This window comes from Silurus aristotelis (assembly GCF_946808225.1).
Source record: "Silurus aristotelis genome assembly, chromosome: 3".
Lineage (NCBI taxonomy): Eukaryota > Metazoa > Chordata > Actinopteri > Siluriformes > Siluridae > Silurus > Silurus aristotelis.
In genome coordinates this window covers 34122800-34263368 of record NC_139576.1, presented here as the reverse complement: position 1 = coordinate 34263368, position 140569 = coordinate 34122800, and the positions used below count along the sequence as shown (strand labels likewise).

At 37.8% G+C, this 140569-nt stretch overlaps 3 protein-coding genes and 1 pseudogene across 5 annotated transcripts; 2 read left to right on the top strand and 2 right to left on the bottom strand.

Annotated features, from left to right (window-relative positions):
- The first annotated feature begins 19335 nt into the window (after window positions 1-19335).
- On the top strand, window positions 19336-89471 carry pth2ra (parathyroid hormone 2 receptor a). Its single transcript, XM_083537770.1, has 13 exons — window positions 19336-19833; window positions 23253-23352; window positions 33488-33598; window positions 35144-35259; window positions 35356-35453; window positions 41061-41247; window positions 59625-59778; window positions 66817-66877; window positions 72497-72563; window positions 80945-81039; window positions 82542-82680; window positions 88545-88586; window positions 88749-89471. The coding sequence occupies exons 1-13, from the start codon at window positions 19768-19770 to the stop codon at window positions 89139-89141; spliced, it is 1629 nt and encodes a 542-aa protein (XP_083393896.1). The 5' UTR covers window positions 19336-19767; the 3' UTR covers window positions 89142-89471.
- A 3018-nt stretch (window positions 89472-92489) lies between these two features.
- On the bottom strand, window positions 92490-93383 carry LOC310724164 (kalirin-like). Its single transcript, XM_083537900.1, has 3 exons — window positions 93344-93383; window positions 93163-93241; window positions 92490-93086 (listed from the first exon to the last, which is right to left on the bottom strand). Exons 1-3 carry the CDS (start codon window positions 93363-93365, stop codon window positions 92876-92878), a joined length of 312 nt encoding a protein of 103 aa, XP_083394026.1. The 5' UTR covers window positions 93366-93383; the 3' UTR covers window positions 92490-92875.
- A 20784-nt stretch (window positions 93384-114167) lies between these two features.
- On the top strand, window positions 114168-119441 carry LOC310724082 (zinc-binding protein A33-like; annotated as a pseudogene). The gene is made up of 6 exons (XR_014538229.1): window positions 114168-114765; window positions 116105-116200; window positions 116292-116522; window positions 116648-116670; window positions 116737-116854; window positions 118734-119441. The product of XR_014538229.1 is annotated as a zinc-binding protein A33-like (transcript).
- A 3236-nt stretch (window positions 119442-122677) lies between these two features.
- mrasa (muscle RAS oncogene homolog a) lies at window positions 122678-137435 on the bottom strand. 2 transcript variants are annotated; one of them, XM_083537834.1, is made up of 6 exons: window positions 136938-137435; window positions 131975-132181; window positions 130642-130795; window positions 130407-130506; window positions 127754-127833; window positions 122678-125401 (listed from the first exon to the last, which is right to left on the bottom strand). In XM_083537834.1, the coding sequence occupies exons 2-6, from the start codon at window positions 132165-132167 to the stop codon at window positions 125302-125304; spliced, it is 627 nt and encodes a 208-aa protein (XP_083393960.1). In that variant the 5' UTR covers window positions 132168-132181; window positions 136938-137435; the 3' UTR covers window positions 122678-125301. The 2 variants fall into 2 exon arrangements, with proteins under 2 accessions (XP_083393960.1, XP_083393961.1); XM_083537835.1 differs by lacking the exon at window positions 136938-137435 and adding an exon at window positions 132277-132400.
- Window positions 137436-140569: the final 3134 nt, after the last annotated feature.

Genomic DNA, 140569 nt, shown 5'->3' with positions numbered 1-140569 from the left:
CACTCACTCACTCACTCACTCACTTACTCATTTATCCACTCACTCACTCATTTACTCTCACACTCACTCACTCACTCTCACACTCACTCACTCACTCACTCACTCACTCACTCACTCACTCACTCACTCACTCTCTTTCACACTCACTCACTCACTCACTCACTCACTCTCTTTCACACTCACTCACGCACTCATTCACTCACTCTCTTTCACACTCACTCACTATTTTACTCACTGTTTCATTCATACATTTATTCATTTATTTGCCCACTTTATTCGTGAATTCCATCAATCATTCTTCCACTTACTAACGTATTCATTCATTCATTCATTAACTCACTCACTCACTCACTCACTCACTCACTCACTGCAGGGTTTTTTTTCGGTAGTGTGTGGCTTTTTAAAGTTAAAATAGCAGTTGATGTTTTAGCGGCATATGTCCAGCTCTCTGCTGTCCTCTAGTGGATGAAAAAAGCATCAGCCCTTTTGGCACCTGGTTTCCCCTGCACCTAGGTGAGCTTTAAATGCTCAGCATGTCTATGGCTTTTCACTTGTAACATAGAACTTTGAACCTCACCTATTGACCCAAGAAAAGTATGCATATCCAAGCCAATGATTGATGCTAATATCCTTATGAGGTAAAATCTTTGGCCTATAGAGGCATGCTAGTTTTTGAAACGATGCTCTGCTCACTAACCTCTATAATGAAAATTACACACACACACACACACACACACACACACACACACACACACACACACACACACACACACACACACACACAGGTGTCCACATATGTCCGGCCATACAACCTATATTTGTGATTTGCTTTGTTGCTCAGCTCCAACACATTATACACCATCTAGTATACAGTACGTCACGCATGTGCATCACAAGTTGATAATTAAACTATTTAAAATATACTATTTATAATTATATAATGTATTGCAGCACGCAAAGTTAAGGTTAAAGTTAGGATCTCATGGCCTCATGTAATGTGTCACATCTTCATTGTCTGGTCAGTGTCTAGCCTGGCCACCAGATGGCAGAAACGGACCATTTTTCATCTCAATCAATCTTATCTTTAATTCTGCTGTGTACATAAGTGTATATAAGATTCACATCAGACTCACATCAAGTGGAATCTGTTCTTTACTTATTAAACTACACCTGGCATATTCTCAAGTCATTTTGTGACGAAGTTAGAATGCAATGAAGCAAAGATTGGCCACTTCATTAGGGAATTTAATATTTCAGTGTGGTACAATTTAACTCACCTCTCATGTACACTACTCAAAAAAAAAATCTTTAAACCATCACTGATTAGATATTATTTAAATAAAAATATTTTACCTCATGACATTTAAAAAAATATATAATTCAGAGATTTTCTATAACAATCATTTCAATATCTCATTCTTTGTACGCTTGTTGGCGTATTTTACTCATATTGTATAAGCCATTTCTTGTTCGAACTTCTTTTCCTTTAACTCGCACTAGACTCCTGAACACAACAATTAGTGCTGTGTAAGCCTGTGCAGCCTTTTCTGCCGATACTCTATTGATCTGAGGGACGTGGGAGGCGATGATGCCAGGAAATGCACATCACAAGATTTGCCTGCTGCGCCGCTCTCGGCCCTCGTGTTGCAGTGGGTTTGTAGATTATTTGAAAATATTGTTCTAATGTAAACCTATGGGACTTTTTAGAGATGTATGAGATGTGCTGAATCACCTCTTGAAGCAGACACGGCTCGTACCTGCTTAGTTGAGAGGATGAGATGACTAAGCTAAAGCGGTAAACACAAGGGCTCTTGTCGTTATTAGCAATTTGAATGTGTTACTTGCTTTGAGTGGTCTTATAGGTATTCTTTACTGGTTTATATACATATATAGATATATGGAATCATAGACATGGTGACATGGTACTGGAACAACTAATATTTGTTCAAGCTACAGTATTTAAAAAAAATCGCTTCTGTCAGCAAAACGCTGTAAGCGCAAACATACTTCGTTTCTTTTGATTCTGATATCAGGTCAACTCAGCACTTTCTGAGGAGAAATTTAGCTGAAGCAGGGAGATTTAAACAAGGCACCACGTTTCAACCAATTGATGAGGGCAAGATAGATGTAGGAACAACATAGCATACTTAACAACATAGACACACACACACACACACACAAGTTATTGCTACTCAGGACAACACTAATAATTACTGTCATTGTGACACTGATTCACGTTCAAAGCTCTGACTGTTTCAATGACATCATTTCCTGCTGGGATTAATGCAACCTGGCAAGACAAGACTCTCCATTAGCAACTGAAGGAACTGATTAGCGGGTAATTATGAAACTTGACATACTTCAAAGATGACGAGCGTGATGAGAAATCCTTCGATTGCAAATATAGACGCTAACTTTTTTCGCGCACGGATAACGTCGACGCTGCGATTTTATCCGACGTGTGAATCTTCCCGAGCATTTCTAAGCATGGGTATTAGACCTTTACTCTGCTAATTGCTGGTGCACAGTGCAAAGTCTTCCAGCATCTCACACTTTCTGATTAATGGCATGTTGCTACAGCAACAGGAACGAATCCAGTGTTGCAATTATTGCGCAGACCAAAAAGACACATCGGCAATTAAAGCAAGTCAAAGGAAACGAACGAACTTTGCTTGAGTAAGACTTTTTTGGGGGTTGGGGGGGTTGGGGGGTGTTAGAGTTTTGATTTTATCTTCAATATGATTTCAATTCGTGTCGTCGTATATGTACATCTCCGTGGTGCAATGTTTTCCTTTTTTCAATGGAATATCCACTTGTTAGTTTACAGGTTATTTAGTAAATCATCTCCGGGAAAATTCGGTTCGATTACTTTCCCGGGGCCACTTGTTTATCATCTTCTCCTGTTTTTTTCTCAGCAGCGAACCAGCAAAGACCGAACATTGAAATGACTCACCCAGCGTAATGACTGGAGAACAGTCAGTCACCCCCCGTGCACGTTTCTTCGGTGTGAATGACATGAAAGTACAGTGTTTCAATAACAATAATTAACGGACAAATGAGCATGAAATGGGTAAATGGAGCACAGCTCGGCATGAGTCCCGCGTACGTAGGCTGCGGCCTGTTCGTCGTGGCAAATGGATCTTTTTAATGACGAAGAAGTGCACCGAGTGTGATGGCGGTGGTGTGACTGCTTTGTGACACGGAATATTAAGGATGTGCTCGAGCACTGTAGTAAACAGCTCGGTTGCCATTTATGATTTCGGTTTCTGCCTGTGTGTGTGTATAATCCCATAAAAATACATCTAATAGGAGCTCTGGGTGTCAGGTTGTGAAAACGATGTATGTCGGTTTAAGTATTGTTTATCATATAATAAAAGGGATGTGTTTTTTTTTTATAAAGAATATGACAAGTTTAGGTGGTTATTTCAATAATACCTGTTGTACCACAAAAGAACAGGTGATCTATTATTTCTAAGATTCGTGTTGGAAAATGAAGTCACTACAGGGGGGAAGAAAAAGGATGGAACACCTGATTTTTCCAGATATACAGTAAATGGTTCTTTCCCAAACTTTTACCACAGAATCAGAGGCACTGAATTGTGAATGTTTTTGGATACGATTGCATTAATATTTTCTCTTTTTCTTTAAGATACTACAGCTTTATAAAAATATGGTTTACATACTGTAGGTTGAAGTGAAAGATCTTGAGTGGCCTGCTATAGAGCTTGGAAATCAATCCAATTGAATACCATTGGGAGGAACTGGAATGCTGATTGCATCCCAGGCCTCCTCACCCAACTTCACCACCTGACTTTACTAACACCCTTGTGACTGAATGAGCACGAATCTCTTCAACCACACACCATATGTTCCTCTGAACATCTTGCCAGATGAGCGGACTTAATTAGAACAGCAAATCTTGTAGCTGAGTGTAGATAACATTTAATCTTCTTCGTCATCTACATCTGCCTCATTCAAACCAACTACCTACACCACATCCATAAACCTCCTCCTTGGTCTTCCTCTTTTCCTCCCTCCTGGTGTCTCCATCCTCAGCATTCTCCTACCAATATGTCCCTCCTCTGCAATCTCGCTTTCCTCACCTTGTCTCCAGAACGTCCTACATGCGCTGTACCTCTGATTAACTCATTTCTAATCCCGTCCATCGTCGTCACTCCCAACGAAAACCTTAACATCTTCAGCTCTGCTACCTCCAGCTCCACCTCCTGTCTTTTACTCAATGCCACTTTCACTCTTGCAGATACCCTTCTATCACAAATCACTCCTGCCACTCTTGTCCATCTACTCCACCCTCCCTCTGGTTTTTGGTTTGTGTTTTTGCTCTCAGTTTGCAGGCTCTTGGATTTTTGGAATGTTTTTTGGATTTAGTTGTTGCTCTACCCCTCATTGCTCAGTTTGTCGTGCCTAATATTGGGACTGTTTTGGGATTTTCGATTTTGGTTCATCCTTTATTGCTCTGTCTGGTTTGGGACTGTTTTTCGGTCTATGCTTTTCCCTTCTTTTTACTTTCATCAAAGATGGTAATTCTTAAACTCTTTTACTCTCATAAAGTATAATCTGGCCCTGTCCCTGCCTGCATTTCAGACAATGGAGTCCTTGATGTCATTTGGCAAATGTCCACTAATCCAAGTTAATTACAATGATCACATTTACACCTGAGAAGTTGAGGGTTAAGGGGCTTGCTCAAGGGCCCAGCAGTGGCAGCTTGGCAGGTCTGAGATTTGAACTCACGACTCAAGTCAAGAATCTTCCATCGATATCTTAACCTTTACCACCTTCCAGTTCCAGCTCCTCAATCAAGTTTGGAATGAAGGATTACTGAGCTGAACCTCTGTGAGTCATTCTGAGGTCTGAATAACAATATGTAAAATTTCAGTATTAACACCTCGCATGAGCTTGACTCGACTGTGAATAGGGAACTGTGATTATATGAGTCACTAGCAGCAGAGCAGTCTTAATTGCCAACAAAACACGACTGTCTCTTCTAAGATAACTTAGAATCAGGGCCAAAGGAAAGGAAAAGGGAAACATAACCAGGCAGGTAGCACCAAAGAAACAGCTCCCCAAAAATTTTATTATTGACAAATAATACGCATACATTTAGACTTTATCCAAAAGGTGACTTCTACAAATGACAGGAAGAAAAACGATCATTTTGAGAACTACAGTAGTTATCGTGGCTTTTATAATTTTTTCCCAATCTGAAACGAGATCAAATGCTATGAATATCTGATTAATTGTACAACAGTGTGGGTCTGACAGTATACAATTACAACTGAAAACGGCAACATCAACATCAAATTGTCGATGGTAAATTATTTGAATGCGATTTAGACCCACATCACGAAGCATTCCCAATTTGCAAAAACAAATGGCTTGCTTTTCTTTCTGCAAATACTGAAGTTTCACTCTTTCTGACTTCTTACAAACACACACACACACACACACACACACACACACACACACACAAATGTACACCTTTGTATTAACAATATGTTTGCACCAACATGCTTCAAAGGCGTTGTAGATAAAGTTGTAGAAAGGCATATGGAAAGGAAAGGAAAGGAAAGGAAAGGAAAGGAAAGGAAAGGAAAGGAAAGATTTTGAAGGCTTTAGTAAGTCCTCTTCAGAGCAACAGGTTTGGAGCTTCAGGTTAAGAAGTGGACCATACATGGTAACACCAACACATCAGATTAGCACATCTATCCAAACTGTATAACTAAGCTAAGAGGACATTGATCAGGCTACCAGTAGGCTAAAAGTAACCCTGAAAGTCCCACAAGGCTTTGTGACTGGGACATATTGGTCTGAGCAAGCTTTAGCTGGCCTGTATAGCAGGATGGCAAAAACCTGGAAGAAAGGCAAAAGTTGCTAGGGTCGGATAAAACCAAAAAGAACCTATTTTTTGGACTGAACTCCAAGCGTTTTGATTGGGAAATTGCAAACACACCACCCAAAACTCACCAGACCTAACGTGTAGCATTTCTCTTTAGCGGGGACTGAGCGATTGGTCAGGATTGAAGAGAATATGGATGTTGCCCAGTACATCCAAATTCTTGAGGAAAACCTGCATCTCTTTAATAGACAGCTGAAGATGGTCAGGTCATTCCCCTTCCTACTGTACATGACAACCGAAAGAACAATGCAGTGGCTTAAGGATAAGAACGTGAATGGCCAAGTCAGAACCCTAACATAAATCTGATAGAAAGATCTGTGGATGCACTTGAAGATATCAGTCCATTGCTGTTTACCACAGAATCTGACTGAACTTGAGCAATTCTACATAGAAATCTAGTTGTGCAAAGTAAACTATTTCAAAGGGGTATGCTGATTGGCTCAATAGCTTGTGCACATGTTTACGACTCATAGCCTATTTATTTACATATTTAACCGCATTTCGTTAATTTGCCCAGTGCATTTCTGGTAGATGCTAAAGGCTACATCATTTGGTGTGTATGCAATGACAATACAATTGTAGTTCTTTACCTGTTTATTTGGACCTTGGTATCTTATTTATACAACTGAGCAGTTGAGGGTAACACGGCATGCTCATGGGTCCAGGACAACCTTTCATTCGGAAGCCCAAATCCTTGACCATTAAGTAACCTACCACTTCCTTTTTTCGTTTCCCCACGTTTTGTTCTGCAAGATACAAATAGTTTAGGGTCTCTAGTTGAAAATTGTCTCGATAGCATAACATAAAATGATGTTCTTCTGAATAACGGTAACACTATATAATAAGAATTGGAGCATCAATTGTAAGAGAATCACATTGGTTTGTACTGGTCTGAACTGGAATCAATTCATTTATTTTATCATATTTTTTCATTTATTCTTTCTCAGAAAGTACAAACATGGCAGTCACGATTCACTTTTCCTTTCACTGACTTCCACTTGCAAAAAAAGGGAGACCCCCCAAAAAAAAGGTCAGTGAAGTTCAAGTTTGGTGAACTCTGACCTACGAATTTGAACTGGAAAAAAATCGACATGTCTTACCATGACTGCTTCAGAAACCACAAAACAGGGTTAGTAAAAAAAATCCAATGGCAAATAAATATTGTATGTTGAGCCCAATTACATTATTACCATGTTTCAAAAAAATTATATATATATATATATATATATATATATATATATATATATATATATATATATATATATATATATATATATATATATATTTTATTTTTTATTTTTTTTGCAAAAATTACATACCACCAAATGCACATACAAATTCTTTCTTCATTTCTGCCTTATATCGACCTCCTCCTCTCAAAAATTACTGCTATGCTCAGTGAAACTGAGGACCCTTTGAAAGATCACTCCGATTTTTCTTTCTTTCAAGTAAAATTCCTTTCATGTCTTGATCACCTTTGATTTGCTCACCTTTGATTTGCTTCTGATCATCATCACTGCACCCCGCAACATCTTATATCTGTAATAAATGGACATTCGGTGTAACCCAGATGAGGATGAGTTCCCTCTTGAGTCTGGTTCCTCTCAAGGTTTCTTCCTTATACCATCTCGGGGAGTTTTTCCTTCCCACAGTCGCCACCGGCTCGCTCATCAGGGACAAACTTACACTTATAAAGAACATATTAATTTTTGATCACCACATTATCTGTGTAAAGCTGCTTTGAGACAATGTTCATTGTTAAAAGTCCCAAGTCTGTCCATATCGAACATGATTAAGTTGATACTTGATGAACCCTATGCTCAAAAATAAGAATGATTACTAAGAAACTGCAATCATTGTGCAATCCTCCAGCTGGAATACATAAGATTTGGATTAAACGTGTTAATAATGAGCTGAGAAGGTGATTACAGCGATTTTGGATACTGCAGATAGTAAGTGGGCAGAAAAGATCAGAACAGAGGAACTGCAATTTTTAAACAGTGTGTTTGTGGATAAAAGTGTTACCATGGTGTCACCTACAGTACTAACTTGACAGTTTGTGTATGTGTGTATGTGTTTGTGTGTGTGTTTAGGGTCACAATGAGGTCCACACAGACAGCCTTGGAGAAGACAATGGGCATTAAAAGTGCACTGAAGAGAAAAATGCATGCGGTTACTTTAATGAGTTTTCTCCTTGTTGCACTCATGGGATCATGTGCTGGTTTTATCACAGTTCTGCTTGGTGAAGTGGTGAAGATACAGTGGGTGTTTTGTTTCCTCGTGCATAATGTGGTTTTGGTATCTTGTTGTATGTGGTGATTTGTGAAGGATATTGTTTAGAATGAAAAAAGGATTAGATCTTATCCACCGAATGACCATTAAAGGTTCTCTCAAGTCAAGGTTTAGCACAATGCCAGCATCTGTATCTAATGGAAAAAACTCAGCTCCTTAAGCTCTCTGAGGAGGAAGATGTAGAAATGACAGCCGTGGTGTATGAACACTTGTGCTGTTCGTACCAGATCTTCACTTAAGATGCGAACAGGACCGTCTTTGTCATTTTGCCCACCCTGTTTTGATTTATATTCCTACCTGCCTGTGATATTTTCCTGCTAATTTAGCTAGTTATGCTTCTCAAAATATAAACAATCCATTAACCATTAATGTAAACCCCCATGACCCAACCCAGGCAGTTTCTACAGTTGGATAAATAAATGCTTTAAAGGTATTGCATGTTAATGAGCATGATCTTTGGTGGTCTGCTTCACATGAAGTAAAAACCTCTTAGCACCTCTAATTTCAACCAGATGCTCTTTCGACCTTTTGAGCTAACTGTCTAAAACAAACCAAAAGTAAACACACCTACCTTAGTCTTACACAAGTTTCTTAATCACACTTTTTTAAAAAAATCTAAACGTTAAAATACGTATTGTAATGTCGGAAAAGTGTGTGATCGATTAGAAAAGGCCGATTTTGCTCACACAGCATATTATATAAAGGTTTTTGGACAATTGAACATAAGATTTGTATGTGTTTTCAATCTACAGTCTTCTGTTATAATAGACTCCATTCTTCTGGGAAGATGTTCCACTAGATTTTTGAGCGTGCTCATGAAGATCTGTGCTCAAGGACATTAGCTTCATAAGCATTAGTAAGGTTAGGTACTGATGTAGGGTGAGGAGTAGCACCTTGGTCCAGGATGAACCTTATTTCATTTCATTGTATACTGTATCTTATAGAGATATTTATCTTATAGCTATAACCATGTGTTCAAAATATTTTTTACATCTGCGTTAAGGATTTATGGTAAGAAATTTAATTGCACACTAAGCGATGAGGAATAAATATGAATCGCTTCATGCTGTGATGAAGATATAAAGTATTAAACAATAAGAGTTAGTATTAATAGTTAGTAAAATGATTTTTCTCTTCGTTCTATTTACGGTAAGTTTATTGTTGGGTGCTGATTCTGGGGCACATGCGATTAGAAAAATAGGTTTGAAATTATAATTTAAAACTATTTTCCCAGCGTGGTAAAAAAAATTCACATGTTTAATTGAATACACGGCTAACGTTATACACTTGTGATTTAAAGTTTGTGTAGACACTTACAGTTTTTAATAATGCTTGTTTAAATATTCATGCAATATATTTTGCATTTAGTTGGTAAACACTGTTTAGTATGCGTTTGTAACACAGAGACTGTTCTAGAAACATGTGATAATGCTTGATGCATATACCGTAATTTCCGGACTATTAAACGCACCCAAATATAAGCCGCACCCACTGAATTTGACAAAGATTTTTATTTTGAACATAAATACGCCGCACCTGTCTATAAGCCGCACCTGTGTATAAACCGCAGGTGTCTACACTGAAACTAATGAAATTTACACAGGCTTTAACGAAAGACAGTGTCTGTTACACGGCTTGTATCTAAACAGTAGCCTACCAAGAAAGTCATTGTTCACCGTCTTCCTCCTTCCTTCTTTCGAGATTTTTTCTTTCGGCATCGTCGTTGCGTTTAAAAATCACCATCGGTGTAGCTTTTCTCCCGATGCCGTGCAGCTCAGAACACAGGTGAAGTGTGTTTTCATGCCCGGTTGTTTTCAGCGTGACGAATGATTCGCATTTCCTGTAGACGGTCCGAGTGAGCGGCAGGTCAAACGTCAGAGAAACATCATCCATATTTATGATGTGGTGCGGCCCGATTCAGTGGGAGCGCATCTGATTTAATATAAAGAGTTTCATTGGTTCACCTGAACCCGTTCTGCAATTTCATTGGTCTAATTTTATGGGCCTCAGTTTTTTTGGCTTGAATCTTGTGAAACCGGGAAAAACCCAGGAAAAATCCATAAATTAGCCGCTTCATTGTTTAAGCTGTGGGGTTCAAAGCGTGGGAAAAAAGTATCGTCTTATAGTCCGGAAAATACGGTATGTAATTTTTACAATAATTTTTGATATTAGCATTATAGGGATTATCATATTTTGATTTATAAGCATATAATTGAATTCTTACTATCTAAAGCTTATGTTTGTAGAAATGTATTTGGTGATGTAAACAATACTGGATAGTATTTGTGAATTGTTTTGTTTTTACAGTTTGACCACACACCTATACACATAAATGTGCCAAAAATACTCAACTAAAATTAAACTACAACAACAACAACTAGCAATTGTGTACATTGTCAGGAATAAAAGACAAGATCTAAATTAATGTTATCATTTCATGCGTAACATTTACAGACATTGAACTTATTTCAATTGATGGCACTAATACATTATTCTTAATTTAATCCACAAGTCACAGTAAATTTGTAAACCGCACACTAGAGTGTTACAGTGGATTGATTTATGAACAGTCCAAAACCTTTTTATAGGAGCTAGAAACCTGCAGTTTTCTTCTACACGCATGTGTAAATGTAGATTATTAATACATTTTACCAGCAGTAACTCCAAAAAAGTTCCCAGGTGGAAATTAACGTGTGTTAAGAAACAACTGGCACAAAAGAACGCACAAAACCATTTCGAGGACTTGAAGCAGTGGTGACATTTGACTGGTGTGTCGAACTTCAATACCGCATTTGCGCTTAATTAATTGGTGCTCCGTGAAAAGCCTGCCAAAGAACACTTCAATCCAGCACTTAGAGAACATGCACACAAAAGATGCTAAACACCAAACACAGGAAATTACATTAGGAGGTCCAAAACTAAACCAAACCAACAAAAAATGTCAGAATATTAAAGATATTTTGTTAGATATTATTTTTGGTGGTCATTCCAAGTGTGAAAGATAATTAGTATAATTTGAGTTATATAATCGAATCCAATCTCATATATTCATTCATTCATTCATTTTCTCCCGCTTATTCGTAATTCGGGTCGTGGGGGCAGCAGTCTAAGCAGGCCCCCGCCTTCGACTGCTGCCCAATCCTCACAGCACCGTCCCTTACGGTCCCTCCTGCAGGTGGTGAGCCCACGGGAAGGCGGCCCCACGTCACGGACCTTGATATTTCCCTCGTAAGGGACCCAATCTCATGCTTCTAGATTAGACTACTGTAACGCTTTACTGTCTGGGTGTGCGAGTAGGTGCATAAATAAGCTTCAGTTAGTTCAGAATGCAGCAGCAAGAGTCCTCACTAGATCTAGGAAATATGACCACATCACCCCTGTATTAATCAGTCTACACTGGCTCCCAATCAAATCTCGCATTGATTATAAAATTCTACTACTGACATATAAAGCACTTAATGGTCTCGCACCACCGTATCTGAGTGAACTTCTGTACCAGTATGATCCTCCACGCCTACTTAGATCAAAAGGTGCAGGCTATCTGTTGGTTCCTCCAATAATGAAGATTACAGCAGGGGGCAGATCTTTCTCTTATAAAGCCCCGCAGTTATGGAACAGCCTTCCAACCAGTGTTCGGGACTCAGACACAGTCTCTGTGTTCAAGTCGAGGTTGAACACATATTTATTCAGTCAAGCCTTTAATCAGTAGATTTTTTCTCAGGTAAAGGCTCAGATCTGGAGGGAACATTGATATAGAGTGTTTGGTGAACTGGGATATTTGTACGCTGTCGTCCCCTCACATTCACGTGTTCACTCAGGTTTGTTGATGGTGGTGTGGTGGGCCGTCTCTTATCCCAGAGATCCCTCATGTCTGTGTTGCCTTCTGGTTCTCCCTTTTAGTTATGCTGCTATAGCGAGTCTTGCCGGAGTCCAAACTGCACAGTGACTTTAACTCTCATGCAACAATAGGTACACTTAATAATCCATATCCTTCTCTTCCTGTCACCCTCTTCTCTCTCTCTCTCTCTCTCTCTCTCTCTCTCTCTCTCTCTCTCTCTCTCTCTCTCTCTCTCTCTCTCTCTCGGTCGAGTTAAACATGCTCCTGAGGCTCCAGTGACCACTGTTCCTGCCTCTCTCCCCCCCCGTGGATCTTCCCACTTCATCCAGGCCTGCCTGGATTGGACTGTAGTTGATGTCAACAGTCTCCTACACTGACTCAGAAATACACTTCGCTTTTGATCATCATCACTGCACCCCGCAACATTGTATACCCGCCACAAATGGACATTCGGTGTAACCCAGATGAGGATGGGTTCCCGCTTGAGTCTGGTTCCTCTCAAGGTTTCTTCCTTATGCCATCTCGGGGAGTTTTTCCTTGCCACAGTCGCCAGTCGCCACCGGCTCGCTCATCAGGGACAAACTTACTCATAAAGAACATATTCATTTTTAATCACCGCATTATCTGTGTAAAGCTGCTTTGAGACAATGTTCATTGTTAAAAGCGCCATACAAATAAAAATGAATTGAATTGAATTGAATAATATAATTTAAATAATAGAGAAATTTTCTAATCATTCTATTGGGCTGCAAATAGAAATTTAAATAGTGCAAATAGTGAATTTTTTTCACTTGTACATTACAGCACAGTGAAATTCTTTCTTCACATATAGCAGCAATGTTAGAAAGCTGGGGATCAGAGTGCAGAGTCAGGCTTAATACAGGAGCACAGAGGGTTAAGGGCCTTGTTAAATAGCCCAAGATTGGCAGCTTGGTGATAATGAGGCTCCTCCTGACCTTCCATCAGTAAATGGTGCCTTAACCACTGAACCCCCACCTCCCTCACATGCTGTAAAGTGTCTGACTGAAGTTGCAAAAACAAAAGTAGGGATTTATAAGAACATTATTTGAATCATTTATGCATGTTCTATTCTCCTACTCACCAGACCTTTTTGTTGCATACACACAGTGAGACCCTTCCTCCACACACACTCATGGCAGATCTGTATTGTGGTCTCCTGAGAGATTCTCCTCAAGCGCAATTTATGCATGTTTGCTTTTCCGTTGTCGAGGAATGACGTTTTTCTGAAACGCAGCCGAGTAAAAAGTAAGATATTCGTGAACGTTAAAAAAACAACAACTCTGATTATAGTAGATATTTGAAGAATGTGCTGAAGTTCAGTAAGAAAGTAAAACTAGTTGTTACTGTCTTCCACTGCTCACAATACAAATGATCCAATGTAAATATATCGGTTACATTGCGAAGTGCTTACACAGTGGGAAAGCATTCACAAGGCCTCATTGATCGTTAGTGGAATAAAAAAAAAAAAAAAAGAAGTCTGTCCTCTCGACTTACTTTCCAAGGTTTAATGTGTTAAATGCTTTAATTCATGGCACTTTTTGTTGTTCAATGTAGCCTACGCTCCAGCCCACGGTTTCAGTGTCATCCTGCCACATCACCAGGTTGAAAGACTTGAAAAAGGTAATTCTGGCTGAAACAACAGCGTTTCTGCCCACTTGATATTTTCATGCAGGGCGGATTAGCTATGGTTTTTTAAATCCAGCATTTTAGCACCCAACTATCCATTAAAGTACCATTAACTGTGCATTATTTTCTCTCACACGCTTTTATCGTTCTGTGCACTCAGCAAGTTGAAGAATCCATCATGAACGCACTGGGAGCCTGCAAACGCTAGCATCCGTATGAAGACCAGGAAAACAGGAAAACAACAGGAAAAGAAATCAAAGCCAAGAACTCCTTCATTCAAGGATTAGAATTAGAATAGACCTGGGTTTGCAGTTCAAACTATTGCAGCACAGATTTACAGCAAGACCAATTATTAATCAAGTTAGAAGAAATTTTTTTTTTTTAAATGTATTTCTGATGCCAGGGTTGATTTGTAAATGACATGCCTGATAGGAACGCCTGATGAAATACATTTACTGCAGCACAGCTAATGGTAAATAAATAATTCATATATTTTCAATGTAACCTACAGAAAAGAATCAATGAACATCAAAGGCTGTTGTTATATAGGTAAGTAGAATTTCCCAAAATAGGAAGTAAATTACTTTTAAATTAACTGCTCGATACATTACGTATAATTTTGGAAGGTGTTGAGATTTTTTTCCGCTGTAAAAAATTAAATTAAAATTATACATCATGGCCTTCAATCACTACCCAGTAATCAATATACTAAACACCTAGAAGGGATTAAAGGACATGTACTATATTCTATATTGTTGCTGTTACATCACTGGACAATACCATCTTGATGAAAACATTGATCAATCACGCAGAAAATATTTATTCATTATTAATTATTAAAGTTCAAATTTAACATAGCATTGGGATATATTTCCTAAAAAATTCTGGTCATTGAGAGAATAAAATATCGCCACATTTTTGCGATCCTCAGAATATTAAGATTAGCAATGTCAAGAAATTATATTTATTTATTTATTTATTTATTTCTAAAGGAGCATGACAATTCTTGTAAACCTTTTGTCTCAAACTCTTTGGTTATTGTGGGAAAAACATAGCACTGATTTAAAATGTTATTCATTTGAAGCAAACTTGTTACATTATTAAACCAAAAGGACACAAACCAGATTTAAAATGAAATTTTAGAAATATGGCATTTACAGTACATATTCTAGGATCGCGTAAACACATTTTGGAAATGACGGCTTATTATATACATATTCTAAAATCCAATGAACAGACATTTCTTAAAATACCAATAAAAAATGAGCCATAAAAAATAAAAATAAAAAAATCAATATTATTCTAAGAATTACAAAAAAAATTAAAAATAAAAAATCCCCTGGTTTACAGCGCCTCCCCTGGTTTATCGCGGAATTGCAATTTCCACAAAACTAATTAGCTTGTCTGATTTTCCAGGTCTCTCATGGATAGCACGATAGACCAAAAAACATATATTGAATTGTATTTATGTTAAATGAATAAAAATATAATTATTATTTATAAAATGGTGCAAAATGTTAATACAGTACAGTACTGTATTTTTAAAATAGCATTCGTTGGGGTGGCGTCTGTTTATCGCGGTTTTACGTTTATATTGCGGCGGTTTTGGGGCGTAACCACAGCAATAAACGGGGGATTACTGTATCTATACAGTGCATGTCAAAAGTTTGGAAACACCAATTTTCTGAGAGATGCAATGGTTCATTTTTTCAACCATTCAGCTGAAATACTTTACCATGCCTCTTTTAAAAAACTTGCCAAAGGTGCTTTTCACTCGTTGGAGATTTCCAAGATCTTGTGATTTAGATCCCAGAGCAGTTCGAGAGGATTTAGGTGCTCTAATGTAGCTCTAATGTAGGCTTCTGGTCGTTGTCTTGTTGTATGGTGAAGTTGGGTCTAAATCCCCGCAGTCCAAATTCGAATTGCATGGTGTTGAATATGGAATGGAAACAACCCCAAACCATTAAGCTTTCACCTCCATGTTTGACTGGGGATGTGAGACAGTCTGCTAACATCTTCTCTCCTGTTCTACATCTTACATAAGTTTTTCTGTTAGAGCCAAAAATGTCTACCCATCTGTCCTCAGAACTTTCCTTCAGTCAATCACTGTCCCATTCTTGTGTGATTTTTGTCTTTAACCTTGTTTGTTGCATATAAAAGAAAGGCACATGCATGGTGTTTCCAAACTTTTGACAGGTTCTGTACTGTAGCTACAGAAGAAAGCAATGTGCCTTGTTAAGAATTTCTTCTATGTGTGTTTGAAATGAACGGTTCTGCAGAGAAGATCAATCAGCATTAGGAGACACAAATCAAACAGATCGCATTCTGTCATTTATTCACAGAAATACAAAAGAATGTTGGCAGCTTCTGATTGATACCAGCATCTATTAGTCTTCACTACATGGGCTAATGCTAACATTATAGAAAGTTTATGTGTCAGCAAAACTGTGCAGATTGGAGAACTTCAAGTACTGTAAAATGGTGCAAAAGTGCTTTGAGTCTCTAGCAATGAATACATCTACACTGGTACACAAGATTACAAACTTAATATAAATATAACTCGAATTCAACAAACTTGGTAAGTGCTAATTTAAGTAATTCAGGAAGGGGAAGGTCTTCAGTCGTCGCTTGAAGATACCCAGGGACATCTAGGGGAAGTTTGTTCCACCACCTCGGTGCCAGAACAGAGAAGAACCTTGATGTATACTTACCTCTCATTCTGAGAGAAGGTGGTACCAGTCGAGCAGGGCTGGAGGATCTCAGACAGCTTGGTGCAGTGCGAGATGTGATGAGGTCACTGAGGTAAGATGGCGCTGGTCCATTTTTTGCCTTGTAGGCAAGCATCAGTGTTTTGAATCTCAGACGTGCAGCTACTGGAAGCCAGTGAAGGGAGCGCAGCAGTGGGGTGGTGTGGGAGAACTTGGGCTGATTGAACACTGCGTTCTGGATCATTTCCTTCATCCTTTTAATAATGATTTATCCCCCCTTCATTTTTCTTCTCTCTACTTTTTGGTTTAAGACTGTATGAACTGAGCTAAACCTTTATATATATATATACAGTGAGGAAAATAAGTATTTGAACACCCTGCTATTTTGCAAGTTCTCCCACTTAGAAATCATGGAGGGGTCTGAAATTGTCATCGTAGGTGCAGCTGTATCTGTGAGAGACATAATCTAAAAAAAAAAATTCAGAAATCACAATATATGATTTTGTAACTATTTATTTGTATGATACAGCTGCAAATAAGTATTTGAACACCTGAGAAAGTCAATGTTAATATTTGGTACAGTAGCCTTTGTTTGCAATTACAGAGGTCAAACGTTTCCTGTAGTTTTTCACCAGGTTTGCACACACTGCAGGAGGGATTTTGGCCCACTCCTCCACACAGATCTTCTCTAGATCAGTCAGGTTTCTGGCCTGTCGCTGAGAAACACGGAGTTTGAGCTCCCTCCAAAGATTCTCTACTGGGTTTAGGTCTGGAGACTGGCTAGGCCACGCCTGAACCTTGATATGCTTCTTACAGAGCCACTCCTTGGTTATCCTGGCTGTGTGCTTCGAGTCATTGTCATGTTGAAAGACCCAGCCTCGACCCATCTTCAATGCTCTAACTGAGGGAAGGAGGTTGTTCCCCAAAATCTCACAATACATGGCCCCGGTCATCCTCTCCTTAATACAGTGCAGTCGCCCTGTCCCATGTGCAGAAAAACACCCCCAAAGCATGATGCTACCACCCCCATGCTTCACAGTAGGGATGGTGTTCTTGGGATGGTACTCATCATTCTTCTTCCTCCAAACACATTTAGTGGAACTATGACCCAAAAGTTATATTTTGGTCTCAACTGACCACATGACTTTCTCCCATGACTCCTCTGGATCATCCAAATGGTCATTGGCAAACTTAAGACGAGCCTGGACATGTGCTGGTTTAAGCAGGGGAACCTTCCGTGCCATGCATGATTTCAAACCATGACGTCTTAGTGTATTACCAACAGTAACCTTGGAAACGGTGGTCCCAGCTCTTTTCAGGTCATTGACCAGCTCCTCCCGTGTAGTTCTGGGCTGATTTTTCACCTTCCTTAGGATCATTGAGACCCCACGAGGTGAGATCTTGCATGGAGCCCCAGTCCGAGGGAGATTGACAGTCATGTTTAGCTTCTTCCATTTTCTAATGATTGCTCCAACAGTGGACCTTTTTTCACCAAGCTGCTTGGCAATTTCCCCGTAGCCCTTTCCAGCCTTGTGGAGGTGTACAATTTTGTCTCTAGTGTCTTTGGACAGCTCTTTGGTCTTGGCCATGTTAGTAGTTGGATTCTTACTGATTGTATGGGGTGGACAGGTGTCTTTATGCAGCTAACAACCTCAAACAGGTGCATCTAATTTAGGATAATAAATGTAGTGGAGGTGGACATTTTAAAGACAGACTAACAGGTCTTTGAGGGTCAGAATTCTAGCTGATAGACAGGTGTTCAAATACTTATTTGCAGCTGTATCATACAAATAAATAGTTTTAAAATCATACATTGTGATTTCTGTATTTTTTTTTTTAGATTATGTCTCTCACAGTGGACATGCACCTACAATGACAATTTCAGACCCCTCCATGATTTCTAAGTGGGAGAACTTGCAAAATAGCAGGGTGTTCAAATACTTATTTTCCTCACTGTATATATATATATATATATATATATATGCTTAAATTGTAAACATCTGGGCATCAACATCTAAACCATCTGCTTGTACATAACGAATAACTTGCTGTAATCATTATGTCTATTAAATAACCCTGTGGAAAAAAAAACCCAAGGTCATTTATTTATGCCTCAAGATTTTTGTCTCTTTCTCTGGATGATGAAATGAATTTTGCCTAGTTATCTCCGCAGATATTGTATGATAACATTTCTTTTCATTAAAATGCCCCGGCACCCAAATTCGAGCTTCACAATAACATGGCTTTTCAAGGTTGAAGTAGAAGAATGTCCTACACAGATCTATGACCTTTATCTGACTGCACATCTAGATAGTTGACTGTGCACCACACCTCCTCACACAACATCAGTACCTAATCTCATTAATGCTCTTTTAACTAAAATGAACACAAATCCCCAAAGTCACGACCCAAAAATCTACTGGAAAGCTTTGACAGAAAAGTCACGCATTAAAAATGAAGAAAAAAATTACAAATTTTAAAAAGTAAAAAAAACAAATTCCCCAGCATGTATGGTTCTACCCCCTTTATGTGGTAGAAACAAACCAGGGTTTGAGTATAGTGGTCAAAAAATGAATGCATGAATGCATGTCCACGTTACCAGCTTTTTTTTTCTCTCCCCTAAGTACAAAAAAAAAAGTCTCAGCAGTGCATTGGTTTAATTTGTGCTAATTTTCTAAACAATTATTTTTATTTAAGTGGGTTATAGTTTGCTATTTTGGGCTTGGCACATTTTTTATGCATGATATCTGATGTTTTTGTGACACATCTGATTTTTTTTATATATTTTATTAAATAAACCAGTATTTGATTCATGCTGAGTGATGGCCGGATTGCCAGATGCTTGGAGTAAATAAGCTCGAGCTCATTACAAAGCAGCACGTGTCCTAAATGCGCGTGTCAAGCATATCCACATGGGTTTAGATCCAAACCCTGGTGGACATTCGGTCCCCCGCGTGGGCACGCATCTCTCCTCCCCTTCATTTACGCTCTACTTCGCGCGCACACACACACGCGCTTGCGCGCACGGGCGCTGGAGCAAGTCGCGTAACGGAGCTCCTCCAGACTTCCAGGAGATCTACGTTGGAGGTTATGACACGCGACGAGCCGACACAAGTTTCAAACCCTTCCACCCTCCACGACCCCACTCAGGCCGCGTGTCTCCCACGTGAATCGCCCGGGGGAGATTGCAGAAAGTGAGCGCGTGCGCGCCACTTCAGGGTTGCTGGTGCACGAGTGATGGAGAGAAGGAGGGATGCGTGTACTTGCGTGTGTTAGTAGTACATGTGTGGGACGTGGGCTTTGGGAAATAGGGATGTACTCCTAACATCACAGCGAGATAGGGGATTTTGGATATTTCTGGCGACATGGCACACTTACTTTGGTGGAACTTGGCGAGATTGGTCGCTTTCTGGAGGCTGGTGCATGCACAAGTAAGTCAGCATCCATTAAATCACCCCTATGATGTTTTATTGTTTCCATAATTTGCTGCCAAGACTTTGTTAAAAAAGAATTCTGCACGACTATGCCTATTTGTGTGTGCGCGCGTGCGTGCGTGTGGATGTGCATCAGACATAAAAATCCACTTATAAATAATATTAAAAAATCTAAAATAATTCATGGTTCCAATGATGAATGGAGGTGAAAAATATTTATTTGTTTTGTTATTTTTTTCTATTTTTATATTAAAGTTTTAACACATTGAAGGAAAAAAAAAAGGAAAAAAAATATAAATGATATATTTTTACTTTATGTAAAAAAAATATTTATTTGACAGAGAAACAACATACTGATATGCAATTAGAGCATAGTTTTAAAGTAAATTACCAGGAAACAAAATGCATAGTGGGATATGGATTGTTTTTGTTTTAGGGGTGAAAATTTGAAAAAAAAAAAAAGTTTATGATTTTTATGTACATTTCTATATCGTAACTATGTAAGGCATGTACTAATTCTGAAATAAAAAACTTTCCCTGCTATTGTATATACTTTACTGTAACTTTGTGCCTGTAAGTTGCCAGTTAAGTACAATTAATACATATTTTGTTATAAAACCTCATGAATCTCATTAACAAATTCTATGACATTAACTTATGGCAAAAACCAGATAGAACCACATAAATGCCACCATTCACATAGAGTAGATTAGGGCTTTTTTTTTGGGGGGGGGGGGGGTTGTTTAACAAGATAATGGCTGAATTATAATGACATATATTGTTATTATTATATTATTAAAACAATTTATGCTTTATTATTTACACCTCAGTTTAAATGCACAAGCCTATGTATATACTGTGGATGGTACCAAAGAAGCTTCACCAAACCCACTGTGCAGTTCCACCATCCAGAGTGTATTATTGCCTCATGTACAGTGACTGGAACAATGAAATTGGCAATACTTATGAATAAAAAAATTCATTCTTAATTATTCAAGAAAAGAGTCTTTTTTCCTGTATAATGCTCATTGCTTTATTGATGTTTTTCTGTATATAGTCTAATTTTTTTTTTATTATTCTGTCTATGGCACATAGAATAGGACTGTACCTTGTTGATGTGATATTGCACATTGCTTTATGAACAATTTCTTTTCCCAACAGCATTACTGGCATACACTGCACTTTTCCTGGTTTCTCTCATCCCCCCAATTACTGATTCTTCTCATTCTTTTTTTTTTTTGCACATTACTGCATGAGCTGATCTTTAGGGTTTAGCAGTGGCGGAGGTAAGAGAGAAATAAAACAACAAATACTCCAGCTTTGAATTAACACCTACTCAGTGTATTCAAGTCCATCTATAAAGGTGAAATAAATACAATCATTTCAGGTGACGTGACCTACGGTGTTGAAAATGGTTTAATCCACCTACGCGTGTGTATGTTTTATTCTTTTTTTGTGAATTTGACGCATATAGTGGAACAAACAGAAACTTGCTTTTTTGTGCTCTTTCAGCAGGCCTGCAGTTTTTTTTTTACAGAGACAGACTAAATGAATTGCACCACGAATTGGGCTGAAATCGACACTACATCCTGCTCATCGGTCATCATATGTCCATACATTTTTTTGCTTTCTCCAGTGAGTTCAATTGACTTATCTGGAAGAGCTAATTATGGATTTAAAGAGCCTCACCAACATCATCTTAGTCCCCTTTTATCCTTACAAATTGCTGGACCTAAAAGTCCATGAGTGCTACAATCTAGTGCAAAGCCTTCCAAAGCATGGAGGTTTTTACAATAGTTGATTGAGAATATTTGATTGAGGTTATGATGTGCCCATAGACTTCTTTTCTTCATAATAATGCACATCCTGTTTACTTCCAGTTCTCCAGTTTTTATTACCCATGCTCTACCAATGGCATAGAGCTGCCCGATGAAGTCAAGTGCCTTCTCCTCCTCCTAAAGTGAACTACCAAACATCACTTGAAACTATGACTCAATGTTCAGTACTAAGAACTTATTTTTCCACAAACACATCACTAAATCTCTATCAGACTCTACTATGACTGACCATAAGTATAAATTCATAACTATTCTTTAAAGTCAATACTATCCAAAGAGAGAGACTAGTAAACAAAACTAATGATGAGACTACCGTTGTGGTTTGTCACTTCATTCAGAATGGCAGATCTGCTCCGAGAGGTTTGTGTGTACATGTTGGAACCGCAAATAAAACTCTGTGGCCTAATTGCTGAATTCTGAACAACATGGGATTAATTACTGGTAGAAACTGAATGTGTATGGAAGATAGAAGGGGTCAGTGGTGTCATGGTAATGGCATCCTGTTCCAGAGGGCTGTGCTCGGATTCCACTAGCTTGACCTACAGATGGCAATAAGTGGATCTTGCATTGGTAAAAAAAAGGGCCTTGGTTTGCTTTGACTTGGGTCACACCAGCTGACTGGCTGTCTGACCTCATGCCATCTTGATAATGGTGTCAGACTTTAAAGGTTTGAGCAGGCTAACATGGGGCAATGTGGTAAAAATGCTAGGCCATTAGCGCCAATTTCAATTAGAGTTGATTCATATATATATATATATATATATATATATATATATATATATATATATATATATATATATATATATATATATATATACACTGATCTCTGTGCCACAGTGGCATTATGCTGCCCCTAAGCAACTGAGGCATGAACATTACTCTTCCACACATCTATCACAATTTTGTGTCACCTGCAAGATCTTACACACCTATTCTCAGATGAGGTTGTGGCTCTGTTGGTTTTATTTAGGTCTATCCATAGGCTGACTACCCACTTCTAGGTTTAAGTTCCAGGAAATGCCAATTAACCTCCATTACAGCTGCTGTCAGCATTCTCAGCAGAAGACATGACATAATAGACTGCTGAATGTAAGTGAGTAATGTCAATAATTGATCGAATAATGCCCCGGCTTGATTAATCACAAGGTAAACTAAGAGAATCACGTCGTGCTGTGGGAAAAAAGATTGAAACACACTAGCAATATGCTGCCATATGAACATTGAGAGGAAAAAAAAATGTAAAGGAAGAAACTGACTGGTGGGGGAATGAGGAGGTAATGGAGGAAGTGAAGGAAGACTGACCTCCTCATCGCTTGTTTTTGTGCCAGCAATTTACCTCAGTAGAGAATACCAGGCTGTAAGAGCAGCAACTCAACCATGCTAGGTGTGATTAGCCACAGGGCAGCAAGGTAATAGACAGCAGGAAAAATAGAGAAAGTAGGGAGGACCAAGTGATGAAAGACTTGGAAAGAAAAAATATATCTTTGTACAGTTTATGTCTTATGGATCAACCCATTACGTTTTTTATTGTGAAAATATATTTTGAGGTTGTCTCAGTGTGTTGGTGTGTTTACACAGGCTGGTCCAGATGGGGAGATCACAGCAGAAGAGCAAGTGCAGATGCTTCTTGATGCCAAACTCCAGTGCCTCCACTCCGTCTCAACTCACGATCTGGCAGGTAAGGAGAATCACCACGATGGTTTTCTGAGATAGATTAAATCTGGAATTGCTGCTTTTGTACACAAAAGTTGTAGCTAGTCTAAAATTGAGCACAAACATGCACATTTTTCTTTTGTCTTTTTTGGCAAACCCACTTGCTTCTTTGGCAGAAAGATGGATGTACAGTCATGGGGAAAAGGAAATTACACCCTTCTCCAGTTCTATCTTTTCACACAATCGAACATTACTCTCAGTAGAGTGCAAATGCCTATAAGCAACAAGTCGAGGCAGAATTCTGTGATTTACATAAAATACTTTCAAATACAGTTGCATGAAAAACACCACATCCCCCATCGATCTTGTGTTATTTCCTGAACATAGATATAACTTTCAAAAACATTCCCATATGAAACCTGTTATTATGTTGTGTTGTTAATCATATATTATTATTTGAAACTTTGAAATTGCTTAGTGTTTTCTTCTCATGTCGAACATAGCTGGAGGCCTCCTCTTTCTCAGAATAAGGGTTACATTGTTTGTATGGATACAATTGTAAAAAAAAGAATGTAAAAAATAGGGAAATCCGAAAATAGCACATTAAAGCATGATACAGTATGACTCACATTTTGATTGCACAATTGAGCATTTTGTGGCTATAATAAATTGTGCCTATAATTAACTCATTAGACAACAAAGCTAAAAGCTAAAATCCTTCTACCTGATTTTTTTTTCTCCCTCTTTTTTAATCCAGGCGTTAAATACTTGAGTTTAAAAACAGTAGATAAGACACTGCTGGAAAACGTCTGGCAGCTCTACTTCCGCTAAAGGATTTCAGCAAGAAAGACTAACAGACTTCAGTTTTTCATATTGTATTATATTCAACTCTCTCAATGTCCGGACTGTTTCCCAGACTGGACTTTTTCAGTAATGATCTCATCATTTCAACATTTTAGATTTCGGAGTTTGTAGGTTCCCTGGTGGTCTAGGGGTTAGGATGCGGCGCTCTCCCCGCTGGGGGCCATAATTGATTCCTGGTCAGGGAACCAACCCCAGCCATTAGGGTTGCACAAGCCGGTGCACTCTTAGTAATTCCCTGGTGGTCTAGTGGTTAGGATGCGGCGCTTTCACCACTGCGGCCCGGGTTCGATCCTCGGTCAAGGATCCGACCCTAGCCGTTAGGGTTGCACAAGCCAGTGCACTCTTAGTGCCGGTCCCAAGCCCGGATAAATGGGGAGGGTTGCGTTAGGAAGGTCATCCAGCGTAAAAACGTGCTAAATCGAACATGCGGATCATGAATACTGATTATCTGATGTGGCGACCCCTAGTGGGAGAAGCTGAAAGAAAGATTTCAGAAAGGACAGTCATTGTAAGTATTTTGATAAATTTCTCATTATTTATGTATGTAAAGTAATAATAGAAGCAGTCTAATCTAAATTAATATCAATGAACTTTTTATATGTATGGAAAACTGCTTCAGAGATTTGTGCTCAAACATTTATCACATTACAAACATGGGAAACGCTGTTCATATGAACACTTGTAGCTATGAGAGAGACAGCTTTATTTTCACTGTGGCCTTTACAGATAATTAAAATTGCACCTGTGCACTTCACACCTACTGTATAAGGTTGCCAGGTTTTTCTTAAGTAGTGATCTTGAAGGAGGACTTTTTTTCCAATTACATTTAATACACCTCTTTTAAAACAGCTATGTCAGCACTATTTTCCCAACTACTCATTTGTCTGCTCATGCCAAATGTTATTCTGTATTTTACTGCATTCTGTTATATGCAGTAACATCTGTCCCAGATGTCTGAAAAGAAATCTGAAGCTCAAGAGATAATTCTGTGGTCTGAATAATGAAGTGTGCAAACATTTAGCTGAAATACCATGCCTCTTGTAAAATGTCTTGACTTGTTGGATGTCTCTTTCAGACCTTGCGATCCAGTTCCTCCCAGAGCAGTTAAATAGGATTTAATTGCAGTGATCAGGCATGACAGATATCCAGCTGATTGTTAGAGCTTGGACTTATGCTTCAGTTCAAAGTCTTGTGGAATGGAAGCATTGGTGTTTCAGTAATTATTTCATCCAGAAAAAGTCTCCAACCATCCCTGCTCCACAACAAACCCAAACCATTAAGCTTCCACCTTTATGTTTGTCTGTGGGTGGGGACCAGTCTGCTAACATTTTCTCTCCTGTCCTTTCATTCGCTGTCCAATGACAGTGTGCGTTGTGTCTTCATCGTTGTTGCCTATAATCGAAAGGAACATACATGCATCTCAGAAACAGCATACAAGCAATAAAATGATAAAAAATGATCCAAAACTTGTAAATGATAAATACGTTGCAGTCAAACAGAGGTACATTGAAGGGCAAATGCAAATTTGATAAACAGAGTCAGAAGATAGAGAGGTAGAGAGACAGCATATCTCATTGACACAGTATACACCTAGCTGAAAATGTTAGGTGTCCCAATACTTTTGCCAAAATAATCTATCTATCTATCTATCTATCTATCTATCTATCTATCTATCTATCTATCTATCTATCTATCTATCTATCTATCTATCTATCTATCTATGAAGTGTTTTCCATTTATATATGATTATTCAACATGAACAACAATATGCAAAACGATGATGCGCATATTAAATGAATACAGCATTATCAATTAAATCATTTATAAATAGACTTTAACATCATCCACCTTTTCTGAAGATTCACTCGGTCGCACCTTACTTAAATCGTACAATATATCATGGTGTAACATAAAGAATGTTGGCATTTTATCACTTTTATTTTGAATTTAATTTCATATCGGTACAACACCAGCAGCGGTGAAACAGTCGTCGACTTAAATTTCAAGTTATTCAATGAACTCTAGTTTATTGCTTTATCAAAAGACCTCATCCTTTAGCTAGGTTGCAGGACTGTATATTTATATTACCCACATGTGTAGCATACATACAAGAGAAGCTAACGCCTTAGCGTGAAGCTAATACATGTAGTGTTTTTGTAGCATATCACGTGAAAATCTCCACTTACATTTTGTTTTTTTACAAAGAGGAACGTACAATATGTGTGACAAGGTCAAGGTCTGTTTTTATAATGATATATTGAAACCTTTCTTCCTGGGTGACATTCTATGAATATACTTAGTAAAAAAGTGAAAGAAAACATGTACGAACTTGAATGGGTATGAAAAAACGGTTGCACATTTCTTGCTCTTTATTTTTCAATTTTCTAAGGAATTTTAGGAAAGGACTCAATGTTGTGTTGTAGGTAGTACAGTTATAAATGCATGGGAATATTTGTGACAAATGGTTTTTATTAGGAAATGTAATTTCTTAGTCATTTAATTTCATTTTTTACCAAGAGTGCTAATAATAGAGCCATCTGTAGCTCTTTTAGGTTATTTAGATTGTTTTTCCTTATTTCTTTTTAAAACCATTATTAAAGTAAACGGCCCTAAATTTTATTAACGCGCTATCAATTCAGCGCGCATTTCTGTTTCACCATTTTTATAAAAAATGTAAATACAGCAATTAAAAGGCGCAATTAAAACCTTCGGCAAAAAATACGTTTATCCACGACGTCCTTTCTTAGATATAAAATAAATACATAAACTCCAGATAAAAATATTTTTAATCAGTAAACTTTTGTTTTATTTCTGCGCCAAGTCTCAAATCAAACACCAAATCCGCCATGTTTTACACAATTAACCCTCTAGATGGCGTTTTGTGGGTTTTTCCCTCATAATGTCGACACAAACTTAAATTACTGTCTTTATTGATCGTACAGATAAAAACAATACATCATTCAAATCTGTAAAATGTCTATAATTTTCTATATATAAGCTTCCTGACTTGACTTGAAGAGGTGCGGTTTCTCCGGTATCACCTCATTAACTGTCCGTGTGGAAACATAGCAAAGGCTCTTAATGATGTCCACACGTCTCTGCACTGATATAGCCTTTATATTTAATCACTGTACATATGCTTACATACATATCACATGCTGTAAATATGATACATGTTTAACACCTCCAAGCTGCCAGTTTTGGGCACCTGAGCAAGCACTTAACTCTCTACTGCTCATTTAGTAAATGAGATCATTAAGAGTCGCTCGGGATAAACACTTCCAACAGGAAGTGGCTATATCTCGCTATCTTTGTCTCTCTATTTTCTCTATCTAATTGTCTCTGTGTCTCTTTTAGTAAATGTCTCTGTCTCACTGTATATGTCTCTCTCTTGTTGTCTCTCTATTTGTTTCTCACTGTTTCTAAAGCTGTGTCTGTGTCTCGTTGTCTTTGTCTCTGTCTTTCCTGCTTATTTACATGTCTAACAAAGTTTTGAGTTTTGAAGTAATGCCATTAGTAATCTATGATGAAAGACTTTCCTGGTTCGATTCTTACCTCTAGTTCCATATTGAACATTATAAGAAGTTATTAAAAACAGAACAATAAAAGGTCATTAAAATTGGTTGCTGGTAAATCATGGTATATCAGTGGTGCAGGTGTTGGAGATGTGGTTCTTGTACCTGAGTCACTTCTCATAGACTTCGAGTAGCTGAGAGAATGAACAGGAAGGAGAAGTTTTGACCCTCAACCATCATGATCTAAGAGAAAACAGTGGTCTCCTAACTATAGAAAAGCCAAGAGTCCAATAAGCAAAGGCTTGTTTGCCTCTCCTGTGTTGGTGTAATGGTCAGTGAAGTGGTGGCTGCTATCTGACTCACCTGGTTCGATTCCTACCGCTTAGCTTTCCTTTAAATTGTTTAAAAAGTTTTAAAAAAGAACCAAAAAAGGTCCTAAAAATCAGGTTCTTGCAAGAGATCCTGTGGCTCAATTGGAAGAGCTTTGCCTCTGGGTTGAGAGGTTGCCGGTTCAAACCCCGGCCAGGGCTCAAAGTTAAGAGTGTGGAAGGTTCCGGTGACTGTAGTGAGGAAGGTGTCAGGAATGGCTGCGTGGAAGGTTGGATGTGGACGGTTTCGGAGGGTGTATCCTGAAGCAGGGGGGCAATATCCGGGCATCTGCCCCCCCAGTGTCTGAGAAGCTGAAAACAGGGGGTTATGAAGCAAAAACGTCCAAAAAAGTATCGACTTAGTTTTGCATATATAGGGAAAAAATTCTGCCAAAAACCTATCACCCTCACTTTCTCTGAGGCTGTGAAGCAGCAGGTCTTCACAGCCTTTGTTTACAGTCACCCACTCCATTGCTCACCACACACTACTTTCCACACAGCTTACCCAGTGTGGGGACTAGCCAGATTTGAACCAGCAACCTCTGAGCTCAGAGGCAAGGCTTTTACCACAAAGCCATCAAGTCCCACAACTCACCTTCTTTTTTTGGGGGGTTTATCCTTCGTTTCATGCTTCAAAGCAAGAAATTCAGACCAGAAAGAAACACAGAAAGCAGGATTCGAACCCTGAACCCCACCAACAGCAAATTGCCAGTCTTAACCCACTGAACCATCTGGAAGGACAGGCTGTAGCAATTGTTAGAGCAGGTCTATCTTTTTTTTTCAAACCATCAACACAAGAATATAATGCTAAAGACAGACTTGGGAAGCAAACCCACATCGTGACTAGCAGGATTTGAACCCTGATTCACGCCATTAGCGGGGCACCAGCACTAACCCACTGAACTATCAGGAAGGACAAGCTGGGAAGCTTGTTTAGAGCAGGTCTATCTTTCTTTTTAACCCATCAAAACAAGACTATGAATCAAGAATTTAACCTACCTCATGACTAGCAGACAGAAAGCCAGGTTTGAACCCTGACCGCCAACATTAGCAAAGTACCAACCTTAACCCACTAAGCCATCAGGATGGGAAGCTTGATTAGAGCAGGTCTATCTTTCTTTTTAAACCATCAACACAAGATTTTAACGCTAAAGAAAGATGTAGAAAGCAAATACAGATGTAAGTAGCACAAGTTGAACCCACATTGTAAATACCAAGATCGCCACCACCAGCGAGACACCAACGTTAACCCATTGAACCATCGGTGAGGACAGGCGGGGAAGCTTGTTTAGAGCAGGTCTATCTTTCTTTTTAACCCATTAAAAACAAAAATATATCACTAAAGAAAAATGCAGGAAGTGAATCCTGATAGTGACTGGCAGGCAGAAAGCAGGATTCGAACCCTGAACCCCACCAAAGGCACGACACCTGATTTAACCCACTGAACCATCAGGAAAGACAGGCCAGGAAATTTGTTTAGAGCAGGTCTATCTACCTTTAAACCATCAACACAAGAATATAAAGCTAAAGAAAGATTTAGGAAGCAGGGACATAACTGACATCGCAACTAGCAGGATTCAAACCCTGATCCTTACCATCAGCGAGGCACCAGCCTTAATCCGATGAACCATGGAAGAGCTCAGACTGGGAGACATGTTTAGATGAGGCACAAGCCTTAAACCACTGAGCGACCACTGCTGAAAAGCATGTGTGCTTTTTGGAGGGTTCATACTTTGTTTCATGCCAGCGCAGTAAGAAAGAAGGCATGTAGGACTGGCTTTGAAACCTTATCACCAGCGTGGAATATATTAAGGACCATGTTCAGGCACAAGCCTTAACCCACCTTAACTGAGCTACCACTGAAGTGCTTTTTTCTTTTTTTTTTTTTCTTTTTTTTTTTTTTTGGTGGGGTTATCTTTTATTAAAGACCAGGAAATCAAGAAATTAATCCAACACAGAATTGAAATGTTTTCAGAGTGGACAAGGTCCAGAAGTTTTATTTACCAACACAGCAACCAGCTCAACCAGGAATCAAACTCTCAAACTCATCCTCGTGGGGACTCTGACGTTAACCCACTAGGCTATCACATCCATCCATCCATCCATCCACCCATCCATCTACCTACCTACCTACCTACCTACCTACCTATCTATCTATCTATCTATCTATCTATCTATCTATCTATCTATCTATCTATCTATCTATCTATCTATCTATCTATCTATCTATCTATCTATCTATCTATCTATCTATCTATCTATCTATCTATCTATCTATCTATCTAAATATGATGTGAGGTTCAGTTAACAGCTAAAACAGGTAATAACTACTTTTTACTTAAGTACATGTCTAAACCAAAACTTCTTTACTTTCACTTGAGTAAAAAAGTATAATCAGTACTTTAACTTTTACCCGAGTATTTTAAAACATGAGGATCTGTACTTCTACTTAAGTAAAGGATGTGTATACTTTTGCCACCTCTGGTCAGACATCAGACACTTAACATTGCATACAAGCCATCAGTAAAAGAAATTTAGGTAAGCATGCTTACAAAAGAAACAATACCAATATTATATTATATAGACCATACAGCAAAGATAGTCAACAATAGAAGTGCAAGATGTACTGCTCTGCAAGCATGATCAAAACACCTGCAGATTTTAAAATGACATTTTCTGGTCAAACAAGATGAAAAGCCCGCCGATACCAGTGGGACAGGAAGACAAACTCGACCGTGACAGCATGCCAAACAAGAGCGTTTAGAAGTATAATGCAACAGCACAGTGAAATGTGTAGAACTTGATGGGCCATATTATAGCTTCCTTGTGTGTAGAGACAGAAGTGTTTTTGCAGTGGGTCCATCTCATTCTATAAAGTTGTGGCCCACCCAAGAGGGGCATTCTGATAGATCATCAAGGAAAGCTTCTATATCGACCTACCTAAAGTGTAACTCCAGAAGATAATGGGCTACAAGCCAGTATGATGAACAACTAAGCAATACTAGAGCTCGATGCTAGTGCCATGAACACTATCCTATTGCACAGTCTACCAGTTTTAAAGAAGAGCTTGTAATTTGCTTGAGAGTGTCAGAAATCCGTGACCTGGTAAAAGAGAACACATGATGACTGTGGAAATAGCAGGCTGCAAATGAGAGAACAGTGACCTAAATATTTCGAACGTAATAACGAGCCGACACACTGGTTTGCAATATGTGTGACGTGCACACCGGGTTGCTAACACCTTTGCTCTTGCCCCTCAGTGAGATGAAGCCCCTAATGTGGGATGTAGCAACCACAGAAAAATTACAGCCAGCATTTCAAACTAAGGGAGCTATAGCAACAGGCCTATGGTAAATAATAATATATATTCTGTTATATATATATACCACTAAAGAGACTGGTAAAACACTTTTTGCTATCGGGCCACTAGTGCCTCAGCTTGGTCTTTGGCACGGTTTCAGAAGGCACTGCTTTCTTGGTTTGAAATATGAACTAAGCATATGTGACTAAGTCAGACTGAGAGGCACAAGTTATTATTTAAACAAAGATGGCATGTGGTTCTAAAATCAGCATATCAACATACTCAAAAACCTGTGTCGCACATACTAGCGCAGACAGACAATACTATGTTGTTGTTTTATATTTGCGAGAGTTGCCTACTCATTGGGCTATTGGTAGTGCAATTAGACAGAGGATTTATGGTCGAGAAGCATGCCCGTGTTAAGCCCCGGTATCGCCAAGCTGCCACTCTTGGGCCCTTGAGCAAGGCCCTTAACCCTCTATGCTCCGGGGGTCCCTTACGAGGGAAATATCAAGGTCCGTGACGTCGGAGTGACGTGGGGCCGCCTTCCCGTGGGCTCACCACCTGCAGGAGGGACCGTAAGGGACGGTGCTGTGATGATTGGGCAGCAGTCGAAGGCGGGGGCCTGCTTAGACTGCTGCCCCCGCGACCCGAATTACGGATAAGCGGGAGAAAATGAATGAATGAATGAATGAATGAAGCATGCCCGTGTTTAGAGATTGGACAAAAAGTGGCTCACCTAAAACGCCTATGAAAAGGCAGATGTTGATGGGCAGATGTTAATGGATTTGTGTTTTGAAACCACATGCTTTTCTCCAGGCTACACATTATGTATAAAATCCATGCTGACATTCAGGCCGTACAGATCTTTTATCTCTCCGCTGTCAGACCTATTGATAGCCCCTTCTTGCTCTTTACCCATCAGACTGGACTGCTATACCAGAGATAAGGGTCTTAGTGGCACAGATAGATCTGGCACCTGTTGGTGATCCCAGCACACTGGCATGTGTGGAGTTTGGACCTCTTCGAGTGTTTAAAGGCTCTGGCATGGAGAAGCTGGTGTTGGATCTATAATAATCGCAAATGTTGAGCTATTTTATGAGTTGCTCAGTAGCTCCTGGTTTCACAACCTCAAATGACTGTATAAGACTGTAGAAAGGACATTACTTATATTTGTACACTCCAGTGCTCGTGTTAGTTCTCACTCTCCAGTGTTTTGTATTGTAAAGATTATAAACACACTCTTGATGTCACCCAAATGAGGATGGGTTCCCATTTTGAGTTTGGTTCCTCTCAAGGTTTCTTCCTCATAACATCTAAGGGAGTTTTTCCTCGCCACAGTCGCCATGGCTGCTCATCAGGGATAAATACACATCGTTCATCTTAACCGTTAAATTCTGTAATGTTACTTTGAGACAATGTCTGTTGTGAAAAGCGCCATAGAAATAAATTTGACTTGACTGTGGAAACCTAATACTCTTCCTAATATATTTCACTATGAACAGTATTTTAGACTTGGTATCTTTTTTTGACTGTATATTGCATTAATTAGTATAAGGTGTGAAGAAGTTGTAGAATGTGTCCACCCCCACTCTAAGTAGCGTTCATACACTTGGATATGGATTTGCTGCGGATTTACTAAGATGATATGAGTATAAAGTCAACGAAAAGTACTACTTTTAGTTAATGCCATTTGACACATGCTTCTGGGCAGTGCTAAAAAACCTACATAATCAGGAATCATATTTGAACCTGATCTGAACAACATTAGAACTTGGAGTCTTTATCATTTTATATAAAGTACAGTAATGAGACTGGAAGTAAATCTCTAAATAGGTCAGACTTATGGATATAATCCAAAAATTGAAATGTGATAATAAAAAAAATTGGACAATCTGCCACTTAGACATAGAACATACAATACTTAAGAATTTTTAATATGGTAGTGTTGGCACAAAACACAAAGAAGTTTGCCAAAGCCAGAAAAATTTATCTCACAAAGCAAGTTTTCTACACTGAGATGAAAATTCTTTCATGAGGATTATATATCTAGAGGGTTTTTGGCTATGAATCACCCTTTTTCTGTTTCCTTTTTTTTTCATGGTAAAAAAGTGGATGTGTGCCCTCCAGAATGGGACGGTTTGATTTGTTGGCCACAAGGTTCCCCTGGATTTCTAACCAAAGTGCCCTGTCCTAGATACATCTACGATTTCAACCATGCAGGTATGTTATTGAAATTTACAGCATTTTTGTAATGATCTACAGTGACTTGATTTGTTGTCAAAGAATTTTCCTCAGACTAGAATAAACAGGTCAAGGTGTACGAATGATATCAAAAGGGAACCGTCCTAGTTGTTCTAAACGTCTTCCATTTTAAGATGTATGGAGGCCGTTTGTACTCTTGGGATCCTTTAATAAGGCAGGATTTTTGCAACGTTCCAGGGTTCAAAACAGTCCTGTATCTCAGCTTTGACCTATGTTTTTTGCTCTGATACACTTTTTCAGCTTAAAGACCTTATATCGACAGATGTTTCCAAACTATGCCCATTCAAAGAAATATGCCAAAGGTGGACTGTAATTATAGTAAACAAATCAGTAACATCTCAATGATGATCCAGAGAAGCGTGCTGCTTCATAGCAAAGTGTCTGAATAAAATATATATATATATATATATATATATATATATATATATATATATATATATATATATATATATATATATATATATACCGCATTTTTCGGACTATAAGCCGCTACTTTTTTCCCACGAACAACGAAGCGGCTTATTTATGAATTTTTCCTGGGTTTTTCCCGGTTTCACAAAAATCAAGCCAAAAAACCGAACCCCATAACATTAGACCAATGAAATTTCCGAACGGAAACGAAAAAACGCACCTCACCTGTGTTCTGAGCTGCACGGCTTCGGGAGAAAAAACTTTTTTTTTTAAACGCATGACGATGCCAAAAGAAAAACTCTCAAGAGAAATAGTTGTGAAAGGAAGGAGGAAGACAGTGAACAATGACTTACTGGCTCAGCTACTGTTTAGATACAAGCCGTTGTAGCGCGTTGAGTCTGGGTGAAGGGAGAGCTCGCTAACTCCAGTTGCAACAGAAATCATATAAGCACAGACAGGATTGCAAAACTCGTGCTTTTTTATTTTTCTTGGCAACAGCGTTATGGGTTAGTCAAAGAAACTTAGAAATGAGCATCAGAAAATAATAAGGACATATTCCTCGGCCTTGCACACATGCAGTAATACCGGAAAAAATGCGGTGGCAGGCTATTCCCGAAATGCCGCTCTGCTCTTAAATGAGCCACAACATATTTCACCCGTACATTGTGTAACAGACACTGTCTTTCGTTAAAGCCTGTGTAAAGTTAATTAGTTTCAGTGTGGCTTATAGACAGGTGCGGCTTATTTATGTTCAAAATAAAAATATTTGTCAAATTCAGTGGGTGCGGCTTATATATGGGTGCGCTTTATAGTCCGGAAATTACAGTATATATATATATATATATATATATATATATATATATATATATATATATATATATATATATATATATATATATATATATATTTTTTTTTTTTTTTTTTTTTTTTTTCTTTAAGAAATTTGCTTGGGGTATGGAATGTATATTGATTTTGAAAAATATAATAAGATTGAATGAAGATTGAATGAAGGTTGGAATACTTGAATACTGTGAATGCACTCAACAGATACGTTAATACATACTGTATGCTAACATATTTTCACCATTACAGGTTATGCCTATAGAAGGTGTGAATCCAATAGTTCCTGGGTGCTTGGAGAAGGCTTGAATAAGACATGGGCTAATTACACAGAGTGTATAAAATCTCCTGGGCCCAACAGAGAGAGAGTAAGCTATTGCCCAATAATGTTCTGCTTTTATTTACCTGTTATGGAGATATTCCCAGTGTGCATAAACCACTTATTTGTACCTTTACACTTGCAGGAAGAATTTTTTGAAAGGCTTTATATCATGTACACTGTGGGGTATGCAGTGTCCTTTGGGTCTCTTCTGGTGGCCATCCTCATCATTGGATATTTTAGGTAAGGTTGTACAGTATGTGTGTATTTTTTTATTGACAAAGTTGCTTACTGAATTATTAATACATATTGACACAAAAATGCCGCCAAACATCAAATATAAGATTTTTTAAACCTATTTAAAAAAATATTTAACTCATTTAAAGCTTGAAAGTATACAGTATATATTATTGTAAATATGAATATTTTTCATTATTATAAAATAAATTAATGGAAGCTTTTATGTCACTAGAATGCAAATCTAAATTATTTGCCTATAGAATAAAACAAACTATATATATATATATATATATATTTTTTTTTTTTTTCTAATTTAGAAATTGACTTATGTTTATATTTGCTATATAATAATTCTATTATTCTATATTATTTATTTTCCTTTGTCAAGATTCGCAGAGAATTACATGTTCTCCGTTTCACAATTTAACAATCCCACAGGATTTTGAATATTAGCCTTACTAATGTGCTGTTTCATTAACACTATATGGACAAAAGTTTGTGGACACCTGACCAGTAGATTCGTATGTGCTTTTTTTGAACATCCCAATCCGCATTTAGTTCCCATATGCTGTTACTGTATAATAACCTCCACTTTTTTGAGAGAAGGTTCCACTAGATTTTGAAGATTTTGTGCTCATTTAAAGGTGAGAAGGTCTTGGGTACAATCAGTAAAGCATCCATCCATCCATCCATCCATCCATCCACCCATCCATCCATCCATCCATCCATCCATCCATCCATCCATCCATCTATCTACACTTCCATCCATCCATCCATCCATCCATCCATCCATCCATCCATCCATCCACCCACCCATTCATCCACCCATCCATCCATCCATCCATCCATCCATCCATCCATCCATCCACCCATCCATCCATCCATCCATCCATCCACTTTGTTCTCAACTTGTATGTTGCAAATACCATGCTCAATGCCAATATGCAAATAAGCTAAAATTGAGATTGAAAGCCAAACAGCTGCAGAAACAGTGGTGTACAAAAGCAGAGAGCGAGAGAGAGACAGAGAGAGAGAGAGAGAGAGAGAGAGAGAGAGAGAGAGAGAGAGAGAGAGAGAGAGAGAGAGAGAGAATAGCGATTATAGCTAAGCTGATCACAACACAGTGACAAAAGCTGATAATATAAAGGTTTAGAAGATTATGTTGTCAACTCAACCTCACGTTGTACATTTGGTTCTTAATGTTCTGGAGTATAATACTATGGACAGAACAAAAAAAATTGAAAATAATACAAAAGACAAACCATAATTGTAGATTCAGGAACAGGTTGTGCATGAATTATGCTAATGAGCTTTAATGCATCCAAATTGTCCATGCACGTGTCTTCAAAGCAAATCGAGAGAACACATTAAACACCATTAAAACTATAGGCTAAAAGCATTAGTTACACTGAGTACAAGATGAGCTCAAGTGGTTATTCACTTCAATGCTATATTTGATGTAACATGAAAATATTCAGTAATCAGCAGATGAAAAGTTTTAAACAGATTTTAGGCGCAAAGGTATCTGAACACTTGACGAACGAGGCTCAAAGCGTTTCAAAGCCAAGCCGAAAAGGCGCAGCACTGAAAGTACAGTAACTGAAGTGTGAAATGAGTCATAGAACAATCCTTTAGGGTACATCACACTCAGAAGATCTTTTGCCGTCATATCTTTCTGAACATAGTTATTCCAAGCCCTTTTAGGATGGAGGAATGGCGATGTGGAGAATGAGGCCCGGTTTGGTTTTGAACTTGCCCACTCTTGCAGCAGGCTCTGTAGTAGAAAGTTCTGCAGAATATCTCGATGAACAATCTTTAACATTTTTGGGCAGTTAAAAGTTAACCAGGAGTGTTGAAAAACGAAAAAAAGCATTGGACAGGAATACATGATTCCATGATTAAATCAAATTATTGGATATATAAATTCTGGCCATGAATGTACATGTAGATTACCCACAAATACACTATATCAGCAAAAATACTGCGCCTTTTCCAGCCATATTTGGTTCTTTTGACCAAACCGTTATCACAAAATCGAAGGTTCACAATTGTTTGGGATGTCTTCAAATGTGATACCATTACCACTTGAACTATTAGACCCAAACCTGTTCCAGTATAAAAACCAGCTCAATGAGAATCTTCTTTACATTGGTTGTATTGGAAGCTCTTGTGTTGCGTAAAGGAGCACAAATCTCTACAACCACACTCCAAAATCTAGGGAAATGTCTTCCCAGAAGAATGGAGATAGTTATAACAGCAAATGGGGTGGAAACGTGCAATGGGATGTTCCTTTTGTGTATATAGTGTACAGCAGCTTTAACATTAGAATCACGTGAGAAGTGGCATCAATAACAGCAAATTCTCAAAATGGGCAATGCTGTTAAGTACACCATCTTATGGCAATGTTGATTTAACAGATTGGTGTATGTGAACGTATCTCAGCATTGAAAAAATTGATTCACCATATTTATTGTGCAGGTAGCCAGACTGCTATTTGCTAATGAAGTCATTTTAGACATGATCGATTACTAGATAATGTGCTCCAGAGCATAGACAATAAGTGTTTTCTTGGTGACTAGCATACTTTAATGGAAATAATAGATTTCTTTATTTGGCATGAGACATGTCTGCATGTTATACACAATTATCTGCAATTTAAAGGTTAAACCAAATTCATAAAAAAGATTGTTTTGTCCATTAGTATCCCATCTGGCTCCAAGAATAAACAACGAGTAATTACCAACTAAGTCATTGTAGGAAAATGGAGAACGAATGAAACACTATCAGAAACATTCAATTGTTGACTACTATTTAATGAGACCACAACATTTGTCCCGATATTTGTATGAAGACAAAATGAAAGCCAGGATTATATTAATAGAACATTTACATTCAGCTAAAATCTGCTGTTCTCATCGTTGTTAAACATTGAATATTTCCAAACTGCACAAGATGAATAGATGTTTCATTAATTGTCTTACACAGTTTTAAACACACATTTTAAACAATGATCAAGATTCACTCAAAAGCTGAAAGGTATTAAAATAAAAAAAAAAGGATATTTATAAAGATGTATCAGATACGGTTGTAGTGTTTTTTGAAAAAGGAAGTAAAAGGTATTTTAATTCCGGTAGCACATTTGATTAAAATCGATGAGCACTAGTCCATTTGCAATTACACTCAGGATTACTGAAACCCTAGGCTAATTAAAGTTTACAAAGAAAAAAAAGTATTAATCCTGTAGTAGGTTAATGTTATACTGAAGATATAAGAAGAGAAATCGAACCGGTAATTGAAGTAAGTCTATTTTCAGTAAATTATATATATATATATATATATATATACATCATCTGGAGCAGTTTAGAATCAAAATTTGTCTAATAACATGACAAAAACATAAAAATGTAAATAAAATACAACCTTTTTACCAGAGATGCAGACTCATAATGTGCACCGCTCCTCAGAGGCTGTAATCCAGTGGTCCCGCTCGTATTCACTGGTCTGGAAGTGGTGAACAAACCCTTTACTTGGCTGAGACAAGCTAGCTAGCTTCAAGGTCGGTCTAGCTTTTATGGGAAATGCGTTTTAAAATATGTCCGAAAAGTCTGATGTATTCATGTGTGCAGAGTTACACACGTGTTTTACCAGTCGAACTGGCTGTAACAGTTTCCCTCTGACCGACCAATCAGAGCACGAAAAATGCTGACGCTACTCTGGCCCAGCTAGCTGCCCTGTGAGGCGAACATGAAATCTGATCGGTTAAAGTAAGAGCTATTTCTTAAGGAGACTAAGGTAAAAATGCCAGCAGTACTGATTTTAGAGGCCCTGGGCAGATTAGATTGACATGGCAGCACATAGAGGCTGAAATCTAATCTAAAATGTACGTCCACATACACATTCTGGAAGCAGTGCAGCCAAGAGAAACGCTACGAAAGAGAATAAACTGTTGGGAATAAATTAATAATATCAATCAGCTTGATATATATAATGATATATATACATTTACAACCTAAATTCTCTCTCTCTCTCACTATATCACTATATATACTGTATATCTACAGTACAGACCAAAAGTTTGGACACACCTTCTCATTCAAAGAGTTTTCTTTATTTTCATGACTATGAAAATTGTAGATTCACACTGAAGGCATCAAAACTATGAATTAACACATGTGGAATTATATATGGAATTATATACATAACAAAAAAGTGTGAAACAACTGAAAAATGTCATATTCTAGGTTCTTCAAAGTTGCCACCTTTTGCTCTGATTACTGCTTTGCACACTCTTGGCATTCTCTTGATGAGCTTCAAGAGGTAGTCACCTGAAATGGTCTTCCAACAGTCTTGAAGGAGTTCCCCGAGAGATGCTTGGCACTTGTTGGCCCTTTTGCCTTCACTCTGCGGTCCAGCTCACCCCTAAACCATCTCGATTGGGTTCAGGTCCGGTGACTGTGGAGGCCAGGTCATCTGGCGCAGCACCCCATCACTCTCCTTCTTGGTCAAATAGCCCTTGATGCCTTCAGTGTGACTCTACAATTTTCATGAAAATAAAGAAAACTCTTTGAATCAGAAGGTGTGTCCATACTTTTGGTCTGTACTGTATATATATATATAAAACACAACACACTTTTATTCCTGATGTCCATTCTTTACTCAGATATAAAAAAAAAATAATAATAAACTTCACTAACACTTTTTTTAAAATTACTAAACATTTGTTTTACTGATGTGCCAAGTCTCAAATCAGGGCTTTTAATCGACTAAATTACATTTATTGAGATTAATCACAAGATTGTCATGAGCTTAAATGAATACTTTTCAAGTTTAATACTCGAATCAACATTGGCATTGGACAAAAATGGCTGCTTTATGCAAATATATGTTTATTATTATTATTATTACTAGCACTGCCTTGATTCTCCTGGGCATTCACCAGAGCTCCATCACCTTCACCTTCAGCTTACTCTTGTTCTGAGTAGAATCCGTCATGGAAAACCTCTGTATGACCCTGGGCTGAACTGAACTCAGTTCCAAGGTGCTACCGATTTTCTTGTAGCCAAGGCCATTTTTGTGGAGAGCAACAATTTTAAGTCTTTTCCACGAGTTGCCATGTTGAACATCCAGTGGTCAGTATGAGAGAATTGTAATCAAAGCACCAAATTTGAACTTCTCTAACACAAGAAACACAAATTTGTCTGGTTCTGTCAAGCAGACAAAAACATGAACATTAGGAATAGTATTAACTACTTTGACAGCAGTAGCTGTATGTTGTTTTCAGAGGACAGCAAATCTGTACTACACAAGCTGCACATTGACTACTCTAAAATATATCCACATTTCCATAGTGTTGTCCCACTACAATATGTACTAAAAATGGTTGCTGAAATTTGAGTGGTGTACTCACTTGCACACAGTAAGATACTGGATTATATGTGCGTATACACCTACATAAACACACACAGAAAGTTGGGGGTAGAATTAAATTTTTCCTTCGTTTGAACTAGGAGACCCAAACCTGTTCCAGCATGAAAATATTCAAATATATTATTTTTTATTATAAGAAACACGACTGTTTCACTGTACAAACTTACCTCTGCACATCTATAGGCGGCTGCATTGCACAAGGAACTACATCCACATGCATCTGTTTGTGTCCTTCATACTGCGAGCTATAAGCATCTTTGTGAAAGACCGGGTGGTGCACACCAGCTCTGGGCTCCAGGAGTTTGATGCTGTGCTAATGAACAACCTCACGAACACAGTGGACGTGGCACCGGTGAACACCTCTCAGTATGTGAGTAATTTTAAATCGTGTGGAAATGCTAACTTCTTCGATCCATCACTTCATAATGCATCAGGTTTCATCGCAACTATTGCACTTCATGATCTTGTACTTTCGCTGCCCCATGATTGGTTTGACAGAGTCTAGAGCCTCAGGTTCCAGTACAGGCAGAGTGATGTGATGTAGTGCTGGTGACTTTCAGTTAGCTTCTGTAGAACATAAGCAGCACGTCTTTCTTTTCCAGATCTCAGGCTCGGGTTTGTTTTACTAATATCTCTAGTATTTACCTGACTTTTCTAGCTATATGTGGCTCTTTCCCAAGCTGCTCCACAAATTTGGCTGGCACCCAAATAAATAGGATGTCTTTATCACCATCGTGTTACATTTTCACTTCACTTAAACAAGGAGACCCGTTCAAACAGCCTACTGCAATGCCCCTGTGCACAAAGCCAGCGCAATGAAGATGCGGTCTACACGGGTTTGAGTGGAAAATAACAAATGGCCATAGAGCTATAGAGCTCTCAACCCTCTTAAACACCATTGGGATCATTTGGAACACTGATTGCACCCAAGGCCTTCTTACCCTACATCAGTTCTTGACTTTACCAACACCCATGTTGCTGAATCAGCATAAATCTCCACACTCGCTCTGGTACATTCTTGTGAAAGATCTTCTCAGGAGAGCGGTGGTTAACAGCAAACGGGGACTAAATGTGGAATGTATGTTTAGTTGTAGAGAAAATGTTGTTTATTTAATGTCATTTATGGTGGTGTACATTCAGTGAATATTTTGTATACAAGGACAACGTCAAAAAAGCTGAACCACCTATTAGAATGAGTTAAAAAAAGTTCTGGAAAATTCCCTTTTTATGTATGTAGGTCTTGTCAATGGATTTTAGCTGCTGACCTTTACCATATATGCAGAACAAGGCTAAAAGCCCAATTGGCAAATTAACAGGAAAATGGTTTTAGTGACAATCCAGAAGTGTCAGAACTAGAAACATGCGGTTAAAAAAATGGTAAGACTTTGGTAATGAACAAAGAGATATAAACAGCAGGCAAACGAGAAATGAATGGGTATCAGGTATGCATATGCATACATATTAATCTCGTTTAAGTTCCCTGTTAAAGAACACACCACACTATTTCAATTGATACACTGACTAGAATAGACATAATACAAAATTGAATTTCAGACCTAATACCTAAAACATTGAAAAAAAAAGTTTATTAATTAAAAACAATTATAATAATAAAAAATGTATATATATATATATTAAAACAATTTAAAATAAAATTTAAATATAAATTTAACTAATTAAAATAATAATGATTAATTATAATTAAAATTTTACAGAATAGTGTGCAAAATAATACACTTTCGAGTCAAATGACACTATATACAAAATAAAGTCAGCTAAAATACATTCATATATATTTATATATCTCAGATTATTACTTACAGTATGAATCATATGGTCAGGCATTTCCAAACTTTAATTGTGTGTTTACTTATTATGTAGTATAAAGTGTTTGAATGCACTTAAGTATCGAAAGTAAACGCACTGATCTATATGTCTCTAGCCACGCCGAATTGAGGCAGTAATTAAAGCAAAATGAGCCCCTACCAAGTATTGAGTACATATACAGTAAATAAACATACTTTCCACAAAGCCAACAATTCACTTAATTCTTTTTTTATTGGTCTTTAGCAGTGTTAAATGGAAGCCAAAATAATCAAAACTAAAAAAAATGAAATATCAGTCTGTGTGTGATGAATTTATATAATAGACGGTTTCACTTTTTGTTTGAATCACTAAAATAAATCAACTTTTGAATGAGTTAGAATTTATTAATATGCACCTTTATGTTAGCACAATGTTCTGTACTAAGAAAAGCTTTTTTATTGTTTCAGGTGCACCCCTACTTTTGGTAACGTTTCTTATTTATCAATATTTGTGTTCACTTCCAAGTTACGAACATTGGCAGGTTTACTGAAATGCAATGGATTGAAAAAGCAAGAATTAAAATGTAGTGAATAAACGTATATAGTAGGTAATAAAGTCCAGATCATTTTTTAGATACAACTACAACTTTGGGCTTAGGATGGTATGCATGACATCTATATCTGATTCCCAAGTTATCATGTAGGATGAATGAAGCAATAAATAAGTGTTGTCTTAGTGTGATAAAGGTCTCTGTGTTGGCATTGATTGTGGATGAATAAATGAAATATTTCTCCACAAAATACTCCACAAGGCTGAAAGTCAGCACATTTAATGACAGCGAGCTGTAAATATGTACGATATGCCACAGTGTATTATTTCAGAGTGATTCCCTCCATACAAAGTCTTTACTGGCATTGTGATGATTTAAAAAAAAAAGAATTTTGGTAGGATTTAATTATATATTGTAACCCACATATGCTGAGACTTTCACCCTGTCTACAACAGCCAGCATGAGAACTGTGAGAAACCCACAGCTTTTTATTTTTTCGCCCATATAGGAATGAAGCCAGTCTCTGAGGGTGGATGGTCTTCGGAGATCAGTTGTTTTGTTGTGTTGCAGGGGCTTAATCTTGGCACATAGTCATGCACATACTTATGCAGTTCAGAGACACTGCTGCAAACCTGAATTAGAAACGTTTTTGTATGCCTGGAGTCATAGCGTCAATTTCGACTTCATATCTTTGACACGCCGTTTGCACTGTATTTTCAACTCTATTAGTGCAAGAGCTGGAGTAATTGAAAGCTGTGTTTCATTTGAAATCTATTATAATGCATTACAGTGGATAGGCTGTTAATTGAACAGATGTGGAATTCCTTTGCCGGTTTTTAATTTGCAGCCTTACATACAGCCATGAGAAAAAGAAAGTACACCCCTTTTTGACTTAAATGGTTTTACGCATCAGGACATAATCAAAATCATCTGGTCCTTATAAAGTCTTCGTAGGTTGATACAACAGATGACGTTATATTATTTATTTTTACAAAAATATGGAGAAATCATGTGTAAAAAAAAAAACTAAGTACACCTTTACTGTGTCCAAAGTCATTAGCTAAGTAGCAGCAGTATTTAATTAACTGCCTTTGATTAACTGATCATCAGTGTGATCACCTCTATAAAAGCCCAAGTTTTGCTCGGATTGCCGGTACGGAGCATTGAGGTGTGCGTTAACACAATGCCAAGGAAGAAAGACATCACCAGTGATTCAGAAAAGAAATTGCTGCTGCACATCCACCTGGGAACAGCTATAAGGCCATTAGCAAACAATGGTAAGCTCATTATTCTACAGTAAGAAAGATTAGGACAAAATTGGGTCATGCAACAGGACAATGATCCCAAGCACACTGGCAAGTCTTTATTAGAAAGGCTGAAAAATACTGTGTCAGGACCTTTTAAGGTTATAAGTGCCTGCCAGCCTTAAAGAACTGAATCAGCATTGTCAAGAGGAGTGGGCCAAAGTTTCTTCACAGCGATGTGAGAGAATATTTAAGTCATACAGAACATGAACATTTCTAGTTACTGTTTTCCTGATGCTGGAGGTGGCTCTACAAGCTATTGAATCAGAAGGTGTACTAAAATTTTCACACATGGCTTATCCTTGTCGGCCTAAATAAATAATGACTGTGCAATATGTCATGTGTTGTTCATCTGCTTTTGTATTTACCTAATTAACCTAACTGCTTGAATGTCTGGGGTTCTACTAAGAGCGATGGGCCACAAAGAGTTGCCAAAGAAACTGTGAGACTTTTTGAAAGGTACCAAACAGCAGAGGGATATGCAAGAATATTGAAGGCACTGAATGTACAATGGAGAACTGTCAAAACCATTATCAATAGGTAAAGAAAATGTGGCACCACAGAGACATTGCAAAAATTAGGATGACCTACCAAAGTTGATGAGAAGACAAAGAGAAAACTAAATAAGGAGGTTACCAAGAGGCCAACAGCAACACTGCATGAAGTATAGCCGCATCCTAACCACTGGACCACCAGGGAACTTTCTATATCTATCTATAGAAATTTCTGGCAGGTTCTGGCCACACCTTTTGTGTGACTACTATCTCCTCTATTCTGCACAAGTCTGGGCTGTGGGAAATTTCTTACAATATATGCAAGCTTGTCTGAATTATGCCAAAAGATGCTCTTAGTCACCCTAAATCATGTGGAAAAAATGGTACAAAATGTGTTATGGCACAAAGCTAATACCAAGGAACACTATATTAACAGTTTAGCTTGTGATTTGGGGGCTGCTTCTCTTCAACTGGGCCAGGAGCACTTGTCAAGATCGATAGAATGAATAGCTCCAAATTCATCCTATCGATCTTGGATCGTATTTGGAGCTATTCATTCTATCGATCTTCACAAGTGCTCCTGGCCCAGTTGAAGAGAAGCAGCCCTAAATCCTAATACTACCTCCACCAAGCTTCACTGTTGATATAGTGTTCCTTAATATTGGCTTTGTGCCATAACACATTTTGTACCAATTTTTTCCCCACATGATTTGGGGGGACTGACAGAATATTTTGGCATAATTCAGACGAGCTTGTGTATATTGTAAGAATTTCCCACAGCCCAGACTTGTGCAGAATAGTGTAGATAGTTCCCTGGTGGTCCAGTGGTTAGGATGCGGCTATACTTCATGCAGTGTTGCTGTTGGCCTTTTGGTAACCTCCCTATTTAGTTTTCTCCTTATATCAACAGTTATATCCACTCTTTATATCAACTCCTTAGTTGATATAACATAACATTAGTTGAAAGTGGTGTGCAGACTTCTACAATCAAGCTGTTGTAGTTTTTTATTAAAAATGATTTAATATTTCTTTTTTGTTTCCTCTGGATTTTTGTTTGTTGGAAGATCACATTGAAAATGGAACAAGTCTGACATTTATGCTGTTGTTATTGTCTTTATATATAAAAAAAAAACCCTGCATTTTTACCATTACTGCACCCCACAACATTGTTTATCTGTAATTAATGGACATTCGGTGCAACCCAGATGAAAATGGGTTTCCTCTTGAGTCTGGTTTCTCTCAAGGTTTCTTCCTTATGACATCTCAGGGAGTTTTTCCTTGCCACATTCGCCACCGGCTCGCTCATCAGGGACAAACTTACACTTATAAAGAACATATTCATTTTGATTACCACATTATCAGTGTAAAGCTGCTTTGAGACAATGTTCATTGGTTACTCTGAAGCTATGTGCAGACTATGTTTGCTTGAGAGGTAAAGGAAAGATGAATGGTATACGCTGCTCTGATTGAGGAGTTGTGACAGTATGAAATTGGCTGCTTTTCAGGAACGGAAGGTTATGAGGTCCTTGTTCACATACAAAGCCCTGGCTGTGCTCGTAAATGAGCTTATTAACCCCCGAGCTGGTCCTGGAGTGCTGTGATAAGGGAAAGATGCAAACCTCTGTCGGCATCCCTTTTTCCAGAGTGACCATTGGTTTTACTTGAACGTATCATAATCAGAAAATATACATTTAATCCAAAAACATTTATATACTGTACACTGTGATCAGATATTTCTTTTTTTTTTTTTCACTTCTCCACATATTTCATAAGAGTTTTTTCTTTCCAGAAGTTCATTTTAGGGTATGTGCTTTGTTCTGAATTATTTCACTATAAAACAATTCTAGTGAGCTACACATTTTAATTTTACAATTTAATTGTATTTGGGAAAGAGTAGTGGAAGCCAGGCTGAGAGAAGAGGTGACCATCTGTGTGCAACAGTATGGTTTCATGCCGAGGAAGAGCACTACAGATGCCTTATTTGCTTTAAGAATGTTGATGGAGAAGTATAGAGAAGGACAGAAGGAATTGCATTGTGGATTTGTGGATTTAGAGAGGGCGTACGACAGGGTGCCAAGAGAGGAGTTGTGGTATTGTATGAGGAAGTCAGGTGTGTCAGAGAAGTATGTGAAGGTGGTGCATGACATGTATGAGGACAGTGTGACGGCAGTGAAGTGTGCAGTAGGAACGACAGACTGGTTCAGTGTGAAGGTTGGACTGCATAAAGGATCGGCCCTGAGCCCTTTCCTGTTTGCAGTGGTGATGGACAGGTTGACGGACGAGGTCAGACAGGAGTCTCCCTGGACTATGATGTTTGCGGATGATATTGTGATTTGTGGTGAGAGTAGGGAGCAGGTTGAGAAGAGCCTGGAGAGGTGGAGATATGCGCTGGAGAGAAGGGGAATAAAACTCAGTAGGAGTAAGACAGAATACATGTGTGTGAATGAGAGGGAGGGCAGTGGAGTTGTGCGGTTGCAGGGAGAAGAGCTGGAGAAGGTGGAGGAGTTCAGGTACCTGGGGTCAACAGTGCAAAGTAATGGTGAGTGTGTTAGAGAAGTGAAGAAAAGAGTGCAGGCAGGGTGGAGCGGGTGGAGAAGAGTGATAGCAGGAGTGATTTGTGATAGTAGGGTATCTGCAAAAATGAAAGGGAAAGTTTATAGGACTGTGGTGAGACCTGCGATGTTGTATGGATTAGAGACAGTGGCATTGAGTAAAAGACAGGAGGTGGAGCTGGAGGTAGCAGAGCTGAAGATGTTGAGGTTTTCGTTGGGAGTGACGAGGATGGACAGGATTAGAAATGAGTTTATTAGAGGGACAGCGCATGTAGGATGTTTTGGTGACAAGGTGAGGGAGGCGAGATTGAGATGGTTTGGACATGTGCAGAGGAGGGACATGAATTATATTGGTAGAAGAATGCTGAGGATGGAGCCACCAGGTAGGAGGAAAAGAGGAAGGCCAAGGAGGAGGTTTATGGATGTGGTGAGGGAAGACATGCAGGTAGTGGGTGTAAAAGAGGCAGATGTAGAGGACAGGGTGTATTGGAGACAGATGAGCCGCTGTGGCGACCCCTAATGGGAGCAGCCAAAAGAAGAAGAAGAAGAAGAATTGTATTTGTAAAGTGCTTGTATAATAGACATTGCATTGTCCCAGAGCAGCTTTACAGCATTAAATAGATTATAAATATAAATATATGAATTAATCCTTATAATTTTAACTCTAATGAGCAAGCCAGTGGTGACAGTGGCAAGAAAAGAAGTGGCCCTAAAATGGTATAAAGAAGACACATTTAAAGAAACCAGACTCAGAAAGCAAGTTCATGGATCTTTAAAATGTTAATGTGGGACCACAAGTGGATTTACAATTGAAGAGAACTTCATCTAAAAGTATGGCATCACTTAGGCTGATCTGTAAAAAAAAGTGAAGGACTGTTTTAAAGTTCCTCATTATCCAGATGTCACAATCAGGAGTTAATTGTGGAAGTAACTTGACCCTATGGATAAACTTATCCAAGTGTCTGGTTGCTTAAAGAAAGAGTGTATTAAACTTTGAAGGGTACCATGAGCATCGGTACAACCAAAAATTATAATTTTTTTTATCCAAACAGACACTGCAACATTCAAGAAAGAGAAACAAATTAACCCCCAAGGTCAAACAACTTTTGGACAGGCATTAAAAGGCATACTGAAATTTGCAGGTTACCAAGTCGAGAATTTCAATAGAAATGCAGTGTGTTATCAGTTTAAGCTACAGTAGCTCGTATGTTGGATCGGACCAGCCTTCGCTCCCTACGTGCATCAATGAACCCTATCCGCCCATAACCCTGTCGCCGGTTCACCACTGTTTCTTCCTTGGACCACTTTAGATAGATACTGACCACTGCAGAGCTCAAGAGCTGCAGTTTTGGACATGCTCTGACCAAGTCTTCTAGCAATCACAATTTGCCCCTTACTCAAATCCTTACACTTACCGTATTTTCCGGACTATAAGCCGCTACTTTTTTCCCACGTTTTGTACCCTGCGAAGCGGCTTATTTATGAATTTTGGGAATTTTTTAAATTTTTTAAATTTATGAATTTTTCCTGGGTTTTTCCCGGTTTTACAAACTTCAAGCCAAAAAACGAAACCCCATAACATTAGACCAATGAAATTTCCGAACGGAAACGAAAAAAACGCACCTCACCGGTGTTCTGAGCTGCACGGCATCGGGAGAAATACGTTTTTTTTTCAAACGCATGACGATGCCAAAAGATAAACTCCCGAGAGATATAGTTGTGAAAGGAAGGAGGAAGACAGTGAACAATGACTTTCTTGGTCGGCTACTGTTTAGATACAAGTCGTTGTAGCGCGTTGAGTCTGGGTGAAGGGAGAGCTCGCTAACTCCAGTTGCAACAGAAATCATATAAGCACAGACAGGTTTCCAAAACCCGTGCTTTTTTATTTTTCTTGGCAAAAGCGTTACGGGTTAGTCAAAGAAACTTAGAAATAAGCATCAGAAAATAATAAGGACATATTCCTCGGTCTTGCACACATGAAGTAATAGCGGAAAAATGCGGCGGCAGCCTATTCCCAAAATACCGCTATGCTCCAAAAGGAACACCGTTACACCGTGTAACAGTCACTGTCTTTCGTTAAAGCCTGTGTAAAGTTCATTAGTTTCAATGTAGACAAATCTTTGTCAAATTCAGTGGGTGCGGCTTATATATGCGCTTTATAGTCCGGAAATTACGGTACCCATTTTTCCTCCATAATATATCACACTCACTAACAGCTGCCATGATAAAGAGATAATTAGTGTTATTCACTTCACTGGTCATAATTTTATGTCATAATGTTACGCCTGATTGGTGTATATGTGTGGACATACATCAGGGGTGCCCAATGTTTTCCACAAAGGGCCGATGTTGGTGCGTTAATACATTAAGAACGTTTAATAGTTTGGGGTTGATTAGGAGCAGGGAAGGTTGGAAACTGGTCGAAAGAAAAACTAGACCACTATGTCAAACCTTCAATACTACAACTCCATGCAATTCTGTCTGGACTGCAGCTAATAGAAACTAACTTCATCATACACAAGGCAGAGATCCGAAGCATACATCTAAGCTCAGTCAACTGGTGACTGAACTGGATCATAAGGTCAGAAAGGAATATCCGACTAGCATAGAACACATTTGCTAATTTCATAAGAGGCATGGCAAAGTATTTTAGCTGATTGGATTGAGAAACTAAGCTTTTATTCTGTGCTGGTATTGTGAAAATGACTTGTGGAAGACCTGGAAAGTTCAGAGTCTGGTTGCTTCATATAGACAGAATAATTTTGGCGCATTTCGAAATATATATTATTATAATCTCTCATAAAACGTTCCAATTGACACTGTACATTAGCTAAAGCATGCTTCCTTTCTGATCATCTAACAGGTGCAGTCATTGAGAAATGAATGAATGAATGCTCTCGCAATGCCCTGTTTTTAAACTGGGGCTCATTATAATTGAGCAAAGAAAAGTCACACTTTCCTGGAAAATGCAGGGATGACAGTCCTTCAGACATATATAGGCATGTCAGTATGTTTCAGTAGATCACACCTTTAAATTTCTACGTAGGTAACATGACATTAAATAAATATAATTTAAAGCAAGTCTTGAAGGACCACATTTCCCAGCTCTTGGTTACTGTTTCAAAGGTCATGATCATTAGCATTAAGGTCACGAGTTTGATCAGCACTGTATCATAGCTATGTACATGTATAAGTGAAAAAAAGTCTTTTAACTATTTCTTCCATTTTGATAAAAGTATCATGAGCTGTATTTTATTTAGCTTGGCACGTGACACACTTGAGCAGTAAGTGCAGCAAGACAATAACTCACACGAGAGACTGGACGAGAGTGGCAGCGTATTAAACGGCATACTGTATACACTCCCCATTCTGAATTCCACCCACACATGCTACGTATTGCTCAGTCAAGACCCGATATAAATATTTTCTCCCGAATGCCAAAGCTGCTCCACTTTAGGACCCATGCGTCATGTGGAAATCCAAGTAGTCCATTAAATGCATTACAACTGTACAGCAACTCAGTGAATAAAAGACCCTTCTATAGATTTACGTTCCCGTAGCTGCTGCTAATTACACGAAGGTGTGAAGGGAGATCAGAAATATGTCTCTGATCTCGTTAAACTCATTCAGAGATGAATAGTTATTACTCTATTTGTCTATTGGATGTAAATAAAAGTGGTGAATTTCTTTGTAACTGTGTATGAATTTATTTTTATCTGTGTATAAAATGATTAATGAATTTGTTTAATAGTTAAAGGGTCCAGTTATCTTTTTAAACGATACTAAATGACACCAAATGAGCATTTTGTAGTACTTTGAAGTATATAAATGCTGCTTCATATGCAAATCCTATTTGACTTTTATTAACTGTATTTTTTATGTTGTAAATTCGGATTTTTGGAATCATTCATTGTTTTTTTCATATTTTTCCATGTGTTCTTTTTTTTTTTTGACATTAAACTCATTTCACTGTCATACTATATATGGGTGTGTATGTGAGAAATACAATTTCATTTTATTGTGAAATCTATGAAGATTATGGATCTAAATACCGAACGAAATAGCTTAAAAACTGTGATGCCTTCTAGCAAAAACATTATCAATATGTACTTAGGTTCTTAAATGCAAGACTAATGGGAGTGTCATTTGGACCTATAAAATTTCCAAAAATCCTAGATTTTATAAATAAATTGTATTAGTGTGGCCAAACTGTGGCAGTCGTTTGACTAAACTATGACCTTTATATACTAGAAATGTGCATAGAATACTCAAACACAATTCAGGTGCACTATATAGTCAGAGGTTTGTAGACACCTGATCATAAAATTGTGTTTTTTTGAACATTCATTCATCCATCCATTCATTTTCTCCCGCTTATCCGTAATTCGGGTCGCGGGGGCAGCAGTCTAAGCAGGCCCCCGCCTTCGACTGCTGCCCAATCCTCACAGCACCGTCCCTTACGGTCCCTCCTGCAGGTGGTGAGCCCACGGGAAGGCGGCCCCACGTCACTTGATATTTCCCTCGTAAGGGACCCCCGGAGCATAGAGGGTTAAGGGCCTTGCTCAAGGGCCCAAGAGTGGCAGCTTGGCGATACCGGGGCTTGAACCCCAGACCTTCCGATCGGCAACCCAGCGCCTTAACCGCTGGAGCCACCACTCCCCCTCATTGTTTGAACATCTCAATCAATATTTAGTCCACATTTGCTGCTATAATAAACTCCACTTTTTGAAAATGTTCTGCTAGCTTTTGGAATGTGCTCGTTGAGATTTGCATTCATTCAACCACAAGGGAGTTAGTATACTAAGAAATACTATAAGTCAGATACTGATGCAGGGTGAGGAGGCCTGGGGATCAGTCAGCATTCCACTTTATACCAAAGACATTCATTAGGATTAAGGTCAGATGGTGGTGGAGGTCATTTAAGATCTTCCGCTCCATCCCATGTAAACAATATCTTTACAGAGCTGGCCTTGTGCACAGGGGCATTGTCATGCTGGAACAGATTTGGTTCTCCTAGTTGAGTTGAAGAGAAAATCCAAAAGATACTGCATTCTTAGACATTCTATAGAATTGTGTGCCTCTGACTTTGTGGTAACAGTTTGGGGAAGAACCTCATATGGCTTGAAAACCAGGTGTTTCACTATTTTTTCATATTGTGTATATGCTATATGTAGAATACAGCAGAAATTTGTTATTGGGAAAAAAAAAGGTTTTGAAGAGGTATGTTATTTTGCAAATACAGCCGTTCTTTTCTCTGCCTTGTTCTCCGGATTAGTAAATATTCAATGTGTACTGTAATTACAGAACTTGCATTGGTTGCCAGATTTTTAGGAACATGTGTTTGAATTGTAACTGATAAAGGCACACAAAACGGTTACAAGAAAGCTGCAGCATTTTAATATATATTTTTGTCATTTTCTTTAGGACATCTGTTCTTTATATAAAAACATCTGCGCAGGAGAACAGTTTAATTGCTTTGGGGAAATACTTCTTTATTCATTCATGCAGGAATGTGTCATATTAAATATGTCCTTTCCTTTTTCATAGATGCTAAACAATCAACTTTTGAAAAAACTAAACATTAATATTAAGCAGAAGAAACACCCTTTATAGACCTGATAGACCAGGGGTCATTAACATGGTGCCTGCGGGCACCAGGTCGCCCTCAAGGACCACACGAGTCCCCCGCGGGCCTCACCTCACCGTAGCGCCACTTACCAGTATTTTTTTTAAAATCTGTCACAGAAAGTCATTTAGTTGAACATATACAAAGCAGAGACTTGAGGAGAAGTACGAACCGGAGCGCGGGTAGAATCCGTACTGCGGGTAGTCCAGGGATGATCGGCAATGTAAACCGTTAAAGGCAAACCTATCTTGAGCGCTTCCTTCAAAGCGGAGCATGGAGCATGAAGCATGGAAGTACAGAAAATACTAGTGGTAGGAAGTCCGGTACATCTCTCAAGGCAACGAGTAGATCCTACAGTGAATAATGTGAAATCGGGAACTTATAATGGAGAAAGGTAATAAGGAACAGGTGTAGGTGATTAAAACAGAGAGAGTCTGAGTGAGAGTTAGAGCCTTGGAGGGAGGCGTGGCTGGTGGTTCCCTGACAGAATCAATCTTGCATTGGTGTGAATTTAAAAATGACAATATTAAAATATAGATGACTAAATATAGATAAATATCATTAATTATTAATCATAACATATAATTAACGGTAAATTGAGCAAATTTGTTTTTTCAGAAGTGTGTATCAAACTGGTAGCCCTTCACATTAATCGGTACCCAACAAGTAGCTCTCAGTTTCAAAAAGGTTGGTGACCCCTGTTATAGACCAAAGTTGCCAACTGACACCGCAAGAATTAATTTCTATTCATTTAAGTTGTTCAGTTAAGTACATTATAGTGTTTTCCTTCATGAACCGAAGATTTTTGTTGGTCACTATTACAGCTAATGATCTTCGTCCTGCTTAATCATCTTGCCAGATATTAATATGAATTATCTTCATTTACAATGAGCTTTAACGCTATGAGTAAATGTGCCTTGTAGTTGTACATTGTACAGTAATAAAAACAGGCACTCTATGATTTAACATAGGGCTTTATTGACCATAACAGACCATTCACGATACTAACGAAAGCAATTTCAATTTTCTAAGAATATGAAATGGGCCTGGTTTTATAAATGACAGCACTGACAGCACACTCAGTACTATTAATAGGCAAGCTTATACAGTAAAACATGGGTTGCCAGAGCATCAGTAGTCTTGCGTAGACTGCGTGCCAACCAATCCAATTACAGCCCAACACACACACACACACACACACACACACACACACACACACACACACACACACACACACACACACACACACACACACACACACACACACACCAAAACCCACAGACAGATATCATACATCAGATATACTGTATATCTGTGTGTGGGGGTGGGAGTGTGTTGTATGTTGCCTGTAATTGGATTGGTTGGCACCCAGTCTACGGTGTCATGTACCCTGAGTTAACCTACTCCAGGCTCTTCATGACACTGTGTAGGATATACAGTCTAAATGTGGATATGGACAGATGGATAGGGGATAAATGCAGAATGTTTAAAAATTCATAAAAAAAGAAATTTACACAGAGTGTATTTTGGTGTCATGGATAAAGTAAAGACTTTATATACAGTAGGCAGTGGGCCTGGTGTCAATCCGACTGTTAGACTGTCAACTGTTAGATTTGCATTCTGTATCAATTCGATATGTCAGCTATTTGCATGCTATCACTGACAAGACTGCAGCATTAATCATATATTAATATTAAATGTGTACAGCTGCTGCTTGAGCTGCTGCTTGGCCAAAATCTTTTGGGACTGAGGTTAAAAGGACATCTTTCCCTTCCCCAGTGTTTAGAATTTACAATGAGTACTGGGCTTTCTTTTCTCTCGCTACACCTCCTAGAAATACTGGAAAATCCCAAGAAAAACCAAAATAGAGTTTTTGATTCCATAGAATAATATGGATATCCTTTCAGTAAATGGTTCCACTTGGTTATTAATTTTATAAATAACTCTTCCCAGTGGATCGTTGTGGAACCGCTCTTTAAAACATTTATGCCTTTAATTGATTCCCACAAGAAGCAAAACCCTCCATTTATCATAACAATTGTCCTTAATACTTTTTATTAATATCTCTGAATGAATATGAATAAAATATTCAACAAGCCTTGACATGATGCATTATTGAAGAAAATGCTTAGTGCCTCCTAATGACCAGGAAAATAGCAATACCCCTATTATTCTCTACAATTTCCTCTCCATCCATCTCCATAATATCAGGACCTGTTATTAGTATTCCAGTGGCATGGCTTTTCCTTGTAAGTGAATAAGAGACATGTGTTCATTATAGATCTACTATAATCAGCTCACATCTTACCTTTTGTGACCCTGTTAAGAGGAATTATATCATAAGAGTATATTATCCTCCCACACTTTCGCAGCAATGACACAGAAGAGCTATTTTTGGTTCCTTATAATAACTTTTTAGTAAATGGTTTTTTAAAAGATCCCTCATTTACTACATGTTATAAAGATCACACAACTACCGTATTTTTCGGACTATAAGCCGCTACTTTTTTCCTACATTTTTAACCCCGTGGTTTAAACAACGAAGCGGCTTATTTATGAATTTTTCCTGGGTTTTTCCTGGTTTCACAAACTTTAAGCCAAAAAACTGAACCCCATAACATTAGACCAATGAAATTTCCAAACGGAAACGAAAAAACGCACCTCACGCAACGCACGACGATGCCAAAAGATAAACTCCCGAGAGAAATAGTTGTGAAAGGAAGGAGGAAGACAGTGAACAATGACTTTCTTGGTCGGCTACTGTTTAGATACAAGCCGTTGTAGCGCGTTGAGTCTGGGTGAAGGGAGAGCTCGCTAACTCCAGTTGCAACAGAAATCTTATAAGCACAGACAGGATTCCAAAACTCGTGCTTTTTTATTTTTCTTGGCAACAGCGTTACGGGTTAGTCAAAGAAAATTAGAAATGAGCATCAGAAAATAATAAGGACATATTCCTCGGTCTTGCACACATGGCTTATAGACAGGTGCGGCTTATTTATGTTTAAAATAAAAATCTTTGTCAAATTCAGTGGGTGCGGCTTATATATGCGATTTATATGCGCTTTATAGTCCGGAAATTACGGTAGATGCAAGTGTAGTAAAAAGAGTCTTTATTGATCCAAGCAATTAAATCCATAACGATCCAAAAACGTAGTTAGAACCCAGCAGAAGTTTTGTAATGAGTGAACTGAATCCAAGAGGCAAACCAGGTGCAAAAACAGCGACAGAATATTTCTGAGATATCAATCATGAAATTGCAGAGTTGGCAAGTGTGTGTGGTTTCGGAGTTGTAGGTCAGGGCTGCCATATTTGAAACCCTCACAGATTGTTGTATCTGGAGTCTCCAACTGGCTGTGATGTGACTACAAAAAGCTCTTCCCAAAATTTCTCACTAATGATTTTTTTTCTGACCCCCCCAACTGATTCTACCAAGTAGCAAAATGAATATCATTGAAGAATTTAAATAAAATCCAGCTATAACCATCTTCTCTTTATCCATCTATCAATTACTGCCTGATAGTAGCATTTCAGAGGCATGGCTTTTCACAGTAATTAAATAGGAGGAATGATTACTTGAGATCTTCTTTGAATAATTCACATCTTAGCTTTACCCTGTTAAGATAAATATTTTTCATAAGAGTATATTGTCCTTCCGAGCTACCTATGGAACGCTATGAAAATGAGTGCACTGATTGTTCGTGACACTTGTATATGTATTACTTGAGTTCCTCTTCAGCATTTGGGTCAACGACAGCAGGCAGCATTTTCAATTCTTCTAATGCACATCTAATATGAGCACCACTTGACAGTTTAGTGACCCGGATTACTGTATATTACAGCAAACACTTATTACAGAAGAACCACTTGATCAGACTGGCTGTAATAAACAAAATCTGACAGAATTTTCAGGATTAAAATATACAAAATGATTAAAGAAATATGTACATTTAACAGCAAAACAATCTGGCAAAATTACATTCCCGTCCATGGACAAAACAGACTTTTAAAGGATGGATATTCATAAAGATTTTGTAAAATGCTAATTGCAAAATGGAAAAGAAAATCAATCTTTATTTGCACTGTCTCCAACCAGGGTTGTTGCTGTATCCTGTTTTCTTGGAGGAAAAGGTTGCACATATGTCAAATAACATTCTCATTGATCACCTCCAAGCACCATTCTGCAATAAAATGTATAGTTTGTACATTTATAAGTTGGCTAGAGATATGCTGAGTTACTGATTGTAAAACATTGCATAAATTGTGAAGTAAATTACCATTTAAACCACAAAGATGGCTTCAAATTAGATGCATACACATACTTTCCTTATGGAGTATAACAAGATTATATATACACTGTATATGTAAAAAAAAAAAAGGTTTAGGTTTAGGTTTTCAGTTTAACATTGTACATTGAATTTCTTTCACAATAACATGCTGATATAAAAGGTTTGGCAAAAGTAAACCCTTCCAGGAAAGAACAAAAAAAGGGGCCTGTTCATTTACCTCAAGTTTAATTACATCTTGTGGTAAACTGAGGCAACATTTTTCACTCATAAAATGTTGGGTTTCCTACAAGAAAAAAGAACCTATAAATGTTTGACCCCAGATCTTCAGTACTTTGGGGCTGTTTCGCATCAACGAGTAGAAGCGCTCATATGAAGATCCAATCCAATGAAAATCCATACACTTAACATGTCAAGTCAAGTTTATTTTTATAGCGCTTTTCACAACAGACTATGGTGACTATGGTGACTGTGCTGAGGAAAAACTCCATTAGATGTTATGAGGAAAAAACCTTGAGAGGAACCAGACTCAAAACGGGAACCCATCCTCATTTGGGTGACATCAAGAGTGTGATTATAGTCTTTAAACAATGCAGAACACTGGAGAGTGAGAACTAACATAAGCACTGGAGTGTAAGATTATAAGTAATGTCCTTTCTACAGCCTTATACAGTCATTTAAATTTGTGGAGCAAGTCATTAAATAGCTCAACATTTCAGATCATCATAGATCCAACACCAGTTTCTCCATGCCAGAACCTTTACACAAAGAGGTCCAATGTCCAAACTCCACATGAAGTGGGATCCAAATGGCGCTGGGACGTCTCTAGATGGTAACATAACATATTGGTGATCTCAGTCTAAAACCTCAACCTCAACTTTAAACATGTGGTCTGAAGAGAGGGCAAAAACCTAAGTATCCAAAAGTCTCTTTAATGACCTTAATCTTTTAGACACAACAGTACTGAAAAGGTGCTAATGAAGTAAACATGTCACATATGCAGAAAAAAAATGTTGCATTAAAACTTATTGCAATAGTGTCTCAATATGTTTTAGATCAAAACCTTACTGATTGTATTTTATTGCTTTTATTGCTCCAAAAAAAAAGAAATTAAGCCCTCAGGTGACAAATATAAAACACTACACATTTTTATATAGTTATTTTCAAATACACCCGCCCTACTTCATCATCAGCATTAATAGAATAATCACTAAGCCAGGTATTACTAATGAACTGCAGAAGATTAGTTAAACATAAAGAACAGTTTCGTAAGTTCATAAGGAAACCATGCTAAGAAAAAAGGACATCATCCATGGCCTCAGAAATGTAATTATTGCAGCTCATCAATCCGTGAAAGGTTATAAGGCCATCTCCAACCAGTTTGAAATTCACCCTTCTGCAGTGAGACAGATTGCTTGAAAAAATGGGGAGCCTTCAAGAAAGTTGCAAAAACCATATCAGAAGTAAGCTTAAGCTTATCATGGTGTCCTCAAAAATGATCAAGGCTTTTTATGGAAGAAAGAAAGCAGGAAGTAGAATCAAATGACTTGTCATGACCACCATGTGTGAAGACGCAATCTTGTTGAAGATGAAATCTTGACATGATATGTGAAAATCAATAAACCAGCCTAGCTGTATGGTTTATCTGCAATATTTATTCATGAAACATTCTGTCAGGCTCAGGTACTTTATTTGGGATCATTGGTCAGGACTTGGAGGGTTACATGTCTGAAAGGTGATTCCATAGAAAAAACTATTGGAAATTCTGTCCTGCAATATATCTTTTGAATAATGTGTTAAATAGATGGTTTCTGGAGCCCACCATGAAAACATGAGATATGCTGAAACAATCTAGCCACTGGCATGTTCTTGGGATGTGAAAGCCATGTAGACCAAATTATTCACACACACTGTGACCAAGGCTCTGGATTGATTACCATCCCAGTGAAACAAAGTGACATTTTGTTATTGATTGTGACCAATTTGGCTTTTATTCTACAAAAGCCTGAAGAACACAGTTTTAGGGTTACTATTCGACTTCCTGGTGTGGAGATAAAATAAGTCAATGTGTCACAGCAATCTATTTTTACACCTTTCAAATGTGATATTGATGTTGCTTTTTCCATTTCTAGATAGGTTGTAAGGTGACAGTCCTTCTGTTCATCTATTTTCTGGCAACAAACTACTACTGGATCCTTGTTGAAGGCTTGTACCTGCACAGCCTCATCTTCATGGCCTTCCTGTCAGACACAAAGTACCTGTGGGGTTTCACTTTGATCGGATGGGGTGAGTATGAAGCAGGGCATTAATTTTTAGTCAGTCATTCTGTAAGGGTGATTTGTATTGATCTATGAAACCTAAGACAAGAACATAGCCATCTGCTTTTTTTTGCATTTCACCAGAATCCTCTAAAGTGCTTCTAATTATACTCTAATTTCTTTATCCTCTAAGATGGAGATGCAGTCGGAGAGTTGCAATGATGCTGCTTTGCTACAAAAAAAACCATTGTTCTCTGTTTAAGTGCCCTACTGAGTTTTATAGTATATTATAATATTATTATAAGAAAAAGTGCAGAATTCTACAATCTTATTTAGCGCATTTCAAAATGAATCGACCGCCTTAAAATCAGGAATCAATCGCAAGTAAACAGCTCCTGGAACTTCATACATCTCCTATTAATATCACTGTAGTCATGAGATGGTTTAGTGGTACAGCGGAGAGCATCCGCTTTTGGAGCATCAGCATTTGGTTAGTGTCTCTGCAGTTTCTTTTTTCTCCCATTGTTTATATTTGTTTCCTCAGGGCTCTCCTGTTTCCTTGTACCTTCCAATAAAACAGTCTAGTAGGCAGATTGAGGACTGTAGATTTCCCCTGAGTAAGAATGTGTGCACTGTGATCTGTAATGAACTGATTTTCCTTCCAGGGTGTATTCACACCTCTACTGCTGCAACCCAGCCAAGGATCAAATGCTTTTTACAGCTGAATGGATCGAAAAACAAATAACTGAATAATAATACTAATTTGGGGATAGATTAAGTTCAAGCTACTTACTGTGTTAGGAAATTAAAATGCTCTTCAGAAAATGTTTGAGAAAAGAAAAAACTAGCATGGTGGTGCCTCAATGAGCACAAATCTCCACAGGGACAATCGAAAAACATTTTCCCAGATGAGTGGAGGTTAGCATGAGCGCAAATGGGGACTAAATGTGGAATGGGATGTTCAAAAAACACATATGAATCCCTAAATCTCTATCTATCTATTTATCTAACACATCATTAACTTAATAATGAACTTGCAAGTCACTTTTAAGAGATAAACCTATGGTGAAGAAGCTTTGTAATGAACTAAACTTTGGAGATTTTTAAGAAACCCAGTTAAGGCTCCAAACCTCTACACTACAACCGCAACTGTGCCACCTACATCATCTGGAGCAGTTCAGAATCAATATTTGTCTAATAACATGACAAAAACATTACAATTTGAATAAAATACGACCTACCTACCAGAGATGCAGACTCATAATTTGCACCGCTCCTCAGAGGCTGTAATCCAGTGGTACCGCTCGTATTTACTGGTCTGGAAGTGGTGAACAAACCCTTTCTCGTGCTGAGACAAGCTAGCTAGCTTCGGGGTCGGCCGACCTCCTTACGATGTCTAGCTTTTCTTGAAAATGTATTTTTAAGTACGTCCGAGACCAAATCAATTTCTCTTCCTCCGTAGGCATAAAAAAGTCTAACTCTGATGTATTAATATGTGCAGAGCCACATACGTGTTTTGCCAGTCGAACTCGGCTGTAGCAGTTTGCCTCTGACCGACCAATCAGAGGACGGAAAAATGCTGATGCTAGCTGCCCTGTGAGGAGAATTTGAAATCTGATTGTTAAAGAAACAGACTAATTTCTAACAAAGACTAAGGTATGAAGGCCAGCAGTACTGACTTTGAAATCTAACATCCACATACATGTACTGGAAGCACTGCAGCCAAGAGACACGCTATGAAATGAAGAGAATAAACTGTTGGGAATAAATGAATACAATTTCATCGAACAAATATTAGAATTTAGGTTGTAAATGTAGGTCATTGCTTCTGATAGTGTTTAGACCAGCAGAGAAGGCTTTTCTGGCCCTGACTAGCCACAACCGATTAGCATACAATAAACATTTTACCATAAAAAAAAAGTGCTGATGTTGATGATCTTGTACAAAAAAAACAAACTTTGTCTAGTCCAGATGGAAGCAGTGGGAAAGATGAGGAAGTGAACAATTTGAGCTTCGGTCCTGTAAATTGCCAGATGTTGCTAGCCTTTTTTTTTATGAGAATTACCAGACACTATACAAACAAAAGTTTGTGGACACATGAACATAAGATACTCATGTGCTTTTGGGAAGATGTTCAACTAGATTTTGTAGTGTGTTTGTGGAGATATTTAGCCACAAAGCCATTGGGTGCAGTCAGCATTCCAATAAATTCCAAATGTGTTCTGTAGGGTTGAGTTCAGAGCTCTATAGCAGAGAGCTTCCACTTGAAACCAGGTCAACCATAACTTTATGGAGCTGGCTTTGTGCACAGGGGAACTGTCATTCTGGAATAGGTTTGGGTCTCCTGGTTCAAGAGAAGACTGCATCCAAAGACATCCAGTGCCTCCAACTTGGACAATTTTGAAAAAAAAAGCACATATGGCTGGAAAAGTCCCTATACTTTTGTCCGTATAAGTGTATAATCAACTAAATTACATTAACAGCTGAAAAGCAGTTGTGCATTCCCTTTTTTTGTCCTCTGTCCTTATAGAAATTGCAGTAATATCATCTTCAAATTTGTCTAAATCAGCTTTTTGCACATTGTATCCATACGGCGCTTCACATTCTCAACTACACATCCACTGCTTTCTTTTGGATAACTTGCTTCCCTTTTAAGTGGCTTGTATTAATTTATTTATTTTTCTATTGCACTTGATGTGTTTCTCCCGACAGGGCTGAGGAGGAACACAGCTTTGATATGCAGAACCAGTTTTTATTATGGGCTTAAAAGTTCTTTATAGGCTTAATCAGCATATTCCCCCTAAAAAAAACCTACATTGTCAGTTGTACCAGCTGTGTAATTGACCTTGTATAACAAGAAATATGCTGGATTTTATTTTGCCAAGTCAGAATTATAATTGCTTGGTGATAATGAGGCTCCACAATGCGACTTCTCTCCATGCGAGTGGACAACCATTATGTTGTCATAAATAGTAGCATATTACTGAGATAAACGCTGACAATACCAAAGATTTTACTCTGGTAGGCCAATAAATATAATGGAGAAATGGTGGTATTTATATCCCTTACATGTATATTGCAGAAGACTTTGTTGTGGCATTGAGTAAAAGACAGGAGGTGGAGCTGGAGGTAGCAGAGCTGAAGATGTTGAGGTTTTCTTCGACGACGATGGACAGGATTAAAAATGAGTTTATTAGAGGGACAGCGCATGTAGGACGTTTTGGAGACAAGTTGAAAGAGGCGGGATTGAGATGGTTTGGACATGTGCAGAGGAGGGACATGGGGTATATCGGTAGGAGAATGCTGAGGATGAAGGAAAAGAGGAAGGCCAAGGAGGAGGTTAATGGATGTGGTGAGGGAAGACACGCAGGCAGTTGATTTGAAAGAGGCAGATGTAGAGGACAGGGGCGTTTGGAGACGGATGGTCCGCTGTGGTGACCCCAAATGGGATAAACCGAAAGTACAGTAGAGTGTTTTCGGCACTGAAGTTTTCACGAATTCCAGCATCATCAACAAAAAGTGTGCCATGAACTTTTGGTCTACATGGGGTGGAGTGAAAGATCTTAAGTGGCTGCTATAGAGCTCTGATCTCAATCCTATTGAGCAAGATTAATTGGAATGTTGACTGTACCCCAGAACTTCTCACATCACTTACATCAGTACCTGACTTTACTAACACCCTTTTAGCTAAACGAGCACAAACCTCCACAGGCACACTCCAAGATCTAGTGCAACATCTGCCAAGAAGATTATGGAGGTCAAGTCAAGAAGCTTTTATTGTCATTTTAACTATGTATAGCTGACGTAGTACACAGTGAAATGAAACAACGTTCCTCCTGAACTCTGGTGCTACATAAAACAACGGACTAATAAGTATCCTTCCCACATAAAGTGCTCAAGACAGTTCAAGACAATACAGGACAGCGCAAGACAAATACACAAAAACACAAAATAGCGCCGCCAGTAAACCTGTGTGTGTAAAAGACTAAAGTGAACATTGTAATTAACAAAAATGCAAACAAAATGTTGTGCAAAGGAGCAAGTCAAAACAAACAGCAGTCAAAAAAAATGCGTGGAGGTTATTATAAAAGCAAATAGGGACTAAATGTGGAATGGGATGTTCAAAAACACCATTTTTTTGTTGAGCTGTCTACAATCATTTAAACATAGAGTGTAACTTTGCTTTGTTTCTCCTGAAAGTAGCGCCTTTATACCTGTTAAAACCCCTTTCGCCCAACTAAATGTGGGATTATGTTCTCTCTTATAGAGTTATTCTGATAATACAGGTTTATTGGGATCGCCAATGAAATACTCTTGACAATGCTGGATATACAAACGACGTTACTGTATTAAACCAGGGTTGGCTTGACGGGAAACTGGATCCACTAGTTTCATTCATTCATTCATTCATTTCCTCCTGCTTATCCGTAATTCGGGTTGCGGGGGCAGCAGTCTAAGCAGGCCCCCGCCTTCGATTGCTGCCCAATCCTCACAGCACCGTCCCTTACGGTCCCTCCTGCAGGTGGTGAGCCCACAGGAAGTCCACTAGTTTCATACGGGTTATTTTCGCTATCCGCTCCTAGCATGGTGTGATATCGATTTTCCAGATGGTTAAATGTCTTAAAACCACTTGGAGGTATTGAACGTTCGATGTTTGGTGCAAATCTAGGTTTCTTTCCTGAAGGCAATACATCATTGTCTCTCCAAATTGTGCTGATCCAAGCGAATAACCAATGAAACAAGGTCCAAATGCCAATCCCAGACCACTACTTACAAACCATGGTACAAAGTGTTTATTTTCATTCAGCAGAATACTAAATTCCTTTGACGTCCAGAACTACTCAGTCTTTTCGTTTTGCTGTTCTCCTGAGAAGAATATATAAGAAGTAGGAAACCAATGTTAGGAAACCATAATCAGGAAGAAAATACAAAAATGTCAGTGTAGAAATGTGTAGTCTGAGTATTTCAGTCTTGATTTAATACTGCTCTGATGTAGAGTAGGTGAGGGCTTTAAACATGGTGAGAGACTTGTGACATGTAAAGCACAAAACAAAGTGCTTTCACATACGCACAGTAAATTCGCAGGGGTCTTATTATGTGAATAATCATACATACAACAGCAATTGTGTCATTTTGATTATTGTGTGAGAGATATTTTACACAAAAAGAAATGCTAATCCTTTTTTTTTCCTTTCGATATTAATTGATAATTATAAGCGATAGATTATATCAGGCAACCTTAAACACTCAAAGAGCCATTTGGACCCGATTTTCAAAGAATAGGAAACACAGGGAGCCACTAAACCCTTTTGACCCATTTTATCTGTATAAAATGTATGTATAAAAAAGCAATAATGTGTTGCAAATGAACCGCTACAGAGAAAATGACATTTTATTTCTGCATGCAGCAAAAATATTTTGAACTTCGGAAAAAAAAGACGGTGGGTTGAATGTCACTTTTAAATAAAATACCCAATGCCTACTTGAGTCCTCCTTCGAATTTATGAAATAAAAAAGCCAAATTGAATTTATCCACCTGCTGCAAAAACAAAAATGCTGTGTGCTGGCATTCTTTTGGAGCAGTCATGCAGTCAGCTGTCAACCTGAATAAAAAAATAAAGACTATTTCACTCAACAATGTAAAATATATATTCGCAAAATAATAGCTAATTCAAATATTTATTTTATTTGGTTACTATGATTTTTGCTTCTGACGAAAAACTCAATAAGATCAAGATCAACAAGATTACCATAATTCTTTAAATTTAGACTAACATGTAAAAATACTCTAAAGTAAAATAAAAAAAAATTCTAGTAAATTTACCCGGAGCTGCGGGTTGCCGACCCCATGATTAGATATGAATAATTTATTAAATTTATATTAATATAATATAATAAATTGTTTAAATGAATGAATATATACAAATTACAAATTAAAATAACAAATTGTACACTTCATTTTTTTTTTTCTAATTTTTTATTTATTTATTTATTTATTTTTGTCAATTGTTGGAGCTTCCCCCCAAAAAAATCACAAGCACAATGGGCTATAGAGGAGTGTTAACCTAAGAATTTACATTATGTATAAACAAATTACTGGATTAGATACATGTATAAATGTTTAGGGTAACACTTTTCTATAACCCATTGTGCTTGTGAAGTTTATGGGAAAACTCCACCAATTTACAAAAAAAAAATAAAATAAAATAAAAAATTTGAAAAAATTGAAAAAAAAATGTAAGTGTACAATTTGTTTCAAAAATAAAACAAAGCAAAGAAACATTGTTTTTTGTATATATATATATATTTTTTTTTTTGTATATATATATAAATTCATTTCAACAATTTATTAATTTATTTATTAATATCTAATCATGGGTTCGGCAACCTGCAGCTCCCGGTAAATTAATTAGAATTTTTTTTATTTTAGTTTAGAGTATTTTTACATGTAAGTCTAAATTTGAAGATTATGGTGATCTTGTTGATCTTGATCTTATTGAGCTTTTCGTCTGCTGGTAGGCCAACCATGGATAAATCCTAGAAAAGGATTGAGGTTCAGAAGCAAAAATCACATTAACCAATAAAATTAATATTTTAATGAGCTATTATTTTGCAAATATATATTTTACATTGTTCAGAGAAATAGTCCTTTTTTTTCAGGTTGACTGCTGACTGCATGCTCCAGTACACACCATAAAAGAATGCAAGCACATAGAAGCAGACAATATAATAATAATAATTAAAAAAAAATTAATTGTTTCAAAGATAGAACAAAGCAAAAAAACAAAGCGTTTTCGTTAGTCAGTAACCCTCCTGTTTTTGATCAGTAAGAATATACAAAAATAAAATACAAATTCTTGATTAATTTCACAATTATTCTATAAAATCTATGCCTTAATTAGTGTGTACAATATTAGTGCAATGTTGTATGTACACTGTCTGCATGGCTCTTGTAAACTGATTGCAAATAACAATGCACAGACTCAAGGCAGGGACATTGGAGAGCTTCTTGTAACCTGAGCTTCTTGTAAATGATTGCTGTCTTTTTCTTTGACTCTGAGTTCAGGTGTTCCTGCTCTCTTTGTCTCAGCCTGGGCAATCGTAAGAGCAACTGTAGCAGATTCCAGGTAAAGGGCTCTTGCATGCACACTAATGAAAACTGAGCTGTGATGTAAGGGCCTAGATTTAGCATGATGAAAACATTTGCTTATTGTACCTTCATATTTATTTATTTAGCCTTAAATGTATTATAGCTTGATGCTTATTTAGCATGAAATCCTTAACCGCAGACATGAAATTTAGCATACAATTCAATGCTAATACATTATTTGGATAAAAGTTTGTGGACACCCGACTAAACGCTTTTTGAACATCCCATTCCACATTTTATTCCAATTCACTCTTATAATAACCTCCACTCTTTTGGGAAGATCTTCCACTAGATTTTGAAGTGTGTTCTTGTGGAGTTTTTTTGCTCATTCAGCCTGAAGGGTGTTAGTAAAGTAAGATACTGATGTAGGGTGAAGTTGGTGTTTCAATTCATCTCAAAGGTTTTTAGTTGGGCTGAGGTGAAAGCTTTATAGCAGGCCACGAAATATCTTCTACTCCAGTTTATACGTTGATCTGGATTTGTAAGTAGAAGTTAATTAAGACATCCTGGACATTTAAGTGCCTCTAACTTTGTGGTAAAAAGTGTATGGAATCCGTTCTCAGCATGTAAAAATCATGTAAAAGCTTTAGTGTTAAAGATGTTTCACTAACTTTGTGACCTTTTTTGCCTGGGATATAGTGTATTATTTCTTAAGAATTTGAAGATTTTGCTGCCAAAAAACTCTATACCATTACTAACCGTTAAGTGCAGACAAGCCTGCCAAAAAATACAAATAAAGAGATTTTACACACCAATGCAAATGAAATTGCAACAAGCTTTTGTATATTTTTCCCATTTGCATATTTGCCGTGATAAAATCTCAACTTCAAAGGTTAATCTGCTAATTGTTTCTCCGTCTTGAGGGCAAGCAGAGTTCAAGATTTCAATCTAGCTTTATAATTTGTCAATCAATGAAGAATAAGTATTGAATCAAATCTTTACTGATATGTTTAGCAAGTTAAATGTAATCCATTTCATCACTGCGTTGTGTTACTTTAGTGGTGAAATCAGTGGGACCCCCAACATCTGCAGCTGAGACCACTTGCCTGTTATTCCACTCAAATGAGACCGTTTGCTTTTATATATGACGTCTGCAAAATACAATTGAAAGAAAATGAAATCGGGTCAGTACGAGAGAATGATCATATGGATGTGAATAAAAATATTGTTTAGGCATGAATTAATAGAATAAAGCCATCAACAATCAATTTTGAAGCAAAAATAAAAGTAGATTCATCATCTTAGCAAACACACATAGATTAAAACATAATTGTCTGTAAGTCTATTTAAAAACTGGCTAAACAAAATATCATTTTTAGATCTCATATAAAGACCGAACAGTTTGAAATTAAAATCAGCATCATCATCATTTTTTACATACAATTAATTCAATGTATTTGGCATAGTCATTTCTTCCTGCATTGAATGATGTAGATACATTACATGGACAAAAGAATTAGAGCTTGTTTTTCCAGCCATTTGTGGCTCTTCCTTAAACTGTTGGAGGAACACAATTGTATAAGATGTCTGTAAATGTGGTAGAATAAAAATTTTCCTTCACTTGAACTAGCAGCCCAGATCTGTTCCAGCATAAAGATATGGTTTAAAATAAAAAATCTGAACAATAAGTATAATACCAATGCACAAGGCACCTTTCAAAGCATTTAAGAACACAGTACAATTGATCATTCTAAAACCAATCTCAACAGATGTAAAAAGGCATGATGTAATAATGGTCAAACAGACACTTTCTTGTATAGATTGTGGAAGAGAATTTCAAAGATGAGGAGCAGCCCAACTTAACAAACAGAAGATACAACAAGGGAAACAGATTAAGAAAATCTGAGGATATGCTTTGAGATGTCAGTATGAAGCAAGTCAGAGAGATATGAGGGAGCAAGATTATGAAGAGCCCTAAAAGTGAGAAACAGAATTGTGTACTCGATTTAATATTTGACAGTAAACCAAATCATGTAGCATGTACAAGAATGACTGTAAAATTGGATACGAGGAACGGACGAAGACGACTGATGTTCTGTAGATGGAATTACGCAGCAATATCATACATGTGCTTTTCAAAGGACAATGTACTATTAAGGAGGACACCAAGACTCTAAGAAGATGAAGAGATTATAGAATTATCAATAGAAAGTAAGAAACTATTGAATTTTAACAAATTGGGTCAAACCTCTGATTTGTCAATATTCGGCTTGAGAAAATCGTGCGAGAACCAAGATTTAATCTATTCTAAACAATTCAAAAGAGAGGAGAAAAGATGACTACAATTGGGCTTGGAGAACAAATAGAGAAGGTGTCGTCTGCTTAACAATGAAAATGAATGCCATATTTCTTGAAAAATATAACTAAGAAGTCAATTAAAAATAAAAGTGGGCCTTGTGGAACACCAGCGGTAACAAGTAAGGAGTATGATCTGAAGATTTTAAGTTGGACAAATTAGAAATTGGAAATGAATCTAAGAAGCAACAACCTTTACCAACATTTTTGGGGGGAAGGGGAAATTGGAAAATGTGTGAAAATCGGCAAAATAATTAGTATCAGTGGTCAATTTCTTAATCTTGAAGTTATTCCAGCAACCTTAAAAGCTGAAGGAACCATGCCAGAGGTTAGAGAAGAGTTTATTATATCTGTTTACTATACCAGATGGAGATGGTTCCCTGGTGGTCTAGTGGGTAGGATGCGGCGCTCTCACCGCTGCGGCCCGGGTTCGATCCCCGGTCAGGGAACCAACCCCAGCCATTAGGGTTGCACAAGCCTTAGTGCCGGTCCCAAGCCCGGATAAATAGGGAGGGTTGAGTAAGGAAGGGCATCCAGTGTAAAAACATGTGCCAAATCAAACATGCGGATGGTCCACTGTGGTGACCCCTAATGGGAGAAGCCGAAAGAAAGTTACTATACCAGATAGAGAAGATAAGCAGGCTTTGACTGAGTGAAGAGAGGATCTAACCAACAGGTGGAAGACTTAGATTGTCGAATAAAACCTGATATTTCATCAACAGTCGAAAGTTTATAGTAAAAAGTTATACATTTATTGCATAAACCATTAGAATATAGATAAGAAGGAAGGGAATCAGGAGGGCGTAGGATATTATTTACTGTAATTAACAAAGATCTTCTGTTCCCTTCATCTGACTCAATTATCGTAGAGTAGTAATACAATGTAGCGGCATTCATGCAGTAGAGCATGTGATCTGCATACATATGTTCACGAACAGTAAGTCCAGTTTTAATGCATAAACGTTCCAACATCCCGTAGAACACTGACTTCATTAAACGCTGAATGAGCACAAATATCCACAACCCATTTTAAAATCTAGTGGAACATCTTCTCAAACGAGTGGAAGTTATTAGAACAGCAAATGTGGACTGGGATGTTCAAAAAGAAGATACAAATCTGATTGTCAGGTGTCCACCAACTTCTGTACTATGTAGTGTTTGACTATAAATATGTAATAGATTTGTTTAAGGTTTTCACCATTCATTTGTTCTCTACGGTGGCCGAGAAGTGCAAAACACATTGACAAATCCAAAAACAAATTAACAAATCCGAAAACAAATTAACAAATCCGAAAACAAACTAACAAATCCGAAAACAAATCAACAAATTAGAAAACACTAACAAATCCAAAAACAAAATAACAAAACCCGAAAACAAATTAACAAATTAGAAAACACTAACAAATCCAAAAACAAAATAAAAAATCCGAAAACAAATTACCAAATTCAAAAACACATTAACAAATCCAAAAAACACAACGACAAGCCAGACAAACCGGAAAAGGTAGGTATAGTTTGCGAAATGGAAACTTACAGATCATTGGACGAGACACCTGTCACTCACCTGTATATCTTGACTGACAGGTGTCTTGTCCAATGATCTGTAAGTTTCCATTCGCAAATTATACCTACCTTTTCCGGTTTGTCTGGCTTGTCGTTGTGTTTTTTTGGATTTGTTAATGTGTTTTTAAATTTGTTAATTTGTTTTCGGATTTGTTATTTTGTTTTTGGATTTGTTAATTTGTTTTTGGATTTGTTGTTTTGTTTGGATTTGTTAATTTGTTTTCGGATTTGTTAATTTGTTTTTGGATTTGTTAATTTGTTTTTGGATTTGTTGTTTTGTTTGGATTTGTTAATTTGTTTTCGGATTTGTTAATTTGTTTTTGGATTTGTTAATTTGTTTTTGGATTTGTTCATTTGTTTTCGGATTTGTTGTTTTGTTTGGATTTGTTAATTTGTTTTTGGATTTGTTAATTTGTTTTTGGATTTGTTAGTGTTTTCGGATTTGTTAATTTGTTTTTGGATTTGTTAATTTGTTTTCGTATTTGTTATTTTGTTTTCGTATTTGTTATTTTGTTTTTGGATTTGTTAGTGTTTTCTGATTTGTTAATTTGTTTTCGGATTTGTTGTTTTGTTTTCGGATTTGTTCATTTGTTTTCGAATTTGTTCATTTGTTTTCGGATTTGTTAATGTGTTTTGCACTTCTCGGCCACCGTAGTTCTCTCATATGTGTCAATTCATTTTTATCCCCACACACATCTTTTCCCACTCCATTAGCCCTACTAAAATGAAATGACAAGTTGTAAGTCATGTGCTTAAGCCATCCTATGTGTGTTCATGCCCTTTTTAAAATCCTATCGCAAAAGTTAATAAACTACTGCATATGTGAGCTCTTTTCAAAAGCCCTTTCATTTGGAAGGTCATGGCTTATTGGTTAAGATATTGGATCTAAAAAGTCTTGAGTTGAAATCCCATAACCACCAAGCTGCAACTCCAGGGCCCCTAAACAAGGCCCTTAACCCTATCGCTGCTCAGGTGTATGAATAAGATAAAGGTAAATTGTTTTGGATTAGGTACCAAAATGCCCCACAAAACCCCAAAAATGTTCGAATGTTTGTGTGCAGCACTTAATAAAAAACGAAATGCAAATTTTAACTGCATATATTATTCATTTGTTGGTTAGTTTGTTTGTTTTTTTTAGTAGATTCTGCAAGGTATATATAATCTTATGATCTCAACTATTAATCCATCGAGCTGTTAATATTACTAATAAGCAGCTTTTTGTTATGTAAATCCTATTGTTTAAAATTTCTATACTTGGCATGTTGTTATTAGGTTCTATAGCTTTATTGCATTTAAAAGGAGCATAGTAACCAGGATGAACAAGATTAGCCTGTGGTATTTGAGTGCTTAATTGCAACTGGTGATTAAGGCGGTGTGATATGTTTTGTATACATAAAAAAGACCCTTCAGAAATGCTTCATTAGTGATCATGTTTGAAGGGATAATTACCCTCAGATCTCAACGATGCAGCTCAGAGTGAACATTTATAACCAGATTAGAGAGGCTGGAACAACTGAGATGAGATGTGAAATGTATCCAAGCAGTACATTTTTTTATGTAAGATGAACTAGAACACAGCTCGTTTTGCAGTTTTTTCCGCCAATAGTTCTTAATAATCTTAAAAATTCTGCCCTTTGTCTCTGTCTTCCCACTTCCTTCTTACTATTACCCACAATCTTGGTCCCTTTTTTCCACATTATTTCCTACATGATTTTCAAATCTCTCGTCTCCTCGGTAGATGCTGGGAGCTAAGCGCAGGCAACATCAAATGGATCTATCAAGTCCCTATCCTGACAGCCATTGGGGTAAGCGAGGAAAAAAAAAACATGTCACGCATATGTAATAAACACTTCTCAAGAGCCTGAGTGTGTCTGAACAAGTGCTGAAAAACTGAGGCGGTTCCGCATAAGGCGAAGTAAATTGCTTGCCTTTGCCCAAATATTATTTCCCCCCCACCCCAAATGTGAGCCTAAAGCCCCTGAGTGCATGTGAATCAGACAGGAAACAGATTAGACTCCTTATTGTGTTCAGGTGTGTTTGATCGCGAGACACGTTCACATTTACGCCTACAATTAACGGGATTAGCAAGTCGGCACAGTGAACAGATATAGTCACACAGCAGAAGCATTATACCAAACACAGGCTTGATTTGTGCAGTTTGTGAGGATTATGACAGGCAAAGACAGCAAGACTAACAGAAAAAAAATAAACGCTGAGCTCAACAGGGAACTAATTACATATCACAGGAGTTTTCATGTTCAGCTCAGATTTATGTGTTAGAAAAAGACACTGTGCTTGAACAAAGCTTTATGTCTCTAATGCTCAACCACACCATAAATGCTTTAGTTTAGATAATATTTCTAAATTTCAATATATATTTTGGATGTCATTAAATATGTATTGCATTGGACCATCTGACATTTCACGGTCTGAACATAAATCTTCGCAAGCAAACTCTGAAATCTATCCAGAAGAGTGAAGTGTGATAAGAGCAAATACACCCAGCAGAATGAGCAAATTTGAGTTTTTATATAGTAAAATATTTTCATATAATCCACAATAGAAAATCAAATGTGCACAAACAAAATAACTGAATGTCTGAACCAGTTCATGTTCAGCTCTTTACTGTGTCTTTAATATCTTTTTATACTGTGTTACCTGAAAGATCATCAAGTTTTGTCCGTTTATGAGTCCCTTTTTTGTTCCGAGTGCTTAAAGGGCCCATTGGGTGTATGAAAATAAAATTCTCCAGAAACTGCATTTTCAATGCTTTTTTTAGTATATTTTGCATATTTAATCAGTAACTTCATGATTTTGAGATAGGAGATCCAAAACTATGAGATCTCGCTCTCTCTAAAAGTTGATGTGTTAGAAGCGGGAAAAAGTCTGCCGTGATCAGTATCTATCAGAAGTATCAAGTACAAGGAAGAAACAGTGGTAAACTGGTGACAGGGTCATGGGCAGCCAGGGATTATTGATGCACATGAGGAGAGAAGGCTGGTGTTGAGGTCTAATCCAATAGATGAGCTACTGTATCTTAAATTGTAGAAGTTTATGCTGGTTCTGGTATAAAGTTATCCGAATAAATATTGTGTTGTGTATAGTGCTGCGTAGCCTCAGTGCAGTCAGGGTGCCTCTTGTCCACCACAGAAACCAGAACTAGACCACGTAGCAGTGGACCAAGGTGGCCTGGTCTGAAGAATCACGTTTTCTTTTACAACAAATGTGTTGCGCACCTGGGGAACAAATGGCACCAGGATGCACTATGGAAGGAAGGCAAGCTGGCGGAGGCAGTATAATACATTGGGCAACGTTCTGCTGGAAAACCTTGGGTCCAGCCATCCATGTGGATGTTACTTTGACACGTACCTCCTACCTATGCATTGTTGCAGACCATGTATTCCCTGATGACTGTGGCCTTTTTCAGCAGGATATCGTGCCCTGCCACAAAGCAAAAATGCATCAGGAATAGTTGAAGGAGTATAACAAGACATTTGAGGTGTTGACTTGGCCTCCAAATTAACCAGATCTCAATTCAATTGAGCGTCTGTGGGATGTGCTGGTCAAACAAGTCCGATCCATGGAGGCCCCACTTCACAACTTATAGGACATAAAGGATCTACTGCTGCTGATTTTGGCCCACCCTTTGCAGCTATCACAGCTTCAACTCTTCTGGGAAAGCTTTCCACAGGGTTTAGGAGTGTGTTAATTAAAATTTTAGACCATTCTTCCAGAAGCACATTTGTGAGGTCAGATACTGATGTTGGATGAGAAGGTCTGGATCGCAGTCTCCGCTCTAATTTATTCCGAAGGTGTTCATTTGGGTTTAGGTGCAGGCCAGTCAAGATCTTTCACACTAAACTTACTTATACATGTCTTTATGGACCTTGCTTGTGCATGGGTGCGCAGTCACTTTGAAGTTGGGAGCATAAAATTGTCCAAAATGTCTTGGTATGCTGAAGCGTTAAGAGTTCCTTTCACTGGAACTAAGGGGCTGAGCCCAACTCCTTAAAAACAACCCTACATCATAATCAGTCAGACAAGTACTGTTCTCCTGGTAACCACCAAACCCAGACTCGTCCATCGGATTGCCAGACAGTGCCTTAAGTGCTTTACACCACTGCATCTGATGCTTTTCATTGCACTTGGTGATGTCAGGCTTGGATGCAGCTGCTCGACCATGGACACCCATTCCATAAAGTTCTCTATGCACTGTCCTTAAGCTAATCTGAATGCCACATGTTTGGAGGTCTGTAGCTATTGACTCTGCAGAAAGTATCAGCATCCGCCGACCCACTCTGTTATATTTCGTGGCTTACCACTTTTAAGACTGGACTTATTGCACAGGTGGCGTCCTATCACGGTAACACGCTGGAATTCACTGAGCTTCTGAGAGCCATCCATTCTTTCACAAATGTATCTCTTTGTGCAATAAAGCAATGAGAAATTAATGAAAATATAGTGAACTTTATTTCTTTCTCCAAATAGCTTTTCACATTGTAGTGAGGTATTATGTTCCCCTTAATTTGAGTCGAGTCTACTACTGGTTTTCCCTGGTGCACTGGAGTGCATGTGTAATGCTAGGAAAGTAAAAGCACAGAGCACTGGTAGCTCAGCTGGTTTAGGAAATACGTTTTATGTTCAGCACTGGTGATATTGATGCAGACACTGTACATCCTCTTTCATCTTGAGAACAGATGAAACAGGAAGACTAGGCTTTGTAGAAACTGAAAGTTGGAAATAAAAAAAGGATTTATACCGACTGCCAAAGCAGAGGGACCGAGCTGGGAAGGATGTGCTGCAAGTTAGAGCAATTAAGGATGCAGATGGAAGTGTGCTGACTGGTGAGGAGAGTGTGTTGAGAAGGTGGAGGAAGTATTTTGAGCAGCTGATGAATATGAAAAATGAGAGAGAGAGAGAGAGAGGAGTGGATGATGTGGAGATGGTGAACCAAGAAGTGGACAGGATTAGTAAGGAGGAAGTAAGGGCAGCGAGTAGGAGGATATAGAGTGGAAATTTGGTAGGACCAGATGACATACCGGTAGAAGCATGGAGATGTTCAGGAGAGATGGCAGTGGAGTATTTAACCATATTGTTTATTAGGATTTTGGAAGGTGAGAGGATGCCTGAGGAATGGAGAAGGAGTGTGTTGGTACCAATTTTGAAGAATAAAGGAGATGTGCAGACCTGCAATAACTACAGGGGAATAAAGTTCATCAGTCACACCATGAAGTTATGTGAATAGGTAGTGGAAGCCAGGCTGAGAGAAGAGGATGGCCATCTGTGAGCAACAGTATGGTTTCATGCAGAGGAAGAGCACCACAGACGCATTATTTGCTCTATTTGATGGAGAAGTATAGAGAAGGTCAAAATTAGTCGCATTGTTTGTTTGTGGATTTAGAGAAAGCCTACGACAGCGTGGAGAGAGGGGAGTTGTGGTATTGTAAGAGGAAGTCTGGTGTGGCAGGGAAGTATGTGAGGGTGGTGCAGGACATGTATGAGGACAGTGTGACAGCAGTGAAGTGTGCAGTAGGAACGACAGAATGGTTCAAGGTGGAGGTTGGACTGCATCAAGGATCGGCTCTGAGCCCTTTCCTGTTTGCAATGGTGATGAACAGGTTGAAGGACGAGGTCAGACAGGAGTCTCCATGACATGGGGTATATCGGTAGAAGAATGCTGCAGATTGAGCCACTTGGAAGGACAAAAACAGGAATGCCAAGGAGGAGGTTTATGGATGATGATGATGATGATGGATACAACTGTGTGGTAACAGTTTGGGAAAGAACCTCATATGAATGGTAAAGTCAGGTGTCCTGATTCTTTTGTCTATATAATGTATGTTAGAATGATGGATTGATTATTTGTTGGCAAACAGTTCCCCTAATTTTGCCACAACTGGTGTATGTCTAGTAGCTTTGACACACTGTAGTTTTCCAAACGTGGCCTTTAGTAGTGCTGTATAAAGAATTACACATATTTTATACTTACATGAATCCCATTTGAATAGCATAGGCTGTAAAATGATAGTTTATAGTGCAAAGGGAAACACTTCCAGAGGAAGTGTGTTATTGTGTTTACTTTTTGCTCTCGCTCTCCCACACAAATAGTTGGATGATAAAACTGGGTGTGCAGAATTGCTGTGTGTGATAAATTAGATTTTCTTTCCAGCTCTTTTTGGCTCTTTCTCCTCAATCTCATCGTAGTAGTCACAGAAAGGCTTACAAAGGCAGGGATCCAGGGATAGCTTCCAGATCCATCATGACCTAGTGCCTCATAGCTAGGGTTCTAGGGATTAGACACCAGTTCCACACTGACCCTGAAGCAGGTACTGAGGTTGAATGAAAGATTGAAGGGATAATAATAGCTTGAAACACTGTTAAAAAAACACTTTAAAAAAATGGCATACTCTTTCCGTTTTTGAGCTTAACAGCAGGTTAGATCATATCTCTCCAAATTCAGTTTTCACAGTCATGCTTTGTCTCTTGCTTGACCTATTTTGATGCTGCAATCCATGGCCTCCCCATAAATCTCAGCTCCACAAGTAATGCTCTTCTGATTGTTGCCAGATTGATATCGTTTGTTCTATTTTTGCGTGTTTTGCATCATCATTTTGTATTATTATTGCTATTATTGCTATTATTATTATTAATGCTCTATTTGGCAACGACAGAAAAAAAGAACCAACACAATCAGTAACATAAAAAATTTTTTGTCAAATTTTATTTATTTTTCAGCTGGTTTGAAGCAAATTATCAAGATAAAGCACTTGGACACGGGATTATAATTAATATGACGCAAGTTGCAAATTAAAAAAACAGATGTTTAATCGATCACTTTTTGCAGGGAAATCCCCCAGAGAGCACACACACACACACACACACACACACACACACACACACACACACACACACACATTCACTTACACGAACACACACACAAATCTACCTGCTAAATGTGTGCAAGTTCTGCTTCAGCATTGTTGCGTGCGCTAATTGGGAAAAACGCCAGCACAGCATTATTTCAGGTCAATGTGCATGTTCAACATTTGACGTCCTGTAGCTTTAAACAGTGATTGAATATTGGCGCTGACTGCAGTCGGTCATGCGTGAACAGGATATGTTGCTTAACCGTGGAAAGAAAGTCGCATGAAAGGAAAGTACAGCTCAATCTGTTTAAGACATGCTGAGAGTGTGCTGATTAAATCAACAATCAACTCAACAAGAGGGGGTACTCTTTATTAAATCACCTGTAAAAATGTGAAATCTAATCATATGTCATTAAGGAGACTTTGCTGTTATACTATGCACGCATAAATGGATTCGGAGGAACTGATCTGCATTTAAGTGCCTATCAGTGAACGGGTCACTATCCAGTACAACTCAAGAATGATAAACTATATTGAATGGATTTTGGGTGTCACCTGGATGAGTCTGGTTCCTCTCAAGGCATCTTCCTTATACCATTAATACCAGCATTGCTCACTCATTAAGGATACATTTATAGGGGATCCTTTTATTCATTTCACTGCTAAAGCATCCATATAAATTGAATTCTATTGAGCGTATGCACTATATGGACAAAGTCACATTGTAGTATGAAGACATTGTATAGGATGTCTGAATTCATTAGCCGAACATTTTCCCTTTACATGAACTAGAACTGGACAGCTCCTTGAAAATATGGTTTACATGGGTTGGAATGGAAGATCTCAAAATATTCAACACATTTGGAATGTACAGGAACACCGAATGCACCCCAGACCTCCTCCCCCCTCATCAGTACCTATCTTAAATAACACTTTTGTGGCTGAATGAAAACAAATTTCCACAAGCACACTCTAAAATCTAGTGTTACATCTTCCCAAAAAGCTATTATAACAAATCATTTGAACGAATGAGATGTTCACATCTCGGGGGGAGCGGTTAAGGCGCTGGGTTGCCGATCGGAAGGTCTGGGGTTCAAGCCCCAGTATCGCCAAGCTGCCACTCTTGGGCCCTTGAGCAAGCCCCTTAACCCTCTATGCTCCGGGGGTACCTTACAAGGGAAATATCAAGGTCCGTGACGTCGGAGTGACGTGGGGCCGCCTTCCCGTGGCCTCACCACCTGAGTAAGGGACGGTGCTGTGAGGATTGGGCAGCAGGCGGGGGCTTGCTTGGACTGCTGCCCCCGCGACCCGAATTATGGATAAGCGGGAGAAAATGATTGAATGAGATGTTCACATCTTAGACACACTTTTGTCTTAATAGCATGCTTTGATTTTATAGTTTTTGTGTAGGATCACAGAATTATAACCTCCACTGTTTGAAATAGGAATTATTTGTATATTATTACTGTATTATTACTATATTATATTATTTATAATATTAAGACTGTGCATGGTTTAGAACTGCTATTAAAAAGAGTAACCTGCAATTTCAGGAAATGGGGGAAAAGTCTATTTATATTTTATTTAGGGTGTGTTGGCCAACCCCAGCTACTCTTGGTGCCGGTCCCAAGCCCGGATAAATGGGGAGGGTTGCATTAGGAAGGCCATCCAGCGTAAACACATGTCCCAAATCAAACATGCGGATGATCCGCTGTGGCGCCCCCTAATGGGAGAAGCCGAAAGAAACTTTATGAACACTGTAAACAAGGTTTTACGAAAAGAGCAGCTAAAGATGGAGATATGCACATAAAGTGTTGATATAAAACTATGTTTAAATTTCCTTGCATCACCTCCCCTTTTCCTGGGCTCTGTCTGGTTTTAACCTTGACCTAGTTTTATGTATGGATGTGTACCCTAAATAGTGTATGAGAAACTATTCCTATTGACATTCATTCTAGCACATTCTAGCACAGTATATAAGTTCCCCCCACAACATTTCTTTCTTCTTCTATAGGAAGGATGGCGATCTCTGTTTTTTCCTTTTGCTGCCTTGTGCTTGAACTTTGCCAGCTGTTTGGTGGCTTACATTTGCTACAAAAGACGCATTAGGTTCCCAATGCATTCATAGAAGTGTCGATATGTCATTTGGATAAAAATGGTAATAACGTTGAAGTTCCTTCTGACTTTTCGTGCCAATGAGAAAGTTTTCTTCCTACATAATACTCACCCCATTCCCCAAAGCATAAGTGCTTACTGAATGGACTGACGAAGGTGAAAAAGACATAAAGCATATACTTTAACACCTACCAAATCTCAACCCCAATCGAACGCCTGTTGGAGAATTTGTAGCAACATGTTAGACAACACTTTTTACCACTGTCACCACTGTCACTGCATATGTTGATACATGTGCGTACATTTGCTATTCAAATTCTTGTCAATTCATAAATAATGTTCGAATGTGATAAAACTCCAATGACACCAATACAGGACTGTGTCTTATTAGACCACAAATTAACATTGTTGGGGTTTTTTTTTTATTTTGTGTGTCTGTTTATTTCTTTAAACTACAAGAATGAGATTCAGAGTTTGTTTTGTGTGTGTGTGTGTGTGTGTGTGTGTGTGTGTGTGTGTGTGTGTGTGTGTGTGTGTGTGTGTGTGTGTGTTTTTCTTTTAATTCAGAAGCCTTGTTTAACCATGTTAGAAATCTGACTCACAGGCTTCCAACTGTGCTCATTCAGCAAGCAGTTAGCAGTTTTCAAATAATTCCTTAACCAGCATGGGAAAAAAATCCATTATTCTCATTCCAACCGCTAAACAAAACACTCGTGATTCAAACATAGCCATCTGGTAGCAGCTTGCAGTGACAGGCTTTGATTCATGAAGAGTGATTATATCTGTGAACTGGTTAGTAAGCTCAGCAACTGTCAAAAGCCTAATTAATTTGCTGCATTGTGTTCGGCCTGAACGGACTTCCGGGTCTCGTACAACTTGTGTCAGTACCTGCCATTTACATAGACTTGCGTTCTTTTACTTTACATTAAATCTACATTAGTAGATAAGGGATTTTGGGGGCGTTTCTCTGGGTGTGATTATAAATCATTCTAAAAACAGCAATATAAAGAGTAGTGTGTGTGTAGGTCTTGGAATTAAGATCTGCTTCATTTCTGTGTAGTGAGCATAACTAGATTCAGCTTACAGCAGGAGACTTTATTGCACAAAATGAAACAATTTGATATCTTATGTACATTTCTGTAAGCGATTTATCACCTCAGTGATTCAGTAATTGTTTTTTTCCTTTCCCATTCTCTTTTACTTAGCTAAACTTCATCCTATTTGTGAATATTGTTCGGGTGCTGGCAACCAAGATCCGGGAGACCAACGCAGGCAGATATGACACGAGAAAACAGTACAGGTTTGTGTACCATTTTTGTGTACCTCAATCATTTCATATCTACAGATCATACAGTATCAGTTTTAATTCTCAGTGAAACACTGGCATTGGGATTCCTGGAGTGAACTGCCCCCGCGGTAGTAAGGTGCTGTAGATGAGAAACGAGCTTCAGGCAAATGTTGTAGAGTCTTTTCAGCCAAGCCAGGCCGAGTGCATGCTTTAGGAATTATATGAGTCAAGGAAGAAATAGATCCCGTAGTGTTCCTGCTTATAGGCAGCATTATATGATCCTGATCACAGTATTGGTATTCTGTGGTTTTGTTCCACTAGTCAGGCGTCTTGTTCTATTTGATCCTACGTGTTTGCTGATTTAAGTCTAATGCATTTACAAAACATATATAGTGTATTTTACTATTTTACTGCAAATAGCAGAAGGGTGAAAAAAAAAACCCCAGATCATGCACATGAAGTGATGATAATTGCTACCTTTTGCTTTCTAGTGTTAAAAAAGCTATTTGTCCATATACGCAGTCAGAAAGCAAGCAATCTGCAAAGGCATGCAATTTGGTGCGGTTAATAACAGTAATCAATTCTTTTGAAAAGCTATCCCACTGAAATATGCAGTATAATCACAGCTGCCAGTCTGACCAGATGGCACTTTTGCAAACAAGGCCACATCACCTATGTTTACAAAATTATAAAAGAGGGTGTCGACACGCATTGTTTAAATCGTGCTTTTCAAAAATACACGTTTGCGTTTTCAATAAAACATTACAACGCTGGCTATATGATGAAATAACCTACTTTCTCCAAAACTTTGTTAATTCGATTCAACTTTCAACTTCTCTATTATTATTCGAGTTTTCGATTTTTGTGTGTAAGAGAGAACATTATTATACGCCATCGATTCCTCAATATGAGTGGATTAGTGGATTGTTGGTGGATCAATTGAGGAGCTTCAAACCCAATGTATTCTCTAGTCTTTGCCCGTTAAAAAGTTTCCAATATGAGCCCTGTAATGTCACACCGAATTTATTTGAATTATGAAGAGCTTGAAGAGCTTTGAGCGAGGTGGCACTGAGTTCATGTTACTGCAGACGTTTTCTGTGTGGATTCTGTCCAGGTGCTTTGTGATACACTGCCAGGGGTGGATTAGCTACTATGCATCAGCCCTCTGGCTTCCTCAGCAGTTGTGTACCATTGTTTAACAATCGTCTTGGGAGTAGTTCCCAAATCCACTGCAGCTCTGACCTGGATAAAGTCTTAGAAAGATAAATGATCTTATTTTATCCCAGTGTTGGATTTATGTACTGTACAGTGTTGTCTTTTTAATAACACTTCTCTGTTATCTATCATAGATAAAGAATGATTTCTGCTTGCATGTTTCGTAGGCTAATTTGTACATTGTATGCTGCTGTGTGTTCTGAAATATCGAATTTGTTAACTTGTACATTCGTATTAACAAGATAGCGGACATCGTAATGACTTGCCGTCATTACCTGACCTCTTGTGTCTGCAAACAGGAAGCTGGCTAAATCCACGCTGGTGTTGGTGTTAGTTTTTGGTGTGCACTACATTGTGTTTGTGGGAATGCCACACACCTTCGAGGGACTCGGCTGGGAAGTTCGCATGTACTGCGAGCTCTTCTTCAACTCTTTCCAGGTACTTATTCATCAGATAAGTTGCAATTTGCACACCTCAGACAATCACATATCATGTGATCTTCATTCAATGATGCAATGATTTGCTAGACTATTATGAACTACATAATAATTACTGAATCGTATGCATCTGCAGGGGAAATTCTAGGTGTAACTAATAACTAATCAGTATCTAGTCATTTATTATGTGTTCTACTTTACACTATGGTTCCAGATCAGCACTTACATGGTTAGGGCACACAGGGCTTCCTGAACATCCCTTCCAAGATATATTTCCCCTTTGCTGTTATAATAACCTTCTCTCTTTTGGAATTTGTTCATTCAGCTACAAGAGTTTTTGTAGGTAAAGGAAGCCTGAGGTATGTTGCGAATTGTAATTTATCCCATAGAGGTTTAGTGAGGATGGGGTAAGGGTTCTTTGGCAAACCATATCCTTATGTAGCTTGCGTTATAAGGACTGATCTACCCCATGTGCCTTCTCTGCACATGTCCAAACCATCTCAATCTCACCTCCCTCACCTTGTCTTCAAAACGTTCTACATGCTCTGTCTAATAAACTCATTTTTAATCCTGTCCATCGTCGTCACTCCCAACGAAAACCTCAACATCTTCAGCTCTGCTACCTCCAGCTCCACCTCCTGTCTTTTACTCAATGTCACTGTCTCTAAACAAAACAACATCTCAGGTCTCACCACAGTCCTATATGTTTATTATGAAGGTATAATTTCAGTATAAGTTCTCTTCCCATTCAGCAGTCAATGTGCGTGGTATTCTTGAAAGCTGCAGTTAACACAATAAGTGTGTACAACGAAAATGCAAGAATTGTGCAGTATTTTACAAATCCGTCCGTGCCAGTTTTAAAATCCATGTTTTATGCATTTTGAAATGTTATTCATGAGATCTACCTGCTGTTTTGACAAAGCCTGCGCTCCTGGTTGCCCAGACCTCACACTCTTCTGTCAGGGACTTTAAAGTGCAGCCTGACAGCTGCTGTTTAGCCTGAAAATCCTATGTGCAGTTTGGGCATTTTGCACCTTCTGGTAGCTTCTAATCGTTCGAAATCATCACATGTTCGTGTGCAGAAAGCTGGAACTGTGTTTTAACAGAAACATATACTCCCTAACTATCCACCGGTTCAATTTATTTGAATTAGTCTGCAAAACGAATGCAGATGTTTTCGAAAACCCTTTGTTATTGGAATCCTAAACTCATATAGGCCTTCAGTGCAGGAATACATATAAATTAAATACCCAGGCAGTCCATTTAAGGTTCCCACACACAACACTGATATTCAGTGCACCGTTTTCTTTCCCTCCTTGTACATGCCCCAGATTTCCATCATCCTGAAACACAAAGTGAATGAATACTTGAGGTCTGTTTAAATGCTAATGAAATATACTTACCTTGACTAAAGGGATTTTTTGTTAATGCATAATTAACATGATTACCAATCTACATAAATTAAATGACAGCATGCACTTAAATGATGACATCTTGCTTTACTCCAAAGCTCTGCTCTCCTGGTGTAATTATTCAAACGCAATATTGACCCTTAGTCCTGTATTTTTCTTTTTTACCTAATTTAATAAGGGGCTTTGTTCACAATTTTCATAATTGCCATCTTATTCATTGACTTCTAAGGCATTGATATTTTGGTATTTGACCAAACAAAAAGCAGAAAAATAATTGTTGGTTATTTATATGGAATAATGATGAAGTGCCTTTTAATGATTGTGTTACAACTTATTATTATGAGAACAATAATGTAGAAGGGTACTCATATAACGGATGATCATTTTGGATCTGAGAGTGTGAAACTGGCGCAGTGGGAACAGGCTGAGTCTAATCTTCACTTTCTGTATTACTTTAGAATTTTTTTTTCCCCCTGATGACAGATGATCATGCTAATTTAATTCCCTGAGTATACTATTAGCCAATGCATACACTTTGGTCTCATAATCATGCCTTCAAAGAGGTAGATGCCGACCCCGCAAACATCCCGAACCATCTAGAGACGTACCAGTGCCAGTTGGATCCCACTTCATGTGGAGTTTGGACACTGGATCTCCTTTAGTGTTTAAGGCTCTGCAATGGAGAAGCTGATGTTGGATCTTTGATGATCGCAAATGTTGAGCTATTTTATGAGTTGCTCAGTAGCTCCTAGTTTTATAACCATAATGACTGTATAAGACTGTAGAAAGATCATTACTCATAATCTTACACTCCAGTGCTCATGTTAGTTCTTACTCTCCAGTGTTCTGTATTGTTGAAAGATTTATGATCAAACTCTTGATGTCATCCAAATGAAAATGGGTTCCCCTTTTGAGTCTGGTTCCTCTCAAGGTTTCTTCCTCATAACATCAAAGGGAGATTTTCCTTGCCAAAGTCGCCACGGCTGCTCGTCAGGGATAAATACACATCGTTCACCTTAATTCTTAAAATTCTGTAAGGCTGCTTTGAGACAATGTCTGTTGTGAAAAGCGCAATAGGAATAAACTTGACTTGAATCATAATGTGCTTAAGATGATAGTCCCACATACCAAAAACTTTATACCTTATAGAAATTGTAATCCACCTGAAATCTGACCGCACACCTGATACCCATGGCTTGTGTCTACTTGTCTGCCATCATAATTAAACTCTGCAGATAACTGAGGGTTGATGTGCCTCAAATGTCACTGGGCTGAAAAGAAATCAACTTGCTTGTGCGGTTTCAAACATGAAGGAATGTTTACTTGATGATGCAAATGCAATTTGAAGTCTATGTTCAGACCGCAGGTTGCTAATTTGTTGGACACAAAGCATTGGTTCAGAAATGTTCAATGAGCTTAATGAGAAGAATAAAAGTCACCTATTTTTACCCATTTGTACTCATTTCAATCTTTTAAGCTTACGGTTCTACTGGCAAATAAATGTATTTGTCAGACAATTGTATTAGATGTCTTTGGATGAGGTAGTATTGAATTTTTTTCCTTTTCTTGAACTAGGAGACCCGAACCTGTTCCAGCATGACAGCACAAAGCCGGCTTCATGAAGTTACGGGTTGGAGTGGAAGATCTTGAGTGGCTTGCTATAGAGCTCTGATCTCAACCCTACTGAACACCTTTGGAATGGGATGTTTAAAAAGCACATAAAAATCATATGGTCTGAAGTCCACAAACATTTTGTCCATATAGAGTAGAAGTAAAATTCATAAAGATCATTTTTTGAAGTATAACATTTGTTTAAATTTCAGTGAATCAAACAGATTATTTATCAGTCAATTTTCTCCCCAAGTCTCCAAAGTGTTTGCCTCACTTTCCCTGCCACAGTATCTTATTTAGTCCTGCTCTCAAAAGATGACCTGAACATCCTCGAGAATTTCAACAATTACATTAAACTGCAAAAAACTAAACTAGACGAAAGTTTATGGACACCTGACTATGAGATTCGTATGTGCTTTATGAACATCCCATTCCACATTTAGTGCCCATTCCCTGTTATAATAACCTCCACTCTTCTGGAAGGATGTTCCATTAGATTGTACTTGAGTAGATTTGTGCTCATTCAGCAACATGGGCATTAGTAAGGTCAGGTACTGATGTGAGAGTGAGTGAGTGAGTGAGAGAGAGAGAGAGAGAGAGAGAGAGAGAGAGAGTGAGGAGGTCTGGGATATAGTCAGCGTTCCAATTCATCCCAGAGGTGTTCAATAGGGTTAAAGTCAGAGCTCTGTAGCAGGCCACTTAAGATGTTTTAATCCAACCCATGTAAAGCATATCTTCATAGAGCTCTCATTGTGTGCAGAGTTTTGGCTAAATGAAAGGAAAATGCAGTGCTAGCACATTCCGGGTCATCCAATACAATGAGGTGCCTCCGACTTTGTCCACATTATGTACAAAAATGTATTGCGTGTGTTATACCGCTGCATTATTTAATACTTTATTCTGATTGGTTAACAGATTCAAACGTCCGAATGTGTGCAGTTATCATTTTTGAGTTATTGCACAGCTAAAGTAGTTCCAGCCAGGTCTTGCATTCCATATCACTTTTCTAATGACAAGCATACTGACAGATTGTTTGTATTATTTTGACTTGTTATTTATTACTGCAAAAAATACAATGAATTGAAATTCAATAAAAGAACAAACAAAAAAATAAATTGTCATATTATTAACAGTCTTTTTGGTCATTATTGCAATCAGACATGATCCTTTTTTGTTTCTCTCTCTCTCTCTCTCTCTCTCTCTCTCTCTCTCTCTCTCTCTCTCTCTCTCTCTCTCTCTCTCTCTCTCTCTCTCTCTCTCTCTCTCTCTCTCTCTCTCTCTCTCTCTCTCTCTCTCTCTCTCTCTCTCTCTCTCTCTCTCTCTCTCTCTCTCTCTCTCTCTCTCTCTCTCTCTCCTCCCAGTACTACATATCAAGAACTAATTGACAGCAGGCAACATTGAATTATGGAAAAAAATATAACGTAGTATGGGTGTGTGCTATTTTTTTCCCCCATTGTCAAGTATTTCTTATAGCTGTCCAATTTTTATAATTTGTAGATGTTTAAAAATGTATTTTTCTTATTTGGGTTCTTTAGTTCTGAAAGAAGGAAGTAGGTGGCAATTCTATTTATTTATTTATTTCTACCCTGTACTTTACCTTGATCAATAAAAAAAGACAGAACTTAATTTGTAACCAATTATGTTTTGTCTGTTTCCAAACAGGAGTTCTGTGTGTTTTCTCTGTGTAGTTTTTCCCCTTAGCAAATACTTTGTGCTAATCACTGACAGACAGAGGCTTTCCCAGGCGTTCTACCCAACACATTTGTTTAATCGCATGCACAAAAAGGGATTTCGAGTTCATAGACGCTTGTATGTTTGCAAGTCCTGCTTTTGTTGTTAGCACATATACTCTGCTTTCATTCTGTGGCTTTCAAGTACTTCTGTGAATTGCTTTCCAGCACATTGTTCAGCTTCCCTAGTTAGGGGGCGCCACAGTGGATCATCCGTCTCCATACCCCCTGTCCTCTACATCTGCCTCTTTCAACCCAACTACCTGCATGTCTTCCCTCACCGCATCCATAAACCTCCTCCTTGGTCTTCCCCCTTTTCTCCTTCCTGGTGTCTCCATCCTCAGCATTCTCCTACTGATATACCCCATGTCCCTCCTCTGCACATGTCCAAACCATCTCAATCTCACCTCCCTCACCTTGTCTCCAAAACGTCCTACATGCACTGTCCCTCTAATAAACTCATTTCTAATCCTGTCCATCGTCGTCACTCCCAACGAAAAACCTCAACATCTTCAGCTCTGCTACCTCCAGCTCCACCTCCTGTCTTTTACTCAATGCCACTGTCTCTAAACCAAACAACATCTCAGGTCTCACCACAGTCCTATAAACTTTTCCTTTCACTCTCACAGATACTCTTCTATCACAAATCACTCCTGCTGTCCCTCTTCTCCACCCACTCCACCCTGCCTGCACTCTTTTCTTCACCTTTTCAGCACAGTATAATCTGATAAAAGCTGCAATATTGGTAGTTGAGGAATTCTTTCAAAAATTATGAAATGTGATTCGCCAACAGACGTCGCTCTGGATAAGGGCTTCTGCTAAAGTAAATGTAGGAATTATGACAAGTGCTACGTTTGAGATGAAGTTTGTACAAATAGGTGCATAGGTTAAACGGATTGGCTGAAATGGTTATGCCTTATTGCAGTATGAGTCGAACCAGTGAGAAGGGTACAGTATGTCTACCTGTGGTTTATAACCTTATACAAAAGCAAGGCAGTACTGATAAAAAGGCATGATATATAATGATTGTGAAATGCTTACTTGTTCATATTTAATTGTTACAAATAACAAACCAAGGATGTTGGCTTATTGCCTTTTTTTCTCTCATCCAGGGCTTCTTTGTGTCAATAATCTATTGTTACTGCAACGGAGAGGTGAGTGCTCATTGCTCATTTGTGATGCTCATTCAAACCAAATCGTCTGCAAATCCTGTATATTGAACCAGAATTTGCTCTTTTTTTGAATGAATAATGGATGAACTAGTAAGTGCGATTGGGTAAATGCTAGCATTACATCTATCTATCTATCTTTCTCAGGTCCAGACCGAAATCAAAAAGACCTGGACACGTTGGAACCTGGCCTTTGACTGGAAGGGTCCAGTGATATGTGGCTCTTACCGCTACGGCTCGGTACCAACAGGTCTCAACAACAGCACCAGCAGCCAATCGCATCTAGCCACCGGAGCACCGGGTACACGCTCCACCACACTCTACTCCAGCCGGGTATATCGTAGCACAGGAGCCCCCTCCATCAGCGCCCACATGGCCCTTCCGGGCTATGTGCTCAGCAACTCGGACGCTGACAGCCTACCACCATCCATTCCTGAGGAGTCAGAGGACAGTGCAAAGCAAGTAGATGACATTCTGCTGAAAGAATCACTGCCTGCTCGTCTCAGTAGTGGTCCTGAGGATGACGAGGAGACTTTGTAGACGGAAATATATGGACCTTTGACATAAGACAAAAACATTTCACCACTCATCTAATGAGAGGACATTACAAAAGAAGCCATGTCTTCTTAGCTCACTATTGAAACACATAAAAAAAATAAGCTGGATGACTTCATGGATGATAAGGAGAATCAGGCTACTGCACAATCATTGTCTTTTTTTTTTTTTTTTGAATGCTAAGAAGCATGAGAAATAAAAGTGTATCTGGAAACAACATCCTTCCTTTTATGACAGACTGTGACTTTATTTCTTTGAATTGTTGGTTTCTTTTTAAAGCACTATGTTGAATAAATTGAGTTTGGCATTAAGACTACACCTGAACCACTGTATTAACTTCTTCTTAGGTTCGTTTTCTTCTGAGGTTTCTGAATAATCTTCTGACAGACTAGACTTTACATGAGTCCCATACGATGCTATTTAGCACATGGATACCAAAAAGTCAGGGAAGTTTTTAACCCATTTTAGTTATACTTCATATAACAGGGAGAAGAGCTGAAGAAGGTGGAGGAGTTCAGGTACCTGGGGTCAACAGTGCAAAGTAATGGAGAGTGTGTTAGAGAAGTGAAGAAAAGAGTGCAGGCAGGGTGGAGTGGGTGGAGAAGAGTGATAGCAGGAGTGATTTGTGATAGAAGAGTATCTGTGAGAGTAAAAGGGAAAGTTTAGAGGACTGTGGTGAGACCTGAGATGTTGTATGGATTAGAGACAGTGGCATTGAGTAAAAGACAGGAGGTGGAGCTGGAGGTAGCAGAGCTGAAGATGTTGAGGTTTTCGTTGGGAGTGATGACGATGGACAGGATTAGAAATGAGTTTATTAGAGGGACAGCGCATGTAGGACGTTTTGGAGACAACGTGAGGGAGGTGAGATTGAGTTGGTTTGGACATGTGCAGAGGAGGGACATGGGGTATATCGGTAGGAGAATGCTGAGGATGAAGCCGCCAGGAAGGAGGAAAAGAGGAGACCAAGGAGGAGGTTTATGGATGTGGTGAGGGAAGACATGCAGATAGTTGAGTTGAAAGAGGCAAATGTGGAGGACAGGAGGGTATGGAGCTGGATGATCTGCTGTAGCGCCCCCTAATGGGAGAAGCCGAAAATGTCAGTCAATATGAACATCCCTTAACTACCAGATGTATTCTTATCTCAGTTTTTCCATTCTATACTACAAAAATGAAAACGGAATAATGGGAAACATTTACACTTTAGATCACTATTCGGAATTGCAACTGGAAGTGTGACTCTCAATTTTCTACACTACACTGTTGCTACTTTTATTACAAAATACAGAATCTTTTGATATCAGTTTATCTGGATTTTATTTCAGGACCTGGTTTTCAATCTGAAAGCAGAAGTCACCAAAAGTCTTTTTTCAATTCTCATAGCTGTCCTCCACAAGACATGTTAGTTAGTTGAGGGTTATTTCTACACTTTTTAAAGAATTTATGAAGGATTTTCAGGAATAAAACCACATCTGAAGATCCGCCTACTTCTTTATTAATTAACATTTTATAAATCTCTACATTTCTGTACAGGTGCTTAATTTTCCAGCATCACAACAATCACCCCAGTTTCTATTAAACACCCACTCATGAGTTTATAGTGGAAAAAATTACTTTTCAGCTAAAAGCAGAAGGTGCCTAAAACCCCATTGCCAATTTCTCAAACATTTTCACAAACATTCTTCATGTCATTTAGTTTTAATTCATCATCATCTACACTACGATCATTTATTTACATGTTGGCATTGCTGAGAGATTTTTTTCCCACTGAGCTTATCTACAATATATAGAAGACATTTGACTAAAAGGTAAAAATCTTGTTATATGTAAATAGTAATTTAGCATGTCAGATATGTCAAATATCAAATGTTCTAACTCATTCAATATATAAGAAGCATGTTGCGTAAGAGTAGTAGTGTTTATAAGGCTGCATGACATCTGCATTGTCCCTACATATCAATGAGCACATTGACAAAAAGGTCATTTATATAGATTTCCATATGTAAAGTCTGATTTGCATAATAGTAGTGATGTTAATAAAGAAGAACTTAAGCTAAAGTTTTATGGATCTTTGACACATGCTTGTCTATTGGAAGAAGTGTTTACAAAGCTATGTAGGCTTATGTAGGGGTCATGGGGCCTTTTAAACACTAGCATTATTTACAGGTCCAAAAAAAAAAAAAAAAAAAATATATATATATATATATATATATATATATATATATATATATATATATATATATATATATATATATATATATATATATATAAAAAATATATAAATACCTACTACCGAGTTTCTATCTATCTATCTATCTATCTATCTATCTATCTATCTATCTATCTATCTATCTATCTATCTATCTATCTATCTATCTATCTATCTATCTATCTATCTATCTATCCATCCATCCATCCATCCATCCATCCATAGATAGCTGGATGGATGGATCATCCATCCATCCATCCATCCATCCATCCATCCATCCATCCATCCATAGATAGATAGATAGATAGATAGATAGATAGATAGATAGATAGATAGATAGATAGATAGATAGATAGATAGGTGGATGGGTGGATGGATGGGTGGATGGATGGATGGATGGATGGATGGATGATCCATCCATCCAGCTATCTATGGATGGATGGATAGATAGATAGATAGATAGATAGATAGATAGATAGATAGATAGATAGATAGATAGATAGATAGATAGATAGATAGATAGATAGATAGATAGATGGGTGGATGGATGATCCATCCATCCACCCATCCACCCATCTATCTATCTATCTATGGATGGATGGATGGATGGATGGATGGATGGATGGATGGATGATCCATCCATCCAGCTATCTATGGATGGATGGATAGATAGATAGATAGATGGGTGGATGGATGATCCATCCATCCACCCATCCACCCATCTATCTATCTATCTATCTATCTATCTATCTATCTATGGATGGATGGATGGATGGATGGATGGATGGATGGATGGATGGATGATCCATCCATCCAGCTATCTATGGATGGATGGATGGATGGATGGATGGATGGATGGATAGATAGATAGATAGATAGATAGATAGATAGATAGATAGATAGATAGATAGATAGATAGATAGATAGATAGATAGATAGATAGATAGATAGATAGATAGATAGATAGATAGTGATCCATCCATCCAAACTGGACAGAAAACACCACAATGCACACATTTTAAAGTGTAAAAAAAGAAATGTACTTTTTAATCCCAATATAACCTGAAATGAATACTTCAGAATCCTACAATATACACCTGAATATATTAAAACAGATGTGATCCAGACAAACTAATCATTACAGTGAAATTAAGGCCGTAGTAATAAAATACTGCTTTAAAAAGTCTGGTTTGGGTTTCATTATAAAGCCTTATTCAGACAGGATTAGCCTTACAAGTCTAATGAAGTTTAAAAAGTGTATTATTTACAGGTGTTTTCTTTCCTCACGTGAAAAGAATTCCAACACAAAAACCTGCCTTTACTTTATTCATTAATTTAATACTGGTAGTATAAAGACTGTGTGCATGTGTGTTCTCTTCGGAGATTGTTCTGTAAATAAATTCATGATCCCATAAGGGGACAAAAAAAATACCATGTACATATCAAAATCTTGTTCACCCCATACTAAAGATCTCCCCAAAGAACATCTAAGTCCATGTGAACATGTGATAGATCAGACGTACAGCTCTAAGACAAGTATGTAGGCTGTTGGGGACTCGTAAGTGTCGGTCAGAGCCACCAGCTGAGGGTGTTGCACATGTTTCAGGATATCTGCTTCGTGAGCCACCTGCTCTTTCTTCTGCATCTTTTTGTTGACAAACTTCACTGCCACCTCCTTCTTAGTGGCCTTGTGCAGATATTTTCTCACCACTGAAAAGCGGCCCCTGCAAACCAGAGAGAAATTAGTAAATGAGTGAAAGTGCATGGTATTGCTGTGAAAAGATGCAAAAAAATGTTTACCTTCCGATTTCACAGATTTCTGTAAATGCTGATTCAAAGTTCTCTTTCCACTGGATTCCAGTTCCATCATATGTTGAAGCTTAAACAAATATATAAAACAAATTGTTGTTATGTTTTTAGGTGAGATAAGCTTGCATTCTAAATACAGTGCGTCTGATGAAAATGTGTATGCTGCACTAACCACAGCTGGGTAGAGTGACCATGTTGGAGGGCTCACTAGGGGGACTATATTATGATCCATCCATCCACCCATCCATCCATCCACCCATCCACCCATCTATCTATCTATCTATCTATCTATCTATCTATCTATCTATCTATCTATCTATCTATCTATCTATCTATCTATCTATCTATCTATCTATTTTTTTCTACCTACCTGCCTTCCTTTATTTGTTTGTTAATTAGTTTTTATTGTATGTGTATCCAAAGTATTTCCAACACATGTGAAAACTTCATTTAAACTGTTTTTAAGCTATAGGCCATGTCTGTTGCTTCTCAAAAAGCCTGTGCAACAAGCAATATTAAGGATTCAACAATTTAGCATTCGGTGCTGCTACATCAGATAATGTGACCCAGCTCTTGGTTCTGTTCCAATATACAGTAGACGTGACTAGATCCATTGCTATGGACCTATGGGAGCAGCACATGAGAACAGCAATGTCATCCCTTCTGTTCTGCAAACTGTTCTTCCAGACGTTACACACAGTCGAGAGCTAGTTCAGATATCAAACTTGAAAGTGAGTGACTGAAACACACTTTCCTTTTATTTTTATAATATACAATAATATATAATTCATACACTAATTACAAGAGTTTCAGGACTGCATATTTTTTTTATGAAAAAGTTTTAAAAGAAGTTAAGCAGGTCTGTGTAACTTCTACCCATTAAAATTTCATTTTAGATATAATATCCTTTTAGTTCAATTATTTTTCAATGGGAGGAACATGCTTATCGTGAAACTTTGCACGCTGTTTTTATATTCTGGACCCATCATCTGCTTGCCTGTATATAGGACCTTTCATTAATAAGCTGTATGCCGAATTTGGTCTTTTAATAGCTATGTTTTAATGCTCAATAAATGTACTTTATAATTGTTTTCTATCACATCGGTGCAAGTTAAAGTGCGGATTGGGAGTTGTAAATAGGCATTGTTATGTCATCAGGTGGATTTAGGAAAGTGGCCCATATGCATATGCAATAGTTCATACCTACTAAAGTGTCAGGGAACCACCAGCCACACCTTCACCTAACCCACCTATCACTCCAAGCAGCTCACCTACCTACTAATCATCTACACCTGGCACTCATCAGCCTCCACGCTACATATCCTCCGTTCCCCCACCAGCTCATTGGCTGTTCTACATTTTAGTCTGAGGAACATAGTCGAACTACCCAAGCTACGTACGTTACCGGTTTGAATTATCTTTGTTTGCGGGACTCTTTGGAACTGTCTAGTCATAGCTTTCACGAGGGTTAGTAAACCTGGAGTTTTGTTTCGGTTTGCCGTTTTCTGCCTTGCCCTTTTGTGCTTCATTAAAAACCTTTGTGGATTTCGCTTCGGTTTCCGGCACGTTCTTCCGCCCGACATAAAAGTACTAAAGACTTTATAAGCCCCACCCACTTCAGATCTGAAGCTGCTGTTTTTTGTTGTTTACTTTCTACAATGAAAATTTCTAAGTGCAGCTTTTCTTGCAATTTTATTTGTTAAAAAATGAATCACCTACATTTTTTTGGTTTACTAGTTGTGTACTTCAGACAACCACTATACCTGTATGAAAGTATTACACAAAAGAAAGCTATGGGATGAAGTCGACTGAATATTCATTCATTTATTTCGAGTAAGCATTTTATCTAGGGTTGCAATAGAGCACTTTACCAAGGAACACTAGACGTGGGAAGGAATTCTCCCTGAATAGGATTTCAGTCCATCACAGGACACCATGCACAAACCCCTAGAGTATTTTATTGTATCCAGTCCACCTCCTGTTTTGGATGGTGAAAGAACCTACGCTGACCATGGGAGAACATGCTCAGAAAATCTTGCGTTTTTGATGTAACCATGGAACTATGAGATGGCATCTGACTAAAAATTAATAAAAAGAAAAAAAATGATGTTCTGGGAATAATGTTTCAACTTTATACATGCCAAAGGTCTTGTTTACCTAGAATGTATTAATTGTTTTGATCTTTTGTATGAAAGCGTGTTTTAAATGCCAATCCTAGTGCAGACAAAGCAATTACTTCCGGTATACTTTTAATTAAATGACCATGTCATGATGGGTTTTCCCCTAATAAAGCAACTCAACACTAATAAGCATGTTTCCTGGAATCCAAGGTGTTGTGCATGGATAATAAAAATACTGTGATATTGTCTTTCTGCAATTTCTGAATTTCTTTCCCATTTCCACATTAGTAAATAAATTATGTCATACATTCTGCCTCTGCCTCTGGTTAAAGCAGGGGTCTCCAATCTTTTCCAGAAAGGGCCAGTGTGGGTGCAGGTTTTTATTCCAACCAAGCAAGTCCACACCAAATTCTACCTGTTCAAATCTAATGACCTTCATTTTCAATGACTATCAGGTGTGACCATTGATTGGTTGGAATGAAAACCTGCACCCACACTGGCCTTTCCTGTAAAAGATTGAAGACCCCTGGGTTAAAGTTTCTCCAAATGACAAAATGTGCATTCAGCTAATATAATTGTAGGCACACTACACTATATGGACAAAGGTTTGTGGAAACACACATATAAATAAGATTCGAATGTGCTTTTTGAACATCCCATTCATTCACAGTAGTCTCCATTTGCTGTTCTTATATCCTTCACTCTTCTGGGAAGATGTTCCAATAGATTTTTAAATGTGCTTGTGGAGATTTCGTCCAGGCCTGCCTCTGGATAGTGTTCTCTTCGACTGGAGGCCACTCTGTGCAGCTCGGGACAGTTTCTCATCAACGCCTTGGGTGGTTCCACGAAATTCTGGAGTAAGAACGGGAGCTTTGAGGATGGATTGGACTACTACACTGACTCCTTTTCGCTTCTGATCACCATCACTGCGGCCCACAACATTGTATATCTGCTATGAATGGACATTTGGTGCAACCCAGATTTGGATGGTTTCTCTCTTGAGTCTGGTTCCTCTTAAGGTTTCTTCCTTATGCCATCTCAGGGAGTTTTTCCTTCACCACAGTCGCCACCGGCTCGCTCATCAGGGACAAACTTACTTATAAAGAACATATTCACTTTTAATCACCACATTATCTGTGTTAAGCTGCATTGAGACAATGTTCATTGTTAAAAGCGCAATACAAATAATAATGAATTGAATAGAATTGATTTGTGCTCATTCAACTACAAGGGAATTCATCCTAAACTTGTTTAGTACTTTGGGTCCGAGGTTTATAGCAAGAGATCTTCCAAACCATGTGAAGCATATCTTCATGAAGCTGGATTTGTAAAGGGAAAGGTTTGGCTTAGAAGAACAACATATGGATGAAAAAGTCAGGTGTCCCAGTACCTTTATCCATATAGCATACACCAGCCAGACATAACATTATAACATATAACGATGGATGGATGGATGGATGGATGGATGGATGGATGGATGGATGGATGGATAGATCCACACTGAGGCAGCCATCTACAGTGCCAACTTGATGGCTGCACAATTGAACATTTTGTCCTCGAAGATAATGGTGATGGCTAGATGACTGGGTCAGAGCATCTCCCAAACTGCAGCTCTTGTGCTCTGTTCCTGGTCCGCATTGGTCATGATGCCTGTGGGGGCGAAGGCTGGCCCATGTGGTCTGATCCAACAGACGAGCTCCTGTAGCTTAAACTGCTGAAGAAGTTAATGCGGTTAATGCTCAACATGACAGGACTGTTTTGGCAGCAAAATGAGGACCTACCCGATATTAGGTTATGCCTGATCTGTGAACATAAAGTTATGGCTGGTTGGTGTATGTTTGAGCTTTATTAAAATAAAAAATGGATCAGACTAAATTCTGTTCCTGAGACACTCTGCCTGTGATTGAAACATGCATCATCTGTCCACTAAAAGAACATGTCAGTTTTATAGAATTTCTGTATCAGTCGAAGAAACACACACACATTCCACATTATCAAAATAATTTTGATGGTGCTTCCTACGACACTGCTGCAACCTATCAATGCATATTAAAATGAAAAGCTGATCTCAAACAAGTAATTGTTGTCATGGTGTGCTCTGATGGACCCCATGCCATCTGCCTGTGGTTGGGAACAAAATACTGGTTGCTTATTCATCTTGAGGCACAAAGAAGGGAAGAAATTGAAAAATGAAAATGAGGAGGAACATTCTAAACTCACACACACACAAATACACACATGCACAAGCCAGGTTACTGTAAAACCCAATAGTCCCAAATCAATACCACTACTTGGCTCTAGAACACACAAGGATGCTTCCCACAGCTTTCACTCACAATCAGAAGACAGTCTGTCTCCATTATGCATGCAGTAAAACCTCTGGAAAAAATAAGCCCTAGAGTCACTACCAGAATTATTAGCACCCTTCATAGACATGCTCATTTGTTGAACTTTGGCTGATTCCTTCACCAAATGACTGATAGAGTTTTCTGAATTTTGACACATTATTAAAAAAAGTCATTATTGAGAAAAGTAAAGGTTTGGCATTTGGAGGGTTTTTTTTGTTGTTGTTCTTATGATGTGTAAAAAAATATTCTGGAATGTATTTATTATAAAAAAAATAGTGTGGGTGTCAGTAACCAGTCCTGAACTACATTTTTTTTTTTTTTTAGGTTTGTCAAGGTTTAGGAAATTGAACATCAAGAAGACTTGCAGCCAAGAACCTTCTGTTGTAATAAGCACTTTGATATGCTAATGTTCCTGCCGATCTGTTCACGAACATCTACGGTTACAGCATTTGGCACACACCATTAATCAACGAGACTTACAATTATATCTATGAGCAGTCGAGGATTAAGCATCTTGTTCCAAGGCTAAGCAGTGGTTTTGCTGGGATTTAAACTCACAACCTTCTGATCTGATCTTAACAAATAACCTACTTTATTTCTGTAACAGGCCATTTTCCAGAAGTTACACCAACACAACCTGATATTGCCTCCTCCAGATCTTTTAGATCTTTCTTCCTTTATCCAAAGCACTGCTCATTATGGATCTAGAACTGGTCCTCTCTCTCCATCGTCACACTTTTCTCTGCACATATTTTCCTTTTTGCATTACGACACTTGAAACTCCGGACTTGCACAGCACAGTGCACTTTATACTTTATACCACACCATACCGCACACGGTCACTTTAAGGACAATCACATAAACCACCGTAATTTTTTACTGATTTACTGTTTACTGTCATAAGCGTATCAAGCATACCTTTTTTTTCTAATATATATCTCTATAAATTTTTTATATAGTTTTTAGATTATTTATCTGCCTTCTTTTTCTTGGTTTATTTTTCTTCCCATCCTATTCCCTAATGCCGGACCGTCGTAAAAAGCATTTCACTGCATGTCGTCCTCTGTATGTATGTGTATGTGACAAATAAAATTTGATTTGATTTGAGCTGTTGAGCTCTAAGGGTCTTCCTCAGGCCCCAGCAGTGGCAGTTGGTAGTGTTGGGGTTTTAATATACAACGTTCCAATACAGTCCAACACATAAACCACTGTGAAACCATTTCCCTGTAAACATTTGACTCACTCTCTGACTCTCTGAGAAGCTAAGGAGCTGCGCTAATGTATGGTAGCATTACATGAATTGGAATAAACTAAGATAAAGATGAAACCTAGCCTAAGTGTATGTAAAGTTTTCCCCCTGGCTTCTCCTCAGCCTTAATGCACCCTTTATATGAGTTCTATCTCAATGAGCCCTTAGACAGATCAAGTTGCTGGTTCAGCTGAACAACACAGAGCTATAAAATTCAGTCAGACCTAGCAGTTGCAGTGTCCCGACACAACAATCTATTTAACGCATTAGCATCAGCAGCAGTGGGTGCACCTAAAATACCCATTACAGTTGTGCTATGCTCTATTTCTAATGCCTTTCCTACAGCAATTGAGCTCATAGAGAAATACATTTAGCAGGCTAAAATCCAAGTTTAGCAGCATGAAGCACTTTTTAAGCTTTTTTTGCAGTAGACACAAATCGCTCCTGTGTTGGTCTCTCCACAGGACGGTTGACTATATGGAAAAGTTTGTGGACACCTGAGACAACATAACATTCATATGTGCATTTTGAACATCGCATTCCACATTTAGTCTCCATTTGCTGTTATAATGATCTCCACTTTTCTGGAAAGAAGTGGAAAGTTCCACTAGATTTTGGAGTCTGCTTGTGGAGATTTGTGCTCATTCATTCACAAGGGTGTTAAGAAAGTCAGGTACTGATGTTGGGTGAGGTGGCCACCATATCTTCATGAAGCTTGCTTTGTGCGTAGGAACATTTTGTGGTAGCATATGGCTGGAAAAGTCATGTGTCCCAATACTTGTCAATGTAGTGTATGTCTGTTTACTGTTTTACCAGTTACACACAATGAGTAATAAAAATTCTGGTCCTCAAAATAAGTTTAATGAGCTCTTAATGCAAACTAGTTTTCTTGATTTTTTGAAATTTCAGGGTTTCAATGATTGAACTCAGTGCCATTGGAGACCTTTAAAAAATGATGAGTTCACGTTCCTCTCTTCCACAATAGATAAAGATTGCAGGCTTTGATGCTTAGACCTTGTTCTCTTTGTGAAAGATAGATTTAGCATAGCCCACTGGGGTCACAAATGTAGTTTCTCTTTCTTTTCTTCTTTGGCAAGAAAAAAACCTCCTCCTTGGGGTTATGTCAGGATGTTCTCTATTTGTCAGTTTATTCAAATTGAAAGCGATTTACCAGCCTGTTTAATTAGGCCCATCTTAGGCTTGTGTTCGCATTCTTTTATGTCCCATATTTTACTATTTTTTTAATCCTGCTATTATTATATTATTCCTGAGAGTTAAATGAAACAGAGCTCAAGCAATATTCAATATTCAATATTCAATAGTGGTTCCGTCACAGCCGAATTCCCCTGACAACACACACCAAAAATTAGTATTCATATAGCTGTGTTCATTAACACGTACTCCAATGTTCATTAGAATTCATTAGCTTGTTTATAGCCTTCTTAAGATGGATAAGCAATTGCATTGCAATCCAGGCAGACATTCTTTTTTTTTTTTTTTGCATTTGTTTTCTTGTAACCTTTTTCCTGTTCCAGACTTCCAGTAAATCTATTACTTGAAGACCTACATATTTTTAATACTGTAAAGTCAAGAGGTCAAAGAGTTGCTGGAAAGGTTATGCATAAACAAATAAAATATGTATTGCCATAATATTACCTATCTACAGGCCATATTTAATTAGTTTCTTTGATGAACAAACTAGAGATGTGTGGAGGTCAACACATATCACACACACTCAACGTATATGAAAAGTGTTTGTAACTTTATACAGAGATTAAAAGTATGTGGTCTGGGATACTTTGTGTGTGCTGTATGTTGGTTTTGCTGTTACGTTATTCTAAAGAATCTTTATTGTGATACATGGATTTTATACATACAATCATAGAACAATTAATTCACACTCATTCTTGCAATTATCTTATCAGCCTAATCATGTGGCTTTAAATACCAGAAAGTGGCTTCAAGTAATATTCATCTAAACTATGAGAATGGGGCAAATGGGATCTTAGTTATTTAGACTGTGGCTGGCTTGATTGTGGTGCTAGATGGGCTGTTTCGAATATTTCAGTAATTGCTGATCTCCTGGAACTTTTGGTTGCTGATCATGTGCATCCCTTCCTTGCCACAATTTGCCATCTTTTAATGGCTCCTTGCAACATGATAATGCACCATGTCACAAATCACATCAATCTGGTTTCATGAACATGGCAATGAGTTCAGTGTACCGCAGTGACCTTCCATGTTACCAGATTTTAAACCAATCAAACACCTTTAGGATGTGGTAGAACAGGAGCAAATAGAGAGCCTACCCAGTGGATTTAAAGGAACCTGAAACTCACAAAAATCCACCATTACCATCAAAAATCTAAGTGCAACCGGGAGTGCAACATGTTGAAGTTTATTGGTCTTGAACAGAGCAAACACAGGAGAAGCAGAAAAGGGAGTGCTGGGATTAATGAACTTAGCTGTAGCGAGCTTCTCGAGAAGAGTAACGAGGAAAACGGGAAGCAGAGGAGAACACAGAATCAGTAGGAAGTCCAAATGATCTAAGGTATGTATAGATCGGACGGGGAGTGAAAGGGGATAGGAATCTTTTAAAGGGTACTAATTGAGGGGAAACAGGTGCAGGTGATTAATAGGAGGGCGAGGCTAAGCGGGAGTGTTGAGCGTTAGAGGGGGGGCGTGGCTGGTGGTTTTCTGACACTATGGTATACTGATTAATATGTGGACTAATCTGTATAAAAACAAAGTCTATATTTAAAAAAAATTTAAGTTTCACCTGTAGTCATCATTCTAGGTACTAATAAAGAGCCAGAATCTTTTGTTTAACACAACATTACAATGAAATAAATAATATCTATCTACAATTATATAGCATGTGTGAATTAGAACAAGCACATCAAAACAAATGATGTAACATCCGATTTATAGATTTTCATCTAATCAATCTAGGAAAAAAAAAATATTTTACAAAAATGAACTTGAGATTTAGGCCAAGCAACTAAAAAAGAAATAATAAACAAAAGAGGATAAGAATTACATTCTCATAACCCAGAGCTCTCCTGAAAATCCTTCATCAGACCAAGGAAAACCGTGCTTATCTTTCTTCCCCAGAGACACACTGAGTGAATGGACATGCTTCCCATGTTCCTTGAGAAATTTTCTTCCATGTTATAAACAGTTTCCTCCTGTATGGAATAAACAGTCGTGTCAGGTTCCCGGAAGTGCATATAACTGGCTCAGTGGGCTTCTGCTAAAGCACTGGTATAACAAGGATTTGAAGAGACACAAAGACTCTAAGTAGCTGCATGTTTCAGAAGATGACAAAGAGAAGGCTAAGCTAAGCTAAGTTGTAGGCTAAGCTGTATCTTGGGTTTTGTGTCTTGTCTTGTGTTGTCTGTCTGCACTGTCTGTCTGTACTGTTTTTCGTCTGCACTGTTTGCACTAGGTTGCACTCGATGCACTTTGTGTTGTGTTGTAGCTCTATGTTGTTGTTTAGTGTAGCACCAGGGTTCCGGAGGAACGTTTTTACTGTGTACCGCTGTGTATAGTAGAAATGATGAAAAAAAGCCTCTTGACTTGAATTGAGTTTCAGAGACAAAATGTTCTTCCCTGAATATAACCTGGTAGAAATATAAATATGGAATGGTTGAAAAGGTCATTATAGGCCACTCAGTTTTACTTTATATTTGAAGACGTTGAGTTTAATCTGCTAGTAATAAGTACTGTATGTGCATTTTTTTTTTTTTTTTTATAGATGTCTGCCTAATAGGATTTACGTGAAATTGTCAGATAGAACAAGTTGAGTGTTTTCAAGTTTTGTAAATGAAGTAAATTAGATTTGTAATTACACGCAGACAATGTCTATGAAAAAGAGAAGCCTGACAAGTGAGTGCTTTAGAACACACATTTCTTTCCATTGTACAAAGCTTATGATTCACCCAGAGCTGATATAACAGATGTAACAAATGAAAGGTTTTACTATATACCAAGGTTGTACATCAGAAGAGTGATACAAAACCAAAAATCTCTAAAAGCTTGTTTTTTGTGACCGAGCAACAACAACAAAAAAACTTCTGTGAAAGCAAAAGTACGAGGCCTGAAGCTATTTGGGATTCAAATTTCTCATAGGATTATATATTAAATTCAGGGGATTTGCAGTGCCGAGGGAGTGAATGTGTTTCTTTCTTTGGAAGTTCACTTATTCGCTACCATAGCAACAATCAAACCCAATTCCTTTTTATATAGATATTTTTACAAAATTCACATTTACTAAATCACTTAAATAGGAACACCCATATACCTGATCATTCAGGCCATTATTCAATCAGCCAATTAGGTGAAAAGAGTTTAGGGCATAATATTACAATTACAGTGGAAAGCATTACAGTGGACATTGAAGTCAGGAGAGAAGATTGCAATCATTTTTTAATTTCAGTAGGAGTCATATTAAAACAAGTCACGTTTAATTTAATATGGTACGTAATTGTATTCCATATTAATATCCTGACACATCCTGCAGCAGAATAGTGAAAACGGACAGATCCCCACATCCCCGTTGCTGATCAACAAGCATTGTGTCTTAAATATAAAAGATGTATATTTAATAATGTAGATTGTATTATATTGTATATAAGTTTTCTAGTTAATGCTGGATAAAAAAAAATGACACAATCTCGGAACATATAAAAATGTCTATTTTTTAAAAATAGAATTATGCAAAAATTGCATTTTACATTTCAACTTTGACGGGTTAACTCTTAATATGCTCTGTGTTTCAGTGGGTTTTTCGGGGGGCTTATGCTATATGGTATACTGAAATATAATTAGAAGCATTTCAAAAGTGTCAAAGGCTTTTACTGACATTACAGTGTTGACCCGTTTTTTTCAAGACCTCTGCAATTCAACCTTTTATGCTGTCAATCAACTTCTAAACCACCTCCTGACTGATGGCAGTCTATTTTTGCAAAATCAATGCTTGGAGTTGTTTGTGGGGTTGTTTGTGGGGTTTTGTTTGTCCACCTACCTCCTGAGGATTTACCACAAGTTTTCAATAGGATTAAGGTCTGGGGCGTTTCCTGGACATGGACCCAAAATTTCCATATTTGTTTCCTAAGTCACTTAGATATCACTTTTGTAGAATAGCTAGAAAAGACATAGTTCATCTCCAAACTGTTCTCAAATGGTTGGGAGAAGTTGCTCTTGATAGATGTTTTAATACCATTTTTTATTCATGGCTGTATTCTAAATTGAATTAATTCAAAATTGTGAGTGAGCCCACTCCCTAGGCTAAGAACAACCCTACACATGAATGGTCTCAGGATGCTTTACTGTTGGCATGATACAGGACTGATGGTAGCTCTCATCTTTTCTTCTTATTCCAGATTTTTCCAGTTTTTCCAAAACAATTGGACAGAAGCTATACTATTCAGTTCGGGTCTCATCCGCCCCCGGTTCAACGGAGTGTGCCTCAACCGGGTGGGGTCCGAGCAGGAACTAGAATACTCTCACCTCCATTGAGGTGGTCCCTCCATCAGACAGAGAGTCTGGGTTCTACAGCCGGTACTTCATAGTTCCAAAAAAGAATGGAGGGTTGCATCCTATTCTCGATCTACGTCAGCTTTTGAGACTCAGGTTCAAGATGCTGACCCCAAAAGCAGGTTGTGTCCCAAATCAGGTCCGAGGACTAGATCTGAAGTATGCATACTTTCTTGTATCCATCCTTCCAGCTCACAGGAAGTTCCTGAGGTTTGCTTTCGTGGCCGAAGCTTACTAATACTGGGTCCTTCCATTTTGTCCTTAACTCTCACCCCCCACCTTCACAAAGTGTGTTGATGTGACACTGACCCCGCTGAGACTTCAGAGCGTCTGCATTCTAAATTATATTGAGGAGTAGTTGATACTGGCTCAATCGGAGAAGCTGGCAGTCCGGCATCGAGATGTCATTCTTGCCCACATAAAGGAGCTGGGGTTAAAGCTGAGTGCCAAAAATAGTGTGCTTTCTCCATTAAAGAGTACCACCTATCCTGTATCTAGGTGTAGTATGTGATTTGACCTTTATGCAGGCACAGTTGTTCCCCGTTCGTGTCGAATCCATCCTTACAGCCGTCAAGAGAGTGAGAGAAGGCCAGTCACTCACTGTGAAGCAGTTTCAAAGACTTGTGGGTCTGATGGTGGCAGTATGCCTTTCACCCTGCTCTGCCTCTGCTCTGGTTTGGACCCTGGACTGTTTTTGGTTTGTGATTTTGGTCTGCCCAGTGGTGCCTACATTTTTTGATTTTGGATCTCCGTGCTGTGTGTTTTCCCAGCTTTTAAATTTTTAGACAATTTGTTGGATTCTGATTTTTGGTTTTCCCTACAATGCTCTGTCTGCTGGTTTTTCGGATTTTTGGATTTGCTTTTCGGATCTCTTTTTAAACTGTGTTATCCCCCCTGCCACTTTCTTTCATTAAAGTTGTTCTCACACTGTTGCATCATGCATTTGGGTCCTTCTTCCAGTCCCTGTCTGTGTTTCTGACAAAATATCTGGCCTTGCATCATGCATCTCTGACAGATTAATCTAGCCTTTCCCGACCTCCAATGCATTCTACCCGGTGGTGGTCCGCCTCAAGTTCCGCTGTGTTCGCCACTAGCACCCGGCCTTCCCCATGTCCTGGCTCAAGGACGTGCGTGCCTTTTCAGTAATTGTTAAAAGGTTGGGGGAAGAGGGTGTGTGATCATTTCAGTTCAGGTGCAAATTCTTCCTCTTTCACCAAACACAGAGCTACATTACAACACCACACAGCCTCAAACATCTTCAGATCCCTCATATAAAATTATAAAAATTATAAAATTGAAAATCAAGTAAAATCCTTGCTTTTATTAAACTGGATAAGATTCTGATGGCATCACAGTCTACATTTTGAGTCACTTTGTTTTTCCTGTTCAGGTATATTGCAAATCTGTATATACCGTAATTTCCGGACTATAAAGCGCACCCATATATAAGCCGCACCCACTGAATTTAACAAAGATTTTTATTTTGAACATAAATAAGCCGCACCTGTCTATAAGCCGCCGGTGTCTACACTAAAACTAATAAACTTTACACAGGCTTTAACGAAAGACAGTGTCTGTTACACAGTGTAACGGGTGAAATATGTTGTGGCTCCTTCAAGAGCAGAGCGGTATTTTGGAAATAGCCTGCCGCCGCATTTTTCCTGCATGTGTGCAAGACCGAGGAATATGTCCTTATTATTTTCTGATGCTCGTTTCTAAGTTTCTTTGACTAACCCGTAAAGCTGTTGCCAAAAAAAAATAAAAAAGCACAAGTTTTGGAAACCTGTCTGTGCTTATATGATTTCGGTTGCAACTGGAGTTAGTGAGTGAGCAGCAGGTTAAACTTCAGAGGAACCTCATCCATATTTATAATGTGATGCGGTCTGATTTAGTGGGAGCACGTCTGATTTAATATAAAAAGTTTCATTGGTTCACCTGAACCAATGAACCAATTTCATTGGTCTAATGTTATGGGTCTCAGTTTTTTGGCTTTGAAGTTTGTGAAACCTGGAAAAACCCAGGAAAAATCCATAAATTAGCCGCTTCGTTGTTTAAGCCGCGGGGTTCAAAGAGTGGGAAAAAAAAGTAGTCCGAAAAATACGGTAATATAATTAAGTATAAATCTGCTTCTCCTGGTATACTTAAAACCGAGAATAAAACACAGGAAAGTAAAAATCACAATAAAACTACTTGAAAAAAACATTTTTTAAAAGGACAAATTGTGACTGTAGTCTGGAGCAGTGTATAAAAGAGTGAAAAACAGAACAGACAGTCTTGTAAAATGTCGAGGTTTAATATACAACTAAAAGAGTTCACAGAGATAATACAATGTAAAATCCTCTATTGGAGGTCAGCATCTTTTTTGGTAATAGTGGTTTGCCTCCACTCTGGTTTAATATAGTCATATTGTCTCCAACCTTAAACACACACTCCTCTACACTTAAACCGCTGGCAAGTCAAAGTATCACACAGGCTCGCGCTCGGTGACGCCATGCTGTACACACACACACACACACACACACACACACACACACACACACACACACACACACACACACACACACACACACACACACACAGGCACACACTGTTATTCCGAGATGTTTTACAATAAACGGCAAAAAAATTGCCAACAAGCCAACCTTTCTCACGCACTGTAGACGCCACGCTTACGCTCATAGACAGACAGACAGACAGACAGACAGACAGATAACTATAGTAATCATAATGCCTGTCTCTTTGTTTGTTTGTTTTTTTGTTTCCGTGCTCTGACAGATGCTCTACCTATTTTTGAAAAAATTAATTATGTTGCACAGATTTTTCATTACATATGATACAGTGAAAATCTGTTTACAGCACTGCTGTCATGGCAACCGTGATCATTTGGATTTCTGATTTTATTTCGTCTCGCTCTCATTCTCTTCCCCCACACATTCCAAATGCTACAGCAGATATAAGCTTCTTTGGCCTGAATGCGTGCGAAATCAGCATCAGATGACGCAATCTCTCAATGGACATGGGTTTATGGGATCACTCATAAATACCGAAAACAGTCTGCTTGTATGGAAAGCAAAAAGAAAGATAAAATATCTTTTCCTTGAATGTTAGTTAAAAACATTTTTTGCAGTTAATGCATTAATGCCTACGTTCTGTGTTCACCGATGTGCCGATGCAAAGGTGTGACTGTCGAGCAAAACCATTCATCCCAGATTGATGAGTTATTTTTCCACAAAAAAAAGTCATGATCTATTTTTGTGTATGAAAATATCTCACACAGGTTCAAATCCTGCTACCAAACTGCTCTTGAACAAGGCCCTTAACCATCAACTACTCAGGTGTTAGTCGCTTTGGATAAGAGCGTCTGCCAAATGTTATAAATGTAGACCTGAATGAACTTTAGCGGGCATCCAACGTAACATTAAGATTTGCTTCTCGATTCTTGCTTTTTAGAATTGACTTGATTCACTGAAATGTAAGTGTTTTCCCTCTGATTGCGACTTTACACAGTTTAGCTGTGTGTTTACATCGACAAATTGTTGGAAATAAATACAGCATGACCTCACTGAGTCACAGGTCTTTCTCTCTCACATGCACACACAAATATATATAAACCTTCCAATACAGCAGGGCTTCTCTGTACCACCTTTTGCACTGAGAATACATAAATGGCATACATTATTTATGGATTTTTGGCAACCTGGATGGAAATAACGGTTGTGCTTTATATATGGATTAGGAGACAGAATCTATTTATATAGTTGTAGCAAAAAAAAGACAAAGTGTATCAGATTCCTATTGGATTGGTTGGCTAAACATGTTTTGTTGTTGTTTTTTGTCCAGAACCTCCAAAAATCCCCCAAATTATATATTGTAAATCATTTACCAAAATGCCTACGGATATAAAAAAGAATTGGATTGTCACCTTCCCACACTTCTAACACACCGACACAACCAGAGTTGGCCACCATATTTTTGAGTTAAAAGCCAAATGAAACAATCCAGTTCTATTTCTGGAATAGTGCAAGCTGGCAATCGCCAGAAACTAACAAGCTCACACATCCTTTCTCTTTGCACACTTTCTTCAGAATCTCTTGCATGCCTAACGACGTCAGCCTTCATTTCGGGAAAGAGAGAAAAAAAAAAATCCACGAAACATAAAAGACAGGACCAGAATGACAGCTCGTTAAAACTTCACCGGGTCGGTCGTCGCCATCATGCCTGTGTAGCTGCTCATCAAAAAAGAACCCGCGTTGAGAGAACTTTGTGTCGTGTCACGATCTCGTGGCTGCCGAAGCAACGCGTGCCCGGACGCCTTCGTCCCATTACGCCCTAATCGGAAGCGTGTTGGTCTTTCAGTCGACTGAAAACTCGATAATGTGCTCCTGTTTTGCTTTTTCACCCTTTAGACAGCACGGAGGGCTGCAGGCTGGATGTGAATATTAAGTGTCTCCACATTGCTTTTTTAACGCTTCCCTAAACTGGGGTTGCATGGAACATCATTGGATCATCGTGTGCAGTTTTTTAACCAATTGCATAGCATATTTACTTTAACGTTTACTATAAAATTCAAGTTCTCCCAAAAGATATTCTCATTATTGTGTCATAAACTGAAGCAGTTCACATAATGCTCAGATGTCCGACTCTTCTTCTTCTTCTTCTTCTTCTTTCGGCTTCTCCCACTAGGGGTCGCCACTGCGGATCATCTGTCTCCAAACCCTCTACATCTTCCTCTTTCACCGCAACCACCTGCATGTCTTCCCTCACCACCTCCTTGGTCTCTTTTTCTCCTTCCTGGTGTCTCCATCCTCAGCATTCTCCTACTGATATACCCCATGTCCCTCCTCTGCACATGTCCAAACCATCTCAATCTCACCTTCCTCACCTTGTCTCCAAAACGTCCTACATGTGCTGTCCCTCTAATAAACTCATTTCTAATTCTGTCCATCGTCGTCACTCCCAACCTCAACATGCTTGATTGCGTCCTCCAATACAAATGCCTTTAATTACATAAGCCATGGAGAATCCACTTGATTAACAGGGTTTCCTCAAGAATGGGTGTAGAGGCTCAGCATCCTCTGCGTACACGTTGGCTACAGCTACCTGGTGTAAATTAGTCCTAAATCAAATAGTGCAAGATTATTGTGCTTATAACCAGACGATACACATTCTTTAAAGGATAAAATTGGCTTACTGTTTTTTGTTATGCTAAATCTCAGTAATGTCTGCACATAGAAGAATCTCATTTGGTGAGACGTTTTTATTTCAGTCTGTGCAAGCCCATTTTGAAGCCTGAAGCAGAAATATAATGACCCAGATTAATTTCAATCATAGGAAGAATTTAGTTGTTAATTGTGTAGATAATTGCAGAAGTACAAAAGACATAACCTGGACATGAAGACAAAGACTGTAGAAGACTAAGGTGATAGAGGAATTATTCATCCTCACGTCAAGATCCTCACGTCAAGATCTTTCATGGACAACTCTCTCATCTTCAGTCTCTGCTCTCAAACTTGGCCCACACAGGCCTCTCAGGTGCTTGTTCAGTTTCTTGTCATTTCTCAACTGAACTACTGCAACTCAATTATCCTACCTTAGTCCTTAGTACAACCATACTTCTTTTTCAAGTTCTTCCACACCACCCAACTGCCACATTCCCTCCACTCCGCTTGCATCCGTTTTTAAAACACTCGCTCGACTAATCCCACCATCGATCAGAGGATGAGGAAGAAATGCTTCAAGACTCTTCTCTGTTCTGGCACCCAGGTGGTGCAGCAAATGTCCAATTGATGTCCTGATGAACAGTCACTAGCAGGCTTCAAACAATGTCTAAAGACCTACCGCTTCCAGCAATACTTAAAAAAAGTTCGATTTTATGACGAAAAAAAAAGCTTTCTAACTTTTTTTTTTAGAATAATAGTATGCTTAGTCTTTGCCATAATGAACCAGAATCCGAATCGCTATGAATAAGGGCTTCTCTGAAATGCCATTATCATTAAATTAGGTTGAAATAAGGTTTAATTATGAGTTTAATAAAAAAGAAACTTCGTTTTTAAAAAATAGATGGTCTATACACTAATGAGGGATAACATTATGAGTGGTGAAGTGAATAGCACTGATTATCTCTTTATCATGGCACCTTTTAGTGGGTTGGATACTGTTTATTAGGCAGCAAGTCAATATTGTGTTCTCAAATTTGATGCGTTAAAAGCAGGAAAAATGGGCAAGCGTAAGGATGGCAGACGAGTATTGAGGTGGACATGATATTATGCCAGATTGGTGTATAGCATAACCCTGAAAAAAAGAGAATCGGACAAAGAAGCAACAATCCACTGGTGTACTAACAACCAAACATGGAAGAGTTTGGCCAGGAAAAACTATGGCTGTTGGTGACAGAAACAATGTGACAGCTGTGGAAAAACCCAAAGAAACAATCAACGGCCCCCAAAGAGCATTGAACGATTTGGTGATGTCGATGGGGCTCCAGCTCGATGTACGTATTACACGCAAAGGATATGCAACCTAGGAACTCTGGAACTCTGGAACCATTAGGATGGTTTTTAGTGTGGAAGGTTTGCTACAAGGAACACAATTCTGCAACGAGTGTCTGAAGATTTTGTGCAAGAAAACAGCATAGTAAAAAAAAATGTGAAATAAGTTTATTAGAGAGAAAGCGCATGTAGGACGTTTTGGAGACAAGGTGAGGGAGATTGAGATGGTTTGGACATGTGCAGAGGAGGGACATGGGGTATATCAGTAGGAGAATGCTGAGGATGGAGACACCAGGAAGAAGGAAAAGAGGAAGACCAAGGAGGAGGTTTATGGATGTGGTGAGGGAAGACATGCAGGTAGTTGGTGTGAAAGAGGCACATGTAGAGGACAGGGGGGTATGGAGAAGGATGATCCGCTGTGGCGCCCCCTAATGGGAGCAGCCGTAAGAAGAAGAAGTAGAAACAGCATAGTAAAATGAGGACATGTGTTAGACTCTCATTTACTGTCACTCTCTTGATGCTGCTGAAAAATATTTACTGATACTTATAAACTCCTTGGAGGCAAGAATGCTTGATTTAAGCCACTGATGGATTATACGCTGATGGTTGATTTCAAAAGTTATTTCAAAAATTCAATAGCAAGAAATAGATTTGAGAATAGATTTTCAGCAAAGTTTTGAAACGTGCATATCCACAATCTAGGAATCAGCAGCACTTTGTTATAAGTAATGTTGCTTGTTATTAGATAAAGATTCAGTATTAAAGTGAGACAATGCTGATGATTGCTTGGTTTTCTTTCCTTCAACCCCCAGGCCTCCTGTGCCCAAGGCTCCAATCACAGCTATTACCTGCACTATATGATTTATCTGAATATACTGAATTGTATATCATTCTGTTTGTCTACGTAATTGTTGACATTGTGCAAGTGCCAAAGCCTTGTTACCATCATACTGTGTCACAGTCATAGCATTTTTATTTATTCCTTGCTATTATTCCTTAGTTTATTTTTTTCTGTACACTGTGGTTTCCCATTGGTTGTGGCCCCTGTCTGTTTTTTCCTTTTTTTGGATAATAGTTATAAAGTGGTGTACACATTGACCATGTCTATGCTGTAACTTGGCAGGCCAACAAAAGGATTTGAATCTGAAACAGGACAGGATTCAGTACGGCTGAGTTACAGATATTTTGATCAAGCCCTTAAATTCTAGACTTTTGACTCATCTTAAATCACTACCCAGTAGCACTGATAGGGAGTGTGTTGTGAAAATGAGATACAGACTGATGTTTAATGGGTATACAAGTAAAAAATGTATACATAAATAAATAAAAAATCAGAGCCTTCTAAATGTTATTGCTTTTGCAATATTGACTCTAGGGGTGGAATGGAGGCTCGGTGAGTAGTGTTGCCAGATGTCACCCATATGAGGATAAGTTCCCTTTCTGAGTCTGGTTCTTCTCAAGGTTTATTCGTTATGGGAACACTGTCACTTCTGGCTCACTCAAAAAGATCGATACTTATGTATATTTATGAATTTCAAATGAATAAATAATCAAATTATTTTTGTTAAGCTGATTTTTAAGAATGGTATAACGTCATCCAAACAAATACACACAGGCTGTGGATCACTGCTGCCACCTAGTGGCCCAGAGACGCACTAAAACAAAACAAAAAAAGTTGTTCTGAAAAAAAATATATTTTTTATAAAATCCTTCAAAAGAAAATTAGAAAATGACTTCAGTATGATGTCATTAAAATTACAGCAATGAACATATCACATTGATACAAGTCCTGAGATGTAATATAAATTCTATAAAGGTTAGACAATGTATGATTGGCAAGACGTTACTGTATCTCTTGTGTAACGTACGCATTTGTTGTTAAATCATGGCAACCATGTGCATTAACATCATGGATTTATGTTTTCAAAATGATCTTTTTTTGGGCTGTTATAGTCACTCTTTATATAACGTGCTGTAAAATAATAATAAAAAAAATAATAATAATAACATCCCCAAGTTTGAACTTCAAGAAATGATCAAATCCTTCTTATGTTGTAGCGAAGAAACCGTTCATTGTCCATAGTTACCTCAAGGTCACGAGCAGTGGCTGAAGGGAAGAGTAGAGAGTTATTCTGAGATCCTGAGCTAGAGATGAACCACCTGGAATGACCAGCAGTTCGGTTTTGCTGGGGTTGAGTTTTAGTTGATGAGCGCTCATCCACGGAGAAATGTCCACCAGGCATGTCAAGATCCGAGCAAAAGCTAAGGGAGGGAAGGAGAAAATGAGTTTAGTGTCATCACCATAGCAGATGTAGGAAAACCCATGCAAGGTCTTGCTTCTTTTATGATGTCACACTGTACACAACAGAATAAACGGCAACTTTTAAAGCTATATTTTATAAAGTATTTAATATATTTATTGTATATAAGAATTATATATACACATATAAACAATTAAGGTAGTATTAGAGTTAAATATGATTTGAGCAGTTATTATAAAGACTAGATTGAGGTGCAAGATGTGGGTTTGTGGCTAAAAGTTCCACAACACCTTTTGAACAGAAATAAGCCGCACCTGTGTATAAGCCGCAGGTGTCTACACTGAAACTAATGAACTTTACACAGGCTTTAATGAAAGACAGTGTCTGTTACACGGCTTTTATCTAAACAGTAGCCCACCAAGAAAGTCATTGTTTACTGTCTTCCTCCTTCCTTTCACAACTATTTCACTCGGGAGTTTATCTTTTAGCATCGTCGTGCGTTTAAAAATCACCATCGGTGAAGCTTTTCTCCCGATGCCGTGCAGCTCAGAACACAGGTGAAGTGTGTTTTCATGCCCGGTTGTTTTCAGCGTGACGAATGATCCGCAATTCCTTTAGACGGTCCGAGTGAGCGGCAGATCAACCGTCAGAGGAACATCATACATATTTATGATGTGGTGCGGCCCGATTCAGTGGGAGCGCATCTGATTTAATATAAAGAGTTTCATTGGTTCACCTGAACCCAATCAGCAATTTCATTGGTCTAATATGGGGCTCAGGTTATTGGCTTGTAGTTTGTGAAACCGGGAAAACCCCCGGAAAAATCCATAAATTAGCCGCTTCTTTGTTTAAGCCGCGGGGTTCAAAGCGTGGGAAAAAAGTAGCGGCTTATAGTCCGGAAAATACGGTAGTCAGTATGTAAACGTAAGGAAGCTCCAGGAAGCTTATCAGTGGTTTATGATTGTCAGTGATGACCTGTAACGAGAGCAGCATTCTGCACTGGTGAGTTTAATGTGGTTCTCAGTTCTGAGGCAATTTTGAGTTTTATTTACGGCTCTGTTGAAGGAAGTAAATACTGGACCAAGTGTGTATTAACTTTACCGAAACCTAAAATCAGCGAGCTGTTACTTGTTAACAAAGTGAAAGCGAAACACTGACTATTTCGCCTGGAGAGAAAAACAACCGCAGCAACAACAAAATGGCTTCTAAGTTTTCAGAGAAGGATTTTTCCTGTCCTGTGTGCTGTGATATCTTCAGGGATCCGGTTGTCCTATTCTGCAGTCACAGTGTGTGTAAAGTGTGTTTGCAGCAATTCTGGGAGATCAAAGGATCCAGAGACTGTCCTGTTTGCAGAAGGAAGTCGTCTACGAATGAACCTCCAACGAATCTGGCCTTAAAGACGCTTTGTGAAACTTACTTACAAGAGAAAAATCTGAGGAGATCTTCATCAGGGTCTGAAACAGTCTGCAGTTTGCACAGTGAGAAACTCAAACTCTTCTGTCTGGACGATCAAAACCCGGTGTGTTTGGTGTGTCGAGACTCGAGAAAACACACCAATCACAAATAAATTCTTATGAGGTCATTCTAAAGGTTTTCTTCTACATATGAATTTCTATAGGTTTGATAAACAAACACTAGTTGCAATACGTCAAAAATAAATTATAACGGTATATTGATAAGCAGAAAAACTATCAATGTGAGTGTGTTATTGGCTCATATTCAGATATTTACCCTCTGAAGGGTCACCGGTATAATCAGGAGCATATCTTACATGTTAGATTAAATCAGTGTACACCAGTGTTGTGCTAGCTACTAAGAAATAGTAACTAGTTACAGTTACTAGTTACTTCATTCAAAAAGTACTGAATATATCACAAAGATTTCTGAAATAAATAACAAAACAAGCTGAATAATATATTCACAATCAAAAACTAAGCTCTTAAAAATGTTCCTTCTACAGCTTAATATGAAAACTATCAACAATGTAGAACAGAACACCAGGTTAGCTCCTAGCTCCTAGCTTCTAGCTCCTAGCTTCTAGCTCCTAGCTTCTAGCTCCTAGCTTCTAGCTCCTAGCTCCTAGCTTCTAGCATGGGATTCCTGGAGGAGCTTCAACAGATTGGAGTTGCTGTTTATCGCAGTAGATACGAGCTTCGAACCAGTAAAGACACAGCTTACATTTGACTAAAAGGTCTTTATGCTCAACTAAAGTGAAATAATGAGCATATTTCCACTTTGAGAAACTCGTCTTGCTCTCGCCTCGACTCGCCATTACTGCCGCACAGACCTGAATAAACGGAGACACGTCCACAGTGCATCTTCTTCGTCTTCACAGTGGTTCATCCACCAATCCTACAATGCGTCTCTGCTGTAAGCAGGTTAGACTGTAGGCTACACTTCAGCCACAATAATTTCATTTAAAAAAGACCACGGACAACGCACCATACGGTCATGATCATACCAACGCGTTACATTATTAGTTACTGTCAAAAGTAACTGTGTTACAGTAACGCGTTACTATTAACGCGTTATTGGTTCCCTGGTGGTCTAGTGGTTAGGATGCGGCGCTCACTGCTGCGGCCCGGGTTCGATCCCCGGTCAGGAAACCAACCCCAGCCACTCTCAGTGCCGGTCCCAAGCCCGGATAAATTGGGGATGGTTGCGTTAGAAAGGGTATCCAGCGTAAAAACATGTGCCAAATCAAACATGCAGAGGATCCGCTGTGGCGACCCCTAACAGGAGAAGCCGAAAGAAAGTTTATTGCCCAACACTGGTGTACACAAATAAACTCACATGGAAGTCTGCCATTTTTTTTTTCATTATCTTCTTTGTGCATTTCAAGTTTTTTAATTTAAATATGTGTTTGTAAGAGAGAATACAGTCGTAACCAAACCAAGAGTCTCCATGCAGTGTCTGAAATTTGTTTCAGGATGAACTGAAAACTGCACTGAAGACTGTACAGGAAAAACTGATGCTTTTAAAAGACTGTAAACTGAACTGGAGTCAGACTGCAGAACATATAAAGGTAAAAATTAAATCATAGGGTTACAATTAAAATGATATTTTTCATTTCTGCATAATGAGTTGAACTTCATTAGATTTTTTCTTCACTGCAGATCCAGGCCTTAAACACAGAGCACCAGATTAAGAAGGAGTTTGAGAAGCTTCATCAGTTTCTACAAGATGAAGAGGCAGCCAGGATCACTGCACTGAGAGAGGAAGAGGAGCAGAAGAGTCAGATAATGATGGAGAAGATTGAGAAGCTGAACAGAGACATATCATCTCTTTCAGACACAATCAGTGCCATAGAAAAGGAGCTGAGTGCAGAAGACGTCTCATTCTTACAAGTGAGGATCATTTTCTCAATATTTATACTGTGAGAAAGTAAAACTACTTTATCATCAAAAACATCATTCTAGCGGTGTCACATTGTCAATTCGATCCACTGATTTTAGGTTTTGTTGTGTTACAGAACTACAAGGCCACAGTGAAGAGGTAAGTGATGTGCTTCCTGTGTTTTCTGAATCCGAACAACAGCAGCACTGGCTGAATGTTTTGCAGAGCCCAGTGTAGACTGCAACATCCAGAGGTGCTTTCAGGAGCACTGATCCAGGTGACAAAACATCTGGCAACCTGAAGTTTAGAATCTGGGAGAAGATGCAGGACACAGTCCAATATAGTAAGACTTTCTTTCTTTCTTTCTTTCTTTCTTTCTTTCTTTCTTTCTCTCTCTCTCTCTCTCTCTCTCTCTCAAGTAAGTAAATAAGTAAGCAAGTAACCAAGTAAGTAAGCAAGTAAATAAGTAAGTAAGTAAGCAAGTATGTAAGTAAATAAGTAAGTGAGTAAGCAAGTAATTAAGTAAGCGAGAAATAAGTAAACGAGTAAGTAAATAAGTAAACGCTAAATATAAATAAGTAAATAAGTGAGTAAGTAAACAAGCAAGGAAGCAAGTAAATAATTAAGTAAATAAGAAAAATAAGAGAGTAAGTTAATAAGTAAGTAGATAAGTAAGTGAGTGAGTAAATAGGTAAGTATGTAAATAGGTAAGAAGTAGGTAAGTAAGTAAGCGAGTGAATAAGTAAGTAAATAAGTAAGTAATTAAATAAGTAAGCGAGTAAGTAAGTACGCACTTATTTACTTATTCACATATTTACTCACTTCCTGTAGTTACTTACTTAATTTTGCTCAGCCTCTCACTCGTATTAATCACCTACAGGTGTCCTGCTCCCACTTATCACCTACACCTGTTCTCCATTTACCTATCCCCTTTATAAGGTCCCCATTTCCCCTCACTCACCGTCCGATCTACTGGTTATTACCATAGATCATACCGGACTACCTACTGCTTCCATTCTTCTGGCTACGCGTCGCAGATAGCTCTACTTATTCCCTTTAATTACTTACTTACTTGCTTACATAAACCAGGCCATTAGGGTTGCACAAGCCAGTGCCAACCCAGTCCTAAGCCAAAAAAAAGGAAGAATTGCATTAGGTAGGGAATCCGGCGTCAACATGCCAAATCAAATAGGAGGATCACAAACCTTATTTTCATACCGGATTGGTCAAAAACCGGGTTACCAATGATCGCCACAGGTATTGTTTGCCAACAGGGTACCGGTGGAAAATGGGCTACTGTGGTACAACTGTTGTTGAAAAGTGAAGAAAAGAGTGCAGGCAGGGTGGAGTGGGTGGAGAAGAGTGATAGCAGGAGTGATTTGTGATAGAAGAGTATCTGTGAGAGTGAAAGGGAAAGTTTATAGGACTGTGGTGAGACCTGAGATGTTGTATGGATTAGAGACAGTGGCATTGAGTAAAAGACAGGAGGCGGAGCTGGAGGTAGCAGAGCTGAAGATGTTGAGGTTTTTCGTTGGGAGTGACGACGATGGACAGGATTAGAAAGAGTTTATTAGAGCGACAGTGCATGTAGGACGTTTTGGAGACAAGGTGAGGGAGGCGAGATTGAGATGGTTTGGACATGTGCAGAGGAGGGACATGGGGTATATCAGTAGGAAAATGTTGAGTATGGAGCCACCAGGAAGAAGGAAAAGAGGAAGGAAGTTTGTGAATGTGGTGAGGGAAAACATGCGGGTAGTTGGGTTGAAAGAGGCAGATGTTAAGGACAGGTGGGTATGGAGATGGATAATTCGCTGTGGCGCCCCCTAATGAAAGCAGCCAAAAGAAGAAGACTTGCTCACTTACACGCTTATTTACTCAGTTCCTTATTTTCTTACTTACTTACCTGTTTACTTACTTACTTTCTTACTTAATTACTCACGTACTTATTCGCTTACTTACTTACATACTCACTTGCTTACTCATTTGCTTTCTTACTTGATTACATACTTATTTACTCACTTTCTTACTTAGTTGCTTATTAGCTTAATTGCTAAATCACATAGTTAATTATTTACTCACTCGCTTATTTATTTATTTGTTCACTTACTCTTGTATTTACCCGTACTCGCTTACTTACTTTCTTACTTACTTACTTACTTACTTACATACTGTGTGTGAGTACATTAATGGCATATTAATTAATGTGTTTGTTTTGGACTCAGCACATGTAACTCTGGACCCCAACACTGCTCATCCTTACCTCATTGTGTCTGGTGATCTGACCAGTGTTAGATTCAGTGATGAGAAACAGGAGCTTCCTGATAATCTGGAGAGATTTAATTACAGTGGGTGTATACTGGGTTCTGTGGGCTTTAACTCAGGAACACACAGCTGGGATGTTGAAGTAGGAGATTGTACGCTGTGGGCAGTGGGTGTGATGGCAGACTCTGCTCAGAGAAAGGGAAAGCTAATTTCCAGAAGTGGAATCTGGTGTATGTGGTATTATGATGGTAAATATGGAACACGTTCTACACCACAGCCATGCACTTCCCTTTCAGTAGCACGGAAACCCAGAGTACAGCTGGACTGGGACAGAGGAACGCTGTCATTCTCTGACCTGCTCACTGACACACATATACACACTATCACACACAGATTTACTGATAAGGTCCTGCCATATCTAAATGTTGGTTGTGAAAATTCTCCTGTGAAGGTCCTATTTTCTCCCTTCATTGCAGAGTGAATCAGTCAAACGTAAAAAAATTTTCATTTCATTATCAAAATATTGATGATGAAAAGATTCATAATCTTTGTGAAAGTCCATTTTTAGTGGCACACCAAACAGTTAATTATAGACAATTTTATTGAATTGTTGCATCATTATTTTGACTCATGTCAACAGTTAAACCCAAATGATTTCTCAAGATTTCTGGAGATTCAGAAAATGGATCTAGAGTAGGTATACGGAAGACTGGAGGGCGAGTGAAGGGGAGAGAGACCTTTTTAAGGGGACGGATTAAATGAAAACAGGTGCAGCTGATTAATAGGAGGGAGAGGCTGAGCGAGAGTGTTGAGCATTAGAGGGGGGGCGTGGCTGGTGGTTCTCTGACAGTAATCAAGCAACCTGAGTCACTAGATGCTGTTATTGAGACAACTGTTCAAGAATTACACACTTTTACAAGGGAGCATAAAATATCTCTGTAAACCTTCCATCAATTGGCCAATTTGGTCTTTACCATTAAGTAATCAGCTGAGTCATTGAATTTTTATATTGAATTTCTAAAATAAATCAACTTTTTAATAATATTCTAATTTATTCAGATGCACCTTTACATACAATTGTTAATGTTGAATCGTGAGTTTATATCAAATTGTCTATATAAAATTGAGTCTATAATCAGTTGTCTATGTAGAATCGAGTCTACGTATATAAAATTGTCTATAGAATTGTGAGTTTATATACAATTGATCATGTAGAATTGAGTCTATAAACAACTGTTTATATTGAATTGTAGGTTTATATACAATTGTTTATATTGAATTGTGAGTTTATATACAATTGATTATATAGAATTGTGTCTATAAATAATTGTTTATATTAAATTGTAGGTTTATATACAATTGTTTATATTGAATTGTGAGTCTATATGAAATTGTCTTTGTTGAATTGAGTTTATAAACAACTGTTTATATTGAATTGTAGGTTTATATACAATTGTTTATATTGAATTGTGAGTCTATATTAAATTGTCTATATAGAGTTGTGTCTATAAATAATTGTTTATATTGAATTGTGAGTTTTTATCAAATTGTCTATATAGAATTCTGAGTCTATAAATAATAGTTTATAAGCAATTGTGAGTTTATATCAATTTGTCTATATAGAACTGAGTCTATAAACAGTTGTCTATGTAGAATCGAGTCTATATGAATTTGTCTATTGAATTGTGAGTGTATATACATTTGTCTTTGTTGAATTGAGTTTATAAACAATTGTATATATTAAATTGTAGGTTTATATACAATTGTTTATATTGAATTGTGAGTTTATGTTAAATTGTCTATATAGAATTGCGAGTCTATAAATAAGTGTTTATATTGAATTGTGAGTTTTTATCAAATTGTCTATATGTATATATAGAATTGAGTCTATAAACAGTTGTCTATGTAGAATCGAGTCTGTATGAAATTGTCTATTAAATTGTGAGTCTATATGAAATTGTCTTTGTTGAATTGAGTTTATAAACAATTGTTCATATTAAATTGAAAGTCTATATAAAATTGTCTATAGAATTGTGAGTCTATATACAATCGATCATGTAGAATTGAGTCTATAAACAACTGTTTATATTGAATTGTGAGTTTATGTTAAATTGTCTATATAGAATTGCGAGTGTATAAATAATTGTTTATATTGAATTGTGAGTTTTTATCAAATTGTCTATATAGAATTGAGTCTATAAACAGTTGTCTATGTAGAATCGAGTCTGTATGAAATTGTCTATTAAATTGTGAGTCTATATGAAATTGTCTTTGTTGAATTGAGTTTATAAACAATTGTTCATATTAAATTGAAAGTCTATATAAAATTGTCTATAGAATTGTGAGTCTATATACAATCGATCATGTAGAATTGAGTCTATAAACAACTGTTTATATTGAATTGTAGGTTTATATACAATGGTTTATATTGAATTGTGAGTTTATGTTAAATTGTCTATATAGAATTGCGAGTGTATAAATAATTGTTTATATTGAATTGTGAGTTTTTATCAAATTGTCTATATAGAATTGAGTCTATAAACAGTTGTCTATGTAGAATCGAGTCTATATGAAATTGTCTATTAAATTGTGAGTCTATATGAAATTGTCTTTGTTGAATTGAGTTTATAAACAATTGTTCATATTAAATTGAAAGTCTATATAAAATTGTCTATAGAATTGTGAGTCTATATACAATCGATCATGTAGAATTGAGTCTATAAACAACTGTTTATATTGAATTGTGAGTTTATGTTAAATTGTCTATATAGAATTGCGAGTGTATAAATAATTGTTTATATTGAATTGTGAGTTTTTATCAAATTGTCTATATAGAATTGAGTCTATAAACAGTTGTCTATGTAGAATCGAGTCTGTATGAAATTGTCTATTAAATTGTGAGTCTATATGAAATTGTCTTTGTTGAATTGAGTTTATAAACAATTGTTTATATTAAATTGTAAGACTATATAAAATTATCTATATTGAATTGTGAGTTTATATACAATTGTCAATGTAGAATTGAGTCTATAAACAACTGTTTATATTGAATTGTAGGTTTATATACAATTGTTTATATTAAATTGTAAGTCTATATAAAATTATCTATATCGAATTGTGAGTTTATATACAATTGTCAATGTAGAATTGAGTCTATAAACAACTGTTTATATTGAATTGTAGGTTTATATACAATTGTTTATATTGAATTGTGAGTTTTTATCAAATTGTCTATATAGAATTGAGTCTATAAACAGTTGTCTATGTAGAATCGAGTCTATATGAAATGATCTATTGAATTGTGAGTGTATATACAATTGTCTTTGTTGAATTGAGTTAATTAACAATTGTATATATTAAATTGTAGGTTTATATACAATTGTTTATATTGAATTGTGAGTCTATATACAATTGTCTTTGTAGAATTGAGTCTATAAACAACTGTTTATATTGAATTGTAGGTTTATATACAATTGTTTATATTGAATTGTGAGTTTTTATCAAATTGTCTATATAGAATTGAGTCTATAAACAGTTGTCTATGTAGAATCGAGTCTATATGAAATGATCTATTGAATTGTGAGTGTATATACAATTGTCTTTGTTGAATTGAGTTAATTAACAATTGTATATATTAAATTGTAGGTTTATATACAATTGTTTATATTGAATTGTGAGTCTATATACAATTGTCTTTGTAGAATTGAGTCTATAAACAACTGTTTATATTGAATTGTAGGTTTATATACAATTTCTTATATTGAATTTTGAGTGTATATACAAATGTTTATATTGAATTGTGAGTTTATATACAATTGTCTTTATCAAATTGTGAGTGTATAAACAGTTGTTTATATCGAATTGTGATTGTGAGCCTACACACAGTTTAATAAATCAAGGAATGTATCATTAGGGGTTTTTTATTTGAAACGGACAGTGAAATAAATAAAGAGGAATGGAAAGAATAAAAGAAACAAAACGATGACATCCTCAATACAGATGTACTAAAACAAATTTTTTTTCAAAAACATGCGTACATTTTTACTGGTAACACACAACGCACAAGAGCACCGTGTCTGAATTTGTTTTGGCAAGGTTGTACATGTTTAGTACTATTTTAATACTGCAAAGGTGATCGAAGACACATATAAATAGGATCCCCAGAGTTTATAGGAAAAATATAATAATGAAGATAAACTGCTAGTGCTTGTGAGACGCCCCCTAGATGTAATAAATGTCATTACATGAAGGAATTATGACAGTTTATTGTCTCAATAAAGCAAGGGAGGTCTAAGTTCATATTGCATTTGTTTTTGAAATAATAATATACACTGTATGGGCAAAAGTATTGGGACACTTGACTTTTTCAGCCTTATGTGGTTCTTCTTCAAACGGTTACCACGAAGTTGGAGACACACAACAGTATAGGATGTTTTTGCATACGTAGCATTAAATCTTCCCTTTGGGAGATCTTAAGTGGCCTGCTCAAGAAATTCCAGAGCTCTAGAAGGAATTAAAACACTGACTGCCCCCCAAGCCTCCCCACCCTACATCAGCAGATGACGTTCCTCACATCCCCTTGTTTAAATAAGCACAAATCTAGACAAGCGCACTCCAAAATCTAGTGGAACATCCTCCCAGTAGAGACGATATGCGGAATAGTGTGTTCAAAAAAGCACAATCTTATGGTCAGGTGTCCACGAATGTTTTTGTGTTCACACAGAAAAATTGTATGAATGTAAAAAAAAAGTAATCTAATGTATTTGTACACCTCAATGATTCTCAGATCTTCGAATACTGCACATACTGTCCCATTTTTTACCCTTCACATACTGTATTTACAACAATGAAAACATACACAGTTGGTGTGCCCACAAATATGCAATTACATCATAGGTTCGTCTACGATCTTTATGTTCACAATCAAATTATAAACACTGAATGTAAAGACTGGCCATTCATTATCATTTAAACTTCAAAGGTATGGAGACTTTGGGTGTCTTCAGGGATGCCTCACATTACACCACACATCAGAGACAATACACTGTTTAAAACAAGGTTTCAAACTGGAAATCATTCATCTTCTATAGATTGTCCTTCTGGGAAACATCATAAAAGTTCATTCTCCTTTTAAGGTCCATTGAGTTACGAGAATTATCATGTAAAACCCTCTTCACGATTCTAACTATAAAAGAAACAAGTGTATGAAAACAAGGCTCATATTTCCTTATCACTTCTCTTGAAGCTCCTGCTGATTCTGAGAAAAGACAGGAAGTAGAGGATGTTATCACGCGTCGCTCGTAGATTGTCGACTTCCTGCTTTCCGACATGAAAACATCTTTTCTATGGAAGTATGAAAAGTTCAGCATCGATGTAAAGAAAAAAACATTCAATGTTATATGATCTGATCCCATATATTTTCTATCATTTGATCCAACATCAGCCTACAGTGGAGTTGATTGGACATGAACATGATTCTTCATATTTGTGCGCCTACTGTATTTGGTCGAAGGTGTAGTGTGGCAGTATTACAGCAGCATCACATCTGGTGGATGCTTTATGTATTATAAAATAAAAAACAATCAAATCCAGCTGTTCTTGGGCAGTTGTGGGATTTGAAAAAAAGAAACCTGTACAGAAGCTCCAACACTGAATGAATCAGATTAGAATAAATCTCAATAAAAAGACTTTTTTAAATAAAAAAATGTAAAAAAAAGGAACAATTCCTAATATATATTTATGCTAGTCTGGTAATGCAAAAAAAAAAAAAATGCCCTCTATTGTTTTGGGAGCAAAAATTGAAAGTTGTTAGTGCAGCATGAAGATGATGTGATACAATAATAGACTTATAGACAGAAAAATGCAAAAAAAATTACATTGGTAAGGAAATCAAAAAATAAATAAAAAAAAAAACCAATGAGCAGACTATATAAGTGCAACATAAGCCATTTAAAACCGAAGGCAAAAAAAAAAGTCTTTAGTACGTCGACCGTGGATGATATCTGTGCAATATCAAATATCAAAGTGCAAAAAAAAATTAAAAAAAAAAAAAAAAATATGGAAAGGTCCATTCCGGTCTCACCTGTCCATTTGTGCTTAACAGTAAAGGCCATGTTGAGGAGGTATCCCAAATTCCCAAGACAGCATTAGCATTCTCCTGTGCTAATGACTGGCTTTTCTTTTGGCCAAGCCACAACTTCATACACTTCATTTTAGTACAAAGACGCAAAAGCGATAAGAGCGAAAAACCGTCCATCCCACTGAACACATGGAAGGCAGCCAGCACCCTATACGCTTGTGACAATCGAGCTCGAGAAAAGGCCTGAACATCTGCACAGCCCATAACCTCCACTCAACTCGTCTCTACAGGTGTGCAAAACAGCTGCTAACCATTTAAGACGTCTTTTCAGCTTGGCAGTATCTTTTATTATTATTATTATTATCATTATTATTATTATTTTAATCTGTGCTTTCCCTGCCGATCGCGGCGAGACCGCCGTTCTGTATTGAGCAAGAAAGAGCACGAGGTCACAATATTGTGCAACGGAATTTGGGAGAAACGTCCGCTCGGTCTCCTCGCCATTTCATCTTCTTCTTTTTCTTCAGATTCCTCTCTGGTACTTGTTGTCTAGAAGAGAATAGAAGGAAGTTTAAAAAAAAAGGAAATTGAAATACAGAAGAAAGAGGTGGGGAGATAACGGGGTGACTTGAGTCAGAAAAAAAATTCCTGCAAAAACATTTTCTGCATAGTTCTTACACAAAAAGGGTTACGCTCAGGTTGCCTGATGTCTTCTGGACTATTTTACTTGCAATAAGCTCATTATTTTCTTAATAGCTTCAATTATTACCATGTGTCAGCTTCATCCTCAAATCACTAGGCTGTTGTGTTGATCCAGAATGCAGATGCATGAATTATCATCAACCTTCCTACGATCTTCAATAGTATCCCACTTCTGGCTTCCTGTAGCTGCCCACATCACATTTGAAACAACCTCACCAATCTTATCTCACCCTGCTACCTCGGATTCTCAAACACTGCTCAACTGGTCGTACCATCTCTCAGGCTACAAGAAGACATGCCTCAAGACTCATATTGGTGGTGGAACGAATACACTTGATGTTCATGGTTCTTTAAACTACATCTACTTCTTCCAGGATTACTTTACTATACTATTTTTTCACTCCCAAAAAACCTGTAGACTGATGGTACTCATCATCTGGAACCTAGTGAAAGTTATCAATCTGTATTTGTTGATGAAGACGTCAAAGTACTTCCTCTAAATCACCGTGGATACGGAAATCTTTCAATACCATATATGTAATGTGTTGCATTATGAATCTGTGATTATATTTATATATGATGATAGCATTTGGCAGACGCTGGTATCCAGAGTGACTAATAACAGTGCTCTAAACTCTATTAATACTCTGAACTTTATTAATAATGCATCCTGGTACTGGTTCATTAGGATACAGGCTTTGTTAGACACATGAGGGTACATTAGGGTTAAACAGGGTTGAATTTTGACTGTAATTAATATTAAGATTTTTGTTACAAGTGCCATCAATAGTTTTGCCCTCAAGTGTTCATTGGTGAAATGAATGGACAATGGTCTCCCAGATGAGGATGGGTCTTTTGGGTCCTTTTGAGTATGGTTCCTCTCAAGGTTTCTTCCCCATATCATCATCGTTTTTCCTTGCCACTGTAATCTCTGACTACTCATTGGCGTTAGACTTATTGGGACAAATGTATTACTTAAAATGATTATTATACAGTACACTAAATGGACAAGAGTATTGGGACACCATCCATTGGGATTTCCTGCCATCTGTGTTTCTTTAACAAACTATTACGCCAAAATTGGAGGGGGTACAACGGTATAGGATGTCTTTGGATGCTTAAAATGTGACCTTCATTCGAAGCAGTAGACCCAAACCTGTTCAAGCATGACAATGCCTCCGTGCACAAAACCAAAAAATATGGTTTATATGGGTAGGAGTAGATGTTCTTAATTGGCCTCCTTATTGAACGGAAGAATTTGAATGCTGACTGCACCCCAGGCCTCAAAGTACATCACTACCTGACTTTACTAACACCCTTGTGTATAATTGAGCACGATTCTACACAACCAGGCCTCCCAAAAGACTGGTGGTCACTGTAACAGCAAAAGGGGAATAAATGTGGAATTTTAATGTTCATAAAGCGCTTACAAATCTATAAAATCTGTCCATATAGTGTGTTTCTGCTTTGGGACAATGTTTATTGTCAAAAGTACTATACAAATGAATTTGAACTGAACTATAAACTGTACATACTTGTGGTTAAAGTTTAATTTAGAAAGTTGGCACAAGATATAATAAGAATAATGACTCTTGCGCTCTGGAGATTTTTTTTATTATGCACAATGCGGGTTATTGCCTAACGGCTGTGTAGTGTATACAAAGTGGATACGCTAGACAAAGATATGATTAACGTCCCTGATTTGAAGTGGAAAACCTTATATTTGGAGGGCAGGGGGACACTACATGATTCTTTAGTTCACATTTTCTACTTTTTCAGCCTTAAAGACAAGTGCTTGGTGGTTAGGGAAAGCATTTTAAATATTATATTACTATAAAAAAAATGCTTCTATTAAAGAAACATCTGGCAACCTTGCGGGTGATAAAAATCAGTTTGCCTGGCTAGTCTCTGAATAGTCTTCTGGAACTTTCCTCATGCAAATATTGCACTTTTTATAAGATTTGGCCCTTGATATGTTAAAATGTTTCCCCTCTTTAAATGCAACTGGCTGTCGGTAAGCAGGAGGTAAACATGGCAACGTATGAGGGCAGTGGGATTGCTGGAAAAAGCTCTGCACATTACCATACAGTTGTAAGTATTAGAGATGCACAGTATTCTAAACGATTAATCATTAAATCACACAGGAATATGATAATCACACTATAGCTTACATGTATACATTTTGAACCATTGCCCTACCTGATTACTCGGACCAGCTCGTGAAAGGCTTTGTCCACGTTCATGGGTGGATCCTTAGCGCTCGTCTCGATGTAAGTGATCTGTTTTGTGAATGAAAGATAATTTTTTCCCAATGAATCTCATACACGATGCAACTCTAATACACGATGACTCACGGGTTCTATAAATATAAAGAAAGACAGCTGGAAATAAAGGGACCGTCTTCGACTGGATCATCACGTGGGCAAACAGGACCTTAATAACAGACTGTTTTTGGGGCTGAGTCAACAGAGGAGCCTGCAATTCACCACACACACTAAAATAAGCTTCTGGCTCTGTGTCTCTGCCAATCCCACTAGTCTTTGGGCTCGAGGGGGAAAAAACAAGCTCTCTTCCTGTGTTGGTTCCATCTTAGCCAGTATTTGCGACTCTATTTGGGCTTGCTCATCGTTTTCTAATTAAAGACAGTAGCAGGAGCAACTTAGTTGGAGATGTGTTATGGAGAAATGCCAAAGCCTTACAGAGAGTGAGCTCTGATGTAGATGCTTTGGAATTTGTGCCAAAAGCTACTGCTTTTACAGTAAATATCATGCATATTTCGATGTCCAAAGAAAATCTATAAACGCTTCTTTAATGCCATCGAACATTATATTGTTTAGAGTGGCATGTGAAGCAACCTCTTAGCAGATATTGCATACAGGGAAATATTTTATCGCTAACATTTTCCTCACAGACGCAAAATAAACCCCAATCTGTCCTGCAATAAATGCAAGGCTGCTAAGGAACCCTTACGCATCGCTTTTGCGGGGGTAGGGGTTCAGGTTCAAGCAGTTCTGGTCAAGTGTTTGCATAGAATTGGGGAAAATTGGTTTATTGGGACTTAGTGAAGAACTTGCTACTGGCATTAGGGGGGTTCATCTCCAATAATGGATTTTGTTACGATTTATTATGGACAGATTTCCTTTGGTGGCTCAGTAGATTTTGTAGAATTGATCACTTATTCCATGACATTACATTTGACGAAATCTGGGACCCCTTTGTAAGGTAGCTAGAAGATAGAGGCGGAACATGTTTCACCATAGGGAATTCAAAAATCTAACTTAGAAGAGGTTAAAAATAAGGTTGGGTTCAATTTTTTTTTACTTTTAATTGTGTATGTGTCCCTATTTCCGAGTCAGATATATTCTATGATTCTATTTTCAGATTCAGGTGGATGTTTCATATAACTTAAGGTGATTTCTGCCATTAAAATTATTATTAATTAAAGTAGAAGTCGCATTAATAAATACAACTTCCGAATTAAAACATGAGCAGTGTCACATGACCAGAATAAAGTGCCCACTGAAAGGAGAGTGAAAGTTTCCGCGACTTCCTTCATACGTTTCTGTCTAAAGACAAAGTGAGGAAATGACTTTTTGTCCTTCGCACTCCTTCTCCTTGCCCCGTGCGGTTACGCTTGCGGTCTCGTCACTAATTTTTTTTTAAATTCATATTCATATTCTCTTTTTAAAGTAGCAAGGAACATGATGTTTTTCTGCAATCTAGCAGAGGGAACGTACGCGGTTTCTTCACTATACTCCGAATGATGTGTCTGCGTATCAGAATCAGTTTTAGAATCAGAAGGTTGGCAAAGTGTGTTGGTAAACACAAGGAATTTGGTTCCAGCTGTTAGTGACATAAATAACACTATACATTTAGCTTGGACTATACAAGACAAAACAGACGAGACGAGACAAAAAAGACTACACAAGACGATACAGACAATGTGAGACAATATGAGTATGAGAATTAAACATGAATACAGAGTATATGACAGATCAGTAATGTACATAATGTGTAAGAGTGCATGGTAGTGCGAATAACAGTATTGTGCATGAGGTACGATAAAGAGATTATTTTAGAATTTTGCAGAAAAATTTACTTAAATATAAATATACTCACAAATGCTATATAATGCCAATGGAATGAAAGAGTATGGTCACTTAATAGTGCATGGAAATGAAAATTGTAACACTTCTGAGCAAAAGTTACTTCTCAGCCAAACCATGGATACATTATATGGACAAAAGTTTATATGGACTCCTGAAAATAAGATTCAAATGTTCTGAATCCCATTCCACATTTACTCCTCATATAATGAAATGAAATTGATTTGGAGAGTGTTTCCGGAGATTTCAATGATCAATGGCGATAAGAAATTCAAGTACCAATGTAGGGTGTGGAGGCTTGAAGTGCAGTCAGGATTCTTAATCAGCCCAGAAGTGTTCAGTAGGACAGACGTCAGTCTATACCAGGCAACCTAACACCCTCCAGTCTAATACATGAAACTTAACTTTCAGGTGTCCCAATACGTTTGCCCATATAGGCTTTCTTTCATTTTATAAAATTGAGTCTTGATTTTTATGGATTACATGTGTAGCAAAGAAGTGCATGGTCAGCTTCTCCTTCAACCACATTTAACTCAATTTATGTATTAGAAATGTGATTTTCTAATATGTAGTAAATTAAAAGTTTCCCAAATTGGAAATACTCTGATCAAGTACAAAATGTAAATAATGTACTGGTTATAAGTGATATATAATTTGGACAAAAAGAAAGGTAATGATTGTTAAGGGTTAAAACTATAACATTAAAGGCTGAGCAAAAGAGGACATAAACGTATAGTCAAACCTACACTGTGTTTGGCAGCCATCTCACATCCCTGTTCATTCGTCACCTTCCTCAAATGAACCAGGTCCACTTTATTAGCTACGAGGATCATGGGAAAGGACTCTCTGCAAGAAAGAAAACACAACAGACTCTTAAGTGGCACACTGCTATTCAAGACGAAATGAAAGCCACAAGCTGTGAGATGTTCTACTTCAGGGTTTAAAGGTGTCAGTGAGGGAAGAGACGAACGGCGATCTCACCGATCTTTCACCCTGAGGATGAGCTGGTGAAATCGGTCGACGTGCTCGAAGCTGGCCTTGTCTGTGACCGAGAAGACAATGAGGAAGCCGTCTCCAGTCCTCATATACTGCTCACGCATGGCACTGAACTCCTCCTGACCTGCTGTGTCCAGTACTGTAAAAGAAAACAAGGAAGAAACATTAAAACTATGCTGTGTTTGTAGATTAGCATTCGACTGTACTTTGGACTGTGCTTTGGTTAAAGACTGGATGGAAATACAGTTATGTTTTTATTGCTTTTACAGTGTGGCCGAATTACACAATTAACAGGTTACAACTTCCTCTGATTGAGTCAATACGGTAGAACAAACGACTTATATCGTAATGTTAGGTTGTGCCGCTAATCTCTAACACGAAGCTTAGTATCTTCTGGTACGATGTTCCACTAGATTTTTAGAGTGTTCTTGTGGAGATTTTGTGCTCATTCAGCAACAAGAGAATTCTTAAAGTCAAGTCAAGTCAAGTCAAGTTTATTTGTATAGCGCTTTTCACAACAGACATTGTCTCAAAGCAGCTTTACAGAAATCAACAGTCAAGGTGAATGGTGTGCATTTATCCCTGATGAGCAGCCATGGCGACTGTGGCAAGGAAAAACTCCCTTAGATGTAATGAGGAAGAAACCTTGAGAGGAACCAGACTCAAAAGGGGAACCCATCCTCATTTGGGTAAAGTCAGGTACTGGTATAGGTGAAGTGTAGACCTCCAGTGTTCCAATTCGTCCAATGGTGTTCAATAGGGTTGAGGTCAGAGCTCTATAGCTGGCCACTTAAGATCTTCCACACTAAAGGATATCTTTATGGAGCTGGCATTGTTTCGCAATCCTAGTTCAAGGGGAAATTTCATTCCAACACATCCAAACACATGTTACTGTACAATACTGTACAATTGTGTACCTCCAATTTCTATAATGTATATGAAGTCAACTTGGTCACCAAGAAGAATCAACCATCAGAATTATGCACCTGTGAAATTACATCTAACTGATCAGCCGGGATGTTAAGGGTCTTATTCAGGAGCCAAAATGAGTTGGTGCATGCTAATGATTTTCAATGATGAATATGTATTGCCTGTAATGCAGTTCAGCAAGCAAATTAGTAGCTTCACCACCAGGTCTATACTTGATCAATTCGACCAGTGTGCAGGCTCAGGCGAATACAACTGAATTAAAAAGGAACAGATGGCTGGTTTTGTATGAAAAAAAATTCACAAAATTTAGCAAACAGAAAACAAACATATTCAAATCAAGCATAATTACAAATCCCATAATGAATACTGAAGTGTTTGTCAGCCTTACCGTCCAGAATCGCCCACTGGCCATCGATCTCTGTGTGCTTCAGGTACGAGTCCTCGATGGTCGGGTCGTAGTCTGGCACAAAGATTTTCTGGAAGAACTGGATGGTGAGGGCGCTCTTTCCCACACCGCCGTCGCCCACCACCACCAGCTTGTAGGTGGGGAGGTTGTCGCTTGGCACGGCGCTGGTTGCCATAGCAACACTTAGAACTGCAAGACAGTGTGGGGGGAGAACGCATTATTGCTACTAGGCTACATGTTGACGATGGAAGGAGGTGTGAGAACTTTCTTCGATTAAAACGTACGTTTTATTTTAAACTTTACAATTGAAGAAGAGCTTCAACAATTGTTGTCCCTGTAGTCCTCCCCAGGCTCTGGTTTGTCCTTAAATGTCCTTTTCTGAGGAGAGTTCTCATGTTGCTTTTACACTCAGCATGGGTTTGCTTTTGTGTATCTGATACCAGTATGACTAATATTAGTCTTAGTATTAGTATTAGAACCAAAGCAAAAACTCCAACTCTCGCTGGTTTATGTAAATTGATATTAAAATGTATTCATGGTTCTCCTTTTGTTCCAAACAACCAAGACATCATGATATGGAAGTGTGGTATGAGATTTTATCAACAAAATTATTACTATGTATATCTGGTTATAAAAACAACAACTCTGGTATGCTCAAGAAGGTCTTTGGAGTATGTTGAAAAAATAAATGGACTAAAAATGGACTAACGGCCCACAGATCCCACTTGTTTCGGCCCAATATTTTGTTCCCCCCGACCCCCCCAGTTATTAAAGGTTTTCTTCTAAAATAAAATCAGCCTTCATCTAAGAGACTTACTCGCACCTCAGACTGTTGACGGGTCTAATATAAATAAAAATCCCATCGTTCCCAGTCAAAACGCAACATATGTATATATATATATATCTATACTTACAGATCTCCACTGGCAAATGCACATTAGCTCAGTTTAAATCCATGTGTAAATCTGTTTCTTAGCTTCAAAAAAAAGCCCAAAGTGATCACTGACCCACTGACACACTCTTGACACACCAGCTGTGCCAGTAAAACAGTCTCCACCCCCAGTGTGTGAATGTGGTCCGCTACGGGAGGAAACGCCTGTCAGCAGGCGATGGCCGGCCCTTCCGACTCTGCACAATGTGAGGAAACACTTTGTTTCCTTCCTAATTCCACTTCGCGTTCACCTTACTTCGCGAGGGAATCGGAAAGACGTCTCACTCTCATAGGCACCGTAGACAGGGACCTGAATATTCCATCAACTGAAACCCAATTTTCATTACATACAAATTACTGGTGTCAGTTCAGGAAAACTAGACGGAATTCTAGACGGAATTCACCCATATGTGGTTCCTCCCCAAAATGTTACCACACATTTGGAATCATACAATTCTATAGAATGTCTCTGAACATGCTACCATTAAACTTTTCCTTCAAATGAACTCATCCTGGAACAGATTTGGGACAATGCTCCTGTGTGTAAAGCAAGCTGCCTGATATGCTTTACATCCATTGGAGTGGAAGATCTTGAGTGTCCCGGTGAAAAACATTGACCTCAATCCTATTTGAACATCTTTTACCACATCCGCAATTCCTGAACACCTTTCAGGACCTTCACCTACATCAGGACCTGACGTGGATGAATGAGCACAAATCTCCTCAACCACACTTTAAAATCTAGTGGAACCTCATCCCAGAAGAGTAGAGGGAACTATAACTGGAAATGGAGACAAACTGTGGTATAGGATGTTTAAAAAGCAAACTTCTTTAAACTTCTTATATGCACAAACCTTTGTCTTTATAGTGTATATTGTATAAGCATACAAATATTGCTGACTAATATACTCAATAACTAATAACATTCCAAGGAAAAACTTGGATCCGTAAGGAATTCCTTCACACTGGTTCCCAACCAAGATCGACACAATGTGCGCTGTTTGAATTACCAAAGAAAAAAAGAAATGCTGGCTAGTTAGAAAAGAAGGCACATTTTTTCTTTCTCGGTTTCTCCTTCCGCCTACCCACCACTTCTCACCTACCATATAACAGCTTCCTACGGAGGACAGTCAAAGCTTTCTCTGAGAAACTGCTGCATCATGAACACATTCTAAAGAAAGAACACAATAAGCGCAGACGTTTGAGCTTTACGAACCTCCCATTGTCGTCATTTGCCATAATAATAACCTTCACTCTTCTGGGAAGATGTTTCACTAGATTTTGGAGTGTGCTTGTGGAGATTTGTGCTCATTCAGCTACAAGGGTGTTAGTAAAGTCCCGTACTGATGTAGAGCGATGTTCAGGAGGTGCATCCCGAAAGTGTTCAACAGGGTTGAGGTCAGAGCTCTAAAGCAGGAAATCTTCCGCTCCAACCCACGTAAAGTAGTTCTCTTAGTTCCAAAGACGTCCAACGTACTATTGAGTGCCTCCAACTTTGTGGTAACAGTATTAGTCATTTCGACAACCAGGTTTTTTCAGAACACTGAAAACATTTACACTGGGAAATGTCTAGGAATATTTAGTTTTCTGAGCCAATTATCCAATCAAATCATTTGTTATCAGAGAAGTCTGATTACTTTTATCTTAAAAATGCACATCAAGGAACTTATTCGCTAAATGCCATCACCATCCATCGTACTTTACATCGGAGCTCCTTTAAGAAGGTAGTGGATGGAACGTAAGTCATGTGACCGGAGCTCCTTTAAGAACGTAGTGGATGGAGGTAAGACATGTGACCGGAGCTCCTTTAAGAAGGTAGTGGGTGGACGTAAGTCATGTGACCGGAGCTCCTTTAAGAAGGTAGTGGATGGAGGTAAGTCATGTGACCGGAGCTCCTTTAAGAAGGTAGTGGATGGAACGTAAGTCATGTGACCGGAGCTCCTTTAAGAACGTAGTGGATGGAGGTAAGACATGTGACCGGAGCTCCTTTAAGAAGGTAGTGGGTGGACGTAAGTCATGTGACCGGAGCTCCTTTAAGAAGGTAGTGGATGGAGGTAAGTCATGTGACCGGAGCTCCTTTAAGAAGGTAGTGGATGGAGGTAAGTCATGTGACCGGAGCTCCTTTAAGAAGGTAGTGGATAGAGGTAAGTCATGTGACCGGAGCTCCTTTAAGAAGGTAGTGGATGGAGGTAAGTCATGTGACCGGAGCTCCTTTAAGAAGGTAGTGGATGGAGGTAAGTGACCGAGGCATCATGACATGCATCAAGAGTGAGTCATAGACAGATGTGGTGGAGAGAATCCGGTCATTTTCCAAAATAAAACAGAATCAGATAATAAATAAAACAGAAATAATGTAAGTTATGTATTGTTTCTGTGCGGCCCGGTACCAGTTGACCCACGGACCACTGCTCTAGAATACAAAAATGATCCGTCTTAGTGTACGTTTATTCGCCTCTGGTGTTTCCGTCCAGCACTTTTTATATTGTATCCCAAAATTTGCATAAAAAACTATGCGGATATGAAACATAGCTACGGGCTCGGCATCCGACACGATCGTGTTCACATTTCCTTCAGTGATTAAGAGATAGAGCCTGCTTTTTTTTTGTTGGGGTGGTGGGAGGTGAGGGTTAGGTGATAAAAATGCATTTTCCAACCACAACATGGTGAAGTTGTAGAGGTGTCTGCATTAGCTATGTGTGTGTGTGTGTGTGTGTGTGTGTGTGTGTGTGTGTGTGTGTGTGTGTTGTCTGAACTGCAAGATAAAGATTCACGTTAAAAACATGCGGTTCTGGTGCTAATCTGTTGCTTGAAGATGCATTCCCCAAGGTTCCTGAGAAGGTCATGTGACGTTCACAGGAGAACATCGCTAGCACCATTGCTAATTAATATTTTTGTAAAAATAAGAAAATCAATTTTTCTTATTTTTCGTTCAGCAATTTATCGTAGTAGGTGTTCCTACTAACGGTTGCCTTGGTAACCGTTATTTGGAGGTGGTTGCAGCTAGTTGGAGTTCTGTTGAGGGGTGGTACTACTAGAAGTCGAACCTGTTTAAGATTAGAGATTAGAGCTGCATTTTAGACTCAGGCCACAATATCAGTCAATCGATCCACAGCATCATCGCCGATATGAGAAACCTTTGACCAGATTGAAAATTTTTGCAGAATTCAAGCTCAAGATATCGATCATTTCTTTTTCATTGAACACATTACAAGTTGCTCAAAAGTTCTTTGGCCTTCGAATACTTTCGGAGACCGAACTCCTTTTGCGTTGACGTACGATCACTTCATCAAGCTCCCAGCTGGTGTGTGTGTGTGTGTGAGTCCACAATACTTCTTTTGTCCATTCAGCACATTTGAAGTAACGGACGATGCGTGTATTTCCGATCCGTCCTCGTCGTCATTTGTCATTCTTTTTTTTTCTTATTTCTCAGTCTTGTTTTCTCAGTCTTTTTACCCAAAATGGAAAAAATGAATACTTATTCTCTAGTGCTTTCTCAACCCAAGAAAAAAAAAGTTTCCATACAACCAGGGTTGCCAGATTGTGACTCACAAAATGGGATGCTATTCATCTCGAACCGTACCGCACCGTCCGGGTGGAAATGTATTTTATTATACACTAAACAGTGTGTGTCCGGATCACAGAATACACACAGAGTGTTACATCTGGCAACTCTGATTGTGCGTATGATTTTAGCTGGTGTAAGCATAAGCACAAGCACAAGCACACAGACACAGACACACACACACACACACACACACACACACACAACACCAGAACTGCTGAACAAAACATGTTCGCCAGGGTTTACCAGGGTATCAAAAGAGAATGTTGCTATTTTATTTATTTGTTTATTTGTCAGATCTGACAGCTGCATGCCAATGACTAGAGAGCCGGAAACAGACACTCCCTCAAGTTTCAAGCTGATTTCACACACACACACACACACACACACACACACACACACACACACACACACACACTGATCAACATTCATCTTCAAAGAAAGGGACTTACCACAGATCTCCTGGATGCCTGATGGAGAAGGGCTGTGACCCAATACCCTTCCCACATACCCTCAGTCTTAGTGTACACACTGTTTATTATTCAACAGGTTCTCCTTTATAGTATAGCACACCAGGGCTGTGTCTTCTCCTCATTCCTCTGTTTCTTCTGTTCCTTCTTCTTCCGCTCTCGTCAATTTTTACTCTGCAACAAATCTTCACTTCGCAACCGAGGATGCTATAAATAGAAAAAAAGACAGCACGGTCTCGTCGGCAGGACGCTCCGACTTTGTGTCCCCCCCCCCCTTTTTTTGTTGTTGTTGTCGGCGATGTAATTGAAGTGTTTCCGCTTTGGGTCCTTTCTACATCCTGTGAATGCTACGCTACAGTGTGTGTACTACAGTGTGCAAGCTATACAAGCTCTCTTCTGTTCCTGATGTGCCAGATGTTGCAGCCTTTTTTTTCCCCCGCTGGAGAAAGTGGTTTATTCCGTCACGCCGAGTGCGTGTGTGCGTGTGTGTGCGTGCGTGCGTGCGTGCGTGTGTTTATATCTTACTGGACACTCTCACTCATATGTCTGGTGGATGACTGGATTCCACGTTAGAAGCGTTCCTTTGACATTCTATACAGATGTTGGGGGGGGGGGGGGGTTAGGTGGTCGATGACAAGGAAAGATGGAAACAATGAAATTATAGGAATTATTATTATTATTATTATTATTATTATTATATATTATTGTATTATTATATACATTATAGGTGTTGTTATTATTATTATTATTATTATTATTATTATATTGTATTTTATTAATTATAGGTATTATTATTATTATTATTATATATTATTGTATTATATTTATTATATGTATTATTATTATTATTATTATTATAATTATTATATATTATTGTATTATTATATTAATTATAGGAAGTATTATTATTATTAGATATTATTGTATTATAATATTAATTATAGGTGTTATTATTACTATTATTATTATTATTATTATTATATATTATTGTATTATTATATCAATTATAGGTGTTATTATTATATTAATTATAGGTATTATTATTATTATATATTATTGTATTATTATATACATTATAGGTGTTGTTGTTATTATTATTATTATTATTATTATTATTATTATTATTATTATTATTATATTATTGTATTTTATTAATTATAGGTATTATTATTATTATTATTATTATTATTATTATTATATATTATTGTATTATATTTATTATATGTATTATTATTATTATTATTATAATTATTATATATTATTGTATTATTATATCAATTATAGGAAGTATGATTATTATTAGATATTATTGTATTATAATATTAATTATAGGTGTTATTATTACTATTATTATTATTATTATTATTATTATTATTATTATATATTATTGTATTATTATATCAATTATAGGTGTTATTATTATATTAATTATAGGTATTATTATTATTATATATTATTGTATTATTATATACATTATAGGTGTTGTTATTATTATTATTATTATTATTATTATTATTATTATTATTATTATTATATTATTGTATTTTATTAATTATAGGTATTATTATTATTATTATTATTATTATTATAATTATTATTATATATAATTGTATTATATTTATTATATGTATTATTATTATTATTATTATAATTATTATATATTATTGTATTATTATATCAATTATAGGAAGTATTATGATTATTAGATATTATTGTATTATAATATTAATTATAGGTGTTATTATTACTATTATTATTATTATTATATATTATTGTATTATTATATCAATTATAGGTGTTATTATTATATTAATTATAGGTATTATTATTATTATATATTATTGTATTATTATATTAATTATATGTATTATTATTATTATTATTATTATTATTATTATTATTATTATTATTATTATTATATATTATTGTATTATTAGGAAGTCTTCACATTTAATTGTCCCCTATAATGGAGTAAGCTGTGAGATTCCAGTAGTAATAAACCTAAAGGGGACCCAAAAAATATAAAACTCCAGCGGTCCCATAAAATTTCTTTTTCAACCATAGCGCTGGTTCATGCAAATCAAATCACAGGTGTCAGTGGGTGGGGGACTGTGCCTGTTGGGGTCATGCGCATAACTCAACACAATCATGTGCGTATTATATTATAATTAGACATTTAGGATTTCATTGTTCGTTTAATTGTTACATACTAGGGGTACACAAAATTCACGGGTCGGTACGTATCTCGGTTTTTAGGTCACGGTTCGGTTCAATTTCGATACAGTTATAGGGGAAAGAAACACAAAATCGATTTATTATTATTATTATTATTATTATTATTATAATTAACGCAGCTTGTTGTTATTAACATTTGTGAACAGCAATGGTTTACATTTTGAAAACTATTTTTAATTAAATGCCTGCTTGGTTAAATAATATATTATGAAGATAAAATAGAATAAATATAATTAATGCAATACTTTTTTTATTATTAAATTGCTTAAATAATCAATTAAACTGGCACAAATTAAATTGATTAAATAAAATTAAATAAATGGAAACATTTTACAGTTTACATTTGTTAAACCACAATCGGGTAATACATATGTGTATGTAAGTGTGTGTGTGTGTGTGTGTGTGTGTGTGTGTGTGTGTGTGTGTGTGTGTGTGTGTGTGTGTGTGTGTGTGTGTGTGTGTTAGCATACTTTAACAAATGCCTTCATTTCTTCCATCTTTTATTCATTCACTCCCTCGATATGTGGAATTGTCAGGATTATCTTCTTTTAAAAGAAATTCTTAAAGCTTGACATAAAGGCTTAGCATAAAGCGCTAGCATTAGCCACTTGTCACTTCCTGGTTTGGAGTTTTCATGCATGTACAAATATAATCAATTTTCCAGTACAGAGTGAGTAGCCATAATGACACTGTGCTAACTGTAGCTTCTTTTTTTTTATAGCCCTGACATTGTTTGTATGTTTGTATGTTTAATAATTTAAAAAAAGTTAAAAAAAATAGAGACAGAGACTAAACAAACTTGCGGTCCGCTACTTAATACGTTTATTGGGGTACTCACTATGTTCCTGCACATAAAAAGGATTGCATTAATGCCCTGTACCGAACATCAGTACAAATTCAGTACAGTTACACCTCTATTACATACTGTATGATAATAAAAATGTAACTCAACTCACCATAATATAAAATCAGTGCAATTAATTCAATTCGAAATATAAACAAGAAATTGGCCTAGATGGAAATAGTCATATTTCAAAATAGGTGAAATAAAATGGAAATGAAATAACCGTTTAAACATGTATTCTTTATGTGCAAATGATCCATAGTTCAGTACCGGCCAGCAGCCTCACACCATTATACTACCTCCACCAGCCTGGACTCGACACAAGGCAGAATTGTCGAGAAATAATTTTAATCAGCCTTATCTAGCGGATGTTATAATCAAACTAACATTAGAATTTATTAGATACAATAGAAGTAGTTTTGATAACACCTATTTAACTATATGTTAATCAAGTCTTTATTTACACCAAGTATAAAATAGTAATAATAAGATATTTACATGTGTGAGTAGGATAGATTCTCTGACTGAATGTTAT

Excerpts from the sequence above, each read along its gene's own strand:
- pth2ra (XM_083537770.1), top strand. The coding sequence starts at position 19,768 with ATGGCACACTTACTTTGGTGGAACTTGGCGAGATTGGTCGCTTTCTGG. Across the intron at positions 23,353-33,487 it reads CTCAACTCACGATCTGGCAG|TGGATGTGTGCCCTCCAGAA; the intron begins GTAAGGAGAATC and ends ATGGTAAAAAAG. Across the intron at positions 88,587-88,748 it reads ATTGTTACTGCAACGGAGAG|GTCCAGACCGAAATCAAAAA; the intron begins GTGAGTGCTCAT and ends TATCTTTCTCAG.
- LOC310724164 (XM_083537900.1), bottom strand. The coding sequence starts at position 93,365 with ATGGTCACTCTACCCAGCTGTG. Across the intron at positions 93,242-93,343 it reads GGTCACTCTACCCAGCTGTG|CTTCAACATATGATGGAACT; the intron begins GTTAGTGCAGCA and ends TATTTGTTTAAG. Across the intron at positions 93,087-93,162 it reads GAAATCTGTGAAATCGGAAG|GGGCCGCTTTTCAGTGGTGA; the intron begins GTAAACATTTTT and ends TCTGGTTTGCAG.
- mrasa (XM_083537834.1), bottom strand. The coding sequence starts at position 132,167 with ATGGCAACCAGCGCCGTGCCAAGCGACAACCTCCCCACCTACAAGCTG. Across the intron at positions 130,796-131,974 it reads CCAGTGGGCGATTCTGGACG|TACTGGACACAGCAGGTCAG; the intron begins GTAAGGCTGACA and ends TTTCTTTTACAG. Across the intron at positions 130,507-130,641 it reads ATCCTCAGGGTGAAAGATCG|AGAGTCCTTTCCCATGATCC; the intron begins GTGAGATCGCCG and ends TCTTTCTTGCAG.